Consider the following 144,179-nt stretch of genomic DNA (forward strand, 5'->3'; position numbering starts at 1 on the left):
GTGCTGCTGACAAGCCCTCTCATAAACGTCCTTCTGGGGAGTTGCAACCCCTGCCAATACTACAGCGTCCTTGGTCAGACATCTCTGTAAACTTTGTGACGAGATTACCGGCCTCCGGTAATCTCTGTGGGAATGGTGGAAATACCACCATTCCCACAATACCACCATTCCCACAGTCGTGGACAGGTTCTCTAAGATGGCACACTTCATTGCACTTCCGAAACACCCCTCAGCTAAAGACACTGCCGAATTAATGATACATCAGGTATTCAAGTTTTATGGTATCCCCAATAATGTGGTATCTGATAGGGGTCCCCAATTCATTTCGTGATTTTGGAAGGAGTTTTGCAGTCTCATAGGTGCTACCGTCAATCTGTCATCTGGGTTTCATGAAATGTGCTTGGATTCATGAGTACGCAGAGTTTCATTCATCTGGATATTTTTGTGCGTACGACGTTTTTTGTATTTGTTTTAGTAGGAAATCCACGCAAGTGTTTGTACATGAGACTCCTGCTCTCTTTATATCTTTGTCCTCCATTCACCTCACCATCCTTTCTGCCTGTCTTTTCACCTTGGGGGACAGAACCCTCAGCCGCTCTGCCCCCATCTTTGGAACCACCTGACCTCTGAAAAACAGACTTATTAGCCCTCTTCAAATCCAAATTCAAGACACAGCTATTCCAGACTGCCTAATAACTTTTCATCTACTGTTTTAATTGATGTTTTCTGTGCTGTTCTGTTATTTTTATTGTATTGCTTGATTTCTTTTCGTGATGTTTGTACGGTACCGGCACCTTTAAATAAAACGAATTAATTATAATAATAAACATTAATAGTAATGAATAAATTAATTACTAAATATAGTATTGGTACTTCTAGTATTAATTAGTATTTATTAATATATACAGTAATAATAATATTAAAACATTTTTTTCAAATAGGAAATGTCTCATTCACATCATTTGTCCGGAGGGTGTACCAAATGACATGTCCAATCCTTCAACCTCAATTCCCAGTCGCTGACATAATGTTAGTATTAATGAAGTTTCATTGAATTTTGTATTATTGCTACTTACTGCGATAACTGTTGGGGAAGACGCCTGGCTTGAATTAGGTAATAGCAATGTAATAAATGTAATTATTTAGCTACCATACTACCTATTAGTCTATTACTGGAGTTGGATGTTAACCAATTATCAGAGTCATGTGACAGCCACCCTTTCCCTCACAGTCCTATGATGTAATCCCAATGAGGTCATCGAAGGCTGGATAATTGAAGTCATAAAGGCTTATGTCTGGTCACCGAAGGCAGCATGAGTATTCATTGAAGGCTGTGTTTTCAGTTTTAAAAGCTCACACCAGGTCATGAAGGCTCATGTTTACAAACCACCATCCACACACAAAATTGTTGCTTGCATGTCAATCAAATTTGTCACCATGAGAGTACAGAAAGAATGACCTTAGAATGGCTGGATAATAGATATTATTTAACACACTTTTAGACAAGGAGATGGAGTCAGACAACAGCCCAACAGAAACTATTGAAAATCCAAATTTATCTTTTTCTGGGTTGTTGGTTAGCCTGAACAATAATGACAGTGAGGAGCATAGCGAAAAAGGGTCTTCAGATGCTAAAGATGACGCATTGCATAGTGGTCAGGCACAAGAAGCCTCAGCATGTGGAAGTTGTGCTGAAGCAGGCACTCCCATACCTTTGGATGCCCATGACAACATGCAGTGTGTAATCAAAAGTCGAGAGTCAGGTCATGTAGAGGATGACTGTGTCAGATCAGATGAAAAAGTGGACTATGTCATGCAAGCCTGTCCACTTGAAGAGCAAATGTGCACAGGTGTCCAAGAAGACTGGTCTGTGCAAAGAGAATTAACCGCAAACAACTCAGAACATCAGAGCAGTTCTCCAATATCCTCCTCTGCCTCAATATCCTTGGATGAGGATGTCCAGGCTGCGATAAAGACAGCCACCACCACCATCTATGAGCGGTTGGTTCAATACGTTGACGTTGCACAAAATGTAGACATGGAATGCAAACCCTTAAGACCATCACCCAGAGATATGCCAAACAGAAAAGTCTCACCAGCCAACCCTTGTCAGGAGGTATATCCTGAGGATAGTGATGCAGAACTACTTGCTGGTGTAGCATCCAAATTATCCCAAGAGGAACAGTCTTCGGTCTCCAATGACCTGGTTCTGACTCCAGAAATCTCAGGAAAAGGAAGCAGTCCTACCTATGTATGTTCCAGTGACAGTCCAGGTGCTGTAAAACCACCCTGGAGCACCATTGGTCAAGAATTAGATCACAACAAGGATGTCACACCAGAAGAAAAGATGGCAGATGAGGAATATGGGGAAGCATCGCTACCCTTGAACTGTGCTTATCAGGAGTCAGATCCTGTGGAGGTTGGTAGTGATGTGGATGAGGAAAAACAATCAAAATCTTTGAGTCTGTCACCAAGAGAGGAGCAGCATGGGTATGCAACACCACTCTGTAACTCTTCTGGTCAGGGGTTTGATCCTCTAGATGTTGACAGTGATGTGGATGAAGAGAAACGATCAGAATCCTTGAGTATCTCACCAAAAGAGGAGCAGTATAGGGAGACAACACCACCCCCAACCTCTGCTTGTAAACAGTCGCATCCTATAGAGGTTGCTAGTGATATGGATGAGGAGAAATTATCAAAACCCTTGAGCCTGTTACCAAAAGAAGAGCAGTATGGGGATGCAACACTACCCTCAACAGCTACTTGTCAGGGTTCGGATCCTCTGGATCTTGACAGCAATGTGGGTGAAGGGAAACAATCAAAATCCTTGAGTCTGTCACCAAGAGACGAGCACCATGGGGATGTAACACCACCCGCTAACTCTTCTGGCCAGGGCGTTGATCCTCTAGATATTGACAGTGATGTGGATGAAGAGAAACGATCAAAATCATTGAGTCTTGCACCAAGAGCAGAGCAGTATGGGGATGCAACACCACCCTTGACCTCCACTTGTCAGTGGTCAGATCCTCTGGATATTGCCAGTGATCTGGATGAAGAGAAACAATCAAAATCCTTGAGTCTGTCACAGAGAGAGGCGCACCATGGGGATGCAACACCACCCTCTAACTCTTCTGATGAGGGATTTGATCCTCTGGATGTTGACAGTGATGTGGACAAAGAGAAACGATCAAAATCCTTGAGTTCATCACCAAGAGATGAACACTATGGAGATGCAACACCACCTCTTGATGTTGACATTGCAGTGGATATAGAAAAACGACCAAAATGCTTGAGTCAATCACCAAAAGAGGACCAATATGCAACTCCATCCTCTACCTCTCCTGGTCATGATCCTCCGGATATTGACAGTGATGTGAATAAAGAGAAACCATCAAAATCCTCAAGTCTGTCACCAAGAGAGGAGCAGTTAGGCGAAGCAACACCACCCTCTACCTCTACTGGTCAGGATCCTCTGGATGTTGACAATGATATGGATGAAGAGAAACCATCAAAATCCTCGAGTCTATCACCAAAAATAGAGCGGTATGGGGTTGCAACACCAGCCTCAACATCTACTTGTCAGGGGTCTGATCCTCTTGATGTTGACAGTGATCTGGATGAAGAGAAACCATCAAAATCATTGAGTCTATTACCAAGACAGGAGCAGTATGGAGATGCAACACCACCCTTTGCCTCTACTCGGTCAGGATCCTCTGGATGTTGACAGTGATGTGAATGAAGAGAAGCCATCAAAATCCTCGAGTCTATCACCAAAGGTAGAGCAGTATGGGGTTGCAACACCAGCCTCAACATCTACATGTCAGGGGCCTGATCCTCTGGATATTGACAGTGATGTGGATGGAGAGAAACCATCAAAATCCTTGAATCTATCACCAAGACAGGAGCAGTATGGAGATGCAACACCACCCTTTGCCTCTACTGGTCAGGATCCTCTGGATGTTGACAGTGATGTGGATGAAGAGAAACCATCAAAATCCTTGAGTCTATCACCAGGAGTGGAGCAGTATGGGGATGCAACACCACCTTCTACTTCTCCTGGTCATGAGCCTATGGAAGTTGACAGTGATGTGGATGTAGGGAAACCATCAAAATCCTTGAGTATATCACCTAGAGGTGAGCAATATTGTGATGCAACACCACCCTCTACCACTACTGGTCAGGAGTTCGAAACTCTTGAGTTTGACAGAGAGAAACCATCAAAATCCTTGAGTCTATCACCAAGAGAGCAGCAGTATGAGAATGTAACAGTATCCTCTATCTCTACTGGTCAGGATCATCTCAATGTTGATCGCGACGTGGATGAAGAGAAACCATCAAAATCATTGAGTCCATCACTAGTAGAGGAGCAGAAAGGGGATGGAACACAAACCTTGAGTTCTACTCAGCAGGTAGCTTTTCTTGACGTTGATAATTTCATGAATAAGGAAAAACCATCAAAATCATTGAACACATCACCACAAGAGGAGCTGCAAGGGGCTGAAAACCCATCCCAGTTAGATTTTGTGGAGGGTGAACAGGCACTTATTAAGAATGTGGTGTCAAAATCACTGAGCTCATCACCACAAGAGGGGGGCAGCGGCGGAAGAAGTCCTGAAAGAGATTGCATTTCCCAAAAGGATTCAATACATGGATCCTCAAGTCATGGAAGTCACTCCTCAGTGTGTTCAAATGATGACATCCACCGTGCAAATAAACCAGACTCAATTTCCACTTGTCAAGAATTAGTTCAGGTGGATGATGATGATGGTGGTGGTGTCATACTAAGAGAAAAGGTGTCATCAAAATCCTCCACAAGATCACTTCCACATGGGGAGCAGAATAAAGACTTGTCCACACTGACTGAAGATGACCACAAAGGTTTAACTCCAGAACCTTTAAAACCTAAGAGTGGTTCCCAAGCCTCATCCCCTGCCTTAGCATGCTTGGACAATAATATCCAGGCTGCCTCCACCTCCGTCTGTGAGGGCTGTCTTCATCAAGTTGACATTTTACAAGATGAAGACATGGCGTCCAAATCCTTGAGCCCATCTCCATCAAAGAAACAGTACGCAGGTGTAACACCTGCTCCAACCACCTTGTGTGAGGAGTTCAAGAAAGAAGACTTAATTAAAACATGTCCACATGATGAGACTTTCCCACTCCAAGAACTGTCACAAAATGCCAGTTCGGTATCACCCAGCTGCACACAAGGACTTATCACTGACGCTACCGGCAGCTCCATTGAGATGCAGATGGGTGATGATAGCGTTGTCGAACATCAACCGGAAGGGCCAACAAAGTCATTGAGACATTCACCGCAAGAGGTTAAAATATCGGTGCCACAAATTCTGGAAAAGTACTTCAGTGATGCGATAAAAACATGCTCCAGCACCATATTTCAGGCCCTATTGAGTCAAGTCGAAGAATACTCGGATGCCATGAAAGTAGGCAAGGTGTCAACACAAGGAGAAGAACTTGCACAATCTAAAACTGATGTAAGAACATTGTTAGAACAAGAAGGCGATTCACCTTCGGAACTTTTATTACACAAGAATCACGATCAACGAACCACAAGAGACATCCTCGGTGAGTACTCTTCCGCTGAGCTACAAACATACTCCAACACTATATTTGAGGCTTTGATTAGTCATGTTATTAAGTTATACCAGAAGAGAGAATTAAACCTAAAAAGTTACAAACCTGCAAGGAGAGCAGAGTTTGAAAATGTCGTCTGTTGCAGAAGAACATCCTGAAAATTCCATGGCAAGCCTGGATAGCGTTCACGAGAATGCAGAGAACTTGGCCGACTTTGCAGACATCTTATCAAGACACCAGATGTGCAAAGTCTACCCAATTGTATTAGAATCGGAGGATGAGAGTAAACGTTCTTGTCCGTACCGTCTTTTTGATGTTTCTAATGGTGAAAAAACAAAAGCCACAAAAGCACAGTCAACTACCAAAGAAAACATGACCGAAAGCCAAAAACATTTTCCTTGTGATATCCCTGAATGTAACAAGAGGAACCACAAGCTGATGGCCTCAAAAGACTTAAAAAGAACTAAAAAATTTAAAAAAAGAAAAAAGAAAAAAAATGTGGTTCAGAGTTCAACACCAGGACCCCCAGGACTTCCAGTACCAGATCCACCCCTCCCAAACAGAAAATGTCTTAAAAAGTTGAAAGACTTCTTTGCCAGGATGAGGAGACGCAAAGTTTGTCCAGAGAAGAGCACAATTTGCACAGCGAAGATGGATGGTCCGCCCAAAGCACAGGATCGTAAGACAAACATCTCTTTTTTCAAGAGACTTTGGAAAAAGATTTGGCCACAGTAAAAAAAAAAGAAAATAAATGACACATCTTTAGTTACTTAACTTTAGTTCTTTTAATTCTCCAGTGTCATACTTGTTCTGATCATCCCGGCCACGAGTATTGACTACGGCAAGACTTGTATTGACTTGTTTAGAAGTATTTCCAGAGAGGAAAACTAAGAAAACTAACTCCTTTACTGCATTAGAAACTTGAGGAACATTAACAAGCATGGCAGTACAGTCAATATTTGCTCCGTACCACTCAAGCCAAAATAAATGAGGCTTTGTTTACCTCTGTCAACGTGAAGAAAACAGAAGATTCTGCTGGTTTTCTAGTTTCTCAATTGGAGATTCTGATGGAAGCAGATTTAAAAAGGAAAATAAAACTTTCCCCATGTGCATACCTGTTCCTTTTCCCTCTAGTGTAACACTCTCCCTTTCTTGCTGCTATGGTGCTCATGTTTGGAGCGATTACCTGATGCTACAAGGTACTTTTCTATTTTCTGGTCAGCCAGGGATTCCATTTCTGGTTGCTAAAAAGACAATAATAGCTTACCCTTTTGCAAAGCCTTAGTTCTGGACACTGCAGTATCAAGCGCCACAGTTTCAGTTTTGCTGCACTTTACTTTCTCCTGGGTAAAATGTGTTTAGCATGGGAAAATAAAATGCAGGAGAGTCATTATCTTTCATGTTAGTATGCCTGTTTAATGCAGCATTTGGCATCACAGCAGTTTGCCACAAAAACTGATGAGAATCTCTTTGCCATGGAAAACCATCCACACCAAACCAGTACAAGACAGCCGTGCAGTAAAAAAGCCGTGCAGTAAAAAAGCAACATAATTGGTACATATTGATACATACAACATATTGGTGGTGCTAATTTTCATTCCAGCCGCTTCACACTCTGCTGCGGAACCGCTCCAGTGAGAGTTGAAGATCATGGCTTGATGAAGCCATCAGAACCACGTCATCTGCAAAAAGCAGAGACGCAATGCTGAGCCCACCAAACCGGACCCCCTCAACACCATGGTTGTGCCTAAAAATTCTGTCAATAAAAGTAATGAACAGAATTGGTGACAAAGCGCAGCTTTGGCGGAGTCCAACCCTCACTGGATATGAATCTGACTTACTGTCGGCAATGCGAACCAGACCCTAGGACTGGCCATACAGTCACCGAACAGCCCTTATCAAGGGTTCCGGCACTCTATACTCCCAGAGCACCCCCACATGACTGCCCGAGGGACACATTTGAATGCCTTCTCCAAGTGCAAAAAGCAAATGTAGACAGGTTGGGGGAACTCCCATGCACCCCCGAGGACCCTGCTGAGGGTGTAGAGCTGGTTAACTGTTCCATGGCCAGGATGAAAACCACACTTCTCCTGAATCTGAGATTCAACTTCCTGATGAACTCTCCTCTCCAGAACCCCTAAATAGACCTTCCAAGGGAGGGTGATGAGTGTGATTCCCCCTATAGTTGGAATCCACTGTTCTTCTTGAAAAGGGGGACCACCAACCCAGTCTGCCAATCCAGAGGCACTGTCCCCAATGTCCACACGATGTTTTAGAGGCGTATCAGCCAAGATATCCCCACAACATCCAGAGCTGTAGGAAGTACGGGCAGATCCTATCCACCCCGGGTCCTACCACCGAGGAGCTTTTTCACCACCTCGTTAACGTCTACCCCAAAGACGGGAGAACCCGTCTCTGATTCCCCACACTCTGCTTCCTCATAGGAAGACGTATCGGTGGAATTATGGAGGTCTTCGAAGTATTCGACCCACCGACATAACATCCCAAGTAGAGGTCAGCAACACCCTGTCCCCGCAATACACAGTGTTGAGGGTGCCCTGCTTCCCCCTCCTGAGACGCCGGACGGTGGACCAGAATTTCCTTGAACATTCCCAGCAGATCTTCACAATATGTTTGGGTCTATCAGGTTGGACCGGCATCTTTCCCCACCATCGGAGCAAACACACCACTAGGTGGTGCTCAGTTTACAGATCCGCCCCTCTCTTGTGGCCCCAAGTCCAATGACACGACCACAAAGTCGATCATTGAACTTCAGCCCAGGGCATCCTGGTGCCAAGTGCATGTATGGACACCCTGATGTTTGAACATGGTGTTTGTTATGGACAGTCCATGTCAAGCACAGAAGTCCAATAACAAAACACTGCTCGGGTTCTGATCGGGTGAGGGTTCTTCCGAATCACCCCTTCCAGGTCTCACTATTATTGCCCACGTGAGCACTGATAAGAACAAAGGAGTCCCTAGAAAGGGCGCTCTCCAGCACCCCCTCCAAGGACTCCAAGAAGGGTGGGTACTCTGAGCTGCTGTTTAGTGCAAAGGCACAAACAACAGTCTGGACCCATCCCCCCACACGAAAGGGGAGGGAGGCTACCCTCTTGACGACTGGGGTGTAACCCAACGTACAGGCACCGGGTTGGTGGGCAATAAGTATGCCCACACCTGCTCGGCGCCACTCACCATGAGCAACTCCAGAGTGGAAGAGAGTCCAACCCTTCTCAAGAGGAATGGTACCGGAGCCCAAGCCATGTGTCACAGCGAGCCCAACTACAACCCCAATTCCAATGAAGTTGGGACATTGTGTTAAAGATACATAAAAACAGAATACAATGATTTGCAAATCATGCTCAACCTATTTAATTGAATACACTACAAACACAAGATATTTAATGTTCAAACTGATTAACTTTATTGTTTTCAACAAATAATCATGAACTTAGAATTTTATGGCTGCAACATGTTCCAAAAAAGCTGGGACAGGGTCATGTTTACCACTGCATTACATCACCTTTTCATTTGACAACATTCAATAAACTTTTGGGAACTGAGGACACTAATTGTTGAAGCTTTGTAGGTGGAATTATTTCCTATTCTCGCTTGATGTACAGCTTACGTTTCATAATGCGCTACACATTTTCAATGGGAGACAGGTCTGGACTGCAGGCAGGCCAGTCTAATACCGACACTCTTTTACTACGAAGCCACGCTGTTGTAACAGGTGCAAAATATGGTTTGGCATTGTCTTGCTGAAAAAAGCAGAGGCGTCCATGAAAAAGATGTTGCTTGGATGGCAGCATATGTTTCTCCAAAACCTGGATGTACCTTTCAGCATTAATGGTGCCTTCACAGATGTGTAAGTTACCCATGCCATTGGCACTAACACAGCCCCATACCATCACAAATGCTGGCATTTGCGTCCATAACAGTTATTTTCCGCTTTGGCCCGGAGGACACGAACTCCACAATTTCCAAAAACAATTTGAATCGTCGGACCAGAGAACACTTTTCCAATTTGCATCAGTCTATCTTAGATGAGCTCGGGCCCAGCGAAGCCGGCAGCGTTTCTGGGTGTTGTTTATAAATGGCTTTTGCTCTGCATAGTAGAGACTTACGGATGTAGCGCCGAACTATGTTTACTGATAGTTTTCTGAAATGTTCCTGAACCCATGTGGGGATGTTGGTGTTTGATGCAGTGCCAGCTGAGGGTTCAAAGGTCACGGGCATTCAATGTTGGTTTTCGGCCTTGCTGCTTACATGCAATGATTTCTACAGATTCTCTGAACCTTTTGATGATATTATGGACCGTAGATGATGAAATCCCTAAATTCCTTGAAATTGTACGTTGAGGAACATTGTCCTTAAACTGTTCGACTATTTTCTCACGCACTTGTTCACAAAGAGATGAACCCCACCCTATCTTTGCTTGTGAGTGACTGAGCAATGCAGGGAAGCTCCTTTTCTACCCAATCATGGCATTTTGGTTCTAGATAAATCAAAATCTCATGGTTAATTCCACTGATATAAATAAATTAACACAAATGTGAAAAGCAAAATGTTAACTGCTTACTGTGAGGGCTGAGAATATCAGTTTTGTGAAAATGCGCAATTCGCAACACTGAATTCAGAACTACGATTTGTTTGCACTCACAGAGTTAACAGTTTTGTTTTAAATACTGTCGAATGATCAAAGCAAAGGTATTTATATAGCACCTTTTATAAATTGGCACCTTTTATAAATTCAAAATGTAACAACAAGTGATTTACAGCAATTAAAATGACAGTCGCTTGAAAAGTATTTGAGACTGAAGACACAAGACTATCTGACTGACAAGACGTGTTCAATTTATGCACAAAAACGACTTGGTGTGAGTGACTGTGCAGTCTGCGGATTACTGATGTGTTGGTGCGTGTATGTTTATGTCTGTGTGTGATATTTGAGAAACAAATGCTGGAATCTTGGTTTGGTGAAAGTGCGTTGTTTGACTGATTACAGGTAGATCTGTTGTTCACTATGGATACTGTAAGTATCTGTGTGTGTTAGTACTAAAGCAATGGGTTGTGAGCTGTTACTGCAGGGGAAAATAAATGGTGGAAAGGTTTTTTTTTTTTTTTCAGGATTGGTAATTAACTAGTGTAACCCTGTGATATTGTGGAGCAAGAGTTTGTTTTGTTTTTATGAAGTAGTGAGAATGAGGCCGAGAGACCTGAATGGGAAAAGCTACTGATAACAAAATAGATTCCATTGGGGAAAAAAAGGAGAAAACGACGCTGCTCAAAATCTTAGAATAGTGCAACTCAACGTACACACTTCCCTGCTGAGGCTGATGCCCCCACGACCCGTATGTGGTTTCACAGTGATAACGGCCCTCTGAGGGAAACCGTAACCACAATGTGGCACGCGACAAAAATGAGTAGGAGGGGAATGAAATGATTTTGCCTCTAATTACAGATTTCCCCTTTTCCCAAGGTAAATCAGGAGATATAGTTGTGGAATCATATCAAATCTTCCCATTCCTCCCTTACAAATATATATCGAACTCTGGATCTTTCAGTAGAGAAGTATTAAAGGTTGGAGACGGCATCGTGTTTGGGGCAGAGAGAAATATTTGGGGATGTATTTTGCAAGTACTGTTTTGAGCAGCTGAGTTACTTAGTCCAGTCGAGAGAAGGATCGGTACAGTGAAGAAAAGAAAGTGGATTCCCTTTTTGCACGACTTGTATTTCTCCATACGTCGGCCAGTCCAAAATTGTGCATATATCCATGTAATATTTGGGAAAACTGATTGCTTGGTGTTTTTTAATTTTTTTATTTGAGCAGTCTACGGTTGGATTAAGCGCTACATTAAAGTCGACATCATTGTCGAATTAGCTGACGAATTGCTCAGATGTGAAAAAAGTGTGCGAATAAAAGCCGGATCGTCAATATTAGGGGTGTATACATTAACTCATGTGTATGATTTGTCTCTATATAGTCTGAACAATTATGTATCGGCCTTCTGGGTCAATTATTGTGCTGTTTAGTGTAAAAAGTGAATTCGTATTGAGACTCCTTCTGTCTGCTGTTATAGCTCGCTGGAAAAAGTCTGACTGAAATGGAAACGGGAAAGGTCATTTTGCTCTGATTCAGACAAATAGGTTGCTTGAATTCATTTTGGGATAGAATCCATGATCTTCATTCTTGTTGCCTGTGAGCGAATGACATTTACATTCCATGAAACAAATGTTATGTGTGACATATGAATGATAAGTGTCCAATTGTTAGAAGTGAATGTTGGACAATCTGCGTGTATTTCAGTGCATTGCTGCCACGTAAGGGTTAAGTGGTAAACACTTACAACAGAGCCAAACCCTATGTTACATTAAAACGCGATGTCATGTAAATGTGCAGAAAAGTGACTTGAAAATTCACACCAGTTTTTTAAACACCGTTTAAAGCTAAACGTGACAAAATGTTGCCATTATTTTCAGCGTGAGCTGCTTTCCAAAAGACACCCCCAATTCAAATATGCAACTTTTAAATAAAAAGGTGTCACTTTTTTACGTGAGTAAAATGATTTTTGGCACAGTGCAACTTTGGTCGCTGAGGCATCCTGATGGTTTTCTAACCAATCTCCGTATTTTACATTTCACGTCTGAGAAGCAAATCCAAACAGCACTCGGAACCTCATGAGTTCTTTCAAAATGCTTGCTGGTGATTACGACTGAGAGAAGGGGAAGAAAAAAAAAAGTTTCAAGATTTAGATTCCCTTTTTTTTTTAGTACACAGTACAGTGTTCTTAGTTCAGGTCGTTCTTGTACAGCCCAGATGAGGGCGCACAAGGCACAGGTGGTACTGTAATCATAATCATGTGCTGTGCTGTATTCAGACATGCAAAAAACAAAAGGTATGAAAAAGGTGACCAAAACAAACATTGTCGAGGGGTCTGGGGGGGATGCAGAGCATTTTTATTTTAATTTTAACATAAATTGAGCAATCTGGAAGACTCTGAAGAGTACAATAAGACAAAATAAACATTTAGTTACATCGCTCAAGTACATTTTGATGTAGAAATTTAAGATGTTTTTTTGGCCTCCAACTTGAGCCAGGCCCACCTCCACCTGTACCTGATGCCAGCTTCAAGCTGTGCCACATGAATAGCATCCTCCTCTTGACTCAACTCATTGTCTGGGTCACTTCATTTTATCACTATTACCAACTTCAAAGGCTTATCCCAAATGCATCAGCCAGGAAAATATTAAGTACAGCATTTTTCTGTTTTTATTGGCCCTTTCTGAATTTAAAATTTGCTCCATTTTGTGTTGTGACAATAATAATAATAATAATTACTCAAGCAGTGAGTAACTAGTGACTTCACTTTTTTTTTTAACCACAGTATGAACATCAATAAAATAAAAATAACAAAGTAAAATGTGATTGTGCAAATTCTGATATTTCTGTGTGTGTATATATATATATATATATATATATACTATAAAATATGTTTTACTGACTTCTAATTTCAAAACTAGTTATCCGTTAATTTGTTTTAACTAAGCAATAATATTTAGAGCTGATAAATTGGTATGGGTTCATAGTAAGGATGTTCAATAGCACTTGTTTTGGGACTGATACCAGTACAAGTATTCACTCCTAAGTACTCACTGATACCAACACGACTAGTACTTTTGATATATACAATTTCAATTCACACAATGACATGATGATATGATATTTGTGAACAACGATCTTTCGTTCTGACCCACACAATAATTCACCGATGTGTCAAAGGTCGCAGTGTCGTGCCAACTACTGCCGATTAGGACTTAATGTCAGATTATAGTATCTATGACTGGTATCGGCAGCCTTCGCAAGTACCCTCTACCTTGAAATGAGGCCGGTATCGGCCCGATGCCGACACCTGTGACCTGTAATTTTGTGATTCAGTTGCGAAATCAAGTTAGAAATCAAATTCCTTTGTCCTGATAGAGGTAAGTAACTCATCATACAGTATTTTGCCAACAGTATCACAATACAGAGATTGTACAGTAAATATGAAAATAAAAGCATCTCCGTACGATACACGGTGGTGAAATGAATTTTGTGCAGACAGTGAGCGGATGTTCGTGTGAATGGTTGTAATTTCGCTTACGCCCAAAGTCAGCTGGGGCAGGCGGCGGGTTCCACATTATACACACGTTATTTCAAAGAGAATAAGAATAACAAACAAAAGAAAGTATCCACTCGTTGTTTCATTGCCGCAAGATAGTGATTCCCGACCTTTATTGAACCGAGGCATGTATTCGACATTCGAAAGAAATCTCACTGCACACCATCGAACAAAAAAAGTCACAAAACGGATATAGATACGCAAAGTATCTATTTTTGTGAAGTCCTGCCAGCGGTGTTGTTTGGCCTATTTTAGGGGGCTCTCTAGCCCTCCTAAAATGTTTTTAAGCCACCCTTAAATGATTTGGTTGAGGGGGAAAAAAAAGTATCAACATTTTCAATACAAAGTGCAAATCAATAAATCGGTATTCACTTAAATATGATCATAAAGCTGTGGGTTTCCCCTCACTTGATAGTGTGGTAGAAAGCCCTTGTCTTGTGTTGTTAGCCAATCCGTTCCACTTTAGCATACAGAGATTGTCCTTATTACTGAATAAAAGAACGGATGGACATAAGAAAGTTTTTCAAGAAAGTAAGTCATCATCACCGCTTGTGGTAACAATGGGGGCTTTTCCAACCAACCAGCCCAGGAACTTTTGAGTTCCTGGTAGCAAAAGGTTCCTGTGGCCCACGTGGTTTGGGTTTCCATTGCGCTAATTAGTTCAACTATGAGTTCCATGGAGCCAAAGGATTCCTATAGTTTGCTTTTCCATCACAGCGATGAGTTCACGGTAGCTTAAGCAAATGAGGCCGATGTTCCTCATGACTGACACCGACCGGATCGAAAACAAATGCTGCTAACTCAAGCTTTCAAGGCCGTGTCGTATTTTATCGTATTCAAATCGTTTCAAATATCTTGGATACCTTTCAAACCTAACCGATTATTGGCGCACCCACGCAATAATTGATTAATACAAGTAGCCAGCGGTGTTTAGAACATTGTAATGGAGTAAAACTACCGGTTGTTCTTAACATAAATGCTCAATGTAAAAGTACAAAGTATGATGATGATTCTTAACATAAATGCTCAAGTAAAAGTACAAAGTATGATGCATTCAAACGAGGCTGCCAAGTACAATTTATGTTACTCGAGTAAATGTCACAAGAGTACACGTATCGCGTTCGTTCCTACCCATCTCTGACCATGTACTACGATGTAATGTAACTTGGAACGAAATCACCTTGCATATGTATTCCTGTTTGTTTTTGCGCACGTACAAAAACACAGACAAACTTTGACTCTGTGACAGCAGTGACCTTTTTTTGTGTACATATTTTGATTTTCTGGTTCATGCTGTAATCATACCTTCTGTGTTTGTGTACTGTGTTAAAAAAACAACAACAACAAAAAAACAGACTGAAAAAATCTAACAGCGACTTTGACCTTTTACACAGTACTGTATTGTTTTAAAATCTGTCCAAAAACGTTCCAAAGCAATTTCCCCATCTTGGTTAGCTGTTTGTGCGATTTTGTGTTCACGTACGACATTCGCTCACATCCTGTGCATCTCCTGGGGGCTGAAGCTCCCCCCGTACAGAAAACCTTTAGGCCCACGAAGCTAAACCTTCCAACGGGTTGTTAGCCCTATTTCAAAGTGTTTCCTGAATTCCTACACATCATGGTTTCTAAGTTATCTGGCATCCCTGATACAATTGCCTTGAGGCAAGGTTCAAGGCAAATATCTCCAAAATGGAAAAGGTGTAATCAAACACGCAATAATACGCTGACATTTCATTGCCATAATTGTGGTTGTGCTTGTGCCTGTAAGCACATTCCCCTTTTCAACGATCCAGTGGCACAAATCCAAGTATCTCTTTCTGAGCGATTGCTTCCACCATCACAGCCTCCAGATTAGGCCTCTTTTTTTTTTTCCAAGGCTGATAGAACCTCTACACAGGTACAGATACTCAAACAGTGAAATACTGGATTTCTCAAGACTGCTCGGACTAAGAAGAGTTGCAAAAGCAAAATGATGATGGAAGTGTATGTTTGATATTTGAGAATGTATCTGCCATTCCAAATGATACTCTCTGTCACACCCACCCAGGAAGTCTTGAAATGTGCGATAATGCTTTGTCACCTAAACGAGGACATTTTAACACTTCAGAGTGCTAAAAGCCAAGTTATCAGATGATGACTCGGGTACCATGCTGGAGTTGCACAAAAAAGTTTTTGTTCGGTCATTTTGTACGACACATAATGAAAATGCTGTAATGTACATCCTTTACTTTGGTTGTTTTTGCTTTTTGATTTAATGAATGAGGTTGTTCAAATTTTGCCTTTTGTTACTATTTTTTTGGTCCTTCAAAATTATATACCATAACTTTGTTGCCTGAAATGCATTGGTGGTGCGAGTACATGATTTTCTACTGTTCTTACACACATGCCTTCATAAGCCCATGAATACGGAATGCATCGAGTACACATACTCAACATGTTCATCTCAACAAATTAGAATACGGTGGGAAACTATTCCACTAGTTCAGTTGAAAAAGTGAAACTCATACATCATACAGTGTATATTCACAACACACAGTGTTTTCATGTCTTTTTTAAAATACAATTTGGATATATCCATCCATCCATTTTCTGAGCCGCTTGTCCCGACGAGGATCGCGGGTGTGCTGGCGCTTATCCCTGCTGACTTTGGGCGAGAGGCAGGGTACACCCTGAACTGGTCGCCAGTCAATCGCAAGGCACATATAAACAAACAACCATTCATATTCACGCCCATGGACAACAATGCCTGCAACACGTTCCAAAAAAGCTGGGACAGGGTCATGTTTACCACTGTGTTACATCACCTTTTTCCTTTTTAACAAAACTCAATAAGCATGTGGGAACTGAGGACACATATTGTTGAAGCTTTGTTTGTTGAATTCTTTCCCATTCCTGCTTGATGTACAACTTCAGTTGCTCAACAGTCCGGGGTCTCCGTTGTCGCATTTTGCGCTTCATAATGTGCCACACATTTTCAATGGGAGACTGGTCTGGATGACTGGCAGGCCAGTCTAGTACTCTAGCACTCTTTTTCTATGAAGCTACACTGTTGTAACACATGCAGAAAGTGGCTTTGCATTTTCTTGCTGAAATAAGCATCAAAGACTTCCTGCAATAAGCAGGGGAAGGTTCCTGAAAAGGAAATTGCTTGGATGGCAGCATATTTTGCTCCAAAATCTGTATAAACCATTCAGCATTAGTGGTGCCTTCACAGACGCACCGGTTTTTAATGCAGTGCTCCCTGACGTTATAACAGTGATCCAATCAGAGCAAAGCATATTTAAAAAATCAAATATAAATGGGAAATCTGGCCTTCTCAATTGCCAGGCAAAAAAAGACCATCTAGAATAGCTTGAAAAAGGGCATCCTGGGCATTTCCAGCCCAAATTATCTTGCAAACCCGATAAAAGGACATAAAATATTATGAAAAACAAAACCAAAAAAAAGATGGCATTTGACCCTTAAATAATCAAAATAAACAAACAGGTAAAAAAGAGTTCAACTTTGCCAAGGAACAATATATATATATATATATATATATATATATATATATATATATATATATATATATATATATATATATATATATATATATATTAGTTGCCAATTTTAGTGCATAATTATAGTGGTGGGTTGGGAAAATATGAGCCAGCTGTTCATAGAGCAGCATCAGCCCAGGTCTCCCCTGAACTCCCAAGCAAGGTCAAGGGTTCACTTTTAAGTCAGGAGACTTTCTATTGGCTATAAAGTGTTGCTAATTGACACAAATCTGGTTGCCACAAGTTTTGCTGAGGCCAAAGTAGCGCAGAGAAAAACATAAGTCAGCCTCAGTAAATGCAGGTACTTATTGAGTTCTCAAACACTTCTCATCTACTGTACAATAACAACGCTAACTTTTTGACACGAACATATTGTTTTCTTTCCATGGTATCCAGCAAATGTACAGCTCTGCCTTCATAATGATACCTTGTAAGACCACCGTTCATTCATTCCATGCTGTGGCCGGATGGGATCAGTGGGTGTCCATTCTTTGTGGTAGTTATAACAGCAAAAGAAAAAATATAAAAAGCCTAAAGGAGAAGCTGACCAAGAACTAAGACAAGGTCAGATAGTCCCAGCACTCCCTTTTTAAAACACAAGCTTTTCATCAAAAGACACCCCTGACTTTAGTGAAATGGTGGCATTCCTCAACATCCCTCTCACGACGAGGCTCTCAGATCAGCCGTCTGCCATTGTGGCTAGCCATAGAGGATAACCTACGAGAGGGTTTGGGACTGACCCTAGACTCCCCCCGAGGAAGGCCACAATGCTGGCCTTCATGGCCACCATCCCTCGGGCAAGATGTTCATAATTTTTCTGAGCGGACTATGTTCTGCAGCAGCAGGATGGCCCAAATGTTCTGTAAGATTATTAGGTAACCCCAAACTCAGACAAGGGTCACATTCCTTTGATCTGAATAGGCATACAGCTCAATGCAGGAAGTCTTTGATGAGAAAAATGGGTCAAGCCTAAGGAGTCACAGGAAGCTGAACGTGTGATTCACTTTATTATGATGACCTGCCCTAGGAGGTCAAAGAGCAGGATACGACACACTCCAATCTAATAGTATGGTAACTAGCTGAGAGCTGTAATTACACGAACAATTCTATTTCATTTGTACATTCTGATGTATTGCAACTACTAAATAACTCTTTGCTCAATTAGCCTTTCATCATATAATTGCAGCGACTCTCAGTCTTTCCAGATTGCATTTGCATTAGAGGGAATCGATCTTTCTGGGTCAAGTTGACACTGTACCTCTGCATGTGTACTGTTTTGTCTGATGGTGGTCATGTTGTGAGCTGGAAACATCTGTCTTTCTCAGTGGGACATCTCATTTCACATCCCTACTGTGAAATTTAGGGTAGATTAGAGAGTTGAGCTGGAAGCAATGGGATGTCACTGATTATTTCAAGCCTCTTTCCTCATTCCTCGACATGATGATGCATGAAGAGCTTTTTAAACCGATCAACTGCATTCTTTAACAAACTGTTTCAAGGGTCTGCGCTCTTAGCACCACTATTTAGACCAAAATATAAGCATTCAATTAATAAAATGTTCTTATTTTATCAGTGTTTTTGAAGGCAGACAGTTAGGGTTTAATACCTGATAGGATAATTACTCACCAAATTGCAGAGATGGGGGTACTCGAGTCAAACGAGCTTTTTCAGAAAGGCTTGACTTTAGACTTGACTAGACTTTGACTCAAACTACGTGACTTGACAAGTCATCTTGTTTAGATTTGGAAATCTGCATTTTAATTGAGACAGTTTGCCTTTTATTTTTAAGTAAGAAAGGTTTTTGTGGGTCATTTGCACCAACCTGGCAACCCGGTCTGCATTGTTGTGCACTTGCCAGTGTGACGGACCCACCTGCATGAACAATGATGGCAGGAGCTCCAAAGATAATACAATTTGGATTTGAAAATGCCTGTGACCTTCGATCACTCAGGCAGCACTGCATCAAAAACTGACATCAATGTGTAAAGGATATCATATATCACCACATGGGCTAAGGAACACATCACCACATGGGCTAAGGAACACACACAAAGTTCAAAAGCCAGCATCTGTGATGGTATGGGACTGAGTTAGTGCCAATGGCATAGGTAACTTACACATCTGTGAAGGGACCATTAATGCTGAAAGGTACATACAGGTTTTGGAGAAACATATGCTGCCATCCAAGCAAAGTCTTTTTCATGGACGCCCCTGCTTATTTCACTAAGACAATGCCAAAACACATTCTGCACGTCAATCGGGGAAACAAGTTTTGTTTTTTATTCCCGTGACAAATGCAGCGTTGATAATGGTGTTTGTAAAAATAAAAGCTGTGGGTGACCTGCGGCAGGAGGAGTTTACCGGCTTCACAAGGTAGGTGCGGGCTAGCTTGCTCACCAGCAGTCCAGATAGGTCGACAGCTCACAATTGCCATTTAAAATGAATAAGTAGCGGGCCCGTGTCAATATAGGTACGTGGTGGCGAGACTCCACTGGCCAATTGGCCAGAAAAAAATTACATGCTACCTGTCTGTGGCGTGCAAATGTCGTGCGCTAGTGTTGTTCCGTTCCCAAACGTTTTGTTCAAAAGAACGAACCTTTTTCGTGAACATACTGAAATGAATCGGTTTATCAAATGATTTGTTCTTTGAGCTTGGCCGCTGCCGTGAGCGAGTTGGCTGGGAGCGGAAACGGAACTGCTGGAGCGTTCTGTCACTCACTTCTGAATCTTCGCCGAATTCGTCGGTCACGTGATGCAATGTGGGGGTTGTCGGCGGAAGTATAAAAAGGCCTTCACTCATTCTGAATTTCCAGCGAATGACCAATGAGCAGCCAGCGAAGGCAGTGCCGCACAGGCGGGGGAGGGACTGAATTGAACAGAATATACTGTCAGCCACAAGCGATTAGTTCATTGAACTTCTTCGTTCGCGATCCACTGAGGAGAGACGTACCAGTACGTAAGGGGTGAACTGTCTGAATCATGAACTGCATAAGGAAGTAGAGATGTGTTGGTCGCGAACGAAACGGCTCATAGAGCTGGCTCTGTCAAGCAAACGACAGGAGCCGACCCTCTTCTCTCTCGCTCTAGCATTGGGCGGCTATTAAGAGCAGCACAAGCAGACGGCTTCGGGCCTGCGGTGCACCGTGCACGCTTGGGATTTGCGTGGCGGCTATTACATGCAGCACAGTGAGCAGCACACGCTTCATGGAGTGCTCATGATTTGTCATTGCACTTGGTGGCAATTACACACAGCACAAGGAGTGATTAGGGTAAGTGACATTCTAGTTTAAAAAACAGCAGGAAAAGAAGGAAAATATGTCCACGTTTTGATTTTGTTGATGATTCAAAGGCAGAAATCTTTTTTTACAGGGAAGGCTTCATAAATAACTTGCACAGGAATTAAGGACTATCCACCCATCAGTCCAATGCGAAGAAAAATAAAAACAGGGAATTGAAACTTTTAAAAATGAAGTGTTGCTACTGATGCTCCAGTGGCTACAGCATCATGCATTACACCACCACATCCATTCATCAATTTTCTGTAGCACTTTTCCTCACGCGGGTCGCGGGCGTGCTGGAGCCTATCCCAGGTATCATCGGGCAGGAGGCGGGGTACACCCTGAACTGGTTGCCAGTCAATCGCAGGGCACATACAAACAAACAACCATTCGCACTCACATTCACACCTACGGGCAATTTAGAGTTGTCAATGAACCTACCATGCATGTTTTTGGGATGTGGGAGGAGACCGGAGTCCCCGGAGAACATGCAAACTCCACACAGGCGGGGCCGGGGATTGAACCCGGGTCACTCGAATCAGTTTGTTAATAAGATTTGTTCAAATAATTCATTCACCGAATGTTTCAGTTCATTTTCACAAAATCATTCAAGTGATTCCTCTTTCAGTTAACGATCCACCGCTGACGTTAACGTTCACGCAACACGTTCACCGAAGGACTATGCGTTGTTGTCGCCACGGCTTCGGTTGTGACTCGTGAACATGCGGGCAGCGAGCTCAGCTACCGGACATCCTTCCGCCTCCGCTTACGTCCAGTTAGGCTCTTGCCAGCCGGCGTGACTTTTCGGCATTGCGCCATGGTGGACCATCGCTGACACCAGCCCCCGCCAGCCGGGCTTCTGCTCACTCACCTTACTCTAAGTGTTACTGATTAGTGGAAAGCGTCTTTGAGTGTCTTGAGAAGCGCTATATATGTGTAATGTATTCTTATTATTATTATGAAATAAAAAGCTTTAATAATCGCATTAGAGACACAGAGGGAATTATATGTATGTGTACAAGCTAAAAGAACGAATCATTCCATAAACTGATTCAGTTCAGTTCGTTCTCCAAGAAGATTTGTTCTTCTCAACAAAACCTTCACGAACGAAACAACACTACCCATCACTATGGTGTGCATGTATGCGATGTATGTAATATGAGCACGGCCTATCTGGAAGAAGCAGTTAGTTATGTTGCAGCAGGCAGGCAATCATAATGCAGCGGGTCGCTTTGAACTCAAATGGATTCATAACAATGATTGAGACGGCATAGCAGCGCTCTCTCTCGGTTTCTCTTGTGCAGGAGGAAAGGCGACTTTCAATCATTAAAACATGCACTCACGCAAATGTGAAAAGATTACGTTTTTGTTGGCACAAGCTGAAAAAAAGGTCACATATGCGACCAATTTAGTCACAGTCTCGAGCCCTGTGATGCAGTATAATGCGTAACCCCTGTAAACTACTGTATATCCACACAAAAATATATCCATAAAAACAGGTATTCCTGAGTCAATCGGTAGATTATTATTTTTTTAACAGCATTATCAACCACATCCCAATTTCCACTTGTTGCAAACTTGTAATTTTAAGCAAAGAGCAATAACACCATGTGATTTAAGATGACAGAACACAAGAAGTTGAATGGTGAACGAGTGGCTAGCACATTTGCTTATCCGGGCTCCGATCCGAGTACTCCCGCTATCCCCCACATTCCAAAAACATGCTTCTTAGGTTAACTGAAGACTCTAAATTGTCCTTATGCCTGACTACAGGATTTTAGCCCCGATATTGGGCCGACATATTTTGTCGGGAACGACAAAACTTCTTGTAGTGTGACATAATCCACGTCCAACGATTTGGTCCTACGATAGCCCTATGACACCAAAATGAAGTCTATCATATTTTTGGATCTTCAGTGTAGTGTGACATATCAATGACAACTCTCCGACAGTGCACCTTGACGTCGACCAATAGGATTGGGTATTGTGACCGGTGCATCGCCTCCCGTGCATGCCGTTGTCAACATACTTGGTCATCGCCGTCAACATTTATTCACCCGCACAAACCAATGTTTACCAAAGCTTTAGCGCATGGCTGCATTTTTACATGCAACTGTTAGTGCTAGCACTAGCTTTCTAGGCTGCCTAACATCTTGTTGCCTGCTTGCGAGCCATGTTGTATTAAAAATATGTGAACATACCTCAACCAATCCTTGAATGAACGTCCTCTCCCGAGCAACGGTGACGACCACCACACGTTTTTCTTCATTTTTTTTGCCAGTGACATGTTTTCTTTTTTGATTTGACAAGCCCAGTGATCGTAAAGGACGGGATAGGCTATAATTGCTTATGCTGGAACCACTAATAACAACACAGGTTATACTAACATATCAACTCACAGGTTCTGACAGGTGTTTAGACACTACAAAAAGAATCCCACCGCACCACTCGTCAGTAGCACTGCCTTGCTCATCTGCCACATCCTGTCCTGCTGTTTTCTGTCCTCATTCATCTTGTTCTCTTGGTTAGTTATTACATGTCCTCACCGGGTGTGTCCCCCCCCCCCTCCCATCCACAAATGATAACACGATTTGACTGTTGTAATGTTACTTGTGTTCAAATATCTAGACTGTCTCATTATTGTTCTGCTGTAGTTCGCACCCACTATTCCCCTTGTCCACTCTGTCCCTCTGTCTGTCCCTTAAAACCCTTTTATGTCCGGCTGCATTTACAATAAACATCAGGATTATTATGATTATTATTTTTTAAAGCAGAGGGAGTATTTCAAATTCCCCTGTTGCACAGCAAAACTGTACCAGCACAAATGCATACAGATTCACCATTCGGCAAGGCCATGCAGCTGAACAGGACAGGTTTTAAAAAAAACAAAAAAAAAGATGGGATGCGGTTGTATCGGAATACACGTGTAGTGTCTGACCGAGATACGGCACGTTTTTATGTCAGTAATCTGACATAGTGTAATCGGGAGAGACCAAATTTGTCTTGTAGTCTGATCCAGGCATTAGGTGTGAATGTGAGTGCGAATGGTTGTTTGTTTGTATGTGCCCTGCGATTGACTGGCAACCAGTCCAGGGTGTACCCTGCCTCCTGCCCGATGATCGCTGGGATAGGCTCCAGCTCACCCGTGACCATAGTGAGGATAAGCGGTATAGTAAATGGATGGATGGATAGGACACAAGATTTTGCCATTATACAGAAAAAAAGGACATAGTTTATTAGAAATGTACAAAGGCTATATACACTGTCACACAAATCCAAACAAACATGTAAAAGTATAGACTGTCGTAGGAAATACACAAACGCTTTTAAAGGCTACTTAGAAATCAGGGAACATAACAGAATTTTTGCTGGGCTAGTATGCCAAAACAGAATTTTGAATATCAAAGTCTGTCCCTTCCTGAATTTGCCATTCTCCTGTTCATCCAAAGCCTAAGGGGAGGTATGGGTTGTAGAAAAGAGGTGGTGGGGGTGATATTCTGAATGTGTTAATTAGAGTTGGATCCCATTAGGAGCACACAGAGGTACTTGTATATTCTTTGAGAGAATGTTCCCCGTCACACACAGGGGTGTGGGATAGACCAAAGCATACCCTTGTCCATTTCAATCATTTACCCTTGTGGATTTGACACCAAGGAGAGTTCGTGCCTCTGATCCAGAGGGGCATCCTCAAAAGTTCAGACCATGATCAAAAAGCGAGTCTATGGACCCTGATGTTAGTATCAAATATTTTACCATGATTCTGCACCTCTCGTGTCAATTGGTTGTCAGACATACTGGTTAACTTTATGACATGATAATTGTATGTATAACTCATTAGAACACATCACAAAAGCCTATCACATAACGTTTAAGAAGTACCATCCAATATAATACTAAAAACTTGGCCTCCAATTCTATCAATTGACTGGTGCTGGAACTGTAATTAGATGCTCATACTCAAGCTCTTTAGCAAGGCAATGTGAAAGGCTTTCAGTCAGTGCACCACTATATACAGTAGTGTATGTACACGTGTGTGCGTGTGAATGAGTTCTTTCTGCTATCTACGAGACTCTTGATGAAACAGTCAGATAAAAACATAACAAGAATATCATACTGCTATAGACAGTGAAAACAAAACAAATAAAATGGCCACTCATTTGTCATATATTCCTGATGTGTGACTTATTGCGACTGAATGGCTTAAAGCTATATTTACCCCTAACTGATCATGTTGAGGAACTTACTTTCTTCAGCCAGTGCTGTGAGCATTGAGCTCATATCACCAATGGCCATGTTGCCAATTCCGGCTGGTACCGATGCAAGTGTAACAGAATTGCGAGGGGTGGTGAGACGAGATGAATTCTGGGAGAGGCTCTGTAAAAGGCCAGGACTCAGGGTGCCTGACATCAGGCTGGAGTGATCGCCGTCATCTAACATGGAGTCAAAATCTATTTGGGTGTGTTCTGCACCACTATTTCCACTCGTGGAAGAATCCACTGTACTGCTAGAGACCTGGTTGACACCTGGTGAGGCCATGTTACCTGCTGCTATGTTGTTATTGGTCTGGCTCATATTGGGGCATATCGGAGCATCGAAGGTGGCGGGAGTTTGTTCAAACAAATGAATCGCACCGGTGTAGAACATTGCAGAGTTGGGATTCTCAGAGTTGTTTTGTTGGGTTGCTGACTCATTGGGCCTTTTTGGACTTGCCTCTGACGTGTCATTACGCAGGCCAGGGCTAACATCAGTTAACTTGGGTATCCTGCTCAATTGCATCATACCAGTGCCAGGATGCTGTCTCCCACCAGGCTTGGGCTCTACTGGAGGTCTTGGAAGTAACATTCCACTGGTACCATTATGTACACTGCTGTGCAGGGATGAAATATTATGGTGCTGTTGCTGATGAACCACATTGTTCATATGAGAATATTCATCAGCTTGTGTCCTTCCTCTGTAACTTTGCAGTCCTTGTTCCATCAGAGCATTTCGAGTGGCTCTCATATTATTGCTTGCAGAAATAGAATTTTGAATTGTGTCTTGGCTAAACCCTTGCCGGGAACTTTGGTCACTAAATTTCAGATTGCTACACTGTGTTTGCTGATAATGAGGGTTGTTCAACCTCTTGCTGTTGTGGTTTGCATAGCCCTGCTTATGCATATTCTGACTCATGGGTATGACCTGCTGGTTGCTGCAAAGGCCTTGACCTTGTGCCTGGAAGGAACCAAAATTGTTCCTCTGTGGAACAACAGCTAGGTTTCCCCTGAGAGAATGTTGCTGTTTGGGGAGCTTTGGTATGGTGTCCACGGTCCCTGAACTCACCTCATTCCACTGTACTGGCATATTATTCTTATTTATGTGTGATGATGCTGAGAAAGGCTGTTGGGAGTCACTATGATCCATATCCTGACCAGATTGCCTCATGCAGGCATCAACCTTGGCAACCCTTCTCTGGGAATAAAATGAGGCTAGTGGGGCAATGCCTGTCTGATAGCCCTGAGACTGGTTATTGAATTGGTAGTTCCCTTGTACCAAGTTGTGACCTTGGGTGCCAGGGTTTTGGGACCTCAGGTATTGTACCATGTCATCTGGAAGAACTATATCATCCTCTGGACTCTGTTCTACCCCAGTCCCCATCCCATCTCCTGCCATGTTCTCCATAGCTACATTCTCCGAAATGCTTGGCGGTCTGGGGGTAAATGGATAGCGCTGTAGATTGCCATCAGAACGAGTGTAACCATGCATTGCCAATGCTTGGTGACATTCTGATGAACTATTCATGCTGCTCATACTGTTATAGCGCTGCACTGCTGAAAGTGCCAGAGGGTCAAGGGTGGGACGACGGACTGGGTCACTTGCCCGGCGGGGAAGGCTGGCAGGTACTTCATGGGGCATCATGCTGTTATTGCCATATCCAATATCGCTGCATCGCCGGGGCACAGTTCCAGAGGGTGGATGGCGGTACTGGTGTGATGAACATTCCTGAGAGTCACTATTGAGGGCCATGTGCGTCCTGAGACTCATTCTTTCCATATTAGGTAAGGGGGTAGGCGGCGCTCCACCAATGGCAGCTGCATATTTTGCCTTGAGACGATAATGTTGAGCTGGAGTCAGACTAAGAAGGCTAGGAAGATTTCCTCCACCTGCTCCACCGACACCACCACCTCCACAGTGGCTAGCCTCGCTGGAGCGTCGGGATAAATCAGTGGAGATTGGGTCATAGGAGTCAGCCGAACTGATATTGTTATGACGGTTCGCCCCAAATTGTGACGCCTCACTGGAGCGCCGGCTGGAGTAGCAAGGCGAGATTCCGGAGGAACGCCGACTCATGGTGTACGCTGAGCTGATCGTGCTGGTTGTACTATTTACGCCGATCATTCAGCTGGTTCAGCAGAGTCACTTCACACAAAGAGTGGTCTCCCAATAGCTGACCATTGTATAAACTGTTCAGGTTACTTGTTAAATTTGAGTTCTCCACCAGGGAACCTGTAGATGTATAGGACATGATTAATGGCCTTTATAACTACGGTACATCTTGACTGAATCTTAATCAAGATGTCAGCGCTCATACTTACCAACTGCAGGTATCGGGGGCAGCTTTGTGTTGTTGCGTTGGGCCTGTGGGGGCTGTGGCGCTGAATTGACCCATGGGCATGAGTCTCTCACTGTCTTCAGCCTTTCTTTCTTGATACTCTCCATTTTGATGGTAACTGTGCCACTATGACCTACTGATTTCCTCAGATGGAGTCCCAACCCTGCGTGTTGCCCCCCGGCAGGAACAGTCGAGTCAACCATGGCGCAGTCATCCTGTGCACTCAGGTCCCCGAAGCTGCCCCCACTGTGCATGGCCATCTCTACCCCACTGTCATTGTTGTTGGTGCTGCTGAGAGGTGATGGCTGACTCCTACATGATGAGTGACCACCAGGACTGGACTGATACATCTAGTGAGGGACAGCAGAGAATAAGTGTATGTCAGAAAACTATACAAGCCACAATGTAACATAGAGTGGGAAATCTGTCATGTGTGTGTGTGTTCCGGGTTTTGTCCTCCCCCCTGTTTCACACACACCTGCTCCTGTGAGCATCTTCACCACCTGTGCCTCATTCACCCTAATTATCCCTTGTATTTAACCTCGTGTCTCATTCCCTCTCGTTGCCAGTTCGTTGTACCTTGTCGTCGCGTTCCAGCATTCCTTGTTTCCACGTCACAGACTCACAGTAAGACTTGAGCCTGTTCCGATTATCGACCTCGCCTCTTTGCCTCACGTTTTTGGATACTGTTGCCTTTCTTGGATTGCCTGCCTGTGTACCGACCTATGCCCGTCTATTAAACCTCTCTTTCTGGAAACTGTCCATTTGTTTTGGAGTCGTGCATGTTTTGGTCCTATCCTCTGTTCCCTTCATGACAAAATCAGTGTAACTTGGTGGTACAATTAAGACACAGACAACAGGGTCCATAGGTGTGAACATGAGTATGAGTGTTTGCTTCTTCTATATCGCTGGCGTCAGGCCGCAACATACTGTGGCTCAAACTTGGTCATTTTTTTCGGGATATGTAGGATTTTTCTAAATATGCCTTTTCCATGACAACCAACACAAATGCATCGTACGGTCTTCAAGGGTACCCTTTTTTGGTTCTTTTACAAACGTTCCTTCAAAGTTACTCATGCTGTCTTTACTGCTAATGCCACTGGAGAGAGCCTCATCGTGTTGTTGCAATTCACCTGAGGTATCTGTGAGCTGAAGTGCAAGGATGAGGTAGCCATTTTGGATTTACACAAATAGCAGACAGCAAAACAAATGGTGTTATTTCTGAGATATGAAGGAATATATGAATTTGTGAAAGTGTCAGAACTATTGCATGTCTTTACGATTGTATAAAGACAAGCGTGTAATGGGTTTAATGAGTAGTTAGAATTATTTATACACTTGTATGCATAGAGTTTGAAGGGCAACGCGTAAATTGTTCCACTCACACGATTTTTATGAAGCGTGTTTGTCTTTACTGTTATGCCCTTTTGTCTTTACGGTTATAAAAATAAGTTTTTTTTCAATGGGTCACCACCACTTGCTCTGTCAATAAGGACTGCCTTTGCTCCAGATGCCTAAAATCTTAAATCATCAACTTTTTCGAAATAGGACTTAAAGCAGGGCTGTTTCAGACATTTACCCATATAAAACCAAGGCAGCATAAAAAAAATTGCTCAATTAGATTTTTGGATTTTTACAAGTGCCTTCACTGTTATTGGTCAAATTATATGAAAATGACCCCTAAACGTTGCTGTCATCATTAAAGTTTTTTTGATGAGTGCTTCGTGCAGGTGTCCAACATAAAAAGGAGCAGGTGTTTATATTTGTCAGTATGATTAAACGTTTCCATGACTGATGGAGTATGACATGAGGCATTCACTCCCGCAGATTGAGTCACGAAACAGAGAAATTATTGGAGTGCTCACCTCAGTGAAGACTATCCGTTACGAAGGTTTTCAGGGAAAGAGAAAAGCATGTTCAAGCCAAAACTAAAAATGGGACTTAAGGATGCAGACAACTGCCAGTAAAATATTTAACCAGAGTGGAATGTTAGTACATAACCGGGGAAACAAAGAGACAAAGTCATGCAAGTGCAGTATTCAATCAAATCATAATGCTAATGTCAATTTGAAGCATGCAAACACGACTCACAACGGAATTCTCAGTCTTGATAGATTTGACTTGTAGGCAGTCTTCCATGCTTCTCGTGGTGCCTTTGGCATCAGGGCCTCTCATCTGCACTTCCCGTGCCGTTCTTTGAATGGTACTCATTCTCTCCATTGTCTTTGGGTGGTTGAAGTCCTCGAGGAGCATCACTTCGCTGTTTCTTGGTGACATGAGCCTCAGGTCCGTGAACGGTCTTAACATGCTTCCTGAGAGAGCTGGGGTCTGTGTAGCGCTTGGTACAGCCCACGATTTTACATACATATGGTTTCTGTCAAGAGGGATTTACCACAATTTGTTTCAACAGAGTTGCAATTCGGCATCACTCAGAAAGGAAAGATGAGCAGATAATACAAATATAAATTCGGTTGACATAAATCATGACAATAACACCTTTACCAACAAATACAGTCGACGAATGTTCAGCTCGACAAGCGCTGCCAAAGGACGATTGTACCGAATACGTGAAAGCTCTACCTTAAGCTGGTTGACATACCTCATTAGAATGTGTGCGGTTCTGGTGCTTGGCCCGGTCTGAAGCATTTGAGAAGGCCTTGTTGCAGCCTTCATGCTCACACACATAGGGCTTTTCCCCAGTATGAGACCTAAGGTGGGTCTTGAGGTTCTCGAGGCGGGAGTAAGCTTTCGCGCAACCCTCAAACTGTAAACAGACGGAAAGTCAAGAGTGGACACATTGAAAATGACGGCTTCAGTAATGTGGTATTTATTGCTCATTTGTTCAAAAATAAGTGTTAAAATGAATTCTCCTCTTGGTTGTTCCCCATTCACGACTATTTTTAAAAAATTTTTTTGAAGTCATCTTTAAGTTTTTTCTATCTTGTTTTTTTCCCGCATACCTTAATGAGGTTTATTTTAAATCATCTAAATAAAAATGTCATCAATAAAATTAGAGTGCACGATCTGTGATTGATTGCATTATCTGACCATATAAAACATAAGAAGAAAAGAAAAGGAAAGAAAGAAAGAAAGAAAGAAAGAAAATAAATGTAATCAGTTTACATGTTCAATAAGAGTAGGAAGAAGTAAAAAAAACTTATCTAGTCCCGCCTCTTGTTCTCTATCCAGTTTTGCCTTATTATATTATATGAATACAATCATAGGTTATTCAATTATAATAATAATAATTATTATTATTATTGTTATTATACAAAATAATAACATTTCAATGTACTCTTGACACAGTAAATCATGTATGGCAGTAACAGTGAACAATAACGTGCGTATGATGATTTCTCTTTCAATTTCAACAGAATTAACTATGATTTTGACCTGGCTTTTGATTAATCTTGTATCAAAAATGTAAAAAAAACAAAAACAATTCAGCAATTAAAGCAGTTGATTTGATTGTATTTAATTCATTTTCAATTGTAGTCAGAAGCAGTTTCAGGTTTTTCCCAGATTGTAGAATACATTGATATATATTGTAGAAATAATTTAGGACCTAACACATCTCAGATAGCCTCTTGGATTTTAAGATTCTCTTCAGAAATATTCAGTCGAGTTTAATGAGAAGAGGCACATGAGATTTGGGCACATGGTCTCAATGAGGATCTCTGGACCCCTGTTTGTGTGTTTATCCTCAAGGTGACACCCACACCTTCACTAAGTGCTCTTAAGTCATCATCTGTTAAAATATGTCCAACGTAGCCCATGGAAATGCTTGGAATCAGATAAGCCACCATTGGGTAAATGAAGCGCTTGGAACCCCCTAATTTGTTAATCCCATCAAATAAACAGCGTAAATGCAAAGACCCTCATTTTGTGGGGGAAAGGGTTTAATAACAAAGACTCATTCTGTATACTCGGTTGTGTAAAATCAACAAGCGAAGGATGTGGATGATGAGACTATAGAATACCACTGGTCAGTTAGTACTTACAGTGCATTTATGTGGCTTCTCGCCCGTGTGTCTCCTCATGTGGACCACCAGCATATACTGGGCCTTGAAGGGCTTTTGGCCCCTTGAACACTCCACCCACCGACACACAAACTCCTTCTTTTCACCGTGGATGTGGTCATTGTTGATGTGCTGAAGGGACAATTCAAGTCACAATGAGGCACATGTGTGCTACGGGGGTACAGACCCATTGCTTGATGACAAAAACGAGTCAGCAAATTCCTGTCTTTTCCTACAAAGCACATGCGCGATAATGACACACATTGTGAGTGACGCTGCCATAAATAATCTCTGGCGGGCATTGTGCTTCTGTCACCAGTAGATTAAAAAAACAACAACTATAAAAACAGTGTCTGTTTGTACAGGCTGTCTGCAAGCCTGTGTGTTTGTAAAGAAATGGGTATTTCCTCAGTAAAGGATTTGTTACCAACTTATCTGATTACGGCTCTTAAATAAAGCTGGGGTTTATTGAATTAATATACCTTGTATTGCAGACAAAGAAACACTTCAAAACTTGCATCCCAAATATCTGCACACTGATAGGAATCCCATCATTTCCTGAGGAGACACCCTAGCTCACAATGCTCCAATTGTCGCCACTTTCTTTTACCAGCTAAAAATGCTTCGTAGTGCACAGTTCTGCTGAAATCTATTTTGGGTGGAGGAAGAAGAATGGAAACAAATGTGTAGCTCAGCAAAGACCTCTATTTTGAGGTTGCACACCACCGCGGCTCCTTTATTTGGGGGCTCTTGAAACAGGATCTTTTTGGTTAAGCAGAAGCCAACGCTTGGAGGTGCACGTGAAAACCTCGAGTGCTTAAGGAAATGCCGTCAAGAATTTGTGTAGGGGGAAATAACAGTTACACCCGAAAGTTTATAAAGCTGAAAGGATTCAAGATCTTATTGAAAATTGCGGAATGAGTTCCTGACTCATCCTTTGCTGGGTTGACACTCGAACACTACCAAACGGACAGGTTGCATCAGAGGTTTGGCCAAAGGTTCTTCAAAGTAACTTCTGTCTTAATTGTGGAGACTAAAGCCGACCCTTTCTCCTTCCACTCATGATGTGAACAAGACACGTGCTTCCTGATTAAAGCTCGGAGCTGACTGACTGTCAGTCAAGAAGTGGAAAGCGTGTTGAAATGTCCGTCTAGAAATTGAGCAGCACACGTTTTCTAAACCCCAGAGCTGCTGGCATGACGATGGATTTATGAGCGGCCCTCTGGGCTTCAGGAGTTGTGGGTGTTGCTGAGAGAGAGGTTAAGGGTTACGGGTCAGGGGGCTGAGGAGTTGAGGGTCAGGCGCGCACAGCTGCAAGGCTTGGCCCAAATTTGGTGAGAGCGGGAAGCCTCAATAATGTTGCGCGTGTCCACCAAACAGTTAAGGATCAGTGGCTGGACTGTTTTCTGATCAGCTTCAATCAACAGGAATTTAACAAGTGGCGCAAAAGACACCAAACAAATTGATGAGGCTGATGAAATTGGTCTCGATAAACATGTAAAAGCAAAAACCTTTCCCTGGATATGAATTAAATCATGACTTTGTCCTTTGATAAGACTTTGTCCTTTGATTAGACTCAAGCCAGGCTCACATGTACAAGCTGGTCTTGGGTATCATACTCCTTGGTACAAGCCTCCCAGTGGCAGTTGGTCTCATATATGGCCTCGGGTTCCTGTTTGCACTCATCTTTATCAAGATCCTCACTCAGGTCCAGCATCCCTCCACTGTGGTCCTACAGAAAAGAGACACAACTTTGTTATTCACTGAAATTCAGTATTACATATATCAGTGTATTTGAAAGAGTTGTCAAATATGGCATATTTTCTCATGGCGCCTTGTAGTTGACACAATCTGTAACAAATGACAGTATATCCACAATAACTTAAGTGAATCTGCCTCGTTAGGTCTTTGCTGTTATTTTGTTGTCATGTCATTCTTCGAGAAATGTTTTTCGGATTACATTTTGGGGCCATCTTTGCTCATGTGGTAGAGTGATCTCAATATCATTTATGGGTTCAAGCCCCAATTTACCTGCAGCACTGTCAACATATTCTTGAGTATGTCTTAATGAGCTGTCAACTTTCGCCCCCATCATTAATGACTATTGATGATAAGCGTGGGAATGGGAATGGATAAGAATTTTGTGCTTCTGATTCCATGATCAATACTGCTTATCGATCCAATTCCTTGTTGATTGAATTCTTATCAAGTCTTATTGGGTGATGAAGTAAAATAACCCAAATGGGTTTGTTTACATTAAATCTAATATCTTGAATTTTTGCACAGTTTTGTGCAGTTGACAACATATCAGAATGCCTTAGGAAATTGTCCAGTTCCACTGTTATTGGTCCATAAAAAAAAATACATAATTGGGGTTTTGAGCCCAATTGATATAACAACTTCTAACAATGAGACAAAACAGTCAAAAGAGACCTTGTAACTTTTATCAATTCTCTTAATCCACCAGGTATAGATTATTTCACTAGATACATTTCCCAGTATATGAGAAACATTTGAAAATATTTACAGCACTCCTTTTGCATTCAGCTTGATCCCAAACTGATTCAAACATAAACGTAATAATTGTTTAGTTAAAAAGATTTGCCCTAGTTTTGTAAAAACGATTATAGAAACCAACTTTTCGGAAAGTGTCACCTACAGAGAATCGGGGGATTTCCCGAGAGACATCCGTGAGAGGTGAGAGTCAGCAGTGACTTCGCCAGCAGGGAGCCCCCACTGTGACAGCTTGTTCTCAAAATTTTCAACCCCTGGGGAAAATTGTGGAATCCCCATTCCTGGAGGATGATTGTTTAAAAAAAGGCAAATCATGGATGATCCACAAAACAATTTTAATTCAAAGTACCACCCTTCTGGCTTTAAGGAACACCCCCCCCCCCCCCCCCCCAAAAAAAAAGCAAGAAAGAAAATTGTTGTAGTCAGTCACAAGTTTGTTTTTGAGTAAGTAGAGGAAAAAAAATATTGAATCCATCAATTCTGAGGAAAAAACATGAAATCACGAACAACAACAACAAAAACACCACAACACTACACTTTTAGTACTTTGGTGCACCAAAGTCTCTGAGGCATGAACCTAACCAGTGACAAATAGTCGTATTCTTCAACAATCTGGCTCCATCTTCCTCTGATTGCTGTTACCAGCTCAGCTTTGCAGGTTGGAGCCTTAACTTGAACCATTTTCTTTGATTTCCACCACAGATTTGTTTGCTGTGCTGACTGGAAACAACCAACATCTTTTGAAATATTGAAGAAGTTTTATAATTCTCTCCTTCGTTTCAATTTATATCTCTCGTGTTGGAGCCATGACTCATGTCATTCCACTTGGTGCAGCAAGTGGAATGACATGCCATGAGACCAATTACAGGCCAAAACGAATCGCTTTAAGTGGCCTCACGAGCGGGCGAGCCCCGGTCACAGCGCTGGTTCTTTTCTTCTTTATTTCCCTATGTCCTCCTGTCGCTTCCTGCTTTCCCCTCCACCGCATTGCACACCCGAGAACTAGGCGCATAAGGGGCCTCACTACCGGCCGAGCCAATTAATGTGCTGTTTTTTCCCCCCTAGAGGGAGTCAGTAAGCGGAGTCAGCAGGTAAGCTAACAAACAATTCCTAGGAATTGAATTAATGGGAACTGGTTCTGAAATAGAACCGGTTTTCGATTCCCATATCTAATAGGGGAACAACGCTAGATATTTGAAGCCTACTGACTGTGTCTTGGAACCCCGCTACGAATAATTCACCAATCTAAAATTGTACTAATTCAAATAAATTAAACTATACCAGTACAATGTTGTGTGTGTTCTTACTGTTCACGAAAGCTTCACAAGGTATTTTGGATATCCTTACCAGAGAGGTTGCTGAGATGGGCAGAGCTCCTTCGACTTCCATCTTAACCTTTGTTCTCTTGGAATTGAGTGGGTTGACTGTGCTGCTCACTGCTGGATCTCCACTAGCATTCTGAAGGACAGATATGACAAACACTGTCACATAGTCACAGACATTATTACTTCCAATCTATGTGAAGAGGATGCCATAAGTCAGACCACGACCAGCTGTGGAGACTAAACAATTTAGACTGGTTTATGATCGCCCAAGCCACAGGGAAATATGAAAGAAGAGGAGTTATTACTCTTGTTAGTGAGGGGGAAGGGCCATTTGTTTATTTCAACAATGAGGGGGCTTCGATCTGCTAACGGATTCAGAACTTGACAAAAAGTTCTGAATCATGGCTTCGTGGGAAGACATGGCTTCTCCAAGTTCTAAAGGAGCTGAGGAAAAAGGTGAACAATATTAAATGTAAACCAGCCTATAAATGTGTGTATGAAATGGGTGGGCCCTGAATATCACCCAGCGACTGCTGTTGGCATCTGTACAGATTTCAGTGTTCACGTGCACTGTTGGCATTTGCAAGAAGACGGAATCTCCCAGTGTTGAAAATGAGTCTGAGACAGCTACACATTGAATGTGCAACACAAAATGATTCACTGAGTGGGAAGTTTAGAGAAGGATTCACTCTAGTGTAAATTCTGGGCTGATAAAGAGAAACAGGAGACAGTAGGAAGGCAGACAGATAGAACTGCAAGAGAGTCTTGTGCATATTTCTAACCCATCATGAAAAAATAAAAATACAACACACAAGTTGTATTTCGGCAAATGTGAAGCAAGCATTTGTCCCCGAAAGTGCATTGGGTGTTAGATTTTGAGATGTCAGAATTTCAGTTTTAGGTGCAGTATGTGAATATGAATGTACAGCGGCTGAAATAAGTATTTAACATGTCACTTTTTTTCTCACTAAATATATTTCCAAAGGTGCTATTGACATGAAAATTGCACCAGATGTTGGGAACAATGCAAGTAATCCATACATACAAAGAAAATAGAACAAATAAGCTCAGAAATTAAGTTGTGTGTAATAATGTGAAATGACACAGGGAAAAAGTATTGAACACGCCAACTGGTATTTATTTAATACTTTGTACAAAAGCCTTTGTTTGCAATGACAGCTTCAAGACGCCTCCTGTATGGGGAAACTAGTCGCATGCATTGCTCTGGTGTTCTTTTGGCCCATTCCTCCACACAAATAGTCTTCAAATCTTGAAGGTTCCGTGGGCTTCTTTTATTGACCTTGAGTTTCAGTTCTTTCCATAGATTTTCGAATGATGCAAGTCAGGTAATTGGCTGGGCCATTCTAGCAGCTTTATTTTTTTATCTATGAAATCAATTGAGAGTTTCCTTGGCAGTATGTGTTGGATCATTATACTGCTGAAATGTCCACCCTCGTTTCATTTTCATCATCCTCATAGATGACAGCGTTTCTTTTGTCAAGAATGTCTCGGTACATTTGCCCATTCATCCTTCCTTCAATAAGGTGAAGTTTACCAGTACCATTTGCTGAAAAGCAGCCCCACACCATCCTGTTCCCACCTCTGAACTTGACTGTTGGTATGGTGTTTTTAGGGTGATGTACAGTGCCATTTCTCCTCCAAACGTGGTATGCATTATGGCATCCAAACAGTTCAATTTTGCTCTCATCAGACCAGACTATATTCTTCCAGTATTGAACTGGCATGTCCAAATGTTTTTCAGCAAACTTTAAATGAGCTATGACATGCTTTTTTTTTTTTTTTTTTTCTCAGCAATGGGGTCTTGCGTGGTGAGCGTGCATACAGGCCATGGCGGCGGAGTGGATTACTCACTGTTTTCTTTGTGACAACAGTACCTGCTAATTGCAGGTCTTTTTGAAGCTCTCCACAGGTGGTCCTTGGCTCTTGGACAACTCTTCTGATTATTCTTTGCACTCCTTCGTCACAAATCTTGCGAGGAGCACCTGATCACGGCAAATTTATGGTGGCATGATTGGCTTTCCACTTACGTATAATGGCCCCAGCCGTGCTGACTGGAACTTGGATATGCACCTGTAACCAATGCCATCGTTATGTTTTGCAACTATTAAGGCCTCTTTATACTCCCGTGCTCACGCGGCCGACAACACCTGCATTGCATCACATGACTGACGAATTGGCCCGCACGGCCCCTCTGTGTATCTTGACGTGCACATGGCAAAAATTGTTGCTGCGGTGATCATATTTCCTGATTGGTCTGTTTTAGTCACATGCTGTGATGACGTACTCAGCGTGCCCCTTGGTTCTACATAATCTACGCCGCCGCCTTCTTGATCAATTTTACAGCACCATTAAATGTATCATCTGGTAATCTAGGTCCATTTGTTCCAGCAGACACTGTTCCACGGTCGTCATTGTTGTTGCTTTGTTCCTTGTTACTGAAAGGAACGTAAAAACGGCTACCGGAAATGGCCCAAAAAATGCAATGGAAACTCCACCCCGTGGTGTCCTAGCCAATACCAGCCGTAGCGACACCCCCGACTTGGAGGTGAACTGCAGTACATTTTCCAAACTGCGTGCGCGGGTTGCGCTCGAGTATCAAGGCAAACTGCAGTGACGTCAGCGCGGTCACCGCCCGCGGGAGTATAAAAAAGCCTTTAGTTTGCGATGGTCAGCTCTCTCTCCTCTTCCCCATGAGGATATGTGTCTTGACTCACACCTTGGCAATGAGACCTTTTTGTAGGCTTTGTCCTGGCTTTCCATGCCTTTTCCACTTCCTTTTCTTCATGTGTTCAATATTTTCCCCCGTGTCATTTCACGTTTTTACACACAACTTAATTTCTGAGCTTATTTGTTCTACTTTCTTTGTATGTATGGATTACTTAACTTGTTCCCAACATCTGGTGAAATGTTCAGGTCAATAGCACCTTTGGAAGTATATTTAGTGAGAAAAATGGCAACGTGTTAAATACTTATCTCAGCCGCTGTATGTGAAAGGTTCCACGACTACTGTCACAAAAATTATAAAGTGGAACCTCGATTTAACCGACCCTGATTTACCAGACTTCAGTTTTAACGGACAGAAAATACTGTCCAGTTGGAACTCAAAATCACCTCTTTCATGTACCAGTGCAGTAAGTTTGGATAAACTTTGAAATTTTCAAACATTTGAAAGCTTTTTTTTGACAATAATTTCGTACTGTGGGTGATGTTAGCCAACGAAAACAGAACAAAACAATAATTTTTCACTGTACGTGTGTTTTTAGGCCACAAAAAAAAGTGCTTCAATTTCAATTTCAAATTACAGTGGACAATCTGATTTAACGGACGACCCCTCCCACCGTTAGTCCGTTAAATCGAGGTTCCACTGCATTTCTAATCCAAACTACAAGTTTCAAGCTCGGAGATGTTCTTCTCGGCGAGGAACTGTCAGATGTTCAGGGCATTGTGAGCAGGCACGTTGTCATGGTGAAGCATCCACATATAGTTCTGCCACAACTCTTGCCTGTTCTCGCGCACTGAACAAGGCAAACTTCACAGGATCTCTTTGTAGCATGCTGGTTGATTATCTGTTTGTAGTGTGGGTTTGAAATATATCTTTTTTGACACCAGTTCTGCAACACACCATGTATGATTCTAGCAAAAACCGACCCTGCTTCTGAGATCAGACGACTTCGGGCATTCCCAGGGTTGTTCTCTGGCATTATTATAATTTACACTTGGAATCTCTATGGTAGCTTCCTCACTTGAAAATTATAGTTCCGCCAGAATACTCCAGGTGAAAAATTACCATCTTCAGTTCCAGTAAATTTTTCTACGTGCAATCAATATTCTGAGATCAGCACTGAATAAAACAGAGGACTGAGTTTTGGTTACAACAAAAATGAATTGATTGTTCATTCAAAAAGTTTTTGATCCCATCACTTTTAATATTTGTAATGAAGTCATATCTGGCAGTGTTCCCCAACCTTCTTTGCACCGCGGACCTGTTGGGAGTCGGCATTTTTCTCACGGACCGGCTGTGGTGGCGTACACACACACACACACACATATATATATATATATATATATATATATATATATATATATATATATATATATATATATATATATATATATATATATATATGTAGCTCCTCAATGAGAGTAGACTTTGAACTCCATAAAAGTAGTTCTGTCCGTGTCGAGCAGCAACCTATGATTGCATCTGTATCAGAGGGTACTTGGTGCGTGAGAGTTAATTGTTGCGATAAACCCGTATTTTAAGTAGGACCCCTGATATAGTGTTGTTTCTTCAGCAAACGTAATGAACTGAAATAGTTTATGAAGTGATTTTGTTCTTTGAGCTCTCCCACCGTTAGCCAGCTCGCTCGGACCGGAAACGGAAGCGTTCGAGTCTCGACGTGTACCCCCCTACCCACCCTTGAGGACTTGCACGCTGCCAGAACTAAGACAAGAGCGTGCAAAATCCTCTCGGACCCTCCGCATCCCGGTCACCGGCTCTTCCGGCTCCTTCCCTCAGGTAGGCGCTACCGATCAATGCAAACTAGAACTAGTAGACATTGCAACAGCTTCTTCCCTCTTGCGATCAACTTCTTAAACACCTAACCTACAATTCCATTACAACATGCTGCCAATTTTTTGACTTGAGTTTGTTGTCACATTTCTGTGGGCCCAATTACATTACTCATGCACTCACTGTAGTTGTCCCGCCAGGCTGCACTATTTGCATATTTGTTGTTGACTGATACTGGCCACTCATGCCAGAGTAGCATCTGCTCCATTTGCACACTGATTGAGGAGTATCTGTAACATTTGCACAATCAACATTGTCCCAGATGATCGCACTACTCGTCACTTTAAACCGCATACACTCCTTGAAGTCTCAGCGCCCTTTGCACAATGGTCATTGCACCGGACTATTGCAATATTAGTCGTTCGAACTGCTCTAAGTGCTAGAGGACTCTGCATTTATTGCTCAGTGACTGTTTTTTTGTCAATGTCTTTATGTCTCCAAAGTGACTGTCTCTTGTCGTACTAGAGCGGCTCCGACTACCGGAGACAAATTCCTTGTGTGTTTTTTGGACATACTTGGCAAATAAAGATGATTCTGATGAGACGCGCAGCTGGTGCGGCAGAGAAGATCCAGTCAATTTTCAAAATAAAACACGTTGACAAGCGAATGCAATACAACAGAAATGACATCAATTGGTCATTCTTTCTCTGCGGCCCGGTAACAAATGCCTCCCGGCCCGGTACCGGTGGTTGGGGATGACTGATATATGGTATTTATGGCTCCTCTCGTATTTCAATGTGCTGTTTAATTAAATAAACAATTATTGCATTAACAGATAGAAGAACTGGCTCATAAAACATATGAAATACAGTATGTTGACAGTGAAAATGTGTCTTTCTTGTGATCAGAGTTTTGACTATCTTTGATATATATCCATCAATATCCATCAAGATATCCATCAATAGTATCGGTCAAACATTCAGGCTTATCAGTCATTCCAGTCCCACCTGATTAGCTTCTGAGTTGGCGCTGTTATGGGAGGTGGACAAAGGCGGAGTGGCCAGGGAATGTTGACGGGCAGAGAACGAGGAGAGTGGTGGTTGAATGAGAGGGGGGGTGTGGCCAAAGGCATTCAGGCCCCTCTGCTGAGACAACAACTGCTGATACGCCACCGGGTTAATGGGATGAGGGAAACTGAATGAAGGGCTGGCGTAGAAAGAAAAGGAAAGGCCATTACATCACAGGAACGAGGAACACATTTTGGTACGTACACAGAAAGGTCACTCCTAAAACTTACAAGGCTCTTGGCAGATGAATATAACCTTATCTGATCAAAGAATTCTGCTCCAGTTTGTATCTCTGCAGAGTATGTTTTGATGATATACAGTATAATTGCTTCTACATACCTGATTCCTCCAACTGAGAGGTGCCCGTAAGAGCTGCTGGCAGCTGAACTAGAGCGGGAGTTATTGATGTAGGCAACCAGGGAGTTGGGTGAGGTGCGGATCATGGTCTGCAGGTCAATGCTGGCATCTGATAGTGGAGAGATGGATAGTGCCCTCTTCCTGCTCAGTCGTGGTGTCATCCGGGGACTGGAGAAACGTGAAACTGTACACAAACCAGAAAGCCAAGATTACAGTAGAGTGATCCCTTTGCTATCCCTTGTGGTTCACTCATTGCGGATTCACTACATGGCAATTTTTACAAAATGTTTTAAATATAGGTCAGTGTAGTGGTGTTACTTACTTGCCACCTCTTTGTTACAGCGAGCTTCCTTGGCTGTATGATTTTGACGTGGCAGGACTGACTCATATAAGGTCAGCTGGGCTCTTAATCTTAGCATAAAAATGAGCTCTTAATATTTGCAATAAAAGAAAATGTACAGAGTGATCTCAACTCATACACTTGGTCAGTCACCGAATCGCTTGAGAATACAAATAACATGGCTGGCATGCCACTGTTTAAAACACAAGCCACAGTCCAGTTTTAATCATTGAAATAAATTGGCAAATACCAGCCTCAGCCCGACGTATAGCTAACGGACACACTCGTAATAATACCGACAGGAACAAATGCAATTAAAGAGCAACATTTAGCTTGATTTTCTCCAACTACAGCACTGGAGTTAAAAACCTCATCACAATGAATTCCGGGTTCTCGTAATGCTTTTCGCTGACCACATTGTCAGGGTGAGGAACGGTGTCATTGCTTTGGGCAGGAAATGGCCTGTTTCCCCAATGTTTTCATGGCTTTTTGTCCATGTCAGCTAAAATAGGCATGTGCTCATGCACAGTGTGTGGATGGTGACCCCAAGTATCACATATTGGCATTAAATTGCATGTATGAAACATAAATGTATACAATAATACAATAAATAAGTGGTCGCTACATTGCAGATTTCACTTACTGTGGGGGTTTTCCGGAACATAAACCCCGTGATACACAAGGGATTACTGTTTTATCATTCTTAACTGCATGCTTCCTAAATAATAAGAATATGTTGTCCAACAATCAAATGCTTCAGTAACCATATGAGCAATTTCCCATACACTAATCCTCTTTAACTTAAAACAGTGGAAGCCAGCATTACCTTGAATAAAATAAATCCCCCAGCATATCCACAGAGGTCACATCTAGCCTTTAGCTAGGCTACACTATCTCTCGCATCTCTTACTTGCACAAACTGCTCTCCTGTTAAACATTTGCATCCTCTAATGCATAATGAATCCCCACCAATCTTTGCCAGTAATTACCATGATAACAATCACTTTCAGACCACTCCAAGTTAAATGGAGGCAATTTAAACAAATTGATCTCAGAATACCATTATAAAGACGAAAACCTGACTCAGACAGATCGGGAACATAGCCAGCTGCCGGATTTGGTTGTTAACAGTATTTGTATCTCATGCTTGTAGTAAAAAACAGTAATAGGAAATAATGGGAGTACTTTCTCATGAACTTGAGTAAAATGCTGTTTATTTTTCCATACTCACTTTTGCTCTTTCTCAGAGACAGATCTCTTGTGTGGATCAACAGCTGCTGATTTATAGCGTGGGAGGAGAGAAAGCAGGACTAGTTGTTTGAGCGCACATGTAATTAGGTCTTACAGCAGACATTATCAGAGGTGTGAGAGGCAGGAAACTCTTAATGGGCACATCACAATTCACCTACGTCCATGCGGTAACCTGACACAGTTTCTACACCTTGACTCCTGTCAATACGTAGCAATGACAGAGTTGCCAGTGGCGCTCAGAACAGTTCCAGCCAAATGAATCCTGGCACCATAACTACTGTGCCAGACCCAGAGCAATAAACCTGGGTCTTACTACCAAAACTATTCTGTTTGGAGGTGGTTGTCGTAAAGGAAGACATATGCACCTGGTTAAAAGGCCCGTGGAATGCAACAGCAATTTGGGGGATAAACGCAAAAAGGGAACTATAGCAAAGACTCAGAAGTATTTTAAAAGCAACAGTGCCATATGCCTCTTCGCTATATGAAAGAAAGATTTTCTTTAATTTCACATGTGGCAAGCAAACGTTTTATCAGGAATCGTGGGCGCGGATCTCATTGTTACAGTCAATGCTTCAAAAGGATTGTGCACGTTGCTGTGATGATTTGTATTTTTTTTTGCAATATAGTATAAAGTAGGAAACACGCCTCACAGTCTGGCAGCCTGGCGACCTGGCGCTGGCCTTGGCCCTCTGGGCGGTTTGCCCAAATCAAAGCGCTCTCCTCCATCTTCTAACCGCCTCTTCAAGCTACACCCTAACTCTCAAGAAGTTGTGATGGCTCCAGCTAACAAGTAATATGCTGTTCTTCGGGCTTAACAAATGAAAAGGGCAGTTTCTAAGATAGGAGTTGTGGCAGAGGATGTCATTGGTCAAAGCAAAATTTTCCTGGAATAAACTGTCACTGTTTGGAAATGAGTGTTTTATAGGTGCCGCCTATAATTGAAACGGTGAGTTCCGGCACGGAGTAAGAAAACAGATGTGCAGGACATGGTTGCTCGGAAATGTGCACTCATTCCATATAGTGCGTGTGCGCGCGCGTGTGTCTGTATGTGTGTGTGCCGCACGTGTAATGTCGCTCTGTGGGAATACAATGAGAGCCGGTTGTACTTGTAATTGTGGGGCCTGCATTTGTATGGAGGCATAAGCACGCACTCTGATATAAACAGAATAATCATTTTACAAAGCATGCTAGTAAATAGTGTGCGTGCATGAATGTGTGCTTCTGTGCTTGTTGGAGAATTTTGCAAAAGGTTGTGCAAATCGCTAAAGCTAATGTTTCTCTTCCTCACTCTCATCACACGGATACGACAAACAACCAGTCATCGCTCGGAATAATCGTTCTTATCCCAAAAATCATTTCGAGTGATCTAAACAAAATATGAAACTTGTTTTGTGTAAGAAGTACAGGCTTTGTGACTCATTTACAAAGATCAAGACGCTGTTGAAAGTTTGCAGCAGAGCTGCTAAGGGGTGTCTCTTCGACCTTAAACAGTGCACAGTCTTTGGCATGTCTCCCTTGCCCTTGATATCGGTAAATAAAACCTCATCTTACTCCCTCTCTGCAAAGATGAACAGGACCGACTCTACGTTAGAGTAACACCCATGCCAGACTTCTCGAATTGATGCCAGCAGGACTTAAGCCCTCCACATCTACAGCCAGCCAACCCCATGGGCACCAAGATTGGCGAAATGTATATTTTCCCTGGTAAATTTGACAAATACTAACAGTGTGATTTTCTATTAGCAAAGGAACTTGCACTGAGTCCTATATGAGCCCCGAGTGTCCCAGCCAAACGCTGCTGTTGTGATTAACAGTGTGTTTATGCACACACTCACACAGATGTGCTCATGAACCAACATAGAGTTTGTGTGTATACTGTAACAGCCCCACCTCCCAATGGCCTCAGCACCACATCAGTACGCACACCTATCTCCCTCGCCCCAACTGCTTCATCAACACTGAGATCTTTCTTTCCTCAGGATGGTAGACATTTACCTTGGCTGCTGCTTTTGTCATGGGAAGCTCAACACTTTCCTAAAAGCCAACCTGATATTTGTCTGCCCACCCATGCCTTACAGCCTCTATTGCAAACTTGATTCTGAATGCCGCCCTTTGTAAAAGGGCGGCACGTGGGAGGAAACCGGAGTGCCCGGAGAAAACCCGCGCAGGCACGGGGAGAACATGCAAACTCCACACAGGCGGGGCCGGGACTTGAACCCCGGTCGTCAGAACTGTGAGGCAGATGTACTCATCAGTCGGCTACCGTGCCGCCCCTTTGTAAAATCTGCGTTATTGATTTTTACCTTGACATGGACGGTCATGTACCAGTGCTTGTGTTAATCATGATTTATTAATCAAGGCCATTATCCAGAGCTGTTTTAACGACAGCACAGTCCAATGTATAGCGCTCGTGTCTTATGTAGTGCTTATCAAGCTGTATTAATTGGACGTTTTGGTCTTTCTAGATTTCTCTGAAACTTTCAAATCACATTGATGATATGGCAATAATTAATATGTTTAGTCTTACAAGTGTTTCAACTCAATAAATAAATCAATATTAAAGAGTATTACAAAGTCTGCATTTATTGCTGATACGTTACACAATATCAAGTATTGATATTGATACTCTTTGCATTATAAGCATATCTTCTTGGGTCTACATTCTGATAAATTGAAGTTAATCCTAATAAGGTCAATAGCCATGTAAAAGATACAATCCTGACAGAGCACTCTGTGAAAGAGTTCAATAAAAGGTCTAGAAATGTTATTTCTCCTAAGTAAACCAGCAGTGCAAGTAGAAGGTGTCTGATGACCCATACTCCGGGGTCACTGAGTCCTCCTACGTTTTGCGGTGGGTCTACTCAATATTCCCGTACAGTATGTGCAAAGTGATTTTTTTGCCATCATTTTATCTGTGTTGCCATCCAAAGCAAACACCAAGTGATGAAGCACATATTGACCACCTCAGCCACTACTCGTCTTCTCTTACCCTGGCAGTAAATAAGGTCTTTGATTCAGGCTGAGGCGGCCAGTGCAGACCATTAGATGGCTGCCCGGGTCTATATGGGCCCTGTGTGCTCTCAAGGCCGCAACGCGAGCGCCTTCATGCAGGTACAAGGCCAACTCGGGACCGCATCATCACCACTAGGATGATGGAACACAAAATAAAGTCACTGGGATGGCCCCAGTCAGTGTAAGCACAGCATTGGAGCATGTAGTGGTGGATGGGGGTATTAGAGTAAATAGTCTATCCAAACAGCAGCACAGTGGTGGTCACTGAGGCGGGTGGAGGAAGAGAAGAAGAACACCTTGTAATCATTTTGTCTTTTTTTTTTTGGTGCTCTTTTTGCAGCTTACCTGCACGAGAGGATGACTGCATTTGTGTCTTTCCGTGAACATCCAAAGTCAGAGGTGGGTGGGGGAAGTGGGGCAATATTTGTATGGATGGGTGGTTGGACAAGAATGACAGACAAGACTATTGGATTATATGCCATTGAAACACGGATTGCACCCTGTGCTATCTATCAGCAACTTTTACTGGCAGTGTAAAAGGGAAATGCTTTGGAGCTTCAGTCCCACCATGATTCGTCTTACATGTTCCATTCCATCAAAATCCCATTTCCGAAGTCAAAATGAGTCTTTCACCCTGTTGAAATTTGACATTTATACGGTTGGTCGATTGAACGCAAAAGGCAATAAATGGCATTGGGCTTGCAAAACGACCACATCACATTTTGGTGTCGTTGTGACATACAAATGTGTTTCGTGTTTGGTACGTGATTGGTGAAGCGGGGCTGATGCCATACCAGCAATAAAATCTATTTCAAATAGTTGCATTTTTAACATTTAAATGCTATTTAATAGTATTAATTAAACCAAAGCTGCACTCCAAAAAATGGAAGCAGATAACAAACAAACATATCACCATATTAACTCATTAACACCACCTAAAACTTGTTCTTACCATCCACTGGACTGATGTAATCTGGTAAATGCGCCGCCGCTGCGGCCGCTGCCGCCGCACTGCTCTGCATCAAGAGGTCGCCATATGGGTTTCGCTGGCTGGCACTGGCCATCAGATGGTAGTATTCTGTGGGGTTTGCCCCCGGTGGTGGTGGAGGGAGAGCGAAGAGGGCTCGGTCTTTTAAGTGTTCATGGGTAACTGTCGGAGAAAAGGGAACCACAAAATCAGTTCAGGACTAATAGATTATGTTTTGTGAAACCTCAACGTTAAATCTCGACAAAACACAGTAAAATGAAGCAGTTCCACCAGTACAGAGGAAACAAATTCATTTTTGCCATACTCATTTGAATCCCCAAAGGAAAATTCAATTGTGTCTGCTCTATATTTTGTTTCATGCATACACCACACAAAGAAACAATTCAAATACAAGCAGGCAAGGGAGACGTCACGGCGATGGGCCAGCGAAAAGTGTCGTGCCTTTGCGGGTGCCCAGGAAGAAGACAAGAAACTCTCCAGATATCAATCCAATGTTCCCAATTTTCATATTGTTTAAATTTGGACCTAATGTTGTTGCTGCTGAGTAAAGGCAAACGGGTATATCTACCCGCTGTCCCTCTACTCTGTCGCCCCATCTCAACCCAACCGGCTAACACAGAGAACCTAGGTCCTGTTCGACGTTTCTTCAATTCCGTTCCCTCCGTGCTTGTCCGTGTGGGGTTCAGTTGTTTTTTTTCATATATACAACATATATAAAATGTGTGAGGAGTGATATTCTTGACCTGCTCAATGTGTAAAGTGCCCTTCGATAACATCTGTTGTGAATTAGGGCTACATACTGTAGATGAAATTGACTTGACTTGTATGACTGCAAAGTTGGAAGGAAACCTTAAGACTTGAAGGTAGGCGCTTGGGTAGCTGTCTCACGGCCACCACTCGTGGTCAAACAGCTTTACAGGCTTTTGTTTGCCCATCTCTGGCATTGGTGTGCATTTTTGACAATTTAGCCACAAGATTAAAGTAGTAAGAAGATGGATGGAAGAGGTCTGCGTTTCCTCTTCTCCCACTGCCTATCACACCTCAGTAGTTAGAAGTTTGTGGACAGGGATATGGCCTTTGGTGGATTAATATACATACTGGTAGAAAGTCAGTGGATTTTGGATTGGGATCACCGCATATACTGGGGAAGCAAAACGTGATGCCGCTCCCCCTCTCCCAATCATACACAGACATGGCCTACGTATAAGCTTACACATAAATTTAAAAACTTGATTAATCCGCACCTATTATTCTATAACAGTTGTAACAGCAGACAGACTGTGCTCCAACAGTTGCACTTCAATTGTACAGTGTGACTTTTGGCTTAAGATTGTTTGTGTGTGACCCCATCGACCAGAGGTGGGTGTCAGTCACATATTGTACGTGTAAGTCACAAGCAAGTCTGAAGTCATAACCTTCAAGTCTCAAGGAAATCCCAAGCAAGTTGAGTCAAGTCACTACTTGGTTTAAGCGAGTCGCAAGTCAAGTCATATAATCTTGCTCCAGCAATAACTCGGAGCTCGCCATCATTCCGGGAGGATCGACGAAGGAACTCCAACCGCTGGACATCGGCGTAAACAGGGCATTCAAAGTGAAGTTGCGAGTGGCGTGGGAGCCATGGATGACAGATGGCGAACACAGCTTTACTAAGACGAGGAGGCATCGGCGGGCGAGTTACGCCACAATATGTGAATGGATTGCGGACGCTCGGGCTAACGTGTCTGCTCGCACCGTTGTTCGAGCTTTCGTAAAAGCCGGCATCATTTCTGAAGAGCCGCCCGGCAACGAGACTGACTCCGACACTGACGAGAGGGAACCCGGCGTGTTTGATGGAGAACTTGGCCAGCTGTTCATTTCGGATACAGAACATGAGGACTTTGACGGATTTGTGGATGAGGATTAATAAAAAACTAACGTGAGTACATTGTTAAATCGTGTAAATACGGTACATGACAAATTTGGTCTTTCACGATCATTAATTACTGTAAGTACTTCCTGCCATCTAATAGAAGACCATTCATTTGTTCTGTCTGTCACTATGCCTCACTGGCATAAATAGATGAACAAAGATACATTATTTATTGTAAATATCATTTATTTGAGAAATTAAGTTCACAAGTATATACAGTAATTGAACAAGTCATTTAAATAGACACATTGCTCCATCTTGTGATCGGAGAGGTGATCGTTTTTTTTTAAACTCGCTGATCGGTCCCAAAAATCCTGATCGTGTAAAGCCTAGTCTCAATTTTAAAAACATAGTGCAAACGACAGCTTTATCACAGAGCCGACACAACAGATGACATTTTAATGGTGACACTTCAATAAACATGTTCAGTCGTACGAAAATTATATTCACACGCAGCTACTCACAATTTGTACAGTACTGATTGTAATTTAAAGGAATCCCACACAGCTGTCTTAATTAAAATGCACACATTTCCAACACTAAACGAGATTAATTGTCAAGTCATGCAGTTGAATTCAAAGTGAAGTCTCTAGCCACAGGTTACATCAGTGGTTTCCTTGGCCTTCCAAAAAATAATAAACACAGAAGTGGAAACGTTTTCTTGGACAGCAAATAATAAACAAGACACTCTTACCGGCATGAAATGATTGAAAGCTATTTTACTGATTATATAAAGTAGGTAAAATGTTTCTTGCAATGAATATCTGTTGTGCTCATCAATACTGTATGCCAATGTAATGGCAATACATGTACTTCAGTAAAGTAGGATCTCGGGAACCTTCTTTTCTTCATTGTGTTTGCCTAAATAGTAATACTACGAGGGTCGGTCAAAACGTAATCAGCCCAATTTCCCTCCAGCTTTATCTATTGCAATAGAAAAGCAATATACGCATAGAAATAAAGCCCAGAAAGTGCTGATTTCATCCCTACTTTTCAATATACAGTAATCTCTCTTTTTCTCATCACCGGCTGTCCATCGATGAACACTGTATGCCATCTTCGTAAAATTCACGAGGCTGCGCTTTCAACCGGTTTTTGTCCAGCTAGCTTAATTTGTTTATCATCAAATAAGTGCTAAACCCTAACGTCTTATATTTTGTTGTACTACACTACAGGTGTACGGTGGGTCTCACCTTCGGCAGGGCTCAGTCCTCGTGCCGCAGAGATCATGGAGAGGGTGGGGCTTCCATGTACTGAGCGTAGGTAATGCTCCATGTGGGGGCTGACGTAGGGATGTGGAGGGTTGAATGGAGACTCACCCGGCCCCGTCGGTGCATGAGGTGATAGACGAATTAAGGAGATATCTGAGATTACTGGACTGCCAGTTAGTCCGGGAGCTCTGTGGGGAGAAGAAACACACAGCCCATATCAGACGGCATTTTCTCAACTTTTTCCTGGCTCGCTGTCAGTGGCCAAAGTAGGATGGGGGGTTGATATCAACAATCAAGAATTTAACGGCTTCTATTGTGGTATCTGATGTGGAACGCTGCCAGCTGCAACCACTGCTCATGCGCCTTTGTTTTGAAAGCAAATGTTGCTGGCATGCTGATGTCGCCACACATTTAATTATGTTTATGAGTAAACCCGCAGAGGCTGTCTGAACGTGCAGTTTGGACAGAGCATTGTCCGCCTGAGCTAGTTCTGTCTGAAATGGATAGGAGTCTAAGTCCCCGTCAACTGTTATGTTTCTGATGTAACAATTAACTGGGGCTAATGTGTGAAAGTGGCTAACAAGAATATGACAATTTTAGATTAACTGTTGACAAAAAGAGACAGAGTGATGAGATGGGGAATCGAGGGACGTGAACTGATCAGCACATATTGTGCTCAGACTGATCTTTGGTACAATGATAGACAAACTATAGAGGACCTGAAATAGCTCCAGTTTTTGTCTGCTTACATGCTATCATTTCACCATTTCCTCAAGCTCATACAAAGTAATCTTTTTAGTTCACCTTCTCTTATTTGGCCCCGAAGGTGCAGACAAGTCAAGACAAAAGCCGTTCATCAATGTGTCAGGAAGTCTTCTTTGGTTTGGCAAAACACATCTAGCATTACAATGTGAATGATAAAATCCTTCAGGGGTTGCCTCGAGCCACCTTCAGCAGAACAGAGAGCCTTGTTGGAATTCTCAGATCGCTCTCCTCTCTCATCAGAAAATACATTACATTTGTCATATCTTAGTGTTTAAGCAGAAGATCTGTTTGCTGAAAAAAACGAGTGGTTTAATTCTTATTCCGCTGAGCGGTAAAACTCTAGATGCGAGTGCGGACCGCTGGCAGTGGCGCCGACATTGTGTTCTTTAGCACTGATAAGCAGTCTGTTGCTCCTCTGTGTGTGGTAACAACACCTGGTAGCCCTAAAAGGCTCTTGAGATGAATTATGGATATGTAGATCACCATATTATGCCGATAATCAACTTGAAGTTCTGCCAATTTGAGAGCCTTCCTCATAAATTAAGCGGATTAAAAAAACAGAATGACTATCCAGTTTGAACATTTAACATACTGTTCAGAAAAGTTAATAATATGGCAGCAATAATTTAATACTACATTGGACATCGAGGCAATTTTAGGCTTTTATTTTTAAGTTTGCCCCACAGCGCATTGCTAGCGCTTAATGAAGGCTTAACCATACATTCGCCCCCTGGTGGCTGACTGACTAGGTTGCGGGCACTGCTGCATATGAAGCACTTTTCATATGTAGCAGTGCCCGCATTTTAAATGTGAAAAATCGCTGACGATCAGGCTCAGCCAAAAAAAATAAAAATAAAAATATATATATATATATATATATATATATATATATATATATATATATATATATATATATATACACACACACACACACACACACAGCGCCTCAATAATATATAAATAAATAAAATTTTAACACATTTTTCTCATTAAATATATTTCCAAAGGTGCTATTGACATGAAATTTTCACCAGCTGTTGAGAACAACCCAAGTAATCCATACATACAAAGAAAGCAGAACAAATAAACTCAGAAATTAAGTTGTGTGTAATAATGTGAAATGGCACAGGGAAAAAGTATTGAACACACCAACTGGTATTTATTTAATACTTTGTACAAAAGCCTTTGTTTGCAATGACAGCTTCAAGACACCACCTGTATGGAGAAACTAGTCGCATGCATTGCTCTGGTGTGATTTTGGCCCATTCCTCATCACAAGCAGTCTTCAAATCTTGAAGGTTCCGTGACCTTATTTTATGAACCTTGAGTTTCAGTTCTTTCCATAGATTTTTGATTGGATTCAAGTCAGGTGTTTGGCTGGGCCATTCTAGCAGCTTTGTGTTTTTCTTTGAAACCAATCGAGAGTTATCTTGTCAGTATGTTTTGGATCTTTATCCTGCTGAAATGAAAACCCTTGATTCATTTTTATCATCCTCGTAGATAGCAGCAGATTTTTGTCAGGAATGTCTCGGTACATTTGCCCATTCATCCTTCCTTCAATAATGTGAAGTTTACCAGTACCATTTGCTGAAAAACGGCCCCACACCATCCTGTTCCCACCTCCGAACTTCACTGTTGGTATGGTGTTTTTAGAGTGATGTACAGTGCCATTTCTCCTCCAAACGTGGTGTGAATTATGGCATCCAAACTGTTACATTTTGCTCTCATCCGATCAGACAATATTCTCCCAGTATTTAACTGTGTCGTCCAAATGTTGTTCTGTAAACTTTAAACGAACTCTGACATGCTTTTTTTTTTCAGCAAAGGGGTCTTGCGTGGGAAGCGTGCATCCAGGCCATGGCGGCGGAGTACATTACTCACCGTTTTCCTTGTGACAACAGAGCCTGCTAATTCCAGGTCTTTTTCAAGCTCTCCACAGGTGGTCCTTGGCTCTTGGACAACTCTTCTGATTATCCTTTGCAATCCTCTGTCAGACGTCTTGCGAGGAGCACCCGATCCAGGCAAATTTATGGTGGTATGATTGTCTTTCCACTTACGTGTTATGGCCCCAACCGTGCTCGCTGGAACATTCAGAAGCTTAGATTTGCTCGTGGAACCGATGCCATCATTATGCTTTGGAACAATTAGTTTGCGATGGTCTTGAGACAGCTCTCTGCTCTTACCCATCATGAGATGTGTCTTGACTCACACCTTGGCAATGAGACCTTTTTGTAGGATTTAAATCCTAAAACCTTTTTGTAGGATTTAAATCCTAATTTTCAATTAGGATTTAACCATCTGATATTCATTTGCACTGACAAGGAGCTAGATTGCTGTTTGATTATTGATAGATTTTAGGTGTTGTCTTGGCTTTCCATGGCTTTTTGCACCTCCTTTTTTCATGTGTTCAATACTTTTTCCGTGTCATTTCACATTTTTACACACATCTTAATTTCTGAGCTCATTTGTCCTTCTTCCGTTGTACGTATGGATTACCTGGGTTGTTCTCAACATCTGGTGAAATTTCCACGTCAATAGCACCTTTGGAAGTATATTTAGCGAGAAAAAATAAATACTGCAGTGTTAAATATGTATTTTAGCCGCTGTATTGGTGTGTGCGCTGCACAGGGTCAAATGGGGGTGACATGAGCTGGCATCCACCTACGTGATGTTGTCCATCTTGGGCTATAGCAATTTCTCTCTCTATGGGCAATTTTTCAATTGAAGCCTCCAACCGATATATTTCCCTTCTATCTAGAGCTCCTTTTTAGCGAACAACAATCTTGCTTTTGGCTGCTTCGACTTGCTACTGCACTTGGAAAGCTTCCTGATGACTCAGAGCGACTTGATGCTACAGCACAGGATCGAGTCTCGAGTGAGATTAGTTTTTCGTCCATAGTGCAATGTGGTTTTGGCTTGCTGTGTGAGTCAAGCAAACATCACAGTATCTGCTCGTGATCGCTGTCTTTTCACTGGACTGTCTCCCACTTCTCGTTAGTGATGATAGGACCTAACAGTCAACGTCAACATTTGAGAAAGATACGGCACTGGAGACTGAAAGTCGTGTCCACAGGTACAATGCATCATCCTTTGTCATTTTCTTTCCCCATCCATCCATCCATTTTCCGTACCGCTTATCCTCACTAGGGCCGCGGGAGTGCTGGAGCCAATGCCAGCTGACTTTGGGCGAGAGGCTGAACTGATCGCCGGCCAATCACCGGGCACATATAAACGAACAGCTATTCACACCTATTTTAGAGTTTTCATTTAACCCAGCATGCATGGGGAGGACATGCAAACTCCACACAGGCGAGCCCGGATTGGAACCCAGGTCCTCGGACGTATGAGGCAGATGTGCTAACCTTTTCTCTCTATTTTGTGAAACTACAAGCAAATGGAAAATTCATTTTTACAAATATACTCACACTCTCAAGCTCAGGCAGAGTACATTTCAATAAAGTTGTTCAAATAACAATCAAATGAATTGTTTTTTACTTAACAGTGGTGTCTGTAATTTTGGTCTGCTTAATCATGCATTCACATCATCTTAAACGCTGAGATTTGCGCCACGATAACAACCCCAGATTCCAAAACCCTAATCCGTGCATTTGTTTCTTCTTGTCTTGACTATTGCAATGTCCTACCCCAATGTACCACAAAAAACAACAACAACAACAACAAAACTACAGCTTGTGCAAAATAGTGCTGCCAGAATATTCACTTGCACCAAAATATTTAATAGCATCACCCCTGTCCTGAGAGTAAGTCCCTTCATTGGCTACCTATTCAGGCCAGATCAGACTTCAAGGTCCTACTATTGGCCTACAAATGTCTTCATGGCCAAGCGCCGTCCTTTCTCTCTGACCTGTTCACCCCTTTCTGTCCCCCCCCCATCCCCTTCGCTCATAAGATTCTAGCTCCTGTGCCTCACTCTCCCACATATTCATAAAAAAACCTTTGGGATGTAGGGAATTGTCTTATTGTGTTTCTTTCCTGTGGAATCAGTGTTCACTAGTGTTAAGAAATGGTCCTTCAACACGGCTGTTTAAAAGTAGACTCAAAACACATCTCTTCACAAAACATTTTGACTTCGAAGGAGGGACTCGGTAACTTCAGCCTCAACTTTCACCCAATATCTTTTTCTTTCCTGTGATGCTCACATATTGTATTCCTAAACTGCACTGTGTGTTCATTGTACTGTTGATGATGTATCTGTGTGTATTATTATTTTTTTATTATTATTGTTAAGAGCACTGGGATGCCTCGGTGTGGTTTTGGGCAAAGAAACAAACTTGAAACTTAAAAACAATAAACTTGGATGCAGCACAATGCACAAAAGACCACTACACTGTAAAAAAACAACCCATAGAATTTACCCAATAAATGTAGGGTAACAATTTGCAGCCACTTTAATTGGATTCATTTAAACCACATATTTTGAGTGAATAATACCTTAATTCAATAGCGATAAAACACTTACAAAACTTGGATAAAGTTTACCACACATTTCTGGTTACATTTCAACCACAGTGCCTAAGTTGAGGTGGGGGCTAGTATACTTTGTGTTGCTTAACTTCTGTGCTGTTTCGTTCAGAAGAACGGATCTTTTAAGTGAACGAACAGAACTGAATCAGCTTATGAAATGATTCGTTCTTTTTATCTTGGCCGCCGCCAGGCAAGCGAGTCGGCTGGGAGTGGAAACGGAACTGCTGAGGCGTTCTGTCACTCACTTCTGAATCTTCGGCGAAGGACCAATGAGCAGCCAGCGTCAGGCAGCGCCGTGCAGGCGGGGGAGGGACTTAAGTCAACTGAGTGAGTTTCTTCAAGCTAACGGCTAATGTTGAGTCAGTCAAGCACATGAAAACATCCATCCATTCATTTTCTGTACCGCTTCTCCTCACAAGGGTCGCGTGCTGCTGCAGCCCATCCCAGTTATCATCGGGCAGGAGGCGGGGTACACCCTGAACCGGTCGCCAGCCATTCGCAGGGCACATATAAACAAACAACCATTCGCGCTCACATTCACACCTACGGGCAATTTAGAGTCTTCAATTAACCTACCACGCATGTGGGAGGAAACCGGAGAAAACCCACGCAGGCACGGGGAGAACAAGCAAACTCCACACAGCTGGGGCCGAGATTTGAAACCCGGTCCCCAGAACTGTGAGGCAGATGAGCTGACCAGTCGCCCACTGTGCCGGCCACATGAAAACAAGCAAAATAAATAAACCAATTAATAATACACATACATATCATTCCCTCTGTGTCTCTAATGCGATTAGTAAAGCTTTGTATTCCATAATATTAATAATAACAACACATTAAACTTCTATAGCGCTTCTCAAGACACTCAAAGCCGCATTCCACTAATCAGATGACAATAACAGTAAGGCGAGTGAGCAGGAAGCCCGGCTGGCGGGGGCTGGTGTCAGCGACGCTGTCCACCGCGGAGGAATGCAGAAAAGTCCCGCCGGCTGGCGAGAGCCTCACCGGATCGTCAGGGAACGCGGAAGGATGGTCGGTAGCTGAGCTCGCTGCGCGCGTGTTCCCGACTCACAACCGAAGCCGGGTGTTCGAAAGCTTGCTGAGAGAGAGAGAGAGATAGGTAGCTAGGTGATCATTTAGCCGAAGTTTTTATTATTATTATTTTTTTAATAATCTCCCCACCTTTCCGAGTTAACAATACATGACAACAACAACGCACAGTCAAATCATACTAATTCGAATGATTCAGTACACTCAAAAGAACTGCCGTTGCCCATGACCGGCGCTCTCTCTTCGGATATTTTACTCATGCAGGTCTGCCTATTTTGGCGGTATCAAGTCTTTCAAAGCAAGTATAGTGCCAATTGACTTATAGAAAGACTCAACTGGCCAATCAGTATAATGCCTACAACATTATCTTCCGCATTTTAGTGCGCATGGCCGAGAAATCATAGCTAACAAACAATCCGAGGGATCGGTTATCACCGATGGGCGACGCCATTTTGTGCCGATGAGCCGATGAGATGTCAGCCAATTAGTGTGGCATATGAATGCGTCACGTAATGCATATTGTAGCGACTTACTCAACTTCTCTTGGTACCACTTTTAACTGTTGTCAAATAGGTCAAATTTACCCAAATTTTCCCAAATCTAAAATAGTAACGTAAATTTTAGAGGATTTTCATGGATAATATTTAAAACTCTCCAAAATCATTTTTTACAGTGTACTCGGCAGCATCATCAGTCAAATTTCTTTTTTCAATATATCTTTGACTTATCTTTAACGGGCTTCGGCTCAATTGGGTCCTCGGTCTTTCAGCAGAAATGATCCAGACCACCCCAATTTCTCTGAAATATAAAGACCTCACGCGAAAAGTGTGTAATAGTTAAATTACCCATTTTCTAAAACACATTCACAGCGCTTTACGGTCGATCTATCTTGTATCAAAATAATGGCCAATTTGCTATCCCTTGTCTACCTATTTTGTTCCTTTTAAAAAAAAATTGAATTTCAACATATTGACTGCAAAATACAATATCCAAAGAAATATCATAGAAGATGTGTGAAATTCTGAAGTTGATGTTTGGACTGAGAAAAGTAATTGTGAGTATTGTGTTTTTGAGTCCTGTCAAACGGTGATTACATGTTGTTGAATGCAAAATGACATTAGTGTTAAATAAAGGTTGATGTTCTTATCATTGACACATTATATAACTTCAGTCCGTGACATAAAAAATGCTGTTGATCCAGCTGGTACATACAGTATGGATGGCGACGGTGGGCCGAGCAAGCAACCCCTTTTCCGATAGGACATCCCTCCACTCATCAGCTGCCCTGCTCAGTCTCTCATTAAAACCATCCCTGTACAGACGCCAGCTCGCACCCAGCAAATCCCACCCAACTTCAGGCTGGGCCAACCAACCAAGAGCTTTGGCTCTTGTTCCATTTCCAGTAAGCATCTGCAGACTGCCGGCCTTGTCTAAGAGCCAACTTTCTGCCATCGGGCCCACTCTTCCCCTACAAACAACCATAAAGAGCTTTCTGTCTTGAATGAGAGGGGAGAAGTGAGAAGAAACATTCACCACATTTACAAAAACACACTTCCTTTGGTCCAAATCAAACCTGCATACAGAAAGTTTGACATTGCCTCCTCAGACTAAAGTTTGGTTGTTTCACTCAAGATCATTGCTTAAGTGGAACTAGCTCTCTTTTAATGCAATGTTTAACATCATTTCATTGACTTTCCCAGTTTCCTATTATTGTATTTTAAACAAGGTACTGTATAGCTTTTTATGGTGACATTTTTGTCTATGAACAATACCATTCAATGACGTGGACAAATTAAAGGGCCATTCACACCAAGATCAAGCGACAATGTTGTACTGGTGAGCAATGTTGTTGTGGAAGCAGATGCATAATCCGGCTGTGGTAACAATTCCCCAGTAAAAATTGCAATTTTTCTGCTATTCCAATTGTTATTTATAAAAATACATGTTAAGTTGGTAATATTTCTACCACCTCTGTGTACAGGACTATGAGGTCTACCAATCATGACATTTTACTGATGACCTTTAGAAGAACCAAACAGCATATGATCAACTGCGCTTCTTGCATGATAGCAGGCCCATATGTTGGCGCACACAAACTTCACTCATAGGACAAAAAGTGGGTCGAAGGTTTTGATAATAAGGATACATTTACAACTGCCTGTTGGGAGGCTTCAAATAATAGTCTTGCCTGGTAGGAACCATTATTGAAGCCTTGTTGAGCCACCCTTTCTGACAAGATGTTACTTGAAGTCTGTGTAAATTCCAGAGGCTTCAATCCCAGATGTTGAATGGGAAGCTGTTTGAGGACCTCAGAGTCCTTGAACAGCAAAAGTCCCTTAATCAGCAGCTGCCATTCATAGAAACTTCCGCGATACCTCAACACAATGGGTGGCTGCTCACTCAGTTCTAAAGTTCAAAATATTGAACTTTAGAATGGGCATACACTTGTCTTTACAAATCTAAATTGTTTGTACCACAGAGGATGGGAGGAAAATGAGCGAAAGAGAGAGAGAGAGAGAGAGCGTAATCCTGTTTGCTTTGAACATGATAATTGCTGTTTGTCTCTGACGTCCGTATAATCCCATGCTCAGTTGTTCCATTGTTAAAACTGCTGTGAGTAAAAATCCATTTGGACGTGGCACAGCTTGTTGAGCTTATAAATAACGAGTAAGAGCGCAACAGTTTGCATGACACTGCTGACAGGGAGCAATTAGATCGGTGCATCTTACTAAGAAAAAAAAGGATTCAGGCAAATCATTGAAAGTAAACAAAGACTCTTAACTCTAATTCTGTACTGAAATGAACATTCAATGGCAAACACATTTTATATACTACACACACATCTCTCATTCGAAGAGAAAATATGAATTCCGTCACTTGAACCATGTTGTCCAGTTCAAATAGTTTTCCATATGATATAAAACACAGCCACAATAATTTGTCTTCTCTATCTCAGAGGAAAACCGTTTGCCACTAGATAAATGAGAATATTTCAGTCCACTAACTTACAGCATTGCAGTCTTTTGACTGATTCATCAGCACATTCCTGGTAATAATTCATCGACAAAGCCAAATTCAAACACACAGTCAACTATGACAGTTAGTCGGGCCTGGAGCCACCATGCAAAAACATATGACATCTTGAACCCTTTATATGTTAACCAGCCCATAACAACGAGGTGGGAAAAAATACATTAGCCAAATGTTTCATCTGCACACTGAATTGAATTCAGTGTGGTGAGACTGGCCCTGAGTACGCTGATTGCCTACTGAGAGGGACCACATCTGTTTGGGTACTACGTTGCTTTAGGCCACAGCCCTTAAACACAAAAACCTTGGACATATTTCAGCTTTTCAGGGCTGCAATTTGCCCAGTGACTGCTGACTAAAAAACAGAAATGTCAACTGTAGAATGAACAGGAGATCATTTTTCTCACCGACTGCAATGCTGGTGAGGTTCTGGGAAGAGAGGACTCGAGTTTGGATGGTGAGTACCTGATCAAACATGGTAGCATCGTGGTTGCAAGCCTTCTTGGCTTGTGGGTTTGCACTAAAGATGCCCGAATAAATGTGCTTGGGCAAACGGTATGTTGTCATTACATGAGAGGATCTTCCTGAGGTTGCTTCTACTCACTGGCACATTATTTGTGAACGCTTTGCATACATAGGCAGTGGAGAAGGAGTTGGAACTTCGTATTTTTAACACAGCTTTGTTGGCATATTTAAAATCAAAACTTAACTTTACATTTTTTTTGTAAACCTTGTTCTTAATCGCGCTCATCCAGCCTGCAGGAAGCAAAAGTATCTCCTATTTCTTATTGTTTACCGCCCTCCTGGACCTTATTTTGAGCTCATAACTGAATTCTCATAATTGGTATGAAGCCGAGTATTTAGTATAGATTAAATAATCATACTGGGGGAGTTCAACATGCATTTGCAGTTGGGTTCTCAAACGTAGTGTACCATTATCCCTCGCTATCTCGTGGTTCACTCATTGCAGATTCAGGGCATCACAGACTTTTTATTTTTTATTTTTTTAATTGATCAGTGTAGTGCAGTTACTCACCTGCACATCTCTGGTACAGTTAGCATTATTGGCAATTTCACTATAATGTGACAGCAATGACTCACAAAATAAATGAGCTCTTTTGCAGAAAAAAACAAATCTTACTGAGCAACTTCAACCAATACATTACATGTGAGTCCGTGAACACGGCCGGAATGCCACTGTTTAACACACAAGCCGCAGTCAGCGTTTCATGAAATCAATTCACAAACACCAACCGAGCACGACGTATAGCTAATGCACACACTCATAACAATATTGACAGGAACAAATGCCAGTAAAGAGCAACGTTTAGCTTGATTTTGTACAACTACAGTACTGTTGTTAAAAAGAGCACCACAAAGAATTCCAGGAAGCAACAGGGTCTCCCGGCCCTTCTTCCCATGATGCTTTGCACTGCCTACACCACCGGGACCGTCATTGTGATGCACAGTGCCTGAACTGTGAAGTCACCCATCTTTAGCACGTCCGCATGGTTTGACGTTTATGTCACTCAAGCCGAACATATCCGCCTTTTAGAGGCATGTGCTCGTGTGGCATGTGTGGCTGGTGACCTCAAGTGGACAAATAGAATATCTGCACAAAATTGTATATATGAAACTTTTAAATCTATGTGACCAAATACCACAATGCTATTGATCCATGTATTCACTCTTAGCTGTAATGCGTTCATGACATTTTTTGACAATAAAATTGTCACTATGGAGATTTGAGAATGAATCACCTCCTGCCATTAACTCCCTCAAGCATGGAACCTTATGAGGAAAATGAAATTGTCCGATTAGTCTTTCGTAATTAGCCTCTATAGTAAACTCATCAACTTGCTTGTGAGACCCAATCCCTACTCATCGACTTAAGGATGCTTTACCACAGATTGGCAAAGATGTACTTAACATTACTAGTACATCTTTTTTGATGGGCTACGTACTGCAGTCATTTCAAGTAGCTGCCATAAAAAAAAATAATAATAAATTCGTAAAAAAAACCCGACCCTTGATCAGATGTTTAAGCCAACACAGTCATGTTTAGTCTTTACATGAGGTCGTATTAACGTTCTGTAAATTTCCACTGTTATGCAGATGACACACAATTCTTTTTATCAATGAAACTAATCAGGCAACACATTTGTAAGAGTTTCACAACTGCACAGTTTTCATGGATACAGTAAGTTGGATAGCAAATCTGGCATCAGGAGAAATGCTGGAATGGTTAGTCCGTACATTACGCCCTCGTGTATATGTTCGGCCCAGCAGCAACGTCGGTAACAAAACAGCAGGTACCACAGTCATCTTGCTTGATGACAACTTGGAAACAATTGCCTTGAGCCCTCATTATGTTACATGCCAACATACTGTTTTGATGTGTGATAGGAACTAAAACCCATTAACCTCAAAGCAGCTGGGTGTAGTCTTTGACCAAGTGCCTTACACAGACTTTTTTTTTTTTTTTTTTGCCAGAATGACACACCATAGTTGTATTTGGCACTCAGAGGAAGAGCAGCTGGAAGAAGGTGATAATTGGGTGGTTTTTTTTCTGTCTGAGAAGCAACACATTTAGCGAAATAAAATGAGTAATGTAAATTGCAGAGCTTTCTCTTGTTTTCAAAACATCAGAAGGCCTCGGGCGACTTAACTTCTACTATGTTGTCGTTGCACATGAAAGCAGAAAATAAAGTCTCCATTCAATTTAGAGCAGACAACCGTTGTAGAACCACCCCTCATCATTCCTACCTCTCTATATGTATAAAAATAAAGACTAGGAAATAAGTGTTATTCAAATGTATGGCATCTGATTTAAAAACAATGACAAAGCACAAATGCTTTTAAGTACATACTGTATATGGTTTTTATTTTTGATTATTCATTCAAATTTTGCAGGCTTTAAGACATTTGTTGGGCCTCGACAGTGGGTTAATGACTCTATACTTATGCGCCGAATGTTTAGTATTTGTTTAAGAGCAATTTTTGCAAACAGAGCTTTTTTACTTATCAACAATATTTATTGTTCTACATTACAATGCCAATGTTCTTCAGCATTGAAAGTTAATTGTTCTTAAAAGGGATTACTTAAATTATTATGCTCTAATATCATTATATCATTGGCACATCAACGATACTATTCTTTATCGTGATAGTTCTTTGGAAAATATATCGTCCTAAAAAAATTGCTATTGTAGCAGGCTAAAACCTAATACAGTATATTCAGAGAGAGCAAGAGCAATGGATAATACAAACATTTGGTACAAATAAAAATGTGCGCTTTAGCAGTAACCTCGAAGCAACAAGCGTCATAAAGCGGAAGATTACTGAATCTGTACTCCGTAATGATAAGTTGCGGTGACTCATTGTTCCCGGACTGGGATGGATTGTTTCCAGACATGTGAATCCTGGGACTCACAGTCTCAAGTGTAAAACGGCATATTATGGATATACAGGTACATATGCAGTCCCCTCCAAAACTATTGGAATGGCAAGGTCAATTCCTTTGTTTTTGTTGTACACTGAAGACATTTGATCAAAAGATGAATATGAGACAAAAGTTCAGAATTCCAGCTTTTATTTCATGATATTGATGTCATGATCCATGCCCTGCAGTTCCTCTTCTGGAGCTCGGGTGGCGCCTTGCGCCTTGTCTCTCCCTCTCCCCCTATTTCTCCCCAGCAATCAGCATCACCTGTGCCGCGCACCTGTCTTCGAGCAGCACTGATTACCACCTGCATTTATGCCTGTCAAGTACAGCAAGCCTTCGCCTGAGTATTGACACTGGCAGACGCTCATACTTCCAGGTTTCTGTGGTATGGAAGTAATTATCCGACGACCCGCCTCTTTACTCACCCGATTTAGTTCTCTCCCGTCTCCAGTGTACCTTCCGTGCCTTTCCCGCCTCGCCGCCTGCTCCAGCCACGCCGCCAAGCCACACCACCTGCTAACGTTCCCTCTTCCTGCTCGCTCCTTGTACCCGACGGCCCACCACCTCACCTTGGATATGCTTAGCCTGTGCCAAACTGCAATAAACAATTCTAATCCAATCCAACTCACAGCTGACTTCCCATCGTTCCAGAATACTCAGGCATGGCGGACCCAGCGACTACAGAAGCGTTGAGGGAAGGGCTCGGCCATTAGGACACGCACATCGGCAGACAAGACAAAGCCCTCCGTGAGATTATGGACTCATTAAATGCCGTTTCACAACAAGTATCCCTCCTGTCCTCCCAGACCCACCTCAGCAATCCTTCCGTGAGTATTCCTCTCTAGCCTGCAGCCTCCGATCAACCCTGCCTCCCGTACAAAGAGGGGAATTTTCTTTAACGGGTTATCCAAACAACTTAAAGACGAGCTTGCAACTGGGACGAACCCACCTCCCACAAGAATTTGATTTCATTAGCCATAAAACGAGACAACTGTGATAGAGCTCGTAAGCGAAGAACTACGACACACGGTTTCACTCCTCCCACGACTCCGCCGCACACTGAACCACCTGCCACCTCCTCTTCATCCCCACTGGATCAGAGGAGCCAATGCAACTAGGCATGACCCGGTTAGACCCTCAGGAAGGACAGCGCTGCTTCATTCAGAGGTTATGCATCTATTGTGGACAGCCTGGTCAATTTATTGCCACCTGCACTCTCAAGCCAAAAAACAGGGCTCATCACGACCTGAGAGCGTTGTGGTGAGCCAAATCAACACCTCCCAAAGCTCTCCCTCCCGTATAACTGTTCCCGCATGCATTCTTGGTCCCGTTCGCAATACACCAGTCTCTACCCTCATTGACTCCTGCGCAGATGACAATTTTATCCATGAGGGCTTGGCGTGTCAACTCCAGCTTCCAGCTTGAGCCCCTCCCATCCCCTCAAAAAGTTACGGCCCTGGATGGGCGACTCATATCCTGAAAATTTACTGAAAAATGTAAAATTTTGACAATTCTTTTTACATAATAGCTTTGGCCACAATACAAAATCAGACATTCTGATGCGTGTGTGAATGCACCAGCAACCAGTGTGATGTAAAAATTTACATTCGTCCATTTTCTGTACCGCTTACCCTCACTAGGGTCGCGGCCGTGCTGGAGCCTGTTCCAGCTATCTTCGGGCGAGAGGCGGGGTACACCCTGAACTGGTTGCCAGTCAACCGCAGGGCACATATAAACAAACAGCCATTCACACTCACATTCACACACCTATAGGCAATTTAGAGTCTTCAATCAACCTACCATGCATGTTCTTGGGATGTGGGAGGAAACCGGAGTACCCGGAGAAAACCCACGCAGGCACGAAGGAGAACATGCAAACTCCACACAGGCAGGGCCGGGATTTGAACCCTGGTCCTCAGAACGGTGAGGCTGATGTGCTAACCAGTCGGCCAGGGTGTCTTTGGTCTTTGGTGTTACGTTTCACACCCTGGTCCCACTATCCCCTTCCACAAATCTCTTGTCCGCCTCTTTTACACTTTTGATACGGAAACCTGAAAATTTGCGGGTCAACTTGAACACCCCATTCCCTATCAGTAGCTTTCACACAGAGCAGCGAGTCTGGATAAAGCTGGTGAGAGGGAGTCTTTAATGGGCAGTCTGAAAGGAATTGAAGAGAACTTACCCATGCATGGTGTGCAGGGGGTGGGGTTCGTAATGGTATCGCCCCTCGTGGTGTCTCATGTTGATTGGGATGGGTGTGTGAAATGTTGGGAAGATATGGTGGACACCTGTAAATGAACACAGAACAGAAAAGGTTAACATGCAAAAAACAATAAGTGCAAGAGGAAAAACTAAATAACATCAACAAGACAATTGCTAATAGTAAGCAAAAGATCCTTGGTAGTGCCTTCACCACAGCATGAGCTGCAACTACCATTTTACTGTTCCTGTAACCCATAAGTAATTGATACCTTCTGAACTGCCTGTCCCTTGTGCCTGAAGTGCTACAGTTAATTAAAGGGGTTTCGTATCTAATAATACCAACACAGATTTTACACAACAATGAAAGTGTTTTTATGCGTGAGACAAACACTGCACGAACTCCATTTCCTGCCATAAAATGGTCTGTAGGCTTATGGGAATCCTAATTAGAACAACACACAGCTGATCTTCATTAATCGTTGTCATTGCAGCTGCAGCGAAGGACATGCCTTTGTTTAGAGTTCAGTTGCTTTAAATGTTAGATCCTGAATAGTTAGCTGAATAGCAAGATTAAAATCCAGGCCATTAACATCTATGCCCTGTCAGTAATTAGACACCCCGCTGGCATAATACCCTGGCCACTGGAAGAGATGCAAGCCACTGATGAAGACAAGAAAGCTCCTTACAATGCACGGAGAGTTCCACCCCATGTCAAGCATCCTGAGGGTGTACACAAAGTGGAAAGAGGATGGGACGAGGACTAGCAAGCGTCACTGGAACTATCCAGGAAGAAACAACAGGTCTACAATACATCAAGAAGATGGCACCCAGGGACAAACTACTAAATGAATGCCTCAGGCAACAGAAGCCCAGTAAGGAGAAGGAGCCAGATGGGCTGTCATGGAAAGACAAGCCCCCGCATGGCATGTACCCCCGACAAATTGATTGACTGAAAACATACCAGTTGCTGGAAAAGGCTAGAATGAAAGAGAGCACGGGGCAATAATCATGGCAGCACAAGAACATGCCCTAAACACAAGATCAATAGAGGCCGGGGTCTACCACATCAGACAGGACCCCAGATGCAGGTTGTGCAAAAAAGCCCAAGAGACAGTGCAGCACATCAAAGCAGGTTGTAAGATGCTGGCAGGCAAGGCATACATGGAGTGGCATAACCAGGTAAAAGGAATAGTGTACCAGAACATCTGTAGCAAATATGGACTGGAGGTCACAGAATCAAGATGGCAGACACGACTCAAGGTGGTTGAGAACAACCAGGCCATGATCCTGTGGGACTTTGTGATCCAAACTGATCAACTAATGGTGGGGAACCAGCCTGACATTGTGGTTGTGGATAAACATCAGAAGACAGCCGTCGTGATAGACGTTGCAATCCTGAGTGATAGCAACATCTAGAAAAAGAAAATACTAAGGAAATATCAAGAAATACCAAGGACTGAAGGAAGAACTAGAGAAAATGTGGATGTTGAAGGCAATAGTAGTGCCCGTAGTGATTGAGGGACTGGGGGCAGTCAACCCCAAGCTGGGAGGATGGCTCCAGCAGATACCAGGAACAACATCAGACATCTCCGTCCAGAAAAGCACAAGACTGGGAACAGCTAAGACAGCTAAGATCCTGTGCTCTCAGGTCTCTGGTAGAGGACCTGGGCTTGAAAGAGACATTGCTCAGGTGAGGTGCCCAGGTGCATGCTATATTTTTTTATTTTGCTGCACCATTCAGAAATGTGTATATATATATATATATATATATATATATATATATATATATACCCGCGACCATAGTGAGGATAAGCGGTAAAGAAGATTGATGGATATATATATATTGTGGTGGTGTCAGGCTTTGGAACTAATTCCACTTATGCAGCTCAACTTTCCGAAAGTGTACAGCTACTGGCTCGTTGTCAGAAAACTTTCCAAATGCTTTTCAAAAGCATGCGCGAGTGCTACGCACAAAGGCACGGACACGGCCAGTCAGAGGGAGGGTTCCCTTCCCCCGCCCTTCACTATCTCTGATTGGTTTAAGACACCACAATGGGTCTGCTTTCAAGTCTCAGGTTGTTTTTTATTCCTCAAATGGCTGGCCGTACAGATGCATCCTATGTTTTTTTTTTTTTTTGGTGCACCATTCAGAAATTAGGTCGCGTATTCGACCAAATTAGTCGCACGCTAGAACCCTGTCTCTTCCAAAAAAAATAATTAATAAATCACATGCCGACTTTCCAGCACCAGGCTGGAGTACTTTAAGCCATCGCTCTGTGTCCTAAGACGCACATTGATATTACTTTATGGGCCTTTGCTCATTTTTGTGCGTCTCAGACACGGGACACACATCAAACAAGATCCCTGAATGTGTGCACGCGTGTGTGTGCATATATATGTGCGTATATATATATATATATATATATATATATATATATATATATATATATATATATATATATATATATATATATATATATATATATATATTTGGATGGATGGGAGTGCTGGCGCCTATCCCTGCTGTCATCGGGCAGGAGGCGGGGTACACCCTGAACCTCTATTATAGGTGTTCATCACGTAACCCTGCGGGGGGCAGCAATGCACTCAACGTGCCCTGTCTGCCGGAAATGAAGAAGAAGAAGAAGAAGAAGAATGACCTACAAATTCATTTCCGGTTTCTGGTTCTGTGTGGCTGCGTAGCATTATTGTGTGCCATTTTCTCTTCAGACACTTATTAATTTCCCTTCTATTTTGCTGTTCAAATTTGGTTGTTGTGCACTGTGACGCGCTTCCAGCCAGACCTACAGTATGTGACAAGTTTACTTTATCACCCAATCACTTATTGGGATGTTTACAAAACGTGTACAAAAAGTTTAAATTACTTTTATGGAGGGCTGTCACTATCGAATGTTTTTAGAATTGACTCCTATTGATTATTGTTCCTATAATCAAATAATAATCACCCCACTATTACTAAAATGCATTTTATTCTCATTTATGAGGGATGGACTTCAATCCTTACACTGCATATGTTGAAACTGACTGTATGGTATAAATTTGGTGTACAGAATTTGAGACAGCAAAATGCTAAACGGTTAGCAATTGCGATTAGCATTAGCGCAGTGGTGATGACCATTATAGGTTAAAAAAAATATATTTTTAAATGCTACCATTTAGATCACTCATACTTATCATGTTATGCACATCACACATCTAATAGTGTCTTAAAAATCACTTACAGATGCCCCTTTGTCATTTTTGGCAAAGTTTATCATTGGCCCAACACCGCGTCCATCTGCAATAAATGGGTTCCGGCGGCAACATGGTTCCGGTCTGAACTTTTTTTTTTTGTTCTGAGTGGAGCTTCAAGGCAGGAACTTTGTGTCGACCTCGTTTCGAAGTCGACTTAGCCAAGTTATTCTATTTTTTCCCCCCAGCCCTACTTTTATTAAACGAACCCTAAACCGTCACCTCAAAGATGAGTTATCAGTCCGCCCCACCCTTCGAGCATGCACTTGTCTTTGCGCTCAATTCCACTGACATCTTTGCCAGCCAGCCTTTTGTATGAGAGACAGACAGCCAATGCCGAGTCAACACATGTCCAAAGCCAAGAGAGGTACCCCATAAATGAGTGAGTGCAAATAAGAGCATGGAAAAAGGGGTGTGACTTTGGTTTCACAAGTGGGACCAGACGTTTGGACCCTCTGTGAATGACGCCGCATGGCCTGTCACATCTCTAGTGGAGAGGGTAGGACTAGAGTCTACATCATGACAACAGACAGCCACTTGAAGTCCTCTCTTGTTTGGGACACATTAGAGCGGATCGTATTTTGTCTTTATAAAGCTGTGTGTGCGCTTGGTGCTCAATAGTCTATGAGTCGCTTCCATGAGACATCCTATTATCAGGCAGTCAAGTAGGTAAATAAAACGTGAGCAAATAAAGGAAGACTTAGTGACAAATGCCGATGGCATGTCGGAGACCTTTGTGCGTGCAGTCATTGCGTTCTACTATCCATTTGCGAGAACCAGCAGGGTGCTCACACACAGGCTCTCGTTAGGAATGAAAAATAAAACAAATCCAAATACCCAAAAAAGGAACTGAGAAATTGTGGGGTTAACATTATATGATCCATCTGACCACAATACCAGGAAAGAGAATCTCGATTAGTACAAAACTACCGAATACTTTGTACATCAAAAACTTCACTGAATGAAATATGTTAGTCATTTAATGTCCATCCATTTACATATTCGTTTAAGGACCAAACTTCGATTTGACCTCTAACCCTTATAATGTGGTTTTAGTTCTGTCACTTGTGTCCAACATTCTGCTTTTCAATTTGCAACCGAAAGCAAAGCACCGTTTTCATCTTCCACTGAAGACAATGCCTACATATTCCCATTTGAACGTTCAAATAAAGCTGCGAAACAGGACGATTCTAAACTTAAATATAGAGTCTGCTCATGTATTTCAGGAAGTACTCGACAATAAAAACAATGCCTGCAGAGGCCAGGCCAGGAGTAAAAGTGTGTGTGGGGGGGGGGGGGGGGGGGGGGCTTTGTGCTTTGAAAGAAAGGGGCAGTGAGAGAAAGACAACAAGAGGCAGGGAGAGAAAGAGAAGAAAACAGTGAAAGAGAGACATGAAGAGCAGACGCGTAGTAGTAGGTGTGGGGGTGCTCAATTGAGACAGGAAATTCCAGTAGAAAAAGTTGGCCGGGTTCCTAACTATACAGCCCAGTGCCAACGGCTATAAACAAATTCTCATATGCGTGCACATACACACTCCCAACTACACAGAAACATTTGTTCGGATTTGTTCTGTCGTTCGCTCTTAGTAAGTTATCCGAGGAGACAAACACAGAAAAGTAACTTCTAGATGGAATAAAATGCCTTTCTAAAACACATGCACAAAAAACCCGTGTTGTACTTTCCATTACTACAAAGATATGTATATGCGCTAATCCATTCCATGGTGCAAAACACATTGGGAATCCTGTCGATTGAGTTTGCAAGACATTGCTTCCTCCGGGGCAGCGCATTGGTGAGTAATGGCGACACAGGGATTAAGGGCTTACAGCAGTGCATGGAACAACTACTATCCAAGAGGAATACACGTTTAACAGAGTGGCTATAGACCTTTCAAAGCCCCAGGAGCAAGTAAAATGATACCTTTTTGTTTTGTTAGTTTTTTTTTTTTTTTTTTTAATCAATGGAAAGATATTGGACAGAAGATAAGTGGATTAGTTCAACCGTCTCCACAATGGTTTGAGTGGAAATTCATTAGTCCTTTTATGAACATGTCTGGGATTTACACATGTTATGAAATAGACATTACATATTCTTTGCCTGGGAAGAGTTAATAGCTTTGAATTATAAAACAAAATAAAATGGTCATTCATGAGTAACGGTTGTATCATTTGATCGGTGTTCTGTGTTTCTTTCATTTAACCTGTTTCAGTTACAGATTTCATGTCAAGCTAATGATTCTCAAGCCTCTCAAAACTTAACTCACAAATGGGGGGGGGGGCTCGAGTCAAATGATTTAACTTGAGTCAACTCGACTTGCCAGTTTTATGACTTGCGAGAGAGATGCTTGCCAAATACTTAAAGATTTGACTGGAGTTGAGACTTGGTAGCCACGAGACTTGACGAGACTTCGACTCGAACTACATGATTAGACAAGTCATCTCGGTTAAAGTTGGAAATCTGCATTTAAATTAAGACAGTTTGCCTTTTTCTTTTGAAAGTAATACACCTTTTGGGGGGGTTTCATTCTTGGCAACCTGGCGACAGTCTCCATTGTTGCGCACTTGCCAGTGTGAAGTTGCCACCCGCGTGAGCAACGATGGAAGGAGCTCCGAAGATGAAACAATTTGGATTCGAGGATTATGTTGTCGATGAAGTGTGCAAAAAGACGATGGCAACCGGCGCGTTAAAGGATGTCGAACTTCCTCCGTCACTACAAAACTCCCAGAGACAGGTAAGCTCATTTAACAGTTTAGCTCGCTGGTCAAACATTAAGTTTCATACAATGGTTTGGGATCATTAAAAATAAAAATGATGTGATTGTGAACGTTTTAGTACAGCTAAGTAACGTAACTAGGGTTGGGACAGTTTATGATAATTGTCCAAACTTTTCGTGAAGCGGTGTTGCTAGCGGTCAGTTGTGGAGATATTTATATAAAAAAAAAAAAAAAAAAAAAAAAAAAAAAAAAAAAAAAAAAAAGAAGTGTGGCGACATTTGCGGGCATGGCGAAACAGTCGGCGCTAGAAGACGCCGGGTGTGTTACAAGTCTGCTGCATCGGATCACCTCACCTTCACGGCGATAAAGAAAAAAAGTCATTGGCAAAAGTGTCTTTTGAAATTGGAAACAAAATGTGATTTTTTTTTTTTTTTTTTAAACCTGCAATATATATTGCGATGTGAAATAATACAGGCTCATCCATCCATCCATTTTCCATACCGCTTATCCTCGCGGTCGCGTTTCTTTCTTTTTTTTTTTAACATGTTGCTGTCGGGGGCTATTACCCACAAAATACTGGCATTTCATTTCCCCAATGCCGCCACCCATTCAGTCCACACTTGTAGCCAGCTGCTGCTTTCAATCTACCTACCTCTCAAAAACAAGGAAAAACCTGCTGCTTGAATGGTGTTTTTTTTTTTTTTAAATGAGGAATTAAAACAAAAACAAGACTTTTGTCCTTAATGCGAAGAAAAAGCACGCAACATAGTATGACAGGAACAATGGTGAAAGGACATTGATAACTTTGCATTCCTCGCAGCTCTGCTCGACGATATTAAAATAGTCGATCTATTCTTGTATTACAAAACAAAATGAATTCCTTACTATCGCAGTGTGATCGTACAGTGTTTTAGCTAAAGGATTCTGACACACATAATGATCCTATAATCCATTTTTAGAATGATGTACTGTATTGCAAAAGAACACATTCACTCCCATTTATGCAGTGTCCCTAAACGCACCTCGCACACTCACACATGCCGCGTGCGGCCTGCCTACTTTCATTCTAAAGAGCGATATAGGAAATGGTGCAATCTTTTGAGCATGTCCTAACAGGTCCTTGTGCTGGTCACTTTAATGAGTAAGTATAGTACCAGTTGTGAGTAGCTACGTGTGAATATCATTTTCATACTACGGAATGTCCAATAAATTCACTCGATCCTAATCTCAGTTGTTGTTCATTTAAGTTTTATGAGGTGTAAATCCTTTTTTTTTTAGTGTTGTGATATGTGAATAAACATTTTATTACCACTCCAATATATGTTGCGACTGGAGCAAGATTGTATGCCTCGACGTCCGACTTGCTGAAACAAATAATGACTCGACTTGCTTGCAATTTAGTGGCGACTTGACTTGCTTGAATTTTTCCCACAGTGACTTTCTTGAGACTTGAAGGTTATAAATTGAGACTTGCTCCCACCTCTGGTGCTATGTATGACGACAGATGTCAGCATATTCTTGTAACTCGGTGATTCCCAACCAGAGTGCCGTGGCGCTCTAACCTTTGTGCGTTGTGAGAGATCATCCGAGGTGGCGCAGGAAATTATCCAATCTCACTCAGTCTGGAAATTATTATTTATTAATTAGGGTTGGGCATCGAGAATCAAGAACGGATTGGAACCGGGACTAACGTTCCGGTTCTCCCGGAATGGTTCAAATTAAAAAATTCCCACTTTCGATGGCTCGTATGCCGACCCAGGAGAAGTGGCGAAAACCAACGAAGAAGCGGTGACAACCAACGAAGAAGACGTACTTGTGCCCAAAATTAATGACCAGTCGCTTCAGTTCAACACTTGGAATAAGATTATATTGTGGAAAGGAGGCTTTCACAATGTGTACTGACTGACGCGCTCCCTCCCGAGTCCCGCTCCGAGCCCCAGCACACACCGCGCGGAGCTTCAGTGAAGTCAACTATCAATGGGTGAGTGAAACAATAAAATACATCTATGCCAACATTGAGAGAGCTAACAAGGTAAACGATTGGTTGCACTTTTGCACTGATGGTTTTTAGCGTTAATTTTAGTCTTCAAACCAACGTAATAGCCGATGACAGAAAAAAAGAAGATGAACATTGAGCTAAAACTTCACCGGAGCGACTTTCCCTCATAATTAACTGGGGCAAAATTCACATAAACGTCTCACAGTATCACAAACACTAACCTTGTGCCTCATCGGTGGGTAAGGAAAGGAATCAACATTTTATAACATTTGGTTCCATCCATTCAGGGAAAAAAAAAAAAAAAAAAATCACCGGTGCCCTGTGAAGTTACTTTTCATGCCAAAATGCCAATACCCTTCAAAATAAAAGCCTGGGACAGGTGACAAAAAAGAGGAAGTTGAGGAATGCTCACCATTACACACCTGTTCCAAACAGGTGTGTAATGGTGAACAGGCGGGTGCCATGATTGGGTATAAAAGGAGCTTCTCTGAGTTGCTCAGTCATTCACAAGCAAAGATGGGGCGAGGTTCACCTCTTTGTGAACAAGTGCGTGAGAAAATAGTCCAACAGTTTAAGGACAATGTTCCTCAACATACAATTATAAGGAATCATCTACGCTCCATAATATCATCAAAAGGTTCAGAGAATCTGAAGAAATCACTGCATGTAAGCGGTAAGGCTCAAAACCAACATCGAATGCCGGTGACCTTCGATCCCTCAGGTGGCACTGCATCAAAAAACGACATCAATGTGTAAAGGATATCACCACATGGGCTCAGGAACACTTCAGAAAACCAATGTCAGTAAATACACTTCGGCGCTACATCCGTAAGTGCAACTTGAAACTCTACTATGCAAAGCAGAAGTCATTTATCAATAACACCCAGAAACGCCGCCGGCTTCTCTGGGCCCGAGCTCATCTAAGATGGACTGATGCAAAGTGGAAAAGTGTTCTGTGGTCCGACGAGTCCACCTTTCAAATTGCTTTTGGAAATTGGACTTCGTGTCCTCCGGGCCAAAGAGGAAAATAACCATCCAGACTGTTATGGCTGCAAAGTTCAAAAGCCAGCATCTGTGATGGTATGGGTCTGTGTTAGTGCCAATGGCATGGGTAACTTACACATCTGTGCAGGCACCATTAATGCTGAAAGGTACAAACAGGTTTTGGAGAAACATATGCTGCCATCCAAGCAACGTCTTTTTCATGGACGCCCCTGCTTATTGCAGCAAGACAATGCCAAACCACATTCTGCACGTGTTACAACAGCGTGGCTTCGTAGTAAAAGAGTGCGGGTACTAGACTGGCCTGCCTGCAGTCCAGACCCGTCTCCCATTGAAAATGTGTGGCGCATTATGAAGCGCAAAATACGACAACGGAGACCCCGGACTGTTGAACAGCTGAAGCTGTACATCGAGCAAGAATGGGAAAGAATTCCACCTCCAAAGCTTCAACAATTAGTGTCCCCAAACGTTGATTGAATGTTGTTAAAAGAAAAAGAAAAGGTGATGTATCACAGTGGTAAACATGACCCTGTCCCAGCTTTTTGGAACGTGTTGCAGCCTTAAAATTCTAAGTTAATGATTATTTGCTAAAAACAATAAAGTTTATCAGTTTGAACATTAAATATATTGTCTTTGTAGTGTATTCGATTAAATATAGGTTGAACATGATTTGGAAAGCATTGTATTCTGTTTTTATTTATGTTTAACACAACATCCCAACTTCATTGGAATTGGGGGTTTTACATTAGATGTCAGAAGGTACAATAAACCTTTTGTTGTTCATACAACAGAACAAGTCATGGCGTCCTCGGAGTATATTCGCTTTCTGTTTAATCAAATAGGCCCAGATTGCACACTGAGTACGTAAATTGAGATGAGAGCATCATTATTTCAGTACAGTAGTCATAATTTTTGTGACATTTTTGTTTGACGGTGTGCTATGAGATTTTTTCTAATTTATGTGCCTTGGCTTAGTTAGTTGGGCAACACTGGTGTACCGGTAACTATTTCAATTTATGTTTATTTGTTTTCTTTGTGTTCTTATAAAATGACAGACCGATATCAGTATGTGCAATTTAAAAATGTCGAATCAAACCAATCTAAGATCACTCATGGGGTTCCCCAAGGTTCTTTGCTAGGCTATAAACTATTAATTTTGTATGTATCAATGATACATTTCCAGTGTCTCAAAACTATTCAAAAGTGTTGTATTTGCTGATGACACAACTCTCTACTGCTGAAACCGAAACACCTTCTGACGACTGTTGGAAATACGTAAATACACTAAAAACTGGTTTGACATGAACAATTAACCACTATTTAACTATTAACAATTAAGTCATCACTCAATTTTTTAGAAAAATAAGTTAGTTTTCGACACTATACAAATCAAACACCAAGTCAAAATCGTGGTAAATTCAATTGAATTAGAATGGGTGTATAAATATAAATTACGTGGACTAGACTGATGCAAAACTATGCTGGAAGTCTCACATTGACAATGTCAAAAGAAAAATGTCAAAATCCATCAGTATTCACTACAATATCAAGGATGTAAATAAGAAATCATTGTACGCATTATATTGTACCTGACCTATTGTGTGGAGATCGTCACTAGTTATGGTAGAGTGTCTCACTGTTATTGTTTATTTTGTTAGTGTATGCTGTGTGAGTGTGATAATATACAGTCAATCTGAGAACCCATAAGGACATCAGATCTCAATTAATAGATTATTGTTACGGATCCCACGTATGTTGTACCACCTCATAGGGTTGTTGTGTAGTAGCTTGAGGGTCTGCCCCCTCCATCCCTGGCCAGTGAATGTTTACAGATCCCACTCACTCAGACACAGCTGGCCACTATCTTCTGTGACCAGTCTCTGTCTAATCTACACACTTGCCAGAGTCTATCACTTCCAAATCTCACATCAAACCTGCAAACGCACTGCAAGTATGATTCATCACCTCGGCTTCAAGGTGCTAGGTCACCTCAACTAATCGTTCTACAACTCGAGACCTCCAAAGACTCACCTCACCATTCGCTGGAAGTACCAAACTAAAAACAGTGTAAAAAATATACCAGGGGAAGGAATGTGGAGGCTTTCACTTTGTCAAGTTCGGACTTTTATTAAACTTTCATTCATTTAAAAACCTGTGTTTCCAAAACCATACATTGAAGCCCATTTTAATAAGTAGAATTAAAGTTATATTAAAATTATGAAAATCTAAAATTGAAGATTTTGTAGCATTGATTTATGATGCCAAGCATTAGTAGCCTGGGCTCATTTCCTAATGATTGTTATAGATCTGAGAGTGCTGGATGTATTCAAGTGTATGAGTAGCAGTCGTGGTGAGCATTCTTCTAATAGTGGGAAGTGGGCCTCACTGTGAAGAATGATGAGCTGTCGGTATCATAAGCTTATCATGTGGATAGTCTTGAGAGCAATGCTATAATCTTGAACAGGAAATTAACACACTTGGTGTGCCATTGTTTGGGCAAGAGTAAGAATTAACTGTTGGCCAGTTTCAACTAAAATGATGAAAACTAGATCTCAGTTGGAGATATCCGCAGTGAATGTGTTGACTAAAATCATATGTGACCAGTTAAGTTTACTCACCACTATGAATTCCAATGATTAGGCTCATCACAGGACATAAAATTCCAAGTTTTTGCATGATTTCAGCAATCTGGTGATCATTCTCAAAAGCAGTTTCCTGAATGTTTATGGCCAAAACACCAATCAAGCCAACTTCAAACGATGGGAACTCAGGGGCCAGAGTTTTCTCCATCTTCCGTAAGCCCTTTAACCCCACAGACACAGCTGACTTAGAAGCTGCCAGTTCACACAAAGAGTGTCCTCATTGCCTTATGGCGACATTCTTGGTGCAAGCTCAGCACACCCCTCCTCCTCGACTCGTTAGCAAGGCTTTTTTTTTCTTTTTTTTAACGGAAAGACGGGGGGAAAACAGGGGAAATACCCAAAACAGAAAACAATGTGTGTGAAAAGGAGGCAGTGCACATCAATCTAAAGCATCTCTGCTGCGGGTCACCCTGAAGTGAAGGAAACTGTTCTCCAAGACTGAATGGGAGGCTGGGAAGTATCCACTGGCTAAACATGGCCTGGTCTTCATCAAGCTGCTATGTGGGGTCTATTACACAGCAAGAGTTTTCAACTTCACTGGCTGTTCATTTAAATGACAACTGTTATAGTAGCTTGAAAAGAAATATACTTTTGAAACTGGGTTGGAAACCTTGCTACCTGCATTTTAACTCGCAGTATGCAGTTACTGTGAACATCGCAAAGCATTCTGGTCCCCACTACCGCATGGGCAGCAGATCAAGGTGAACAATGGTGGTGACCAGATGCTCAGTGTATTTACAGTGGAATAGTACAAATTGAACAAAATGACTTTAACAACAAGATTAAGCACAATGTTTAAAACAAGCTCAGCTGACTCCAGCAAGAGTTAAAGATCACAGCTTGATGAAGCCATCAGAACCACATCATCTGCAAAAAGTAGAGATGTAATGCTGACATCACCAAACCGGACCCCCACAACGCCTTGACTGCAGATAAAGAGCAGATTTGGTGACAAAGGCTAGCCTTGGCTGAGTCCAACTGTCACTGGAAGCGTATTTGACTTACTGCCGGCAATATGGACCAAACTCTGACGCCGTTTGTACAGGGACCAAACAGCGCTTATCAGGGCGTTCCGTACCCCATACTCCCAGATGCACCCTCCACAGGACTCTCCAAGGGACGTGGTGAAACGCCTTTTCCAAGTCCACAAAACACATGTAGACTGGTTCGCCGAACTCCCATGCATCCTCCAGAACCCTGCTGAAGGTGTAGAGCTAGTCCACTGTTCCACGCCCAGGACAAAAACCACACTGCTTCCCCTGAATCTGAGATTCGACTTCCAGACGGACCATCCTCTCCAGCACCCCTGAATAGACCTTACCAGGGATTCTGAGGAGTGTGATCCCCCTCTATTTGGAACACACCCTCCAGTCCCCCTTCTTAAAAAGGGGAACCACCACCCCAGTCTGTCAATTCAAAGGCACTGTCCCTGATGTCCATGCGATGTTGCAGAGGCATGTCAACCAGGACAGCCCCACAACATCCAGAGTCTTTAGGAGCTTTTAAACCACCTCTATGAACTCAACCGCAGAGCTAGGAGAGCCCGCCTCAGAGATCCCAGACTCTGCTTCCACATGGGAAAGCGTGTCCGTAGAATTGAGGAGGTCTTCAAAGTATACTCCCCACCGACTCACAATACCCCGAGTCAAGGTCAGCAGCGCTCTATCCCCACTATACATAGTGTTGATGGTGCACTGTTTTCCCCCTCCTGAGACGCCGGATGGAAAGCCGTCCAGAAGTCGTTCTCCATGGCCTCACCTAACTCCTCCCACGCTCGAGTTTTTGCCTCAGCGACCACCAAAGCTGCATTAGCTTGGACAGCCGGTACCCATCAGCTTCCGCAGGTGTCCCACAGGCGAAAAATGCCCGACAGGACTCCTTCTTCATCTTGAAGGCATCCCTCACCGCTGGTGTCCACCTACAGATTCGGGGATTTCCACCACGACATGCACCGACCACATTACGACCACAGCTCCGGTTGGCCGCCTCAGCAATGGAGGCGCGGAACGTGGTCCACTCAGACTCAATGTCCCCTGCCTTCCCCGGAACGTGAGCAAGGTTCTGTCGGAGGTGGGAGTTGAAACTACTGATTTCCATCCATCTGATGAGCCCATGCAAGTTGGTAACACTAGACTAGATTCCCAGTGTATTTATTGCGGTCAATCAGGTCACTTCATTTCCATTTTCCCTTACAACCAAAAGACCAGGTTCACCACGACCCGGGAGCGCCGTGGAGAGCCTAACTACTACCACCCCTAGCTCTCCCTCCCTTTTGACCGACCCCGCTTGCATTCTTGGTTCTGCTCACAACACACCCATAATTGCTCTTATTGATTCTGGTGCCGATGATAACTTTATTCATGAAGGATTAGCACATCAGCTCCAAATCCCTCTCCAACCACTCCCGTCTCCCAAGAAAGTCACAGCCCTGGATGGGCGAGTCATATCCCCTGTCACACACCAAACAGTTCCATTCACCCTGCTTATTTCTGGAAATCACCGTGACGGCATTTCTCTTTTTGTCATCCCTTCCCTTGAGACCCCACGAGTCCTCGTAATTCCCTGGCTCAAAAAACATAACCCCGCCATAGACACACTTGTCAATCACTGGATAGAGCCCTCACTGCCATTCGCACTGCCTGCTCTCTGCCATACCGCCCTCCTGTAAACCACCATGACCTGCCACACCTGTTGACCTCTCCCGGGTACCCAAAGAATAGCATGATCTTTCCCGTTCAATAAAGACCCTTTTCACCAGTGCTCCCACCCTACGTCACCCCAACCCCTCCCTCCAGTTCGTGGTGGATGTTGACGCCTCGGACACTGGGGCAAGGGCCGTTCTCTCGCAGCGGGACCCCTCTTCTCAAAAACTTCCTCCCTGTGCCTTCTTTTCCCATCGTATATCCCCCGCCGAACGGAATTACGACATCGGCAACTGAGAGCTGTTGGCCATCATCTGGGCATTAAAGGAATGGAGGCACTGACATTCTTCAGTGGGCCCACAACTTCAAGTTCACCTGTCATGCTGGCATCATCACACCATTCAGGTCATCCAGCAGCACTTCTGGTGGCCCAGCCTCGTTGAAAACACCCGGGAGTTCATCCAAGCCTATGGCATCTGTGCCCGAGGGAAGTCTTCATACCTGTCCTCAGCTGGTCTGCTGCCTCCCTTGCCCATCCCAAGTCGCCCTTGGTCCCACATCACTCTGGACTTTGTTACCGGCCGCCTACCCCCTCTGAAGGTAATTCGATCATTCTCATGATTGTCAATCGCTTTTCGAAATATGTCCATTACATACCCCTCCCCAAACTACCATCTGCCTTTTAACAATCTGCTAACCTCCTTGTCCAACATGTCTTTAAATTCCTCGGAATCCCCATCGATATAATCTCTGACCGAGGACCTCAGTTCTCCTCCCTTGTCTGGAAGGAATTCTGTAAAGCGGTAGGCACAGCAGCCAGCTAGTCTTCGGGATATCATCCACAGACCAACGGCCAGACGGAGCGGGAAAATCAGTCCCTGGAATCGGCCCTTCGCTCTGTTGCCACCCGCAACCCCTCCTCCTGGAGCTCATTCATCCCGTGGATTGAGTACACCCACAACTCCCTCACCAGCTCCACTACCGGTATGTCCCTGTTCATGGCTTGCTACGGTTTCCAACCTCCATTATTTGGGGAACAGGCGGTGGTGGTTCAAGGGATCACCTCAAAAGGGTCCAGGCCATGTGGAAAGATGTCCGGGCGTCCTTTACCTGGTACGCAGAGAAAAACAAACGGCTCCCGGACCTTCATCGCTCTCCTATGCCTGAGTACCTTGGTGTGTCAGTCCGTTTGGCTTTCTTCCCATGACCTCCCACTTCAGACGGAATCCCGCAAACTCACTCCGCGGTTCATTGGTCCTTTCCCTATCACAAAAATCCTCAATCCCACATCTGTCCAACTGAAACTTCCACAGTCTCTAAAAATTCATCCAACATTCCACGTGTCACTAGTCAAGCCTCTCTCCACCTACGCTCTTAGTCCTCCGGCCGTGCCCCCATGCACCCCCCCCCCCCCAATCTGGCCTTCACGGTTTTGCGCATCCTCGATGTGAAGCCCATGGGGAGGGGTTACCAGTACCTGGTAGACTGGGAGGGGTATGGTCCGGAGGAGCGCAAATGGATTTCCCGAAAGCTGATATTGGATGACTCCCATATTAGTGACTTTGATGGGGCTCACCCAAGGAAACATGGTAGGACGCCAGGGGGTGTCCGTTGAGAGGGGATTACTGTCTTGAGCTGTGCCCTGCAGTCCTTTTGTTGGAGCTTGGGTGGCGTTTTCCGCTCCTCTCGCCCTCTCTCTCTCCCACCCTCTCTCTCTTCACAGTAATCAGCACCACCTTGGCCGCGCACCTGTCATCAATAAGCCCTTATCATCACCTGCATAAACAGCCTGCCAAATCCCGGAAACACTCGTCAGAGTATTAACGATCTCCTGCGGTACAACAGCTCTCAAGCATTGAAGTAAGCTCCGCCATTCCTCGTTATTTTTCCTGACCTCCATGTTTCTCGCCGAGTTGACTTCTTCCACCACGCCGCCAAGCCAGCCGCCTGTTCTTGCCACTGCCTGCCACACGGTCCCTGCCTCGACAACCTGCCAGCACATCTCAAGGACCATCTCCATTCCTTTTTTCAATAAACCTTTCATCACAACCTTTCAGCCTCTGCCTGCTTCTGTGTCCAGTCTAAATCAACTCGTGACATATGGATGGTAAAAAATTCCAAGCTGGGTTTCAATATTGCACATATTCTGCAACAAGAGGGTGGTTCTGACAACCGTACCAAACTTGGCTCTTACAATTTAGATCAATCTAGACCACAAAGTAGTGCCCAGTACTGGGATTACTTGTTACATTTTTACTTACAGGGCATTGCAATATTACTTTTGGTTACATTTGTTGTGTGATAGCAGCAAAATAGTGTGAGTTCATTGACAGTCTGTGTCAGCTATTGTCATAGCCTGACATCATGACAGTGCGTCGAACCTTTAATGTTAAAGCCCCTTGTGATTTGGGGGTCTGAGCCAAGGTCAGTACTCAAAAAGAATACCAACCAGCTCAATTTGTAGAGCACTTTAACAACAACACCAGCTGTAACTAAATGCCGTACTAATGTAATGTGTAATGATTACTTCATACAACCGGAAGCAAAAAATAAAATGAAAAAATTGCAGTTACACAGACTCCCCCACACTTACCTCACCACAAACAGGTACATGACTGTATAAAGTTATTTGAGTTCCCAAAACACACACGGACCCATTTCACAAATTGGCTGTGCGACGGCAAAAACGGCACAGTTGTAGCTTATTTGGTGTTCCCTTGAGTTTCTCTTTATTCAAGGTGTACCACAAGATATCTTGTATGGATACTACAACAAAGGACGAATGCAGTGTTCATGTAAACCTTTTCCTCACCCTTTTGGCAAGGAAACAAGGACCAAATTTCTAAAGGTATTCTGAATGGACTGATTTAAGTAACATGACAGCTTTCTTGGAAAAGTCTTTTTTTTGTGGTTGGTAGCTTCAGAACAGCTGGAAAATGTTAAATATGAATCACTGTTCTGTTCTTACTTATGTCCTGTAACTGACTATTCATACATAAATCTAAAGGTTAATTACCTCCACCAACTGTGAAAGCATAAGCAATAATGATTCTGCAAAAACTATACAGAAGATGTCCATGAAGGTTTGTAACACATGAGCCAGGCAAGATCTTTTAAATTTTGTGGAAACCAGATTAAAAGGCTGATAGAGGAAATTATTCTCTTTTTGCAGTCAACATGGACTTGTTACCCCTGCCCCATCCAAAAGGTTTTTTATTATTTTCTTTTTTTTTTTCAGTACCAGTATTTGCTCATTAATGTGTGATGGTTTCATGAGTCATTTGGATGATGGTTTTGACAAACTGTACATTCTAAAACAACAGCCTCAACCCCTCCCCATCACCGGTCAATCCCGGTGCCAAAAATACTAGAGCAATACATCTTGTCTGGCCTTGTGGAAGGAACTATTACTTGCAATCACTGAAACACCCAACAAGTAGTAATGGACTGGCCAATGTTCACATTAAGAAGAATGAGATTTAGATCTAGAGAAGAGGAAAGGAGAGATGGGGTCCAAGTCGTAACGAGGTTCTGTGAGTCCTTTTATGCTTGGGCTTAAGACAACATCCTCAACTAAAATTAGGGTTTATCCCCAACACAATAGAGAAATTAAACAGTAAAACCTTGCAATGCAAATTACTGCTTTTCCTGGGAATTAGTGGAACATTCTTGTAAACAATCCCACCCTTTTGGTAAAGCTCTCCCTCTCAATCACTCCTCTCCCTTTGTTTCATGGGAAATTCAGATGGGCCAAATTCTCTCAAAAGGTGCTTGTGTCAAGACATGTGTCTTCAAATGTGGTTTAGGTTATCAAATATCCTTTTTATAGGGCAATAAACCACACCTACAAATGGATTTCAAAAATTGAAAACATTGTTACTCCACGCTCAAGGAGTTCCATTTGTTGTGTTGTCCAAGAGTCAAAACCCAGGTCCCCAAATGTACATCATGTGCAAAACTAAAATGTAGTGTACAATTTCCAGTACCGGTAATAATTAGGAAATTACCTTTCCAGTAGATATAAGGTTTTAGTGACTATATTTGACGGTGTGTTGAAATTAGAGTTTGGAATCTCTGGCATGAGGCCGATTCAATACATATATAGATACTCAGATTACAATTGGATTCAAAAACGATTTCTTGAAGGGTGGAATGTTTTGATATGATTCAGTTCAGTATGGGAGTGATAGGATTCGATTTGATTCAATGTGGGAGCGATACGATTCGATTCGGTGCAGAAACAATGGGATAATTAACATTTGTAGATGTAGATGTTATAAGCTTGACTTGACTTAATCTAATTCTCAAAAATGACCTTTTGTCTAACCCTATTTTCAAAAGTAAAAGACCACTTATCCCTGAGCATTGTTGATTCACAGCATTGCAAAAAATAAATAACAAAATACCATGTATAAAATTAATTATGCAAATAGACCACAAGAGTTCCTTTTGTCGAGAAAATAATCTGCACAAACAATATTTAAGACCCAAGGGGGGTCTCACACACAGTGCCATTTAAGATAGGACCGCCACTGCACAAACGCACTGCTTGCTCCCCCTCCCCCCCTTCAAATCACACTGGTGATTCTTGTGTTAGCTTCAGGACATACCTGGCTGTGTGTCCTCATGGACATTTTTTGGGGGGGGTCGCGCAGTACCAACACTGGAATGTATGGGACTGTGAGAACTTTGCTGAGGTATAGTATAGCCCATGGGAATTGCCGAATTGTACACACCTCTGCCATTCATCTGCATGTTTACACTGCGGTGGTGTCGATGGCGGGCTTAAAAAAAAAAGGTACGTCATGTTGCATTTGTTTACAAATGCGGGGGAAATGTAGCGTCTGTGAATGCTACTTTGCTGTCCATATGACCACGAAAGTAGCTTAACTCCTGAAAATCTATTTGATGTTTAAACAGTCATGCTAAGGAGAAATGTAATTAAACTTGTGTCGCTACTGCCCACCACTGTTGTTTTTGGTTGTAAACATAGAATTACGTACCAGGACTGCGGCGGAGAACAGCGCAAGAGCTCTCGCGCTTGTTTTTATCAGACATGCAAACACCAAAGGCATGCAAAATGTGACAAAACAAAAACATTGATCAGAGCGTCTACCTCACAGTTCTGAGGACCGGGGTTCAATCCCCGGCCCCGCCTGTGTGGAGTTTGCATGTTCTCCCCGTGCCTGCGTGGGTTTTCTCCGGGCACTCCGGTTTCTTCCCACATCCCAAAAACATGCGTGATAGGTTAATTGACAACTCTAAATTGCCCATAGGTGCGAATGGTTGTTAGTTTCGATGTGTGCCCTGCGATTAATCGGCTGGCGACCAGTTCAGGGTGTACGCCGCCTCCTGCCCGATGATAGCTGGGATAGGCTTCAGCACGCCCGCGACCCGCGTGAGGAGAAGCGGCTCAGAAAATGGATGGATAAATTAAGCAATCAGGAAGACTCTGAAGAGTACAATAAGGCAAAATAAATACATTTTCTTCACGCAGAAAAACATTTATTTACACCGCTCAAGTACAGGTTGATGTACAAATTTAGAATTAAAATTAAATTTGCCTCATTTCTTTGCTTTTTTGTTCTGGCCTCCAACTTGAGCCAGGCCCATCTCCGTCAGCACCTGTTGCCTGCTTCAACCTGTGCCACATGAATAGCATCCTCCTCTTTAAGCGCTCTCATTCTGGAAAATAATAATTAATTTGTTTCACTTCATTTTTCATTATTACAAACCTCAAAGGCTAATCCCAAATGTATCCTCCAGCAAAATACTAAGTACAATATTTTTCTGTTTTTATTGGCCATTTCTAAATTTAAAGTGAGTTCATTCTGTGTTGTGAAATAATCCCTAACATCGCTCCGTCGCTAAATACATTTAACATTAACATCCGTGAACTAATTAGTTAATTGTAGGCGTGTTTCCTAATTAATACAAGATGCACGAGCGGATCAGCTCTTGTCCCCGATGTTACGTGTGCTTTGCTGTTCTGCTGGGACCACAACCAGGGCCACGGCCCGCAGCACCTCAACGCGAAAATACAATCCCAATTCCAATGAAGTTGGGATGTTGTGTTAAACATAAATAAAAACAGAATACAATGAATGGCAAATCAACCTATATTTAATTGTATACAGTACAAAGACAATATATTTAATGTTCAAACTGATAAACCTGATTGTTTTTAGCAAATAATCATTAACTTAGAATTTTATGGCTGCAACACATTCTAAAAAAGCTGGGACAGGTGGCAAAAAAGACTGAGAAAGTTGAAGAATGCTCATCAAACACCTGTTTGGAACATCCCACAGGTGAACAGGCTAATTGGGAACGTGCCATGATTGGTTAGAAAAGGAGCTTCCCTGAATTGGTCAGTCTCCCATTGAAGATGTGTGGCGCATTATGAAGCATAAAATACGACAACGGAGACCCCGGACTGTTGATCAGCGGAAGCTGTACATCGAGCAAGAATGGGAAAGAATTCCACCTACAAAGCTTCAACAATGAGTGTCCTCAGTTCCCAAACCTTTATTGAATGTTGTTAAATGAAAAGGAGATGTAACACAGTGGTAAACATGACCCTGTCCCAGCTTTTTTGGAATGTGTTGCAGCCATAAAATTAGTAAATGATGATTTGCTAAAAACAATACAGTTTATCAGTTTGAACATTAAATATCATTGTATTCTGTTTTTATTCATGTTTAACACAACGACCTAACTTTATTGGAAGTGGGGTTGTACAAAAGACCAGTGCAACAAATACGACACCGGCTGATCTGATGAGCAAAAATGTTGCTTAAACGTAAGATTAGCAAGAGAGGATGTCCGCTCCAGAGGTGGGTAGAGCAGCCAAACATTTTACTCAAGACTACTGTTACTTGACAATAATGCGACTCAAGTAAAAGTAAAAGGTAGGCCTCCAAAAAAAATACTTAAGAGTAAAAAGTACACAGTGAAATAATTACTCAAGTACTGAGTAAATAGCACAAACAATTTAAAAAATATATAAAAAATTTGCAATTTACTGCACGGTGTTTTCTCAAGTTATAAGTGAGCTGAAATATCCATGTTTGGGCAGACAGTGCCAGACAAATACTACAATACAGGAAAGTTGTTGTTTTTGTTCGTCTAAATGTAAACAAGACTATCATGGTTTTGCCATCATGGGAACGAAAACCGTCCCAACACGGCCGCCATTTAGGCACGCGATCAGCCGGGCTGGTTTATCTAGTGTTAATAGCTACGCCCGGGATGCCCAATAGAAGACATTGTGTGAGGTCATGTGACTTTGTTTTGCCGTTTGATTGGTGAACTAGACTTAAACGTCACTAGCGCTTAAATTAGATTGGAGCAAACAGCGCCCAAAGCAGAAGTCGAAGTCGAAGCAATAATTGATGCATAAAAGTAGCGAGCAACATTTAGATCATTGTAACGGAGTAAAAGTACCGTTAACGCTAGCTGTCAGCGTTCAAGGAGTACGAAACACCCTATGATGACAGAAATGGACAGCACATCCCCCCCCCCCCCCCCAAAACAAAAACCAAAAAAAACGTTAGAAGTCAATAGGGTGCATTATACATACAGTAGGTACAGTATAAGGAAAATGAAATAATTCTTTCATGTTCTATAAATGCATATATTGCCACCTTGGACTTGTGAAAAAGGTGGAGACTTTAATTTTTCAATCATATTTCTTTTATGAAGTGTGGACTGTCCCGACATGGGTCTGAATCATGGCCTACACGCAGGCCGATATTGATATAAAAATCCATAAAATCCTAAATATTTTGGATTTCATTCTGATATTTTCAGAAGTTGAAGTGGGCATAGGTTACAAAAAAAATTCTGCTGCACTTAAGAGAAAACCAGGCACTGCTCTTCACCTGTCCAATACAGTCCCAACACTGAAGCATGGTGGTGGCAACATCATGCAGTGGGGGTGTTTTTCAGCTGCAGGGACAGGACGACTGGTTGCATTTGAAGGAAAGATGAATGCAGCCAAGTACAGGGATATCCTGGACGAAAGCCTTCTCCAGAGTGCTCAGGACCTCAGACTGGCTCGAAGGTTCACCTTCCAACAAGACAATGACCCTAAGCACACAGCTAAAACAACAAAGGAGTGGCTTCAGAACAACTCTGTGACTGTTCAGCCAGAGCCCTGACTTCAACCCAATTGAGCATCTCTGGAGAGACCTGAAAATGTCTGTTCACCAATGTTCACCATCCAACCTAACATACCTGGAGAGGATCTGCAAGGAGGAATGGCAGAGGATCCCCAAATCCAGGTAGGAAAAACTTGTTGCATCATTCCCAAAATGACTCATGGCTGTATTAGCTCAAAAGGATGATTGCACAGTCAACATTGTCCCAAATTATCGCACTACTCGCTTGAAGTCTCGGCGCCCTTTGCACAATGGTCATTGCACCGGACTATTGCAATATTAGTCTTTCGAACTGCTCTAAGTGCTGGAGGACTCTGTATCTTTTTGCACAATTGTCAAAAAAAAATTTTTTTTTTAAAACTTTATTGCTCAGTGACTGTTTTTTTGTCAATGTCTTTATGTCTCCAAAGTGTTCTCTGTCAATCGACCGTCTGTTGTCGTACTAGAGCGGCTCCAGAAAAATTCCTTGTGTGTTTTTTGGACATACTTGGCAAATAAAGATGATTCTGATTCTGATTCTACTAAATACTGAGCAAAGGGTCTCAATACTTATGGCTGTGTGATATTTCAGTTTTCCTTTTTTAATAAATTGCAAAAATTTCAACAATTCCATTTTTTTTCTGTCAATATGGGGTGCTATGTGTACATTAATGAGGGAAAAATGAACTTAAATGATTTTAGCAAATGGCTGCAATATAACAAAGATTGAAAAATTTAAGGGGGTCTGAATACTTTCCGTACCCACTGTACATGTACCGATGTTACGTATTTAAGATTTTTTTAAAAACTGAAATGTAATCCGGTAAAAAAAATAAAAATAAAATAAAAATAAAAATAAAAAAGACATGCAATCAGTTTAGAGATACATATATTAAGAAATTGGAATATATTTTTAATGCAAGGCGAGAGAGGCCGGTTGTTGATTTGAGCACTCCCCCACTTTCCAACTAGCGGGCTGACCAACCTTATCAGGAGTTTAGCAGAGCAACACGTGGCTAAATGGTGACAACATAGCTAAATGGACGGCAGCCACCACGGCCACCGGCTGAATGCCCGTAAGGTTCTGTTAACGCTCTGTTAACGTTCTGTTGCCTTCCCAAAAACGGCTTGTTTAAAAGAAAAAAGAAATGGATGGTGACTCTGGATCCTCTTCACTGGAGGATTTATTCATTTTGGATAACATTTACAAAGAAACCTGAGCTGTCAAAGCCATGCGAACAGCTGGTGACTTCGGCTACGGGGAAGCTACCGAGCTAGTCCAGGAGCCTACAGCTATATTGTAAGTAAGCATTTCACTATGACAATCCTTTCACAACTCACCCCCACTATTACCAATACCAGCTGCTAAACCTGTCACCGGGAAGACGTTCTTCCGCGCTAGACGTCACGTATGTATTTACTAGTGTATGAGAGGTGGGAGTAAGTCACATATGTGCAAGTCTCAAGTCATAACCTTTCAGTCTCAGTCTTGTAACTCCTACGGTTTTTATTATTCTTATCTTCCATAAAACGTGCCTCCCGTGCATATGTGGCACATTGACGTGGCGGCCATGGTGATGATGGTTCTATCTATTGTGTATTGTGCACAGAGTGCTGCGCAGAGAGATAGCGGCATGACACAAATTTCTGGAGTCTGGAACATGCTATTTTTGGTATAGTAACCTTTTTTTTGTCAAGCCATTCGTCTTTGGCAATGATTTTGGAATGAGGAAGCACACTAATTATACTCATGAAAGCTACTTGCCTATGATGCATACTGTACTTCAACAAGGTGATCAAGCACACCAGCGTTGTAAGTTTGGAAAATGTTTTTTACTTTTGTGACATTTTCAAGCTTTTTTATATTTATTTACAATAATTCTATATTGTACTGGGTGTTTTAGGCCATGAAAAAACCTGGGTGTACCCCGCCTCCTGCCCGAAGGTAGCTGGGATAGGCTCCTGCACGCCCGCAACCCTTGTGAGGAGAAGCGGCTCAGAAAATGGATGGATGGATGGATATTGTGTGACTATAAAATGCCTGCCTCATCCTGTCACTTCAGCTCACAGATCCCTCTGGTGTATTGCAACAACATGAGGTTCTGTCCAGTGGTATTAACGGTAAAGACTCCTTGAGTGGCAAAAAAAAGGACCGTTTATAAAAGAACCGAAAAACGGGAACTCTGAAGACATTAAGATACATTTGTGAAGGTTTTCATAGCAAAGGCATATTGAGCAATCGGAAAAAAATATCTAACAGCCAGAAATGTAATTAGGATCAAATCATGAAACGTCATTTCGAATACCTAACGGTAAAGACATTTTGGCATTCAAAGTTTGAAAAATATTTAGAATATTTGTTTTCTTAGCAACAATTATGACCTTTTGATGGTTAACAACTGCCAATAATTCAAACACTTATATCAGTAAAATGTATTGCTTTTCAAAAGAAAATTCAGTGGGCTATGTCTTTACGGCTATGGATCAAATTACATAAAAATGATCCATTACATTTGTGATACTGAAGTCAACTGATTTGTAGGACAATTATTGTCCTGCGTTACCGAGGCAAAAATGTGTGCAAACTTCCCAAACGTGAATTTTAATTGTGTCATATTGTATACACTCCAATTATCCGTAGAAATACAAAGGTATGATTATACATACGCTTTAAGGTGCATATTTCTGCATTTTGTTTACTCCTAAACGATCCCAGCGTAACATCAGACATGTAAGTCTTCTCATGGGTGAGTGAGCTCCCTCGCAGAGTGCAGCAATGTGGTTCATTCTTTTTCCCAGTAATGTTTCTACAAGCGTGGACTGCAGCTGTGTCTCCAGGCGAGGGTAGAGGAGTGTGGGTGGTGGGGGTGAAGAGGTCTGACCACATACTGTCCGTCTCTCCATCAGCTCACCACTGCAGAACAGGGTCAGTTTACACAAGCGCGTCCTGCCTGTGTTTACAGTTATTACACATTTTTGCTTTCCTATGTCTAAACTCTTCAGATGTTTATTTTGTCTCTCTCTTACTGTGAGGTTGACGGGAGTAAATCTAATTATCCCAGACCGAAGGTTAGGCTGGGTCAGAGACAAGCTCACGATGTACAAATTCACGTGAAATAACTTTCACAACATCCATCCATCCATCCATTTTCTTAACCGCTTCTCCTCACGCGGGTCACGGGCTGCTGTAGCCTATCCCAGCTATCATCGGGCGGGAGGCGGGGTACACCCCGAACCGGTCGCCAGCCAATCGCAGGGCACATACAAACAAACAACCATTCGCACTCACATTCACACCTACGGGCAATTTAGAGTCTTCAATTAACCTACCGCGCATGTTTTTGGGATGTGGGAGGAAACCGGAGTGAGGCAGATGTGCTAACCAGTCGCCCACCGTGGCGCCTTCTTTCATAACATGTTCCTGTCAAATACATTGTTGGCCTGAGGTGACACCTAAGAGGAGGAAAAAAAGCTGGGCACCTTTTCGCGCTAATTCCCATCAGCTCTACAAACAAAACAGGCAAGAAGTGTCTTAAAAGCAGGGACATGGATTATACTTCACATACTAGGAAGAAACGTGAAAATGGGCAAGTCGACACCAAAGAGAATTGTGAGACTCAAGGGATGGGGAGAAAAAAGCTGCCTGATGGGGTGTTGGTTAATCCCCTCAAGCGTCCATATATTGCTCGACCACTACTTCTCTCCCACTGCTTGTAAAATGGCACGGAATGTAACATGTTGTCCTTTGGCTCTGAGAGTCTGTACAAGCATCTGGTACACAGATTTATTTTGAAACTATTGCCCAGAGTTGGCACATTTTTTAGGTGGATCCAAAGCATTACAATGAAACCACAAACAATAACATTAACACACACAAAAACACACAGACAAACTTATATTTGTTTTCAGGGTTTTTAAATACATCATATTTATCTTTCACCCCCCCAAAAATAAATAAATAAATACCTTTGGGGGATTTTGGGCAAAGAGCTAGTGAATGAAAGTAAATATCAGATCGAATATAACGTCACATTAGCAATAACCCACGGAGCCCAGAATGCTGCATTCAAATAATCAATTGATTTGATAGCAGTCTGGCTAGCCATGGGCAGATCACCAACAAAAACAGGCAGAAACTGACTTTTGAAAATACAGTATGCCTCCCAAAAAAAAGACATTGCAACTGAGAAACAATATCACTCTTTCTTGTGATAGGGTCTTTTGGAATGGCACTGAATTGCTGATACTATGCAGCTGGAGGACAACAAGGACCTATTACGAAACGTTATTAGAGATGACACCTGATTTTCTCCGAGAATTGTAAATATAAGCGGCTAAAATCAAATACATAAAATGTTTGGTGACTTTAGAAGCCAAGGGAGTTGTATAAAACCTGTCTCAATGTACAGCATTCCCTTTGTTGAATATTAAGTTCCTTTTGTCTTAGCCCCAAAAATAATTCCCCCATGTGAACTATGTGGCCTGAGCATTTGAAAGAACTATTTTGTCCCCCCCATTTTTTTCGGTGAACGCTCCTGCATCAGAAGAGGAATTTGCTGATTCTTTCAACTGAGTTGGAGGGCCAAGAAGTTAAAACCAAAGAGGGCAAACGGATCTGGCATGCATGCGGTCATCTCTGCATAACGCTGACCTCTGAGCCCTCACCCCATTCCTCTACCTTTCACGCAGTCTGTGAAAACCACAGCCGCAAAAGAGCCTCATTTAGGAGCATAGAAAGAAAGGCAGAACCCTCTTTCTCAGGAAGATTAGTGGCTGTCCCTTTGGAGTAGGCCCTTGGATAGAGCAAGGAGCGGGGAGGAGGGTATTGGGTTTTTTTTTTTCCTTCTCTGGGACATTTTTCTCTGCCAAGGGGGCCGTGACCTGCTCCAGAGCGCCCTCCAGAGAAACACAGTTAAGCGCCCAAACTGCATCTGAAATGCAGCCACGATAGCCATGATTAACACTCCGCTCTTTATCTCAAAGCCACACTCCACTCCGAGCAGTAGTCATTATACAAGATTTCTCTTCTCCATCCGTCTCATGTTGTTGAAGTAAAAGCCAGATGGTGTGCTGAATGGCGTGCCTTGGCGCACCTCACTGGTACCCACCACAGATACATAACAGCTATGAGTAACAATGCAGATACTACAGCATGTTTTAACACTAAATCCCATTTCACTGGACAAACCTCTACAAGTATGCATATACTGTACACTCACTGCTTCGGCAGTTACCAGGAGATCCGTTTGCTCTAGTGGCCTTGTACGGACAGAGAACATAATAGCGTTGTAAAACAAAGTCATAACAGCTATAATTGAAACAGACCTAATAGGTACCAAACACGGCACCCAGGAGCATATATGATCCAGGATTTGTTGTCAAGTATGGAAGTATGGGAATGTTTTTCACAGTTTTCCATATAGAAACGGTTTGATCTTTTACTGTCCTGGAAGCAGCCACCTTACGTGAACACATGTTACACTGACAAAGTTAAGGCTCATGTTAATGCAGGCTTGTAAATCCTCGGTCTTTGGAGTCAGGTTGCAAGTGACAAGCTTGTGGAAGCAAGCCCTGAAGCTGCGAGAAAGATGCAGGCTGTCCCACCGAATGTGGGTGCCCACTTAGAACCATTAACTAGGCTTTAAGAAAGCAGTTTGCTTCTTATCTTAAGACTGTAGCTAACCTGCACTTTTTGTACTTGCAACTCGAAGCTCTCTCTTTCCTCCCGTGTCCCCCACAAACATTCTTCATTAGAGGCCACCTATGGAAAGGTTATTCGCGGGGATTGGGACCAGGCCGGACCGCGAATAGCGAAAATCCCTGAATAATTGACGCCCATTGTAACTACATTGAAAATAATATATACATTATTATTATTTTACCTTGTTAGCTGTTTCAATGTTGGCGTAGACGTATTTTATTGTTTCACTCACCCAGTTGACTGAGAGTTGACTTCACTGAAGCTCCACACGATGTAGGCTGAGGTTTGGAACGTGTCAGATGAGACAAATCGTGAAAGCCTCCTTTGCACAATATAACCCAACCACATAGTAGCCGGGTTTACATTGGAAAATCTTGTCCTTCCGATTGAAACCTTTTCGATTGAACAGCCGTGTGACATGCGAACTCCGTTTGTGAATGTCCAGCTTTATCGAGATGGAGGTCCGTCGTCTCCTCAGCACAATAGTTAGGATTGGTTTTATAAGTTTATTTTAAAAAAAAACACTTGATTAAAAACAACTTACAAGTAGTTACAAAACAAAATCTCCGTCCGGAAGGTTCCATGTAAACCAGGCTGGTCTTGCACAGAGATAGATAGATAGATAGATAGAGAGAGAGAGAGAGAGAGAGAGAGAGAGAGAGAGAGAGAGAGAGAGAGAGAGAGAGAGAGAGATAGACTTTACACCGATCTGATCGGCTTGATCGATATCGACCGATAATTAGCATTTTATGCTGATCAGTTGATCGGCTTTAATGGCATAATTCGCCGAGACATTTACTCCGCATATACAGCATATTTGAATACAAAAGCTAGTTTATTTTTAGCCTTGTCGTGTGTCTGTTGACGTCATTTACGATCACATTGCTTTGTTAAATCAAGCGCGACCGGTACACTGCCGCGACAACAACAATGGATCGCGCGTGTATAGTATTGGTAAAAAAAAGAACAAAATGGGGAGAAACGTGTGGTGGCGGTCACCGGTGCTCGGGAGAAGACATTCGTTCAAGGATTGCTTGAGGTATGTTCACGTACTTTTAATACGATACGGCTCACAAGCAGCCAACAAAACGTTATGTAGCCTAGCAAGCTAGTGCTAGCCCTAATGGTCGTACGTAAACATGCCGCCGTTATGTTGAATCATGCTCTAACGTTTCGGTATGTGTGAAGTAATTGAATTACAAGAATGTGATTTAATTCCAGTAAGTTAGCACCCATTATTTCTGTGACGTTGTAACGTTGGTTTGACCTGACTGATTAGAATACATGACCTGACAAGAGAATATTTTTGAAGGTACACAAGTATGTACAGTAAATGAACAAGGCATTTAAGTAGACACATTGCTCCAACTTGTGATGTATATATATGTATATATATATATATATATATATATATATATATATATATATACACACACACACACACACACCTTGACACTCCCAGACATAGAACAGTTCAAAATGACAAAGACATGCCTCCTTAGAACTGAAGCAACGTGAGTGCGCATTCAAAAAAGAAAAGTCAGATTTGAGTGTGTTTATAATGTTTCAACGTTTCTGGTTGTTTTTTTTCCCCCCCTGTCTTTCATTTTTAAGCTTGTAGACTTTAATGTCATCTCTGTGGTTTGGATTTGATATTCCCAAACACAGCTAACCTAAATAAATAGTGCCCCTTTAAGAAGAATGTTTGCCATCTTAAAAGGAATACACATTTGCTCTGTTCTTTGCACATGCATGCTTAAAATCTGGATCATATAATGAATAAACTAAATGACAACAAAAGCAGAGCAAGTGTCTAAGGACAATCCAATGTTCGACTTTTTCGTTTCCCCTGAGTGGTTAAGTCAGCTTCATGATAGTATGAAAGATTTGCTCCAGCAGTGGCCCTTAGATGATGCCTGTGTGTCTTTCTGAGGGGTTTCAAAGCCTACAAGCTGGGTCCACCAGCAGCATTTAGTAATTTATAACATCGGTACCTCAGAGGCATGAACGAGGTCTTGCGACCTCGTTAAGCACAGTCTTCGTCATATATTTGCTAATGAAAACAAGAGCTCTCATCTTTTTATGATGTTTACTTTGTGACTTTGACCCAGCATGCAGCCTCTATGTTTCGTCACATCCCCAAACAGCTCTTGATAAGTGAGCATTCATTTTTGTCAGTGGTGCAAGGTCATGAAATGTCGACCCCTATAGAGCTAGACGACGTGCAATGGTCATAAGTATAAATAATTCATCTCCAAGCTAGTTAGATATTTTCTTTGCTGACTTGAAAATACTTGCACACTCTTTGTGGAGGTGCCAGGGAGGGTGCACTGAAACGTCCTAGTTTCAACCTCGCATCCCTAAACAATTAATGCTCATGGCTCAACTTGTGGCAGGCCACCAAAATCATCATTAAGAAAAAAAAAAAAAAAGCTAATGCCACAATATCATATGACATCTTGTTTGCATTTCAAAGGCCCTTACTTTTTCTCTGGCCTTATCAGAGGCCTCCGATACACCATGTCGGCCACTCCTATGCCAGCCTTTTTTAGTTATTCATGAAATGTACAGTACACTCGGGAGGTGAGAACAAGGTCTTTCGACCTCATTATAGCATTTTTTCATCATCTACTCTCTGACATCTCTAAATGATGCAGCCCCCATCTCTTTTCATGTATCACCCAATTGCTTATGCGAGTCATCGTGTTTTACATTATGCTCATTGCACAGTGGAACATGATCCTACAGGAAATGGAAACTAGATCTACAGTATGCTTGTGTGTCGAAATGTGGTACAACTGTGGTTTTCCACCTAGAAAAAAAAAAACTGCTGACTTGAAGTGTTTATGCACTGGCTTCCAAGAACAACGTTCAATTTCCATCCAATAGGCTTAATAAGAAATGCTGTACCTCTCGAGGTGGGAGAGGGCTTGTTTGGAATTTCTGAGAAGCTGCTTCCATCCAAACCAGGACCCTTGCACTCCTTTTTCTCTGTGGCAGTTGGAGCTGATGTCTCCATGCTGCTCCTTTAATGTCAGACGACCTAGACAGAAGGAAGGACAATTCTATGGTTGGGTCTTGAACACGCAAGGAACAATACATTTTATAATTACAGTCGTAAACATCGGTAGTGTAGCGGTACATGCCGGGGCCTTTCATGCAAACGGCACGCGTTCGATTCTGTGCCAGCGCCCCAATTCCCAGCCGCAGCTGGTCCCAAGCCCGGAGGAAAAATGGGTGGGTTAGGTTGGGAACGGTGTTCGATGTAAAAACTGCGCCAAACAAAACACGCAAGTAACTTGCTGTGTCGACCCCTGATGAGACAAGTCCAAAGTCTCAGCATAATTACAGCAGTATTATTGTGATTAGGGGAGAGTATCCAATAAGTATATTTGACTTTGACCTCACTTTCTACACCTTACAGTAGCTGTACGTGTGATGGACAAATGTTGACATGTCCATGAATGTATCTTGCTTTTGTCCCTTTCCAGCTACATAAATGAGTAAGATGTAAAGCTTTTGACTTTTTCTTTCGTAATTGAGAAGGCAAGCGCACATGTAATTCAATGTTTACAGGGTTATTTCATTATGGTTGTGGACATATTTATTCTGTCAGTGTAAATAATGTCAGGTCAACCCCTAAACACACATGGGTTTCTCAGTTTGATGTAATGGGTTCACAGTGCTCGCTCTGTTCCAATTGTAAATGCGAGTGGCCCTTAGTGCTGAGGTTTTAGCCACACACTGTGTCAATACCTCCTCGTGTGTGTGAATGGATCGGTGACGTGGCAACGTGCCACTTGTTTGACTTGGTAAGTTGGTAGGGTCATTCTCTGCTAAGAACAAACATGACTCGGTCCAGTCCTGGGAGTAAAGCAATCCACGCTCTCATGCAAACTGGGTGTCATCATTTATTTTCAGACTCTTATGAGAAAATGTCTGCACGCGCTGACACAATGTTGTCAACAGAGCGAACATTTCACTGAGACTGACTCAACCTGCTGTGGAACTGGACAAAAACAAAATACAAAACATGAGTGAAGACTCAAAATTGCCCATAGGTGGGAATGATGATGAGTGCGAATGATTGTTTGTATATATGTGCCCTGCAATTGCCTGGCGACCAGTTCAGGGTGTACGCCGCCCATCGCCCAGCGTTAGCTGAGATAGGCGCCAGCGCGCCCGCGACCCTTGTGAGGATAAGCGGTATGGATGGATTAGAGAATTTTTAATTGTAGGGAGAGAATAAATGTGAAAATATATATTAATGAATTTTAAAAGTTGATATACCGATTGTAAAGACCAAAAATATCCCCACTGTGTTATCATGCTATTGCTATGCAATTTATTAGGTTTTTTTGCTCGCTTTTTTGTCAAAAAGAAAATACAATTCAAAAACAAGCAAATTATTGAGTGGGGCTTCAGACCCCCTCAACCAGGCGTAACGACGCCACTGGCGTGAAGTGCTGCTCTTGGTTTCATGTGGCTATGCGACGTGTCATCTTTTATTTCGACGCGTGTGTGCGGACTAGCAATCATGTCTGTGACCCTTGAGAGGTGCCAATCGTCTGTCACAGAGCCAATATAAGCCGATTAGAGGTGAGCAACTAACAGCTTTATTGTGCATCTGTTTCTTCTTTTCTGCTGCCAAAAAAGTCCTGGAACCAGGCAGCAATACCATTTTGTTTCAACTCAGGCAATTCACACACCCTTACATCACACCGCCTGTGTGGAGTTTGCATGTTCTCCCTGTGCGTGTGTAGGTTTTCTCCGGCTACTCCGGTTTCCTCCCACATCCCCCCCAAAAAATGCGTGGTAGGTTGATTGAAGACTCTAAATTGCCCATACGTGTGAATGTGAGTGTGAATGGTTGTTTGTTTGTATGTGCCCCGTGATTGGCTGGCGACCAGTTCAGGGTGTACCCCGCCTCTCGCCCGAAGATAGCCGGGATAGGCTCCGGGCACGCCCGTGACCCTAGTGAGGAGAAGCGGTACGGAACATGGATGTATGGATGAAATTTGGGAGGAGCACTCAGATTAGTCCCCATATTCCCTGGGGCTCTTCTACAGGCGAAAGCCATGACACCACTAATGACAGGGAAGCACAGCTCTGGCGGCCTGATACAGGTGTCAGAAATCAATTCGATAGATGAGAGAGGCCAAAGGAGAACCAAAAAAAAACAACAACAAAAACGGGCACACTTCTTTTCTCATCTTCTGGTTGGCTGGGTAGCCCAAAGCAGCATGCACAGGGCCCACACCCCACAATCCTCTTTGCACCAACCTCTGCTGCAATGTGACAATATCAATATTACACACAATAAATATGATACTAAACATATCAAATAAATGCCAACATGGAAATGGTTGTACCGGAGCCACAAACTTGTGATTATTAGTACAAAATAAAAAGTGTAGGTTTTGATTATTCTCAAAATACACTCAACAACAAGAAAAATCAACACGAGGCCAAAATATGATTTGAGGCTCAGCTATTTTATTTGAACTGCAAATATAAATACAATTGAACTGTGTTTATGAATTTACAATTCATGGGGGTTGTCACATACCAACAGTTCATAAAACAATTCAATTCATAAACACTTTCTAACGTTTGATTATTTACAGGAGGATAGCTACCTCCTTTTTTCTCCCAACTTTTCATCATCTCTTCACCTCCTACCCCCTTTGCCTGAGACTTGCAGACTTGTGTTAAAACATGCTGTGTGTTTTTCTTAGAGCCTCGTTCAGTTTCAAGTGTCCCTCTATTCTACTACCGTTCAACAGCTCCCCTTTCACCAACACTGAAAGGAATGAAAACAGAGATCAAAAGAGGCCCTCTCATTTTGAAGATATCCAGGCTCCGTACTTTCTTCCTGCCTATCTTTCAGTCAGTGTGATCCACATGCTGGTAGGCTCTCTTTCCTGACAGCACACACATACACAAAGCATATTATGCACATACCCGCGAACTGCTACACACGCTGCTCAATTGGCAAACACAGGAGATGGATAGCAAAGGTCTGCCACCTGCAGACCTCTCCACTCAGGTTTCTGAGGGTGACAAGTATGCAGGTTATCAAAACAACATCCAAAAGCCAAAATATAGCTTTGTTTTACATACTTCTGTTTCTTTATCATATTGGCTTCTACTCAAGATGTCGGATGAGAATTGATGATGTGCTCTGTTGCAAAACGAACTTTTCAGAGCTTTTACAATCAAATTGTGTCTGATTAATGATAATGAAAAGAATGGACTACACTTTGTAACGTAGCCCTGTGGATGTCCAAACCTCTTCAGATGTGCCAAACATTCCAACCACACTAGCACCCTTTTGGAATGGATTAGTCATGACAACCATTATAATTTATCTTTGAAGAAGATTCACCACATCTATGGTTAAGGTTTGATTAACCTTCTGCTTGGTTAAGGAGAGATTTGGTCATGGCTGAAAGAATCCAGTGTCAACTGTTGGTATGTGACAACCCACGAAATGGACGACAGAATAGTCCCTTTCCAGGCCAAGCTCCTCACAAGAGGGTTGCTGATAGCGAATAATAGCTTCAGACAGCTTTGAAATGGTCCTTTCACTTGTGGTACACACATCAAACTTTACAGCCTGTGGACTGACATTCTTAACCGATTTCCAGGTTTCACCGAAATGTGCAAAACAAAAAGGAATGCCTGGAACACATCTAATTTACAAGTGGACCGGTGCCGAGACTATATCTAGTAGTAGAAGCCTGAACAAGTCAAATTTTTGAGATCCGTATCCGACCCGAGTCGCCCATATTCAATACTGCGTCCACCGGGAAAACTCACCCGACCTGCTAAAATAAGATCCGCGATCTAACTCGAAACCTGAAAAATGGCATCTCATTTGAAGCTGTTGCCAAGATTTTAGTAGTTGCTTAGTTGTCTTGAGTTTCGTATTTTTATCGGTAGTTACTTTATGTACGTATGTTTTTCACTATATTCTTGCACTGTTGTTCTTCACACGTAGCAGAAGCAGGATTAAAATATGAATATTGTAGCATCCCGACAGAGGCACCGAGAGAGACACTGCTTCCTTCAAGAATGTTTACTTGGAAACAACAACATATTACTGGACATACCAAACGCATTCAATAAAAACAAGTTCACTTTGTCTTTGTCCCAAACTTGTCTTCTCTCTCCATTAGGTCTCATTCATCTGCCACACACACTCATCGTTTCCTGGTTCTCCACCGATCACCAGCTACTCGCCTAGTCATACAGTGCCTTCAAGGAGAAATAGGATTTAGAATACACAATATAAACTGACCAAATGCATTCAATAAGCCATAATTACTTCTGCAACCAACAACCATGTCTGTTACAACATTGTTGGTTAGCCATCCATCCATCCATCCGTTTTCTGAACCTCTTATCCTCACAAGGGTCGCGGGAGAGCTGGAGCCTATCCTAGCTATCATCGGGCAGGAGGCGGGGTACACCCTGAACTGGTTGCCAGCCAATCGCAGGGCACGTACAAACAAACAACCAGTCGCACTCACATTCACACCAACAGGCAATTTAGAGTCTTCAGTGAACCTACCATGCATGTTTTTGGGATGTGGGAGGAAACCGGAGTGCCCGGAGAAAACCCACGCAGGCACGGGGAAAACATGCAAACTCCACACAGGCGGGGCCGGGGATTGAACCCAGGTCGTCAGAACTGTGATGCTGACGCTCTAACCAGTCGTCCACCGTGCCGCCTCCCGACAAAATCAAGTCAGACAAAAGATCTAAAAACAGAACATTTGAGAAATAAAGTAATTGAGGCAGACGCTCTAACCAGTCACTCACCGTGCCGTCACACATTGTTGGTTATTCTGAATATTATTTTTATTTTATTTTGATATTATTCATGATAGGTCATTGATGGTGTAGTGGTACACTCTCCTGACTTTGGTGCGGGCAGCGTGGGTTCAGGACCCACTCAGTGACGGTGTGAATGTGTGTGAATGGTTGTCCGTGTCTATATTTGCCCTCCGACTGACTGGCGACCAGTTCAGGGTGTAGTCCGCCTTTCGCCCGAAGTCAGCTGGGATAGATTCCAGCGCCCCGCGACCCGAACCAGGATAAGCGGTGTTGAAAATGGATGGATGGATGGATTATTCATGATCCGCCAACGATCCAACCCAATATAGAAGTCTACATCACCAAGCATCGCATTTCACTGTGATTTAGTTGTAGCTCTTATACGTATATGTAAATCCAATGTGCTCCTTGAATAATTCAGACAAAATCTGTTTATGTTTATACCCTCAAATTACCAACTCTGACCAGATGCCTTGCCCTAGAATTGTGCAATAATTTTATGAGCCTTTAATTTACCCTACCATTTGTTCTCCCAATGTGAGCTCTCCTCGCTAACCAAATGCTTCCTTCTTTAGCTCATGTTTAGTCCTTGCTGCGGCAGTTTCAAGTCGGCAACTAATTTGAAAACCACAATCTAAAACTTTGTTGGATGGTTTACCACATTGTGAAGAGTATTCCTACAGGCTTTAACAGCATATATTTTTGAGCTAGAATTAGTAATTCAAACAGTCATTCAGTCTGTCCCTCTGCCCAGCTCTCCCTACATTATGATTATTGTCCTTATCAGGTTATAGGAAATGCAGCGTCACGAGCAGATAATTGATGTAATGTGATAGGCAACTAAAACAGCAGAGAAAACTCTCCTGGATGAGTTCTTACCCCACCCCTGAGTCTAACCTTTCTTGCGAAGCAATATCCTGTAGTTGAGCTCTTTGTGTCCCTGAACCAACTGAAAACAGATGTGAAGCTGATGGTATACTATCACACAAGGAATCAACAAGGATGCACTTTGAGATTTTGGATTGCAATGGATCCTGAGATGCACCGTGGTACAAATGTAAATGATTCAATCAATTCCTAAAATTCAAGAATCGATAACTGTTGCTGGTTGAATTAAATAGTGTAACTCGGAAGTGCTAAAGTGCAGCAGACAGAGACAAGCTCTCTCAAGCTCTCTGGAGTAGCAGACAGAGCTTCCCTGCATTCTTGACTGCAATCTGACTGAAGTCTCGACCAGGAACAGCTAAACACCTGGGTGAAGTGCTTGAATTGACAAAAGCTCCTTTAAAATATTGAATGTAGACTACTTCAATTTATGAATTAGAACCTTGTGAATTTTGTCAGCACATATCGCAGCTTCAAATCATATTCCTAGAATAGGACTTTTATTTAATTCAAGCAGCTTGTGTGTGTATTTGTCATTTTTGTTTGTTTTTGCAATATCCTGATAATACTGATAACTATGATAATTGTGGTCACTACAATCATAATATTGAGGGCGCCATATTTTACCAAACCAACTTTTTCTAGGGATGCAATGTTAGCTCTATGGTGCCTCAGTAAACATGTGAAATATGAAGTAAAATCGTCCACACGTTCCTGAATTCCAGACGTTTTTTTGCCGGGAGGCCTGAAGTCAGGTAATTTGAATTTCTCAAGCTTACTGTATCTACATTACAAGCGAAGCTCTCCGCCTAGTTATGAACAGAATCGGTGACAGAGGGCAGCCTTGGCGGAGTCCAAGCCTCACCGGGAACGAGTCCGACTTACTGCCGGATATGCAGACCAAACTCTGACTCCGGTCGTACAGGGACCGAATAGCCCGTATCAGGGGTTTCGGTACCCCATACTCCCGAAGCACCCTCCACAGGACTCCCCGAGGGACATGGTCGAACGCCTTCTCCAAATCCCAAAAACACGTGTAGACTGGTTGGGCGAACTCCCATGCAACCTCGAGAACCCTGCCGAGGGTGTAGAGTTCGTCCACTGTTCCACGGCCAGGACGAAAACCACACTGCTCCTCCTGAATCTGAGATTCGACTTCCCGACGGACCCTCCTCTCCAGCACTCCTGAATAGACCTTACCAGGGAGGCTGAGGAGTGTGATCCCCCTGTAGATGGAACACACCCTCCGGTCCCCCTTCTTAAAAAGGGGGACCACCACCCCAGTCTGCCAATCCAGAGGCACAGTCCCCGATGTCCACACGATGTTGCTGAGGTGTGTCAACCAGGACAGCCCCACAACATCCAGAGCCTTTAGGAACTCCGGACGAATCTCATCCACCCCCGCAGCCCTGCCACAGAGGAGCTTTTTAACTACCTCTGTGACCTCAAACCCAGAGATAGGAGAGCCCACACTCTGCTTCCTCATGGGAAGGCGTGTCGGTGGAATTGAGGAGGTCTTCGAAGTATTCTCCCCACCGACTCACAACGTCCCGAGTCGAAGTCAGCAGCGCCCCATCCCCAATATACACAGTGTTGGTACACTGCACCTGACCCCTATGGCCCCTCCCACAGGTGGTTAGCCCATGGGAAGCTTTTCTGGACACTTGTATGGAAAAAACAAAGGTGTTCTTTCTAATGAATTTGACACTTTTATATTAAGTCCATGTTAGAGAGTCACTCTCTGAAGGTCTTAATAACCAAAATATGGGGCATTTAACTTTTCATGCTATTTCTCGACTGCGATTGGCTGGCAACCAGTTCAGGGTGTACCCGCTTATCGCGCAAAGTCAGCTAAGATAAGCGCCAGCACACCCGCGACCCTAGTGAAGGTAAGCGGTTATGAGAATGGATGGATGGATGGATGGATACTATTGCTCGAGCTATGCCATGTCATACCATCCACGATAATACAGATATTTTCTTGTTACATGATACAAAGATAATTGTGTCGCAGTAACGGTATTGCGTGAGACGTACTTACGTGCATTCGTTCTGGCATGCACATAGTACAAACATTCAGGCCACAACATGTCTGATAGAAGAGCACCAGTAAGTCAATGTCCATTGGCAATGTTTTTTACCAAAATTGGGAGCCACTTGTTGGCCACTGTTGGGTCTCTAGGGATTCTGGGGGGATGTTAAAAAATTTGATACAGTGGTGGATTCCCACTATGCGTTTGGAATAGTGACTGGGCCGGACCACGAAATGCAAAAATCCGCGGATATAACTGCTGGGATATCGTTTGAGCGTCCCGTGTCTGACACACACAAAAATTAGCAGGGACGATGAAGCATATTCATTCATGCGTCTATAGACGTGTGGTTTAAGAACCCATCTATGTGCGTGTGTGCGTGTGTGTGTGTGTGTGTGTGTGTGTGTGTGTGTGTGTGTGTGTGTGTGTGTGTCAGTGAAGAGCTTCCACACACAGCAAATCAAAAGTATAAATCCTGTCTTGGTGCTAGCCAATCAGAGGCAGAGTAGGGCGTGTTATCGTTCCATAAATACAATGGACACGGGAGATATTTCTGGACTCGATAGATTTTCATTGTTGTGGTAACACCCACTGCGCCGCTCATAACACAGCAAGCCAGAGGGAGAACGGCATTTTCTCCGAAAGGGAAAGTTAACTGTTTATTACATTTGCTAGCCTGCGAGCTAACGAACTAGCAAGCTATGGGCTGGAGCAAAAAAAGCTCACTCGACGACGGCGACATCATTAAAAGGTCAGCGCTTGGAGTTGTGTGCGTGTTCCCCACATAACACACAAACACACACAAACGCACACACGAGAAAGTTAACTATTTATAAACCATAACCACAGCAGCACACTTCAATATGCAGGCAGTAGGTGACTTCAGCGAACTCATTTTCAGTGTCATTTGATTGACAGGTAAAGGTCTCACATTACAGTCCAGCAACTCGAGGGCGGGCCTTATCTTACATTTATTTTATCCTTTATTTAACCACGTAAAAGCTAATTAAGAGATGCAATCTCTTTTTCAAAAGCCAAGAGGCAGAAAAAATTATGACGGCAGCAGAAATTATACAGTACATAACACGGCAACATTCATACAACAAATACAAATAAAAAATAAAATATAACAGTGATATTAAAATGCATAGCATTTAATTTAAAAACAGTAATGTACAATATGTACAATGTACAATACAAAAAATATTCCAAGTTACCTGGCCCTGTTTGAAAACGTAATTATCACCCTTGTCAAATCATGAAAGAATAGTGACTAATCACAATTTATGGTTAATTTTCACTGATCACGCCCAAGCCTGATTACCTCAAGACCTGTTCAATCAAGAAATCACCTAAACAGAATCTGTCCCGACAAAATCCATCCATCCATCCATCCATTTTCTGAGCCGCTTCTCCTCACTAGGGTCACAGACGTGCTGGAGCCTATCCCAGCTATCATCGGGCAGGAGGCGGGGTACACCCTGAACTGGTTGCCAGCCAATCGCAGGGCACATACAAACAAACAACCATTCGTACTCACATTCACACCTGCGGGCAATGTAGAGTCTCCAATTCATGCATGTTTTTGGGATGTGGGAGGTAACCGGAGTGCCCGGAGAAAACCCACGCAGGCACGGGGAGAACATGTAAACTCCACACAGGCGGGGCAGGGGATTGAACCCGCGTCCTCAGAACTGTGATGCTGACGCTCTAACCAGTCGTCCACCGTGCCGCCTCCCGACAAAATCAAGTCAGACAAAAGATCTAAAAACAGAACATTTGAGAAATAAAGTAATTGACAGCTATCAGTCTGGAAAGGGTTACAAAAGTCATTTCAAGCTTTAGGATTTCTGTGAACCAATGGAAGAGCCAATTTCCTCAGATCGAGAAAACATGGAAAAGTGGTGAACCTTCCCAGGAGTGCCTGGCCTACGAAGATTACTCCAAGAGAACAGCAATAACTCATCCAGGAGGCCACAAAGGAACTCAGGACAACTGCTAAAGAACTGCAGGCCTCCCTTGCCTCAGTTAAGGTCAGTGTTCATAATGCAACAATAAGGAAAAGACTGGGCAAAAATGGCATCCATGGCAGAGTTCCAAGGCCTAAAAGAACATAAAGGCTCATCTTACTTTGGCAAAAAAAACATCTGAATGATTCCCAAGACTTTTGGGAGAATATTATATGGACTGACGAGATGAAACTTGAGCTTTTTGGAAGGTGTGTATCTCGTTGCATCAGGCGAAAATGTAGCACAGCATTTCAGAAAAACAACATTATACCAACAGTCACACATGTTGGTGGTAGTGTGATGGTCTTGGGCTGCTTTGCTCCTTCGGCACCTGGACAATTGTGATTGATGGAACCTTGAATTCAGCTCTTTAACAGAAAATCCTGAAGGAGACTATTCAGCCATCAATTTGTGACCCCAAGGTGAAGCACACTTGGGTTCTGCAGCAGGATAACAATCTAAAACACACCAGCAAGTCAACTTGTGAATGGCTTAAAAAAAAACTACATGAAGATTTTGGCGTGGCCTTGTCAAAGTCCAGACTCGAATCCGATTGAAATGCAGTGGCATGACCTTAAAACGGCCGTGTAACTTAAAAAGGCCACCATGCTCGTAAACCATCCACTTTTGCTGAATTCAAACAATTCTGCAAGAACGAGTGGGCCAAAATATCTCCACAGAAATGCGAAAGACTCATTGATAGTTGTAGAAAATGCTTGATTTCAGTTGTTGCTGCTGAGGATGGCCCAACCAGTTATTAGGTTTAGGGGGCCTTTTTCACACAGGGCAAGGTAACGTAGAATAGGTTTTTTTCCCCCCTTAATAAATTAAATCATTTAAAAACAGCATTCTAAGTTCACTTGAGTTATACTTGTCTGATATTTACATTTGTTTGATGATCTTAAAAATTAAAGTAGAACTATGCAAAAATATAAGAATTTGAGAAGGGGGCCAATACTTTTTCACAGCACTGTATAGAGAGAGCAAGAGCAATGGATAAAGCAAAGCAAAGCACATTTATTTATAAAGCACATTTCATACACAAGGTAACTCAACGGGCTTTACATGATTAAAAGCATTGTTTAAAAAAACAGCTTATCAACTTTTAAAACAAAGAAAAAAATTAAAGTACAATTAAAACAGCATACAGTGTAAGAAATATCATTTAAAAGTGGAAATGCTCTAAGAAGCATGGGAAAAAAGAAGAGTTTTGAACCTGGACTTAAAAACATGCACACTTGGGGCTGACGTCACTTCTGTTGGCAACTTATTCCATTTGTGTGCAGCATAATAGCTAAATGCTGCTTCACCATGTTTGCTTTGGACTCTGTGCTCCACTATTTGACCTGAGTGTGTTGCTCTCAGACCCCTACTGGGTTTATATTCCATTAGCATTTATTTTGTGTATTCAGGACCTAAGCCATTTAGTGATTTATAGACCAGTAGCAGGACTTTAAAATCGATTCTAAAGCTGACTGGGAGCCAGTGTAAAGACTTTAGAATTGGAGTAATATCCTCTGACCTCTTTGTTCTGGTCAGAGCCTAAGCTGCAGCATTCTGAATGAGCTGCAGCTGTTTCATGCACTTTTGGGGGAGTCCAGTCAGAAGACCATTACAATCGTCAAGTCTACTTGAGATAAACGCATGGATGAGCTTCTCCTGGTCTGCTTGGCACATGCAAGCCTTCACCCTGGATATGTTCTTCAGATGGTAGAAGGGAGTTTTGAGAATTGTCCCCGACTGGCAACCATTATTCCTGTCCCGTGATTGTGTGTGGTGGGGTGTAGTGAGTTAAAATAAGCGAAACTGGTGGGGGTGAGGCGAGACGGTCACAGGCAAATAATGACCCACCACCGTCACCCCCACCTAGGCCGACCAGCTCCCCAAGGTTAGCGCAATCAGACCGGAAACCAGCACAGATGTGTCAGCACCCGGCCCGGCGTCCGCCGAACCATACCTGGACCCTGAATGAGATACGAGTGTGCCCAATGTGCGGAGTATGTACAGTGTGAGTATTAAAAAATGTGCAGAGTCTGTGAAGTAAGAGGCTAGACTTCTGCGGGTCTGGTCTGACCCGACCGGTCGACAGACCACAGAGAAGAGGGGGGAAGCACCCCCCCCACCCCACAGCTAATTACAACCCCCCCCCAAAAATTATTATTATTATTTTTTTAAATCGACAACAACCATAGACCAGTGGACAAAGCAAGGCCAGAAGGCCCTATCTATTCTAAAGATGACTGGGAGCCAGTGTAAAGACTTTAGAATTGGAGTAATATGCTCTGACCTCTTTGTTGTGGTCAGAACCCGAGCTGCAGCATTCTGAATGAGCTGCAGCTGTGTACTGCGCTTTTGGAGTAGTCCAGTCAGAAGACTATTGCAATAGTCAAATCTACTTGAGATAAACGCATGGAAAAGCTTCTTCTGGTCTGCTTGGCACATGCGAAACTTCACTCTGGATATGTTCTTCAAATGGTAGAAGGGAGTTTTAGTAATTAATTTGATCTGACTGTTGAAAACCAGGTCTGAATCTATCAGTACACCAAGGTTTCAGACTTGGTCTTTGGTTTTTAAAGAGATTGACTCCAGGTATTTACTAACAGCAATCCTCTTTTCTTTATTGCCAAAAACAATGATCTCAGTTTTGTTGTGGTTCAATTGAAGAAAATTTTGAATATTGTGGGAAAGTTTATTTATTTCCATAATTCCATATAAAAAGTTAAACTTTCATAGATTATAGATTCAGGGCCCACAATTTAAACAATTTCAAGGAGTTATTTGTTTATTTTTACATAATTTGAGTTTTCAACTCGCAAAACCCGCGAAATCAGGAATAAAAAAAATGTGAATACTGTGACGAAATCAGCCCAAATTTTGCAGGCTATAAATTGCTTCAGTTTGTTTCAATTGTCTCAGTTGGGATCAATCTGCGGAAGACTGCAGACTTGACAACTGGCCAGAAGACCATCATCGATACCCTCCATAGGATGGGTAAGCCACAAAGGTTCATAGCTAAGGAGGCTGGCTGTTGACAGAGTGCTGTGTCCAAGCATATCAATGGAAAGTCGAGTGGAAGGACAAAATGTGGCAGGAGAAGATGTACCAGAAAAAGAGATGACCGTGGGCTTCAGCGGATTATCAAACAAATAAGATTGGTATCTGGTATTCTTGGGGTGGGTTTATCTCCTCAGAAGGAAAAAAACAAAACCAAAAATGACATAGCGAGTACGCGTGGGGTCACTGTACATATATTACTAAAGTGGTGTGTCATTCCAAAAAGGTACATACCTGTTTGTATTTGCAACCCTCACATTAAGGGGAAGTGAAAATCAAAGAAAATATAGAATTCTTTGACACCAAACCCTTATAGTCATGTCTCTATGGGCTTTGCCATGTGGACTGAGGCACTGCCACGCTGGAGCAAAAAGTGGCATTCCCAAAATTGATCCCACGAATTTGGAAGCATATAATTGTCCAAAACATTGGTAAAATGAAGCCAACTGAGTGAATAACTCTAACTTGTATTAACTTTGCGTGAACAAAACTTCTGATAAGATCAAGGGATGTCATATAATTCACTGCGGCATGGCTGACAACTGGTTAGAGCGTCTGCCTCACAGTTCTGAGAACCGGGGTTTAATCCCCGGCCCCGCCTGTGTGGAGTTTGCATGTTCTCCCCGTGCCTGCGTGGGTTTTCTCCGGGCACTCCGGTTTCCTCCCACATCCCAAAAACATGTGTGGTAGGTTAATTGAAGTCTCTAAAATGCCCCTAGGTGTGAATGTGTGTGCGGATGGTTGTTTGTTTATGTGTGCCCTGCGATTGGCTGGCAACCAGTTCAGGGTGTACCCCGCCTCCTGCCCGAAGATAGCTGGGATAGGCTCCAGCACGCCCGCGACCCTTGTGAGGAGAAGCGGCTCACAAATGGATGTAAACCACTCACTGTCATATTGGTGCCGAGCGAGAGGTGCAAGCAATTGAACATTTGTTACCTGGATCACTTCAATTATCAAGCATAAGGTATCAGAAAACAGGTTTATTGATGATAAATTCATCATAGTGAATGTTACATAACTTCCTAACGTTTAACAAAGTAAACATATGTTACAGAACGTAACGGCTGACCTCACACTTAAATAACAATTCGGTTGTGTGTTAACAGTTACATCTGTCATTGGTGCCACATTGCACACTGCTGAGTCATGCTCACTGAGACATTTGGCCCCGGTCATTCAACCTAAATGTGTTGTTCACACTCAATCTCGAACCCTCTCAGCTGTTAAAAACCGCAAAATCCTCTTTGTGCTTGATATACTGAATGTTCCATATAGCAGAAAGGTACATTTTCAGATGCAGGACACCAGAAGATTTCGCTCACATTTCACTTTATTAGATCCCCTTGTTATTATAGTGAATGTACCACTCGATTAGGAATGCTCGTGAGAGCTGTAGCGCAGCTGTTTCAACTTCCAGGTCAAATCTAGGGCATTTGCTGACAAGACACCTTAAATTTCTCAGTGTATTTTTGTTCATCTGTGACAACAGTAACTGTGTGAGGACACCAGGTGAGATCGACAGCAGTCATTATCACTAATTTAGGATCATGCTGAGCTGGCTTCGCGAAAGAAGTCACACCAAGCTTCAGTTTCCAACAAAAAACGAACAGAATATAGTACTTTATAAAAATACTCGGTCAATCTAACCAGACAAGTTATTTGGAATATTTACAAAAGGTGCAAATGTGTTAATATTTAATTCAATTATATATCGGATGAAACTGTAGGTTATAACTGTAAGATATACAGTATCAGGATATTTATAAGTGGCACGTTATCAACACCCTGCACATTAGGGCTGTTCACGAATCATCCATCTATCCATTTTCTTCCGCTTAACCGAGGTCGGGTCGTGGGTTCAGCAGCTTTAGCAGGGGCGCCTCGACTTCCCTCTCCCCAGCCACTTCCTCCAACTCTTCCGAGGGTATCCCGAGGCATTCCCAGGCCAGCCGAGAGACATAGTCTCTCCAGCGTGTCCTGGGTTGTCCCCTGGGGTCTTCTCCCGGTGGGACGTGCACGGAACACCTCACCAGGGAGGCGTCCAGGAGGCATCCTAAACAGATGCCCGAGCCACCTCATCTGGCTCCTCTCAATACGGAGGAGCAGCGGCTCTCCTCAGAGCCCCTCCCGGATGACGGACCTTCTCACCCTATCTCTAAGGGAGAGCCCGGACATCCTGCGGAGGAAACTCATTTCGGCCGCTTGTTCACGAATCTGAAATTTTGGACTCGGATCACAAAGAATCAAAGAGTAACACCGAATTTACTTGTTATGGTGAACGACTCGTTAGCACATCCGTCTCACAGTTCTGTAGTCCTGCATTCTAATCGGGCCTTCCGGTGTGCCGGTTGCATGTTCTCCCCGTGCCTGCGTGGGATTTTTCCGGGTACTCCGGTTTCCTCCCACATTCCAAAAACATGCATGGTAGGTTAATTGACTCTGAATTGTCCGTAGGTGTGAATATAAGTGTGAATAGTTGTTTGTTTATATGTGCCCCGCGATTGGCTGGCAACCAGTTCAGAGTGTATTCCGCCTCTCGCCCAAAGTCAGCTGGGATAGGCACCAGCGCACCCTTGACCTTGGTGAGGATAAGTGGTTCAGATAACAATTGTAATTCTTTTTTGATTCTACGTTATTGTATTTTGTACATGACTTTCCATTTGGTATTATCGGGCTATAACCTCGGGGACTGATTTAATGCCATCTTAGGTGTAAATGTGTTCTGGTATCACAACTGAGTTCATTGAATCCTTTGAGCCAATGTGAAAACAAATATCCCATGCATGCCTGCCCGTAGTCGTCAATAATTGTGTCTTTTTGCAATTTGTATTTTTGGGGTTTGCTTTTATTAGCTCTTTTTGAAAACCAGAGTAAAAATAAACACATTTTAACACTGACCAAATAACATGGCATTCAGGTCTACCACTGTCAACGTTTTTTCCTGGAATGTTCTTTGAGACCACCTGTTGTCACTTCTAAGTTCCACCAGACATCCTTACATGTGAAACAACTGAGATGTTTCTGCACATAACATTCATACAACTTCTCTCTCATGTTGGTCTTACCAAGCGAAAGCAAATTTCATTTGCCTCGAGGGAGACATGGAGGTGATTCAAGCAACAGTCATTTCGTTAGAGTAGAAGAGAAAGCCTGAGGACTTGGTTGCTAAAGACAACCACATGTCTACTGTATATCCAAGTGCAACTATGGCTCTCTCATCTCTTGTCTCAAGCTTCAATCCAAGAGGAGTCTGTGGCCTGGCACTTCATCTGTACAAATTACAATACAGTCTCTCCCAACATATAGATAAACAGGGGAAAAACATCTGCCCAGCTCTTAAGGCTGCATTCTCGCTGTTTCAATGAAAGGCCTCAGCAGAAATCATAACTCATCCATATGGTTGCATTTTTCTGTCAACCGCTTTTGCAGAGGCCCCAGTCTCTTCTTCTGCATCTGTGTCAATCTACAGTATCTGAAGCGCTAGGCGTCATCAGGTTATTACGATATAGTGGCAGAAATTCATGGCCATTCATCATTTTGCTTTTTCCATAAATTGGTTCTTAGACACCAAAACTCATACAGTCTTGCCTTGGTGGGCCTTGCTTTCTGCATGTAGGCACAGTCAGAACATACTGGCCTTACCAAAACTGTTCCCACAAATCTGAAAACATATAATTGTCCAAAAGGTATTGGGGTAGGATGGCTTAGGTGACAGAGGGGTCATCTCCCATCCCAAAGGTTGTGGGTTCAATCCTCGGCCCCTGTCACCATGTACAAGAATTATTCTACAAGATACTGAATCATTTACTGTATATACTTCAGAATCAGAATCAGAATCATCTTTATTTGCCAAGTGTGTCCAAAACACACAAGGAATTTGTCTCCGGTAGTTGGAGCCGCTCTAGTACAACAGACAGTCAATTTACAGAACACTTTGGAGACATAAAGACATTGACAAAAATGTCTTTATGTCTTGTGTACTTAATTGCTCAAAAACGTATATTTACAATAAATAATGTATCTTTGTTCCTCTATTTATGCCAGTGAGGCATAGTGACAGACAGAACAAATGAATGGTCTTCTATTAGATGGCAGGACGTAAATACGGTAATTTATGTAATTTATCATAAAGGTTGGAAATCACTGCTCTCGTCAGATCGTGTATTTTAATCAATCAGGTCAATCCAAGATTACAACATGACAGAAATATTGATTGCTAATTTACTGTAATTAAATTACTTTGTTTTTAATTAAATGACTTCACCCACACCGAAACGTTAGAGCATGATTCGACAGAACGACGGCATGTTTACGTCCAACCGTTCGTGCTAGCACTAGCTTGCTAGGCTACATAACATTTTATTGCCTGCTTGCGAGCTGTATCGTATTAAAAGTACGGGAACATACCTCAAGCAAGCCTTAAACGAAGGTCCTCTCCTGTCCTGAACACCGGTGACCACCAACACACGTTTTCCCCCATTTTGTCCTTATAATACAGTCGGCGCGATCCACTCTTGTTGTCGTCGCCATGGTAATGATTGTATCCGGTCACTTTTGAGTTGACAAGATAAAGCCCATTGATCGTAAAAAATGGGATGCGGTGGTATCGGAATACAAGATTTTATTGCAGTCGTCTGCCATAGTGCAATTGTGAAAGAGCAAATTTGTCTTGTAGTCTGATCCGGACATTACGTGTACGTCTTTTTTTTTTTAAATAACTTCATTGGCCGTCAGATATTTACAGCACTAGTCAAAAGACACGCGACAAGGCTAAAAATAAACTAGCTTTTGGATTCAAATGTACTGTGCACGCGGTGACGCGGAGTAAATGTCTTTTGCGGAGTCGATCAATGACGTCATTGATGGACTCTGCGGATTATGACATTAAAGGCGATGTGCCGATTAGCATAAAGTGCTCAATATCGGCCGATGCCGATCAGCCCGATAAAATCGGTGTAAAGTCTAGTAAAATGCACTGGCCCTGCTGCGTAAACTGCGGATTAACACTGCAGTTAGGCATGCATCGTTAGCCTCGACTCGACCGATCGGCTCATCGGCGTGGGCGAGGAACGAGGGGAGCGGCCCAAAGTGAAAGTCCATCTTCGTCGCCAATGTTATGTCCAATATCGTGAGTACAATACTGTGTGCCGATGGTACTTTATTCAACCCACTACTGTTGTGCACATTTCCTAAAATTGCTTTTGCAACACCACATTAACACCTTCAGTGTAGTGTAGTGTGTACTTTTGCACATTGTTGTTAGCCTGGCTGCACAGAGAGCACTGGGCTGTCGTGACTCCTTTGACACAGTAAGAGATATGTTTCTTTGTTTTTACATTGTGTGTTGTTTAATTTCTGATTTACAGCACAGGCTGTCAGTCTGTTAACTCAGAGACTATCCATCCATTTTCTGAGCCGATTCTCCTCGCTAGGGTCGCGGACGTGCCGGAGCCAATCCCAGCTATCATCGGGCAGGAGGCGGGGTACACCTTGAACCGGTTGCCACCCAATCGCAGGGCACACACATACAAACAAACAACCATCCGCACTCGATTCACACCTACGGGCAATTTAGAGCCTTCAATTAACCTACCGTGCATGTTTTTGGGACGTGGGAGGAAACCGGAGTGCCCGGAGAAAACCCACGCAGGCACGGGGAGAACATGCAAACTCTGAACCCAGGTCCTCAAAACTGTGAGGCAGACGCTCTAACCAGTCGTCCACCGTGCCGCCTAACAAAATTAACATTCTGATACAAATAAAAATGTTCCTAGTGATCAATTTTTACATCTATGTACCAAAGAATATATTCACTCCCATTTACGCAGTTTCCTTGAAAGCACCTCACGCACTCGTACAGCTAGGACGTAAACATGAATGGCGGCCGCTGAGTTAACAGTTCTTTTGAGTTAACACTTATTTCGAACATGCAGGACCAAAAAAATATATATATAAATAAAATAATGCACAATATAAATGTTGGTGAAACACTACGTACTGCAAAAAGGAAATGTGAGGGAAGAAGACAAGCACATTAAAATTTCTATTTAAATGCTTTAGATTTATCACCTATTTTGAAAGAGGACAGGGAAATAAGAATGTGACACTTTCCATTGTCCATTGTTTGGAGAGTTAATCTTGTGTTGAGATAATGAAACGTGTCTTACCATCCCCCCCCCCCCCCCCCCTTTCACAAACTACCTGACCTCCCATGACCTGGGCAGGCTTCCCCCAAAAGACTTTAGAGCTGCAGTCATCATTGTTCCTTTGTAAGCCAATAGACAATGATGCTGCTGATGATGAAATAAATTTCTTCCACATACAAATAGATAGGGTACGTGAAAAGTTTGATCAGTATCTGCTGCTCAGACCTTTTCAAAAAATACAGTTTTCCTGAATAAACCCACTCCCCGATATCGATGAATGGGGCGCTGACAGAAACTGATCGAGAGATTTTTTGGGGGGTTTTGTTTGTTTGTTTGTTTATTTGGGTACTTTTACCATGTAATACACATATTAAAGGGTTAGATGTGTGCCCATAAACCACCACTCACACCCAATGTATTTTAAGGACCATTTGTTTTCCCCGTTATTGCCGTTTTGCTGGCAGTGGCACAATCCTGCGTGAGGTCGGTTTCTCTTCCAGGGCTGGAGTGCTCTCTCACTGCTGTTCTAGTGTAAAGAGGTGGAAGTAGGAGAGGCGCTCACTCTGATTCGCTCCACCTCATTCTCCCCATCCAGGATATGCCGGGTGTCTATTTAACTTCACACTTGAGAAAGAATGAGTAGGACTTCTCGAGGAGAGGGGAAGTGTTAAAAGAAGCAAGGGGTTGGTTCCCGGCTGTCCACAAGCCAAAAGCAAAGGGCACAGAATTCATTGAAGTGCTCTACAGATAAATGGAAGCAACAATCTCCTGCTCACTCTTCCACTTTTCCCTCTCTCTTAAGTCCAGACCCAAGTAGTGGGTCTACCAATGTCCATCCCAGTCTCATTTCTTCAACCCTGCACATGCATGCATACATCTGCATGTGGTACTCTGGCTTCTCTAAACAGCATTTTAAACTCATCTATTCAAATAAATCCATCCGTTGTCAACACCGCATATCCTGGTTAGAGTCGCGGGGCGCCGGAGCCCCGCCCGGCCGACTTCGGGCCAAAGGCGGACTACACCCTGAACTGGTCGCCAGCCAGTCGCAGGGCACATATTCAAAGAAATGTATTGCCTAATTAACCCTGTTTCAAAATGAAATTCATTCCGTTGCATTTATTTTCAAGGCAGTAATTGAATTGTAATTGAAATAATGCCCTTCAAATGCCACGAAATGACACTGCAAATACAAGAGACAGTCAAAAAATAATCAGCTCAATTTAACTTACTGTCCGAATAATTGAATATTTTTCAGAAATTTGCAGTTGAAATATTTGTTTGACGTTTTTTTAATTTGTATTATTTTGTTTTGTTTTTTAAAGCTTGTCTCTTCCTCCCATCAGCCGATTTGGAAATGACATCATTGTTGGATGCCTTTCATAAAGTCGAGAGCTGTGATTGGATTTCTTGCTTCGGAAGGGAAACCGCCAGCAAACATTTGAAAAGCTTGACGAAAATGTATTTCGGCTTGGGGTGATGTCAACAATGATGACACACCCACTTTTTTTGACTGTGCTGTAGCCTATTGCAGTGTCCCCATACACCTTTTGCAACCTTTTGAAAATGTTCACTGGTGGTTCCCCTTCCAAAGAAAGAAATTCAATCACAGCTCTCTGCTTCTGACGGGCATCCTTCAATGATCTCATTTCCAAAATGGCTGAGAGGAAGAGGACAGGCGTTTTTTTTTTTTAAATAAACCTTCCAACAAGTGTTTTAGCTACAAACCATGAAAAAAAAAAAAAAATCCATGTATTTGGATTTTATTTGGATTTACATCAAGGAACTCTTTGACTGCCCCTCGTGATTTTCAACCCAAACCGCAGCGGCCTCCGCAACCTTCGCACAAGCTGTATTTTCTTACGCTTTATTGGTATGGCCCGGTGACTCGGCTCGATGAAGGAGTGGATAGGCAGGGGTTGGGTTTGAATGCCTTCTCCCTCCTTTTCCTTTTGAGGTCACCCAGCAGGAGTGGGTGGCGATAGTAGAGGAGGGTGCTCCTCCCCCACCTCCGACTCACATAGTGTTCACCAGCTCCTCTCTGTCCCTGTACGCTAGACTTCATCGGTATTTGCTTTCAAAAAAAGCACTTCCACCTCCTCTCACTTGCCTTTTTCTTGTGCTCTACCCCTCCAATACACACATGCACGCAACCGACAAGCCGAGCGGCCCCGCCGTACTTGTGGGACTCGATCAATAAAGCAGGATAAGCTTAGAGCGGGGATGTGTGAAAACAGTGACGAGAGCGGGCATACAGTACAGCCACATCACGCACAGAGAGGCTGGGCCGCAAAGATGAAAGTGACATGACCACTATAGGTCTCGGAACGCTGCAGAGCGGAGCCCCCCCGAACGGAGACTGAATGAGTTGAATAGGCTCGGCCATTCTTTACTCCTTTCACTCCCCCGTAGGCTTGAACTGTTGGAACTCTCCATTCCGCACAATAGGAAAATGCACTAAAACTCTTTTTTTTTGTTTTGTTTTGGTTTTCTTTGGTCACTCATGCAAATCACCTCAGCCCTGACTAGAGTTGTCATAATGTGAAGTGGAAAACACACACTCTTAACCCCCCCACCCCCCCCAAAAAAAATAAATTAAAAAAAAAAACAGGGGAGCAAATATGTTCTGTTATATGTTAGGTTATATTTTGAAATACCATTTTCATTGACTGTTCTGCTTTTTTCTTTGAATGGTTATCTCTCGTATTAAGTGCTGCTCTTCTTGAGCCGAATGCCCATTGTTTTGATGCCGAGCTGGGAAAAAGAAGTCTAAAACCAGGACTTTTTTGGGGGGGGGGGGGGGGGCAAAAGTTGACGAGAAATGCCTTGGGAACACGAGAAAAGTATTCTCGGAACTTTGTAGATCTGTGTTTCAGCTGCTTTCTCCGACATGTGAAGGAGCGCGATCGTGGACACTGCTCCCTTTATGAAGTCCCTTCAGATAATTGATGCTAAATTGACATTTACATCGAGAAAAAAAAAAAAAAAAAGTGAAACTCATCAACCCAAAAGATGAGTTTGAAGATCATTAGCAGTGTCTCCGAGATAATAGCAAAAGCCCGCAGCAAATAGGGCTGCTAAAGGGGCGCACAAAGACGTCAAGTGTTTGTTGACTGTTGGGGCTAAAGAGCAAACAGTAAACTTGGAAACTTCCAGCAATGAGCGCACGCATCCCAGTATTGCTGATCTTACTGCATTGAGTGATTTTGTGGCTTAGTACTATTGGGAGATTAGGAGCTGTGGTTGTCTTATTACTTTTACTCTTTCACGGAGACAACAACAACAACAAAGTCTTTGAATGACACTTATTATAAGGTTATTATTATACACGACCGTTTCTTTTTGTTTGTTTTCAAACATATTTTGACTGAATATGTAAATTGAAAACAATGCACAGTTGAGTGGAAACAACAGCGTTTTGGCAAGGCATTTGAGTTGGACGCCTTTTTCTGATCACATCTCTGCGCGTATGGATGGATCAAGTTGCTTGGCAAAAGAAAAGAAACGTTGGGGATCACGTTGTCACAAGAGTTCAAAGTGCAAATAAGACGTGAAGCTGCCGTTGACGCGCAGTGCCCCCCCCCCCCCCCCCACACACACACCCACACCCCCCTCAACAAAAAAGAAGAAGAAGAACGAGGTATAGGAGGCTGACACCCAGCAAGAAAAGCCCTTTCTGCGTAGAATGCACGAAAGACGCAAGAGAAAGTAAAAGGTGAAAGTGACTTGACAGCATCACTCCAAACTTTTGCTTACCCCCGCTGAGGTATCTTTTGACTTCCGAGCTTCTTTTTGGGCCGACGTTGACTTTCTTTTTGGCTGTCCGATCCCTTCGGGAATCCAGTCGAGCACTCCGCGTACAAAGTTCGGGAAAGTTCGGAAAGTTCGTCGCCCTCCTCGCAGGCGTCCGACTTTTTTTTTCTTCCTCCGCGCAGCAAAAAGGTGCGCGACGCGGCGCTCGCCTCGTGCGCCTTTCGGCCGACACTCGTGAGAGTTTGGGGGCAACGTTTGCTGGAGCCAAATGAGCTTGAAAGCGGCTTGGCGGACAGTTGCGCTGGTGTTGAAATCATCAGGGCGGCTGAGCTGTTTTCAATCCGGCCCCCCTTTCCTCCTCCTCCTCCTCCTCCTCCTCCTCCTCCTCCTCTCGTCTCCCTCCCAGGCTCCCCGGTGAGTTGGGACATTTGCTGCACCAGATGGGCCGGCCTAACTCAATCCAGCAGGGGCACGTTTGTCAAGGAGGGGGGGGGGGGGACTTGGATAAAGTTGCATTTATTCTTCAATTCTTAAGGTGCTTAATAAAAAGCAAATGCATGTTGCAAATGAATTACAATCCAATTATCAATGGCATTGAAGTGGGTGTTTTTGATGTTGTACAAAAGAAAAGTAATAGGCGTAAACCAAAATAGGTCAGTGACGTGCAAAGTGGGAAGGGGAGGGGCGTAAACTATCTGTATAAACAAGAAGTAAATTAATTAATCCATTGCAAAAAAAACAAAACAAAAAACAACAACTTTCTAAACCAGGGTTTGGCTAACTTTTTCAGTCCAAAACCTTCAACACCAAAGTAGGAACGGAACCACATTTGTAACCAGACCATCCCATCCGTGCCATTACATTGACGTACAAACGCGGACAGCATTGTTGGTACTAGGGGAGGAACGATTCATGCGCTACATCAGTGATTTATATCCCTTCGATCCAACTGCATCGATCTGTGTTCGGACGAAAGAAATCGATTTCAAGTCTTTTTAAAAAGGTAATCCATCCACGATATCAATACTAGGGAGTAAGGCATTGGGTTTAAGCACGGAATACTTTCGACGGATGCGTGTGTACGTTGTGGTTTTTTAAAGCACTTTTAAAGAAGTGTTATTCAATTAAGTTGGTCTGTCTGTGATGTCATTGCCTCCTCACGCCGGCGCTGCTGGCAAACAACAAAACATAACATGGTGAATGGCATGTAATTACTAAGTAATTAAAGCAATGAAAACTATATTTAGTCTGCCGTATATCAAGTGCTTACCGTAATTTCTCGTGTATAATGCGCCCCCCCCCCCCCAAAGAATTGTCAAAAGTCAATAGTGCGTATTATAAATAGGCATAGGAGCAAATGGAAAAAAAACTTTCACATTTTATAAATGTATGCCACCATCTAGTGGTTACTAAAAAGCTGTACACTTTCATTCCAAAATGCCACCGCCACCTAGTGGTTATAAAAAAGTGTAGCCTACACTTTCATTCCAATATGCCATCGCCACCTAAGGGTTATGAGAAAGGTGTACACTTTCATTCCAATATGACAGAGGTACTTATGGCTGCATATATGTACAACTGTGCTCATAAGTTTATAAACCCTGGCATAATTTGTAAAATGTTTTTTTTTTTTTTTAAATAATAATAAAGATGACTGAACAATAACCATCATTAATTTCTTGATTGTTATGTTTTGTTTAATGATATTGCTTTTCTGAAATGCTTGACTGTTTAATTTGAATCCCATTCAAATAGAATTAAATATGTTTCACCTGGTCCTTCATGTTTTCTTGAAAGAATTGGACCCATCCATCCATCCAGCCATTTTCTGAGCCGCTTCTCCTCACTAGGGTCGCGGGTGTGCCGGAGCCTATCCCAGCTGTCATCGGGCAGGAGGCGGGGTACACCCTGAACTGGTTGCCAGCCAATCGCAGGGCACATACAAACAAACAACCATCCGTACTCACATTCACACCTATGGGCAATTTAGAGTCTCCAATTAATGTATGTTTTTGGGATGTGGGAAGAAACCGCAGTGCCCTGAGAAAACCCTCGCAGGCACGGAGAGAATTGGACCCATCTTCCAAATTCTGACTGGGTAATCAAACATGAGCACAAGTGTGTTTTCTAATTTACTAAATAAAAGTAACGCTGTGAATTTCAAAATAAAAGAAAGTCAATTAAAAAAAGGATTAGGTGTTCAAATAAAGTGCCAAGCTTCAGAATAATTATTTGAAAAAAAACTAACAAAATGCAGACAATACTTTATATTTTGATCAGATGGGGAGAAGCAAAATCATGCATTGAAAAAAATGCATTATACATGGGTGCACATTATACACGAGAAATTACGCTATATGGAAAAGCAGGGGAGAGGCACGCTTCAAAGCTGAGCCAGCGAGAGCCATTTCCTCACAAGCAATGGGCCAAAATACCTGACAACGGTGTACAAGTCTCATTGAGTTACAGAATTTGTTTAATTGTGTTAGGGGAGGGCAGAATCGCCAAACCTTGGACCCCAACAGGCTCAATGACTGAGCAATAAAACCGAATTAAATGTGTGTGTATGTAAGCATGTATTTAGTCGCCGATGGTGTAGTGGTGCATTTGCCTGACTTTGGTGCAGGCAGCGTGGGTTCACTTCCCACTCAGTGACAGTGTAAATGTCAGTGCGAGTGGTTGTCTGTGTTTATTTGTGCCCTGTGAATGGCTGGCGACCAGCTCAGTGTGTCGTCTGCCTTTTGCCCGAAGTCAGCTGGGATAAGCTCCAGCACCCAGTGACCCCGAATAAGGTAATTGGTATTAAAATGGATGGATATATATTTATTATTAATAATATATATATATTTATGTTTAATATCTTCCACGCTGAAACAGGCAGCCCAAAAAATATTGATGATTTAAAATTTAGGTAGGCCATAATAATATATACAATCACAAGATAAATACACTCATTTCATGGCAGTCCAATGCAAATGTAATGTGAACAATAAGCTTTCTTCAACTTGTATGGCGGTGGCCCACTGAAATACACTTCTTTCATAACGACTCCATCCATCCATCCATTTTCTACCGCTTATCCGAGGTCGGTTCGCAGGGGCGCCCAGACTTCCCTCTCCCCAGGCACTTCATCCAGCTCTTCCGGGGGATCCCGAGGCGTTCCCAGGCCAGCCGAAGGATGTAGTCTCTCCAGCGTGTCCTGGGTCGTCCCAGGACACCTCCCTCACCAGGGAGGCGTCCGGGAGGCATCCGAATCAGATGCCTCAGCCACCTCACCTGGCTCCTCTCAATGCGGAGGAGCAGCGGATCTACTCTGAGATCCTCCCGGATGACTGAGCTTCTCACCCTATCTCTAAGGGAGAGCCCGGACACCCTGCGGAGGAAACTCATTTCGGCCGCTTGTATCCGGGATCTTGTTCTTTCGGTCTCGACCCACAGCTCGTGACCATAGGTGAGGGTAGGAACGAAGACCGACCGGTAAATTGAGAGCTTCGCCTTTCGGCTTAGCTCCTTCTTTACCACAACGGACCGATACAAAGTCCGCATCACTGCAGACACTGAACCGATCCGCCTGTCGATGTCCCGTTCCATTCTTCCCTCACTCGTGAACAAGACCCCAAGATACTTGAACTCCTCCACTTGGGGCAGGATCTCATCCCCGACCTGGAGAGGGCACACCACCCTTTTCCGACTGAGGATCATGGTCTCAGATTTGGAGGTGCTGATTCTCATCCAAGCCGCTCCACACTCGGCTGCGAACTGCTCCAGTGAAAGTTGGAGGTCACGGCTTGATGTAGCCAACAAATCCTGGGCTGCGCCTTGAAATTCTGTCCATAAAAGTTATGAACAGAATCGGTGACAAAGGAGAGCCTTGGCGGAGTCCAACCCTCACCAGGAACGAGAGTCCGTCTTACTGCCGGATATGCGGACCAAACTCTGACTCCGGTCGTACAGGGACCATACGGCCCGAATCAGGGGTTTTCGGTACCCCATACTCCCGAAGCACCCTCCACAGTACTCCCCGAGGGACACGGTCGAACGCCTTCTCCAAGTCCACAAAACACATGTAGACTGGTTGGCCGAGGGTGTAGAGCTGGCCAACTGTTCCACGGCCAGGACGAAAACCACGCTGCTCCTCCTGAACTGAGATTCGACTTCCCGACGGACCCTCCTCTCCAGCACCCCTGAATACACCTTACCAGGGAGGCTGAGAAGTGTGATCCCCCTGTAGTTGGAACACACCCTCCGGTCCCCCTTCTTAAAAAGGGCGACCACCACCCCAGTCTGCCAATCCAGAGGCACTGTCCCTGATGTCCACGATATGTTGCAGAGGCGTGTCAACCAGGACAGCCCCACAACATCCAGAGCCTTTAAGAAATCTGGGCGAATCTCATCCACCCCCGGGGCCTTGCCACCGAGGAGCTTTTTAACCACCTCGGTGACCTCAACCCAGAGATAGGAGAGCCCACACTCTGCTTCCTCATGGGAAGGCGTGTCGGTGGAATTGATGAGGTCTTCGAAGTATTCTCCCCACCGACTCACAACGTCCCGAGTCGAGGTCAGCAGCGCCCCATCCCCACTATACACAGTGTTGGTGGTGCACTGCTTTCCTCTCCTGAGACACCGGATGGTGGACCAAAATTTCCTCGAAGCCGTCCGGAAGTCTTTCTCCATGTCCTCACCGAACTCCTCCCATACCAGAGTTTTTGGTTCAGTGACCACCAAAGCTGCATTCCGCTTGGCCAGTCGGTACCCATCAGCTGCCTTAGGAGTCCTACCGGCCAAACACCCCGATAGGACTCCTTCTTCAGCTTGACGGCATCCCTCACCGTTGGTGTCCACCAACGGGTTCGGGGATTGCCGCCACGACAGGCAACGACCACCTTACGGCCACACAGCTCTGGTCGGCCGCCTCAGCAATGGAAGCGCGGAACATGGTCCATTCAGACTCGATGTTTCCGCCTCCCCCGGAATATGAGCAAAGTTCTGTCGGAGGTGGGAGTTGAAACTCCTTCTGACGGGATTCCGCCGGACGTTCCCAGCAGACCCTCACAATACGATTGGGCCTGTCACGTTGGACCGGCCTCTTCCCCCACCATCGGCGCCAGGTGGTGATCAGTTGACATTGCCCACGTGAGCATTGAAGTCCCCCAGCAGAACGATGGAGTCCACAGCAGGAGCGCTTTCCAGCACCCTCTCCAAGGACTCCAATAAGGGTGGGTACTGCTGTTTGGTGCATAGGCACAAACAACAGTCAGGACCCGTCCCCCTACCCGAAGGCGGAGGGAGGCTACCCTCTCGTCTACCGGGATGAACCCCAATGTACAGGCGCCAAGCTGGGGGGGCAATAAGCATACCCCCACCTGCTCGGCGCCTCTCAACGTGGGCAATTCCAGAGTGGAAGAGAGTCCAACCCCTCTTTTATTTTATTTTTTAAAATCTTGTTTATAACCAGATCAAATAAGGACCTGTAAAATAAACAAATGCAATTCAAATTACAAAAATATTGGTTGTAATATACCAACAAATGTCCTTTTCCTGATTTCCTCACTGACATAATTATTCAACCCCTTCAAGATACCACTCTTTAGAACAGAGGTTTCAATCGGGTGTTGAAAACACCTGCAGATTTGGACCGAGGCCATGGGCAAAATTTAAGCAGATTTAAAAGGACTACGAAACTCTTTGTTTCGTAGTCCTTTTAAATCAGTTTGGTCTTTGCAAAATGGCTAAGTCCAGGGAATGGTCAAAGAAGTCAAGAGAGGAGGTCATTTCTCTTCATAAGGAAGGATATGGTTATACAAAGACAGCAAAGAAATTTACATTTCAAGAGACACAATTGGAAGCATAATTTACAAGTTTAAAGCAAAAGGCACAGTGGAAAGAGGATGCTGCCGGCGACCGCTGTCCAGTATCTGAAGCGAAATGTGGAGAAAAACCCAGGGGTCAGGTTTCGGCCCAGACAATAAGGCGCACACTGCAAGATGGAGGCCTCTGTGCCAGAACTCCCAGGCAGAACTACATGAAAATTTTGTGATCATGCATGAGCATTACAATATATCAAAAACCATAAAAATGTCTCTGATTTGTTGAATTTCAAACATCTCTGTTTTTGTTGTTTTTGGTTTTAGTCCTGTTTACACAAACGTTTAAGTCCCTGCCACTCTGTGTAAACAGCACAGAGACGGAAAGGCGTAACAGAATGTTACGGCAATTAGTGACTACAGAGGGAGTAGCACCACCATATCGGTGTCTGTGTAACTGGAACAGTTGAAATGGCAGAGCAGCTCATTGGAAGCAGAATGGTGTTGACACAGCTCTGTCACGGAACACTGGATTTCTATAGTTTAGCACACAGCTGATGCATTTTGATACATGCAAGTGTAGTGGAATTTCTTTTCCAGCTATATTACACTTCAGATATTAATACTGATCTAATTGATCATGAATCGAAGAAACAAAGTTAACTATTTATCCCATTTTAGTGACCATCTTATGGGTCATTTTGATCAATAACGGGAAAGACATGGTCCAATAAATTTCATTCATTCATCCATTTTCCGTGCAGCTTATCCTCACTAGGGTCGCGGGCGTGCTGGAGCCTATCCCAGCTATCTTCGGGCGAGAGGCGGGGTACACCCTGTACCCGGTTGCCAGCCAATCGCAGGGTACATATAAACAACCAACCATTCGCACTCACATGCACACCTACGGGCAATTTAGAGTCTTCAATTAATCTACCCTGCATGTTTTTGGGATGTGGGAGCAAACCGGAGTCCACGGAGAAAACCCACGCAAACTCCACACAGGGAGGGGCCAGAATTTGAACCCCGGTCCTCAGAACTGTGAGGCGGATGTGCGAACCAGTCGTCCACCGTGCCGCCCCACTGAATTTCCTTAGTAATAGTATTAGTAATTTAACAGATATGAGTATTTGAATTATTGACAGTTGTTATCCAGCGAAATGTCCTCTTTTTAAGAAAAAATATTCTAAAATAATATTTTTCAATCTCTTAATACCAAAATGTCTTCACCATTAGGTGTCCCAAATGAAGTTTCATGATTTGCTACATGTTTTCAGCAGATGCTAATTAGATTTTTGGATGTATATCCATTCTTAGACATTCCTGTAAATTCTACATTTATTTACCACATACCTGACACTAAAATACTTTAAAGTGATTTTGCAGTAATTAATTACACTTTAAAGTGATTTTACAGAAATCAACTATAGTTTCTACTGGATCATGGGCTTTTGATTGACATCACACAGAGTTTCTGTTTTTTTGCATGCAACAGAATTGTGAAGCTGTGTGCTCCCAGCAAACATTGCATCATAAACTGTTGAACCATTGCTGTAATAAAGATGTTAATCTTTAATGTTCATGAACGATGAGGATTAATGGAACATTGATCATGTGTGTTTATGTTACCCGTAGTCCATTGAATGTGTCTTATTTAACTCTCACGTTACAGATATGTTGCACTTTTCTTTTTTTTTTCATGAAACCCTGAGTGTGGGTTGTGTGACATCCCGGTCAGTTCCGCTGCATGCTAAGCGAAGCTAAGATAAGCGTTACCTGGCCTACTTCTTCTGCAAGCCAGAAGATGTCCTTTTGCATAGTTTCTGCCACGATCGGCTAGAGACTGGACCCAAGAGCAGGCGGAGGCGGAGTGATGAGCAGTTTATTGAAAGGGAAATGAGGATGGTCGTTGGGAGGCTTACTTGGAGACTGGGGAGCCGTTGTACCGCTTGGAGAAGCTGCAATACTCTGGCGAGACTTTCCGGGATCTGGTAGACTTAAATGCAGGTGATGATGAGGCCTGATTGATGACAGGTGCGCGCGCGGCCGAGGTGGTGCTGATTACTGTGAAGAGAGAGATGGAGGGAGAGAGCGAGAGGAGCGCAAAGCGCCACCCAGGCTCCAGCAAAAGGCCTGCAGGGCACAGTTCATGACAGTTTCCCCACTTTAATGTTTAACGTCACCTCTCTGCCAGTTAAAGAGCCTGAGCTGTTGTGCGAGGTTGACACACAGCTTGGGCTCTGGTATCAGTCCTCCTGAGAGGGGTTGGACTCTTTTCCACTCTGGAGATGTCCACAGTGAGCAGCGCCGAGCAGGTGTGGGCATACTTATTGCCCCCCGACTCTGTGGCTGTGCGTTGGGGTTTACCTCAGTGCACAAGAGGGTAGCCTCCCTGCGCCTTCGAGTGGGGGAACGGGTCCTGACTGTTGTTTGTGCCGTTGCACCAAATAGGAGTTCAGAGTACCCAGACTTTATGGAGTCCTTGGAGAGGGTGCTGGAGAGCGCTCCCGCTGCGGACTCCCTCATTGTCCTCGGGCACTTCAACGCTCATGTGGGCGATGACAGTGAGACCTGGAGGGGCGTGATTGGGAGGAATACCCCCCTTCCCCCCGAACAGAACCAGAGTGGTGTTCTGTAATTGGACTTCTGTCCAACGTCTTCTGCAGTTTGATGATCGACTTTGTGGTTGTGTCATCTGACTTGCGGCCGCATGTCTTGGACACTCGGGTGAAGAGAGGGGCGGAGCTGTCAACCGATCACCACCGAGTGGTGAGTCGGCTCCGATGGTGGGGAAGATGCTGATCCGACCTGGCAGACCCAAACGTATTGTGAGTTGGGAACGTCTCGAAGTCAAGAAATAAAGTCATTGACATCTATCAGTCTGGAAAGGGTTACAAAGCCATTTCTAAAGCTTTACGATTCCAGCAAGGGAGCGACATTAACCTCAAATGGAGAAATTATGGAACAGTGGTGAACCTTCCCAGGAGTGGCTAGCATACAAATATTACCCCACGAGAACAGCAATGACTCATCCAGGAGGCCACAAAGGAACAACTTCTAAAGACCTGCAACTCTCCCTTCCCTCAGTTAAGGTCAGTGTTCATGACACAAAAATAAGGGAGAAACTGGGCAAAAAATTGCATTCCAAGTTAGAGTTTCAAGGTGAAAACCACTGGTGACCAAAAAAAGAACATAAAAGGTTCATCTTACTTTTGCAACAAAACAACTGAAACTGAATATTCTCCTGAAACTTTCAGGAGAATATTTTATGGACTGACAAGGTGAAAGTTGAGCTTTTTGGAAGGTATGCGTCTCATTACATCTGGCGTAATTGTAGCACAACATTATAGAAAAAAGAACATCCTACCAACAGTCAAACATGGTGGTGGTAGTGTGATGGTCTCGGGCTGATTTTCTCCTTCGGGACCTGAACAACTTGCTGTAATTGATGAGAAGCATGAATTCTGCTCTTTCACAGAAAATCCTGAAGGAGATTGTTCATCCGACAGTCTGTGACATCAAGTTGTAGCGCACTTGGGTTCTGCAGCAGGATAATGATGCAAAACACACCAGCAAGTCAACTTCTGAATGGCTTAAAAAGAAAATGAAGGTTTTGGAGTGGCCTAGTCAAAGTCCGGACTTGAATCCGATTGACATGCAGTGACATGACTTTAAAAAAGGCCGTTCATGCTTGAAAACCCTCCATTTTGCTGAATTCAAACAATTCTACACATAGACTGGGCCAAAATATTTCCACAGCGATGTGAAAGACTCATTGCCAATTTTAGAAAACGCTTGATTTCAGTAACTGCTGCTGAGGATGGCCCAACCAGTTATTAGGTAATAAGGGACCAATTACTTTTTCACACAGGGCCAACTAACTGTTTTGTGTTTTTACTTAATAAATGAATTCACCATTTAAAAACAGCAGTTTAAGTTCACTTGGGTTGCCTTTATTTATTTATTTGTGTATTTATTTATTTTGATGATCCTAAACATTAAAGTGGGGACACTTGAGAAGAGGGCCAGTACTTTTTCACAGCACTGTAGTTTAAAGCAGAAAGAACATACTCGACTTGCGAGGCTGCTGCATACTATACTGGAGGCAACATGGAAACAAAATAAAGCTGAAGACATGAATGACTCAATGCACGTGAAACAAAGTAACGGGAAATAAGTACATCTTGAGGCGACCCCACTAGTCCTTGATATGTAGTGAAAACCCTTGAAAGTCTTGTAAAGTCCATGTAAATTTGGCTTAAACATGAAGAAGTGGAAAAAAAATGAAGCGACTGAATGGGGACCGGCAGCCTTGGCTGGTGTCAGGACTGGAGGTGCTGCCACCTATTGTCTCTCACTGGGGTTGCATCACGCTTGAATGCACATTTTCAAAACTAGCCTGTGCGCATGAATGGCCTCCATTGCTCCCTGTGTCTCTGTGCTTCTGTATATCCTCAAAAGAGGGCGAATGGCGGTGTAAGGCCCACTGGCCCTCTCACCGTTGCAACTACACACTCCACGAGAAGGAATTTTAATGAGTTTGTTGGAGCGTTCTGATTGAAAAAATGAGAGCGTTTCTGCCAAAATAGTAAAACAGAGGACTTTTGGGATTAAATCAAATGAGATGTTATGGGAGGGAAAAATGTACCAGTGACTTAGGGTTGACAATTGAGACCAGCACATGACTTGATCATATTGCCTGATGCATTCTTTTGTGATAACAAGCTTTGATGGTGTAACTCATTATCAACCTCATGTGTAAGTGGTACGTACATTTTGTTCAAATGAACTATTCTCCACTCATACAAAACGGGTTGTAATGGGATTTAGTCTTTGCAGTAGAATTCAGACGATAGGTTGAAGACCCACTGCTCACAGAATGTATGTAAATTCAGACTGGTTGCAAAACCTACTTCTCGAGGCCTCTTTATACTCCCGGGTGAGCGCGGCCGACAACGCCCGCATTGCATAACGTGACCTACGCATTGGCCCCTGCGGCCACTATGCGTCACTTTCCCTCATTCCCTCTCCCTGAGGCGCTCCACCGTGGTCGTCGCCCCGCTCTCGCTCGGGATGTGTGGGGTCCCCGGCTGACTTAGGGGCGATTTGGCGTGGGGCTGGCGGTCTGGTACCCTTGCCCCTCCCTTTGGTACTGGTCGGGGTGCTTCAGTTGGGCTGCGGCAACGCCCTGGGTCCTGGGGAGTGCGTGGCGTCCCCCTTGCTGGGTGCCCCACGGGATTGGCCCATTGGCTTTGCCTCTCCGTTGCGGGTGGAGATGGCCGGGCCCACCCTTCCTCGATGTGCTGGCACAGCAACCCCGTACAGCAGTTGACTAACATGCATGTTTGGCTCAGTGAAGACTCTAAATTGCCCGTAAGTGTGAATGGTAGTTTGTCTACATGCACTCTGCAAATGACTGACAACCGGTTCAGGGTCTACTCTGACTCTTTTTATTTTTTTATAGTTCTAATGTGTTGGGCTCTGACGCGTTTTATTTTACCACAAAATAAAAATTACAGCGTACATTCAAAATGGTGGATTATGCGTGATATGAATATGAAAATAATAATTCCCTATGCACTGAATCCACAATAGGTGAACCACGATATAACGAGGGAACACTGTATTATTGTTTTAGTGTTAATTCATATGCTTAAAACACATTCAAATGTGTAATCTATCAAGATCATTTCTATGCTTCCCCTTCCTTTTTCATCATCCATCCATCATCCATCCATTTTTTGAGCCGCTTCTCCTCACGCAGGTCGCGGCCGTGCTGGAGCCTATCCCAGCTATCATCGGGCAGGAGGCGGGGTACACCCTGAACCGGTCGCCAGCCAATCGCAGGGCACAGCAGAAACAAACAAGCATTCGCACTCACATTCACACCTACGGGCAATTTAGAGCCCCCAATTGATGCATGTTTTTGGGATGTGGGAGGAAACCGGAGTGCCCGGAGAAAACCCACGCAGGCACGGGGGAGAACATGCAAACTCCACACAAGCGGGGCCGGGGATTGAACCCCGGTCCGCAGAACTGTGAGGCTGAAGCTCTAACCAGTCGCCCACCGTTTCAGCCTTTGTTTTTCAAATAGGCCTAATTAATGGACTGCGCAATCAGAGTTGATTCAGGAGGCCGACGACAAAATTACTTTTTATGGGGCCGAATTCCCAGTAAGCACCCCTGTTGACAACAACATAAGGAACTATTCCGAAATAAAAGGAGATAAATGTTCATAATGACAATATAGTTTATTGAGAGAGAGAGAGAGAGAGTTTTTCATGGTGACTAATGTGGGTAACCGAAAGTGGCAACAGAAAGAGCCAGAAGCAATTATATACAGCACCGCTATCAGTGTCAGCAAAGGAGAATGTCGTGGTTGAGAGTGAAATCCGACGCTTTTTATCATGAAGATGTGGTCGTTGAAGCGGTTGAAATGGTAAACTCTATTGAATGTTGATGAATGTTCCTATTACATAAGCATTTTGATGATTCACTTGTTAGGTAACAATTCTCAAGAAGGATTTTAAGGACTTTATCTCGCTCAGGAAAGAGAATGTTCTCAAATTCACACATTTTCGTTGGTAACAAGTCTTTAACATTCAACAATATTCACTGGACACGGGGATTGGGAAAATGTAAAATTAGTAACTTCCGCTGTCAAATAAATAATTGTACAGTAACTGGTTTCAAAAGACTTTGTATTCAAGTGAAAATAAAACTTTTGTCAGTGCAGCACATGGATGCGGAGGGCCCCATGATTGGATTTGCCTCGGGCCCTGAAATGACTAGCTCCGCCCCTGGACGTGACCCTGAATCCAGTCGGCTTGTAAGTATTTTTTTTTTTTCTTGATATTTCCCATTTTCTTATCGGTTCAGGGTCACGGATGAGACTCAAGATTCGAAATCCTCCTCTTTGTCTCATCTCCAAACATGTCGATAAAATATATAAAATGGAGCACTGGCGCCCTCTGTCGGACGTGACAAACAAAACAACAACATTTCGAAAAAGGACCAGTTTTTTTTTGCATCATGGCTTACCAATGCTTATACAATTGTTCGACATGTTTTAGTCTTTTTTTTCTTTCCTTAATTTAGTGTCCTGTATATCATTAAACATATTTTATTTCCGTTTGTATTTATGTTGAACACAACGTCCCGACTTCATCGGAATTGGGTTTCTAATAAGTCATTTAAGAAAGACATTTGTTGATTTCAACTTCGATATTCCAATTTCAAAGGAAAAAAAAACAAAAAACAAAAAAACCCAGTTCGCAGCATGTGCAGCAATACTGGCCCCCCACCTTAATATTTGCTTGGCTGCAGACCCTTTGGGCAGCGATGATAGCCTCCAAATGCTTCTTGTTTCCATCTACTGTGGGAGCTTTTTGCACTTCTCAGGTGGTATTGTTTTTTTTTTTTTTTTTTTTTTTGCATTTGGACGTCCTTGGAGAATGCTGCCCTCTAAGGACTGGTGAAGGTATTGCAACCGGTGTCTCAGCTCAATTGGATTGTAGTACTTTCAACCTTACATTGACATTAGAAGTCTGCATTTGTGCTGTAAATTGGAAGAAAAATCTTCAATTCTTTCACGAACCTTCTATTGAAAATAAATGGCTAATTTAATAATCCATTTCCAAAGGAATCTTCCCAGCGATGCCCGGCGATTGGCTGACGAACAATTCTGGTCGACCCGTGCCTCTCGCCCAAAGTTAGCCGGGATGGGCGCCAGCGCACCGTGACCGACGTGAGGGGAAGCGGCACGGAAAATGGATGTATTTATTTATTCATTCGTTCGTTCGTTCGTTTTCCAGACCGCTTCTCCTCACCAATTCGAGGTGATGTGAGGAGCTCGGTCATTCGGGAGGGACCCAGAGAAGAGCCACTGCTCCTTTATATAAAGAGAAGCCAGCTCTTGTGCATCTTGGGTCTTCGACAGGTGCCTCTTGGACTCCTCCTCCTTATGTTTTCAGGCCATGCCCAACTGGGAGGAGGCCTCTGGCAGACTTTGAACAAGCTGGAGGGCCTAACAGTATTGGGGCTTTTCCACCAACCAACCCAGGAACCTTTAGTTGCGTGTGTGTCTGTGTAAAAAACTGTAAACTAGGGCGGTAGAGAAGAAGGCTAAAACCACCATTGAAACCATTTAGCCTGTTTCCTCAATTGCTCTGCTTTGGTCAAATGACATACTGTCGTCCGAGGGTTTGTTTACCAGCGGTTCCATCGGAGAAAGCTCAGTCTCTTGCCACCCGGAAGTACATAGAGTATGACGTCGTGGTGAAAGGAGCTATCGTAACTGTGTGTTGAGCGCGTGCCTATGTGCGCACGTCGGTGCGCCGGCGAGACTTGGCGTAGGTGCTGACGCAGGCGGCAATCTCTTTGGACACACAGCGCTCGTGCACTGTGTACTTGCGGACTATCCAACCCCCTTTAGGTGCCAAACGTACTGGCCGTCCTCCTGCACATTCTAGTGGGAGAAATTTCTTTTTGCGGATACACAACAAATAAATGGCTAACTTTGAAATGCACCATTTAGGAAAAACCCTTGGATGTAAGATTTAAATGCGGAAATCCATCCATCCATTTTCTGAGCCGCTTCTCCCCACGAGGGTCGCGGGCGTGCTGGAGCCTATCCCAGCTATGTTCGGGCGAGAGGGCGGGGTACACCCTGAACTGGTCGCCATACATTAGGAAACAGTTGTTGTATTTAATTGAGGTGACATACCAAAATAGATTGTGCAACAGAAGCTTGCAGATGAAAAATCGATGTGATTTCTCGGCTGGAAAATGCAATCGGGACTCGAGCCTGAATTTGAGAACAATAAATCACATCTATAGTCATCTGCAGGCTTCTACATTTTTGTATATATATTTTTTCAAAAAGAGTTTTTCTAATGTCTTGGCATTCACACGATTACATTTTTCTTCATGCAAGTTCTCCAGCTTTAGAGAACATCCGCTCAAAATGCCTTTTACGGACCTTTTTTTCACGATGCGCTATGAAGTAATATTTAACTTGCTCGATCACGTTGTACAGTTTGTATATGTATTTGCTTCTAGTTTGCTTGGTTTTACCCTGCTGTCTGCAAGTTGGCATTGCAAATACCTTACCCGGATAAGATTCAATTAAAAAAAATAAAATAAATAAAAATGCAGGACTGCATGGACAGCTCTTTCCCTCACTTTTTAAATACAGCAGTATGAAGTATATTTTTGTTTGTTGTTTTTTTATTTTTGTTCCCTCGTGACTTACCGGATTGGACCATCAGAGTGTCCCCGCCGGCCAGTCTTAAACCAGTGTTTGCCCCCCCCCCCCCGGCCCGGCCGAGGAAGGCGCACACACCCACTTGGGCTTGAACCTCCGCTCCTTAGCGGGACAGAGTCGGCCAACGGCCGACCTCGCCAACAGGGCGGAAGCGGATCTCGCCGCTGAGCCAGTGGATGCGGCGGACTTCCCAGCGGCCGACTTCGCGACTTCACGCTCCATCAGTGATTCAAAGTTTTTCTTTTCAATTTTTAATCCTCGAGCCTTGCGTAATGCCGCATAAAGTAATAAGGCCTCTTTATACTACCCCTCGATCGATTTAGCAGCACGATCAAACGTATCGTCTGGTCATGTAGGTCCATTTGTTCCAGCAGACTCTGTTCTACGGTCGCCTTTGTTGCTTTGTTCCTTTTTATGGAAAGGAAAGGAAAAACGGCTACCGGAAATGGCCCAAAAAAATGCAGGGGAAACTCCCCCATGTGGTGTCCCAGCCAATACCAGCCGTAGCGACACCCCCGACTTGGAGGAGAACTGCAGTACATTTTCAAAACTGCACGCGTGAGTTGCGCTCGAGTATAAATGCAAACGACGCGCGGGATAGCCGCAGTGACGTCAGCGCGGTCGCCGCCCGCGCAAGTATAAGGAAGCCTTAAATGCCGACAGAGGTCTGTCAACCAATCAGCGTTCGTCAGCACAACCCGCCCCCTCAGAATTCCTGGTCGCTCTAGGCCTTTACGTTCCCTGGGAGTTTTTCTCGGTTGGGGGGGGGGACACAGGGGGAACTCAAGCTACGGGTAGATAGGAAAGTTCCTGCAATGATTCCTGCGGTGGAGGAATCATTGCAGGCCCCTATTGTCTCTCTACCAATTGTAAAAGTGTAAAAAAAAAAAAAAAAGTGATATCTTGTTGAACATTCGTTTTGTTCAACTTTATAAAAATACAAGCTCGAGGTGCTCGGCCAATAATAATATAACACAATAATAACACGAACGAAAGATGTTTACATTGTATGATTATGTTAATGCAGTACATTTTGTGCCATGTTTAACCGAGTGGGTGATCGAGCGAACGTTACGGATTGGACAGCAACACTTTTCTTATTACAAAGCCAGCGCACCTTCAAATTGATTTTGAAATGTATTTTTAGGTACAATTTCGATATAGTCTTGCTTCAAATGTTTGATTGCCGTTGTGTGGTTAACTGACCATGAGATAAATTATATTCCGGTGGTCTCATACAAAAAGAAATGATATTGTGAATTATTTTTTTCTCTCTTTTTTGGTGCATCAAAAGTTTTGCGTCTGACTTGGCATTTGTTCTGGGAATCCTTCTTACCAGTTTTCTCAAAGTAGCCTGCACAAAAGAGTGTCCACCCGGAGGTACAAAAGTGACAAAACAACCCTATAAAATGAATACAACAGCCTCCGTGGCCATTTCCTTGCCTCGGGTGATAAATCACAGTGTTTGGAGCAGAGCGGTTTATGTTGTTTGTGCACAATCTGCCACCACTTCAAAGCCATGGGAGGGGACCGACAGAGGGGGAGGAAGAATGCTGTCCTTATTCAGGGACTCGTGATCCACCTCAAAGGACCCTGCCTACAACATCCGGTTGAAGCATTTGGCAGAATCATCAGGAAACAATCATATTCTGGCCCTTTGACAATTTGGCAGGTGGCCTCAAGGCATTTAAAATATAACAGATTAGACTTTGACTTCCCTAAATGTGACCGACGACAAAGCTGCGTTCGATGGGACTTCCTTTGGGGCTTTCTGTGATTTCCCGCGTGCGGTCCACGAGAACATACGCTCTTGCCACATAACGGCCCTGACCCTTGACCCCAGATCGGTGCAGATTCCGCCTCAGAGACAAGTGAGCATCCAAATCGATGAGTCAACTTCCACTGCAGTCGTCTGAATCACAACAATGTGTGTCGGTCAAGTCTTTGGGAGTGGACCAGACACCAACTCACACTCCACCCCATAATCTCACTTGAACAAGTCTGCCTCAAAGGACGAGGCTTTCTGTGATGTCGCGAAACGATCCGGTAAAAGTAGCGGTATACCGCTGCTGCTGCTGTTGAAGAGAAGTCATCAAATCAAACATCACAGAGCGCTTCACAGCTGCAGCCAGGCTTGATTTTGGATAGAAGATGAGTAAGCCTTTCATGCTTCTTTTGACTTCCCCAGTGTGCTGTAGCCGCATTTCCTTTTACCAACACTAGAAGGCACCGGTGATCTGTTCAAGTTGCTCATGCACCTTTTGAAGCAATGTTTCCAAAATGTGTTTGCTTGCTGCTTTAATGCTCGGGTGATGTTTTCCTTTTGGAGGTTAGATTCATATCGTTCTCATTTAATTCTCTCCATCATTTAATTCTCTCCATTTTTAACCGAGACAGTGTAATAACAAAATGAAACTGGTTTCCACTGGCCTTGAATATGCTAAAACAAAATTGAGGAAAAATTGACATTTGATTTGAAAGGAGACATTTATGAACTTCTCTTTGCTTGGTATTTGTGTTGCCTATGAAAGGAATTGGAACATGAAATGATTACTATAATTAAAAGGATAACCCATTCAGGTTCCGATGATGACTTTTGTGCACTTCACAAATAAACGCTAACCGCAACAGAGAGAAAATAATATGTCCTCTTAGCATGAAGCCAATCTAACCAAAATTAATCAAACTACTGATTAGACCGAACTTCAACAAAGGATATATTTTTTTTTACAATCCATCTATTTTCTAAATCGCTTGTGCTCTTCCAAATCTAAGGCCATGGTCGTCAGTCGGAAAAGGGTGGAGTGCCCAGGTCAGGGAGGAGATCCTGCCCCAAGTGGAGGAGCTCAAGTATCTTGGGGTCTTGTTCACGAGTGAGGAAATAATGGAGCAGGAGATGGACAGGCGGATCGGTGCAGCGTCTGCAGCGATGCGGACTCTGCATCGGTCTGTCTTGGTGAAGAGGGAGCTGAGCCGAAAGGCGAAGCTCCCGATTTACCAGTCGATCTATGTTCCTCCCCTCACCTATGGTCAGGAACTGTGGGTCGTGACCGAAAGAACAAGATCACCGATACGAGCAGCCGAAAATGAGTTTCCTCCGCAGGGTGTCCGGGCTTTCCCTGAGAGGAAGGGCGAGAAGCTCGGTCATCCGGCAGGGACTCTGAGTTGAGAGGAGCCAGATGAGGCGGTTAGGAAGGAGACCTTACCTCCCTGGTAAGGTGTCCCACTGGAAGGCGGCACTGGGGACGTCCAAGGACACGCTGGAGAGACTACATCTCTCCGCTGGCCTGGGAATACCTCTGGATCCTCCCGGAATAGCTGGACGAAGTGGCTGGGGAGAAGGAAGTCTGGGTTTCCCTGCTTAAACTGCTGCCCCCGTGACCCAACCTCGAATAAGCAGAAGCGAATGGCTGGATGGATGGGCTTGTGCTCAATCGGGTGAGTCTATCCCAGCTGACTTTGGGCGACAGCGACCATGAAGAATCGTCGGGTAATTCTTGAAATTATTCTTTCTAAATTTATCTACCCACAAAATAAACGAGTTCAAAAAAACTATTTTATCACTGGACTAGAAAATGTTGTTTTTTGAAAAGTCATACATCAAAACATTATCGCCAGACTAAGCATGTGCTTTAAATAATCCCTTCCTGAAATGCTGGAGCAGCTAAAAACCTGTTATGAAGCATATACCTCTCTGATCCTGTTTGGGTCACGGCATGTGCTGCACCCAATCCTAGCTGACTCAGGCTAAGATAGCCGTGATGCTCCTTTTGCATTGCACTGGATGACAATTTTTCACTGGGAAAACCAGGTAGTGCAAACCCCAATTCCAATGAAGTTGAGACGTTGTGTAAAATGTAAATACATTTTTAAATGAGTTGCAAATCCTTTTCAACCTACAATATATTCAGTTGAATACATATTTCAATCTGATAAAGTATTGTTTTGTTGTTTTTTGTAAATATTCACTCATTTGGAATTTGATGCCTGCCACATGTTCTTTATTTACATTTTACACAACGTCCCAACTTCAGTTGAATTAAAAAAAATACATATATATCCACACTCTTGCTTTTATTCTTGCCCACGTCCTTTCTCTTTAGCAACTCACTTTTTCCTTAACTATTACTGAATATAATCCTTAATAAATGCGATAAAGTACAATATAATGCATGTGCGTGCATCCGTATATCCACTCGTTCAATGTGCGAGTGTAAGTTGCTGTAATTATTTTGCGATGGTCCGGTCCAATCAGGTTCGACCGACGGTGGTGTGCGACGGTTCTTAGAGTGTCTCATTCTGTTCAACGCAGTATGGTTTTCTCAGTTTCCTGAGACTCATAGCATGGTACTATTTTGAAGTTTAAATCCATCCATCCATTTTCTACCGCTTATCCGAGGTCGGGTCGCGGAGGCAGTAGCTTTAGCAGGGACGCCCAGACTTCTCTCTCCCCAGCCACTTCATCCAGCTCTTCCAGGGGCATCCCGAGGCATTCCCAGGCCAGCCGTGAGACGTAGTCTCTCCAGCGTGTACTGGGTCGCCCCGGGGTCGCCTGCCGGTGGGACGTGCCCGGAACACCTCACCAGGGAGGCGTCCGGGAGGCATCCGAATCAGATGCCTCAGCCACCTCATCTGGCTCCTCTCAAAGTGGAGGAGCAGCGGCTCTACTCTGAGATCCTCCCGAATGACCGAGCTTCTCACCCTATCTCTAAGGGAGAGCCGGGACACCCAGCGGAGGAAACTCATTTCGGCCGCTTTTATCCGGGATCTCGTTCTTTCGGTCACGACCCACACCTCGTGACCATGGGTGAGGGTAGGAACGTAGATCGACCGGGAAATTGAGAGCTTTGCATTTCGGCTTAGCTCCTTCTTTGCCACAACGAACGATACAAAGTCTGCATCACTGCAGATGCTGCACCGATTCGCCTGTCAATCTCCCGTTTCTCCCCAAGATACTTGAACTCCTCCACTTGGGGCAGGATCTCATCCCCGACCTGGAGAGGGAACACCACCCTTTTCCGACTGAGGACCATGGCCTCAGATTTGGAGGTGCTGATTCTTATCCCAGCCGCTTCACAATCGGCTGCGAACTACTCCAGTGAGAGTTGGAGCTCACGGCTTGATGAAGTCAACAAATCCATATCATCTGGAAAAAGAAGAGATGCAATACTGAGGCCACCAAACCGGACCCCCTCTACGCCTCGGCCGCGCCTAGAAATTCTGTCCATAAAAGTTATGAACAGAATCAGTGACAAAGGGCAGCCTTGGCGGAGTCCAACCCTCACCGGGAACGAGTCCGACTTACTGCCGGCAATGAGGACCAAACTCTGACACCAGTCATACGGGGAGCGAACAGCCCGTATCAGGGGGTTTGGTACCCCATACTCCCGAAGCACCCCCCATAAGACTCCCCGAGGGACACGGTCGAACGCCTTCTCCAAGTCCACAAAGCACATGTAGACTGGTTGGGCGAACTCCCATGCACCCTCGAGGACCCTGCCGAGGGTGTAGAGCTGGTCCACTGTTCCATGGCCAGGACAAAAACCCCACCGCTCCTCCTGAATCTGAGATTCGACTTCCCGATGGACCATCCTCTCCAGCACCCCTGAATAGACCTTACCAGGGAGGCTGAGAAGTGTGATCCCCCTGTAGTTGGAAAACACCCTCCGGTCCCCCTTCTTAAAAAGGGGGACCACCACCCCAGTCTGCCAATACAGAGGCAATGTCCCCGATATCCACGCGATGTTGCAGAGGTTGTCAACCAGGACAGCCCCACAACATCCAGAGCCTTTCGGAACTGCGGGTGAATCTCATCCACACCTGGGGCCTTGCCACCGAGGAGCTTTTTAACCACCTCGGTGACCTCAACCCCAGAGATAGGAGAGCCCGCCTCAGAGAACCTACACTCTGCTTCCTCATGGGAAGGCGTGTCGGTGGAATTGAGGAGGTCTTCGAAGTATTCTCCCCACCAACTCACAACGTCCCGAGTTGAGGTCAGCAGCGCCCCATCCCCACTATACACAGTGTTGATGGTGCACTGCTTTCCCCTCCTGAGACACCAGATGGTGGACCAGAATTTCCTCGAAGCCATCCGAAAGTCTTTCTCCATGGACTCACCAAACTCCTCCCATGCCTGAGTTATTGCTTCAGCGACCACCAAATCTGCATTCTGCTTGGCCAGCCGGTACCCATCACCTGCCTCAGGAGTCCTACAGGCCAAAAAGGCCCGATGGGACTTCTTCTTCAGCTTGACGGCATCCCTCACCATTGGTGTCCACCAACTGGTTCGGGGATTGCCGCCACGACAGGCACCGACCACCTTACGGCCACAGCTCCGGTCGCCCGCCTTGGAACATGGTCCACTCTGACTCAAAGTCCCCTGCCTCCCCCGGAACATGAACAAAGTTCTGTCGGAGATGGGAGTTGAAACTCCTTCTCCCTCCCAGCAGACCCTCACAATACGTTTGGGCCTGCCAGGTTGGACCGGCATCTTCCCCCACCATCGGAGCCAACTCACCACCTGGTGGTGATCAGTCCACAGCTTCACCCCTCTCTTCACCCGAGTGTCTAAGACATGCGGCCGCAAGTCTGATGACACGACCACAAAGTCGATCATCGAACTGCGACCTTGGGTGTCCTGGTGCCCAGTGCACGTGTGGACACCCTTATGCGTGGACATGGTGTTCGTTATGGACAATCCATGATGAGCACAGAAGTCCAATAACAGAACACCGCTCGGGTTCTGATCGGGGGAGCCGTTCCTCCCAATCACGCCCTTCCAGTTCTCACTGTCATTGCCCACGTGAGCATTGAAGTCCCCGAGTACAACGATGGAGTCCCCAGCGGAAGCGGTCTCCAGCACCCCCTCTAAGGACTCCAAAAAGGGTGGGTATTCTGAACTCCTGTTTGGTGCATAGGCACAAACAACAGTCAGGACCCGTCCCCCCACCCGAAGGCGGAGGGAGGCTACCCTCTCGTCCACCAGGGTGAACCACAACGTACAGGTGCCGGGCCGGGGGGCAATATGTATACCCACACCTGCTCGGCACCTCTCACCGTGGGCAACTCCAGAGTGGAACAGAGTCCAACTCCTCTCAAGAGGACTGGTAACAGAGCCCAAGCCGTGTGTGGAGGCGAGCCCGACTGTATCTAATCGGACCTTCTCAACCTCACACACCAGCTCAAAACCGACTGCTCCAAACTGATGTGTGTAGAGCTGAGCCTAAGCGATTCAGTACTTTGTCGAGGAAAAACTGCATTTGTTAGATAGATCGCCAAAACACAAGGACTGACAGATTGTGACGAACAATAAACTGACTGTACAAGCTAAACCCTCTCAAGCACAAGGAGAACATGGGCACGCCACAAAGAATGACCGAAGCTCAGAAGATGCGTGGGCTTTTTCAAAAGAAAGTTTGGACAAATTAAATGTACCGGTATTATTTTATTCCAACAAAAGAGAGACGATACAAGCCATAAGGGGTTGTACAGAATTTAATGGGCAGTAATAGTTGAACATTTGAAACAGTTGAAAGTCAAATTGCTAATCGACTTGTCGCCCACCTGACTGCCATATGAATTTTAACTCCTATGCTTCTGTTCATACAATGCTCCCTTGTTTATCTCCACCCCCAACAGGCTTTTACCAGAATTTACCAGGCTTTTTACCAGTTTAATGAAACACACTGCACATTCTGGTATCCTCTGGCCAGGACCATCTGTTTGAAACTAGACCAACTGCATTTCCGCACTAGATACAGTAAATCAACGTATCATCTGTCTGATTCTCAAGGATTTCTAGAGTTAGCGGTTAAAAGATAGCTTGTCGAGCATGGGCTCAGGGAACAGAGCCGGTGAAATTTCAAGACCTCCAGTGCATCATGTTTAGTCATTGTATTTTTTCCTGAAATCAACAAGCCACTCAGCAAAGAAATTCATTCATAATACATTTTGCACCTGGGACAGCTTTTGCAGAAACATGAAACGATGGGCATGCGCTAAAGTTGCATTCCCAGGTGCCGATGCTAAGATAAAATTCAGTGACTGTGTGCGTCAGTCCCTGGTCATAGCACTTTGAATACTATCAGCTCGCTTTCAAGCTTGCCCAAACAGACTGGCAGTTTGAGGAACCCCTGGGAGGGATCATTTCAAAATATGCAGGCCCAGTCTAGATACAGATCACTGGTCTGAGCCTCAGAGAATAAAAGGGCAGAAGATGAGGGGACAGGGATAAACTCTTCCTCATCTCTACATCTTTCCCTCACATTGCTCACCAGCAGTCCTTTATTTCAGAAGTCTTTTACTTTACTGTTTGAAAGTTCTCTTTTTAAATGCACACTTTGATGCTCTGACATAGTGATGTGTCAAGACAAGAATATTATTTTTCAAGGCATTTCAAAGCTACAGCAGAGAAGTGGGGGTCAGTGATAAGTTAATCATATTGGGTGAGAGTAACTCATCTGTAACGACTTTGGTTTTGCAACCGGAGGGCCATGGTTCAAGACTGGACAAAAGTCATAATGGCAACTGTTTTGTTGGAGAGATGCTAGACTACTTCTTGGCTACAGTCGAGGTGCCCTTGTGCAAGGTACTGTCCCCACCCCGGCTCAAGAGGTGGAGCACTGTTTGCGCGCCCCCTTTCACATGGACATTTCTCCTTGCATGCATGTGATCTGGTTCTCTTTGTGTTGTGCAACACAAACTCTACAGCAGAGTTTGAGTTGAATTCCCCCTTGAGGGATTATAATCAGCATAATGGATTTGTAATTCATTAAAATGTAATTAAATATTGATATATTTGCCTCTGAAAGTGGATTAATTTATTGTGGAGGGCAATTGTAATCTTTCTGATAACTTTCAGCTCGGCATCCAAGTGACGTTAGGCTAAGATTCAAGATCAAGGCCTTTTTTTTTTTTTACATCTTCCTCCCTATGATGTAATTCAAGAGGGCCTTTGATGTATTGCACAGAAACCTCCATGGTTGACTGCCTCAATGCTTACTCCACACTATGATACCTAGTTGTTTTTCTTAAATGGGCAAACTTTCTGGGAACCTAAATGATTTCTGATAAGATATTGTAATTGCGCTCCCTTCCTCACACTGCAATCTCGGATATGATCCATCTGGAAGACCCTACCATGCCTCCTGCAACTTTGACAAACACAAAGGGAGGCAGCATTAACTGCAACTAAATCATATTGGACAGGAGGGCGTGCTTGGGATAGAAATAAGGAGTCTGCGTGTGCCACATCTGAGGGCTTTGGTTCGTAGAGGGTCAGAGGTTATGAAGTTTCCCCATTAACGCTCTGGTCTCTTTCTTGAGCTTTGATAAGTAAAATAAGGTACTTTGACCTACAGTATATACACTTAAACAAGCTGACAAGGGACAAAATGTCGGGGTCTCAGACAGGTGAATGGTGATGAGATATACAGTAATATATATTGTACTCTGAAAACATATTTTAGTGTCTGCATAATTCCTTTCAGAGCTCCATGTCCCACATGTCTTGTGTGTCATGTTTTTAAGATTGTATTCACATGCAACCCATAATGTTGGTTCACAGACTCATTCAAACATGTTCAAGAAAAACAAAAACATATTGACTGCAGTGAAAAAAATTTTTTTTGTTGAAAGATGATACATATAGCAACAAAGAAAACACCATATCACGTCCACATATCACATTACCGAAGCCTGAATTTTGCTGTGTTGTGTGCCGGTATTTTAAGGACAAAGGCGAGAACAAAATATCTTTTTAGACCTGAAACAGTTCTGTTTGAGACCAAAGAAATATTGCTTTAAGAAAATGACGCCATAATGTAGAGGACGTTACTGGAAAAGAGAAAAAAAGGTTTGAACACAAAAACATCGACACCAAATACTGCCCAAGCCAGTCTGGTACGCTGTCTGGATCTTATTCCTCAAAGTGACCATCCTGTGGCATTTATAAATCTTTGCCAAGTTGGCCTGAGTCCAGGTCACTTATATACAGTCAGTGGTGTGGTGACACTGCTGGCTCAGTAACAACTTTGCTGAAGGGATAGGAAGCCAAGAACAAATTAGGTTTAAAATATTTGGAGCTCTTTTATTAATCAAACACCAGAGCAGTTAAATCTTCTTCTCCTCCTTTCGGCTTGTCCCGTTAGGGGTCGCCACAGCGTGTCATGTAAGCCTGTCTCTTGCATCTTCCTTTCTCACACCAACTGCCCACACGTCTTCCCACACGACATCCATCAACCTTCTCTTTGGTCTTTCTCTAGCTCTCTTGCCAAGCAGCTCCATCCTCATCACCCATCCATCCATCCATCCATCCATTTTCTGAGCCGCTTATCCTCACTAGGGTCGCGGGCATGCTGGAGCCTATCCCAGCTGTCATCGGGCAGGAGGCGGGGTACACCCTGAACTGGTTGCCACCCAATCGCAGGGCACATACAAACAGACAGCCATTCGCACTCACATGCACACCTACGGGCAATTTAGAGTCTCCAATTTATGCATGTTTTTGGGATGTGGGAGGAAACCGGAGTGCCCGGAGAAAACCCACGCAGGCCAGGGGAGAACATGCAAACTCCACACAGTCGGGGCCGGGGATTGAACCCGGGTCCTCAGAACTGTGAGGCTGACG

At 43.4% G+C, this 144,179-nt stretch overlaps 1 protein-coding gene across 1 annotated transcript; it reads right to left on the minus strand.

Annotated features, from left to right (window-relative positions):
* Positions 1-23,788: 23,788 nt before the first annotated feature.
* Positions 23,789-118,778, minus strand: gli2a (GLI family zinc finger 2a). Its single transcript, XM_061692499.1, is given in 16 exon segments — positions 23,789-26,935; positions 26,937-27,057; positions 27,147-27,513; positions 29,255-29,329; positions 29,331-29,537; positions 29,763-29,927; positions 31,165-31,314; positions 32,774-32,914; positions 35,044-35,154; positions 40,563-40,761; positions 40,962-41,163; positions 46,535-46,732; positions 49,673-49,878; positions 64,648-64,753; positions 95,672-95,804; positions 118,487-118,778. Coding segments are annotated over 15 exon segments (4,500 nt in total). The 5' UTR covers positions 95,781-95,804; positions 118,487-118,778; the 3' UTR covers positions 23,789-24,792.
* Between the last annotated feature and the right edge of the window lie 25,401 nt (positions 118,779-144,179).

This window comes from Phycodurus eques, chromosome 12 (genome assembly GCF_024500275.1).
Source record: "Phycodurus eques isolate BA_2022a chromosome 12, UOR_Pequ_1.1, whole genome shotgun sequence".
NCBI lineage: Eukaryota > Metazoa > Chordata > Actinopteri > Syngnathiformes > Syngnathidae > Phycodurus > Phycodurus eques.